The following is a 144,179-nucleotide window of genomic DNA, read 5'->3' as shown; positions in this document are numbered from 1 at the left end:
AATAATCAACTGCTTTCCTGTATGCCAAAAATAATGGATTGAGGCCTCAATCAGGTGAGCAACTCCTTTTGCTTTAGCCTTAAAAATTATAGTAACTAGGAATTAAGAATGTAGTAATATTATGGTGAAAATTTTAAAAACACGAAAAAAGGAAATTAAAGCAGAACTGTAGAAGTGGAAAACCTCCCTGGCTCCTGGATTTGAAGAAACAACATCTTGAAAATGGCAATCCTCCCAATGGCTATTTATATATTCAATACAATACCCCTCAATATCCCATTATCATTCTTTAAGGAAATAGATGTAGCAAACCAAAATTTCATATGGAATAATTGAAGACGCTTTATAGCAAAATCAATTCTAAGCAGAAGAAATAGCACTTCAGGAATATCAATACCAATCTATTACAGAGCTATCTTAGCAAAACAGCTTTTTACTGGCAAAATAATATGCCTAAACTCCAATGAGAATAGAACTGAAGACATAGAAAGGAAGTAGCAGAACCATGGCCACCTAATCTTTGATAAGAGAGCCAAAAAATGTAGAATGCAGAAAGGCATCATCTTCAACAATTGGTGCTGGCAGACCTTGTTAAACACCTGCAGAAAACTAAAGTTGAATCCTTCTAGGTCCATCTGCACAAGAATTACAAATGCATCAAAGACCTTGAAGTAAAAGCAGATACCCTGAAAACTTTAAAAGTAGGAATAGGAGATACACTACATTTCCTTGGCACAGGTTGAAACCTTCTTAATCAAGACCCAAAGTCTCAACAAATTAAGAATGTGGACAAATTGAACTGCATTAAACTGCTGAGCTTCTGTATGCAAAGGACATAACTCACAAGTTAAATAGAAGGACCAGAGTGGGAGAAGAGTTTCACTATCCTTACAAAAGTCAAAGGTCTCATATCTAAAAATACAGCTATGGCTAAAAAACTAAATCTCTCCAAAACAAATCTTCTAAGAAACAACCATCCCCTTAAAAGATCGGCCAAAGACTTAGAGACTTTTTCTGAAGAGGAAATAATAGCTTATGAATAAGAATAGACAAATGAGGAAATGCTCGATATTTCTGGCCATAAAAGAAATTCAAGTGAAGTAAGCCAGTCTCAAAGGAACATTGGCCCAATAGTCTCTCTCATTTGTCATAATCAGTAGAAACCTTGGGCTCTCCTAGCAGAGATTTACAATAGAACAAAATATAGAGACATTAGGCCAAATAGTACAATACTAAATGTAAGGAACTCCAGGATAAGGAAACAAAAGCCATATAATGAGTAACTGTTGTCCTTAATGTACTATGTTATCTCTCATCTCTTTTGCTATCCCTTGGTTATCTCATATTGGTACAGTATTTCACTTTGTTATCTGATATATTGGATATATGTGTATTTGGTTATTAGAGATTGGATATGGAAGGGGGGAAAACAAGAAGGGGTGGGGGTGGGGGGAGGGAAATGGGGACCAAATCATGAGAAAGTGTATCAAAGTATATGATGTAATGCACTTTCTATCTGGTGAATATAATGTAACTCTTCCATTAAGTACAATAAAAATATATGAAAAAAATTCAAATCACAACAACTTTGAGATTCTACCTGACTCCAGTTAGAATTGCCATTATCAAGAAATCTAGGGACAACCAAGAAGGAGGGGTGGGGGGAGGGTAATGGGGACCAAGACATGTGAAAGGGTATCAATGTATGTGAATTAATGCATCTTCTATCTGGCAAATATCATGTAACCCTTTTATTAATTACAATAAAAATATTAAAAAAATGAAATGTATTTCAAAACTGGTTGCACTAAACCTTCATATTCAAGGCACCAAAAGTTTATGAAGAGAAAAAAACAGAGTTTTAAACAAGCCATTAATAAATAAAAACAATTTCCCCACAGAAAAAAAAAGAAATCTAATAATACCAGATACTGGCAGGGATATTGCCAGGAGTCTTGGCTGCTGCACTGTTTGTGGGAGTGTAAACTCTTTCAACCACTATGGAAACAATAAGGCTGTTCCTCAAAAGAATAAACACAGCTCCGCAAATGCCCAGGAATTTCAGTCCTTGGCATTTATCCAAAAGTCCAGAAACAAGGTCATACTAAAGCCAGTAGCACAACAATGTTCATTGCAGCACTATTTACGAAAGCAAAGATATGGAACAAACAAAGATGCTCCTCAGTAGATGATTGGCTCAAGAAGATGTGGTTTCTACTGATTAGGACATATGAGGGAAACCATTGAGCCTATGTTCTTTTCAGTCTGGCTTCCTTCACTTAATACAATTTGTTCTAACTCTTTCCATTTCCTTACAAATGGGGTGGACATTGACCCATTTTTAAGGAAATGGAAAAACTTGGGCAAAAACTAAGTGAAGTAAGTCAGACCCAAACTAACATAGGCTCAATGGTTTCCCTAATATGTACATATATAGGACTTGCCTAGCATAGGTTTCTAGTAACTCAAAACCAAGGTACATAAGGTAGTATAGTATAAGACTAAATAAAAAGATCTCTGGGATATGACAAGGGCTTAATCTTATGTGATTCTTGTTCTTAATTTACTGTGTTATTTCTCTTATCTTTTGTTGCCCTTTTGTCAATCTCATATTGTTAGTGTAGCTGACTTTGTAAGCTGTTATAGTGTATATACGTTTATTTTTTATTTCAAATAGGAAAGGGAGGAGGGAAAATAAGTTGAAGGAGGGAGTTTGGGGGAAATGGGGAAAATAACATGAGAAGGGGTATCATTGTGTGCAAAGTAGCACCTATCTGATGAATGTAACTGTAACCCCTTTACACATTACCAAAATAAAAAGTAAAATATTAAAAAAGAGAAAACAATAAAAAATTTTAAGTATAAAATGAATAGACACAATTCTCTGAAAATATCCACGTCTTCCTATCAGTTTCCAAAGTGATTATTTTTTCATATATTTTAATGTAATTAATGGAAGGGTTACATTACATTCATAAGATAGAAGGTATATTACTTCACATACATTGATACCCTTTCTCAGGTCTTGGTCCCCATTTCCCTCCCCCCAACCCCCACCCCTCATCTTGTTTTCCCCCCTTCCCTATCCAATTTCAAATAACCAAATACACATATATCCAATATATCAGATAACAAATGAAATACAGTAACAGTTTGTGATAACCAAGGGACAGCAACAGATACAAGAGATAATATAGTACATTAAGGACAACAATCACTCATTATAAAGGCCACACAAAGTGATTATTTTAACTGAAGAAACAAAATTTAATGTCAGAAACTTCCCAAAGGAATATTAGATAACACCAAACAAAATTCTCACTTGTTTCTATAATTAGAAGACATTCAACACATCAGAGGAAATTACATCTGGCCAAAAGCAGAAAAATTTAAATATAGTTTCTCTCCTTTTATGATCCTGAAGACTGATAAGAACACCATAGGCCATTTTCAATTCCTCCACAAGAATTGGGCAACGCTAACATTTTAGGACAAGTTTCACATGGACCTACACTCCTCTCTTGCCAGCTGGAAATCATTGTAGCTGCCAAGAGGTAAGCATCTGTCCCTGTAACCCCAACATAATCTCTTCTGACCAATCACATCAAGCATTTGATGCCCTTTTATGGTAACCATTTCCTGAGCCATCTCCCCTGCAGAAAACACCTCTATGGGCATTATATAAAGAGATGTCTAGCAGGAGAGCAAGAACAAAAGATGCTTTCACTCCAGAAAATGATATTCTAGCTCACATTTCAGCCTTGAAGAGCCTGACTGGCCCAACATGTCCCTATCGTGCTGATGGGAGTGATTTCACAGGCTGCCCTTTGCAGTTGAGACACATGGGTCTGCCCATACAGATAACATAGTACCATATGAAGGGTACCCTTACTGTCTTTTGTCTAAACAATAAAGGACTCTGAGGAAAGTCTTGAGCTGTATGAATTCTGCCTTCTTCACTTCAAAAATGATGTAACAATCAGTGAGTTTTCTGAGATACTCTCACAATGGATTAAATCCATCCCCATAGACAACTATCAGCTCCCTATTTACAAATTCAATTGTGACTGGTTCTGACACTTTCACCAGCTTCAGAGGACAGAGAATCAGTGAAGATGCCCCTTGCTTTTGCACAGTACATGACAGAGGTTCATTATGGGTTGCCAAATGAGGAGGCACCTCATGGCATGCACAGTAGAGCAGATTTTGCAATCCCTCCTTTTTTATTGTCCTATACATATAATGTACCTAGAAGAAGGTCAGATTCTACAGTGAGCAGAGCAGTATTACAATCATCCTGATTCAGTCTTGAATGTTAGAATGGTCTGGTCCTATAACTGGCTTTGTTAGCAGTGGCAGGGTTGAACAAGGGCAAGACCAAATCAAGAGCACCATGTCAGTCTTCAGCTGCGGCCTCTAGTTAGACCTACCCTGGTTAAATTTCATCCTGGGACCTATGAAAGGTACCATGCTAACTGTCCTAACCCAGAAAGATCTCCATTCAAGTTAATACCTTACATCTTTCCGGGAAAATGTCCCAAAGCATTCTGGCTACAACGAAAAAACCACATCTCACCTGAAAAAGAGCATAATGAGCTAAACTATTGGGGTGGCATTGATGTTGATCCTTGTCCTTGTTTCCTGTCATGGACATTCAGACCTCTACCCACTCTATGGGTTTCCTTACACAGTTCCCAGAAACACAAATCACAAATAGCCATCCCCATATCTGTCCTCACTCCCTGTTTTACCTATTCCTCCTCCTCTGGGTTTGCTGGCATTGCTTCACATGCATAAGATTACCAATTTAGAATGACAAAGATTCCAGTTTAGACATACTGATTTTATTTTTCAAAGAGTTCGCTCAAGTACCCATTCACTAACATGATTTATCAGAAGAAACATGCCAAGTTACACAGAACAGCGATTACGTTACACAAATAGGAAACCCTCTCATATTTTACACATCTTACAGGTTTTCCACTAAAATCTCAAAGTTTCATGTTTTTTTTTCATTTAAACAACTTAAAGCTTACAGAGTTAGCCAGTATACAGGATATGTAAGTTGTTCATAACATGGGTTCGGCAAATTGAAAATTCCCTGTGCAAGAACTTTAAGGAATGTCTGCTTGTTTTAAATTCAGAAGAAATGCCAAATATATTCAGTTTTTCTACCTAAAATACAAGTTGGTTAAAGATTCCTTGTTTATCCTGGAGACCTGGTCTATGAGGAAACAAGTAGTTGTCAGAAAGCTCTGGGTCAATTGCAGAAGTGTCTCAACGCATGCCATGCTCAGTTCCTGGAAACTGTTCATCTTTGTTACTTCGATCATCACCAACTAATCACAGTTTAATCAAGCATCTCCTCACTAATAATATCCACCTAAAATCAGAATAAAACTGAGCACTGTATGCACATATGGGTACCAGTCAAAAATTTACCATGGCTCAACAGTTGTCCGAACGGGTTGAAAACCACAGGGTGTTAGCATGAGCACAGAACTATGAAGGGAAAATGCTGCATTTCACACCCATGTTCCAAGGCAGCTCCACATATTCCCTCTTCATTCAGCACAACCTATATCAGAGCATGCCGGGGCCTACCGGCAGCAAATTGGGGTTCCTGAAATAGGGGGCAGGGACTGGAAAAAATAGAAGAGAGACAAACACATTGGGTCCGGGAGGTCTGCAGCCCAGGCAAAAACTGCAGCCGAGTTTATTGTCAACTCCAGGCTTATATCCCTTCTTGAAACCAGGGAACTTCCAGCTGTTACATTCATATGGTAAATCTCAGGTCATTTAAACAGGATAAGGCCATAAAACAATAAGACAATAAAGCCATTGTCTGATGCAAGTCAAGGTACAATTTGATTCCACTCTGGCTCCCAACAAGAGCACAACACCAGAAGCCAGAGAACCTTAAAATTGTGTCCTTGAGATTATACCTAGGAATCCAGTGCAGGTCTGCACTCGTTCACCAATTGTTCATCAAGGGAGACCCTATCAGTGCTACATACCCACTCAGAAAACATGGTGAGCTTTTATTTTTGAACAAGGTTTAGGAGAAACACAAACCCAAAGAAGAGGAAGAGAACAGAGCCCTACTGGAGTTTAATGATGAGCTTCTGCACAGTAGCCTCCAATGGTTTGTTTCCCCCTAATATTACTGGGCCAGTTGCTTCTTAACCCCACCTATTCCAAGGTTCCAGTCTAGGCTCAGAGAGGCCATTACTAGTTAATCTTCTCTGTTACCAATTCTTTCTCTAAGGCAGAAGACTTTTAACTTTTGGGACAGTTTTGTCTTTAGGTGGCTCCATTCTTACACTTAGTTCATACAAGCCCATTCATACTTCTCATTGTGAATATTTCCAGACTACATTTCACCAGTCACATGCAGAATTAAGGAAAATTATGATAAAATCAAATGTACAAAAACTACTTCTCAACACTAGAGTAAAGAAACTATATTTATGTCTAGAAATGATTGGTGGAATTGAGATAAATCAGATTCCTGGAAATGATTCATGGAGACTCCGCATCACTGTATGAAGGAGTTTTAGAAATAGTTTTATACCTGTAGAATCCCCAAGCCACAAACGACGTAAGTCAACTCCTCAAGCTAGGGTTAAATTAATATCCTAAATACAAGGAAAAGTGACCACTCAGACATCACACTTCAGTGATTTTGCTGGGAGGAACCATCAAAGGCCCCTTTTTTACTTCCGTGGGGGAATGTTATGTTGGCATGCAAATGGGTATGCTTCCAAATACTTTCTTCAGCAGACAGATATTATTTTATTTGCATATTGTGATCTTTTAGAATAGGGGAGAACAGTCATCAGGTGTTTAAGACTGTTGAATTCTAAGAACAGCATGAGCACTTTCCAGGAAAATTAAATTCCTTTCATGGCTTAATGGTGGCTATTGTAAGGATGTTATGGTAATGGTACTTTCAGTTACAGATGTCATGTCAATGGAATTCTTGCCAGGAATATTACTAACTTAACCATGGGAGCATAGTTAACCTTCTCATAAAGTACTTCTACAACCATCCCCCAAAGTCCTAGAGCTCCAGATATATCCATGTTCGCAGCCTTCACCTAACTAGTTGGAAACTAATGACATACACTAACTAATATAGGAGTTGAAACTCCAGGGTCTCATTAATGAAGCCTGGGGTCATCTGAAAGGATGTTTACTCCATTGTTTCCAGCACATTATTCGATGTCTAATTGTGCTGTTCTTTCTGCTAAAGAGGGTTTTTGCTATATGGGGTCTTGTATTATTCCATATGAAATTTTGGAATGCCTCTTCTATTTCTTTAAAGAATGGCATTGGGATATTAATGGGTATTGGTTGAATTTGTAGGTAGCCCTTGGCAAGATTGCCATTTTCACGACGTTGATTCTTGCAATCTAGGAGCATAGGAGGTTTTTCCATTTCCTCAGTTCTAATTTAATTTCCTATTTCAGGGTTTTAAAGTTTTCATCAAAAAGTTTCTTTACATTCTTAGTTAAGATAATTCCTAGGTACTTTATTTGGGGGGGGCTATTGCAAAAGAAGTTGCTTTCCTGATTTTTGCCTCATTCCCGTCACTGTTGGCATATAGGAAGGCAGTTGATTTTTGAGCGTTAATTTTATAGCCTGCTTCATTGCCAACGTTTTGAATCAGCTCAAGCAGCTTAGTAGTGGACTCTATAGGGTTCTTTAAATACAGAATCATGTCATCTTCAAAGAAGGAATGTTTTACTTCTTCTTTCTCTATTTGCATCCCCTTTATGCTTGCTTCTTGCCTTATTGCTCTGGCTAGGAATTCTAATATTATGTTAAAGAGGAGTGGAGAGAGAGGGCAACTTTTTCTTGTTCTTGATTTCAGATGGAATGGCTTTAGCTTTTCGTCACTAAGTGTAATGCTAGCTGTGGGTTTGTCATACACAGCTTTTATTATACTTAGGAATGTTCCATGGATTCGTAGTTTCTCCAGAGCTTTTTAGCCTAAAGGGGTTTTGGATCTTGTCAAATGCCTTTACTGCATCTATTGAGACAGTCATGTGATTTTTGTCCTTGCTCCTGTTAATGAATTGAATTATATTGATTTGTGTATGTTGAACTAGTTTTACATCCCTGTGAGGAATCATGTTTCAACATAGTGTATAATTTTTTGATGAGTTGAAGATGGTTGTCCAGTGTTTTCTTGGGAACTTTTGTATCAATATTCATCAAATAAATAGGTCTATAGTTATTTATCTTTGATGAATCTCTGATTTGGGAATGAGGGATATACTGGCTTCACAGAATGAGTTTGGCAGAGAGCCTTCATTTTCAATTTCATTGTCGAGTTTGAGGAGTATCAGAGTGAACTCTGCTTTGAAGAATTTATATAATTCAGCTGACCCTGAGATTTTCTTAGATGGAATGTCTCTCATTGACATTTCTATTTTAGTGCTTGAAACAGATCTGTTTAGTTGGATTAGGCCTTCTTGGTTGTGTGTGGTTATGTTAATATTGGCTAGAAATTCATCCATTTCTTCTAGATTCTCAAATTTGTTGGCATAAATGTTTGAAAAGTATTCCCTCGTGATGCTCTGGATCTTGGTAATTTGTCGTGATATTAACATTGTCCTCTGTGATTTTGTTTATTTGGGTGTGCTCCCTTCTTTTTATGGTATGGTTTGCTAAGAGTTCACTCAATTTTGTTAATTATTTCAAAGAACCAAGTCCTGGTTTTGTTGATTCTTTCTATACATTTCTTGGACTCCAATTAATTTAATTCTGCTTTGATTTTAATAATTCGCTTCCTTCTACTGGGATTAGAATTGGTTTGTTGCTCTTATTCCAGGAGTGTAAGGTGACACATTACATCGTTGGTTTGCGATGTTTCCAATTTGTTATTGTAGGCACTCAGAGCTATAAATTTTCCTCTTAGTACTGCCTTTGCTGTGTCCCAAAGGAGCTGTTATTTTGTGTGCTCCTTTTTCTTAAATTTCATAAACTGTTGGATTTCTGTTCTGACCTCCTCGATGACCCATTGGTAATTCAATAATGTGTTGTTCAGTCTCCATGAGTTATAGGGTTTTCATTGGTGGAGATTGTTTTTAGGTTCAATTTGATGCCCTTGTGGTCTGAGAGAGTGCAGGGAATAATTTCAGTGTTTCTGAATCTGTCCAGATTTGTTTTATGCCCTAAAATATGATCTATTTTGGAAAATGTTGCTGGGTGAAATAATATGCAGATATTTTTAGATGTATTCTGTCGGTACAGTTGTTCAATTTTGAGGTTTCTTTGTTGAGTTTTTGCCTGGTTGATCTGTCCATAGTTGAGAGTTGTGTTAATGTCACCAACAATCAATCACTGTGTTTCGATCTATGTATGGTTTCAGTGGAAGTAAAGTTTGCTTGAGGAAGTTTGGTGCTCAGGGATTAGGTGTGTAGATATTTATGATGGTTATGTCCTCCTGAATAAAAGATCCCTTTATTAGTACTTAATAACCTTGTCTTTTCTTTCTAATTTAATTTTCAGTCTATTTAATCTGATATGAAGATGGCAATGCCAGCCTGTTTATGGGGGATGGGGGACATTAGCTTGATAAAATCTATTCCAACCTCTCACTTTCAAAAAATATTTTGTTTTGTTTTTAGCAAGTTGTTTCTCTTGAAGAAAGCAGAAGGATAGATCTGGTTTTTTTTTTGATCCAACTAGACAGTCTATGCCATTTAATTGGAGAGTTAAATCCATTGATTTTGAGAGTAGGGATTGAATAATAGTCACTAGTTGCTGTCATTTTTAAAAGCTTACATTAGCGCCTGTGGCTTGACAGTTCTTGTGGTACATAGCTGGTGTGATTTTTACGTGCTCTTTCTTTGTCAGTATTAAGTTTCTGTTGGTTTTCAATGTGTAGGACATATTTGAGAATTTTCTGTAATGCGGGTTTGGTTGCTACCTAATGTTGCAACTTTTCCTTGGAATGGAAAGTTTTTACTGTTCCCTAAGTTATGAATGAGAGCTTAGCTGGGAACAGTATTCTTGGTTTGTAGTTATTTGTCTTAAGGGTATGACATATATCCTTCCAATCTCTTCTTGCTTGTATGATCTCTTCTGAAAAATCTGTGGTTATTCTGATTGCTTTTCCTTTGTAAGTGATTGTTCTCTTAACCCTAGCTGCTATTAGGATCCTTTTTTTGGTTTATGTTGATCCTGTACAGATTATAATGTGGCAGTGAGATGTCCTTTTCTCATAAGGTCTACTTGGGGTTCTAAAAGTTTCTTGTGTCTGGATGGGCCTTCTCTTCTGGATTGGGAAGTCCTCTGAGATGTTTCCCTGATGTATATTTCCAATGCCATTGACCTCTTTCCCAAGACCCTCCTCAATACCAATTAGGCTTAAATTAGGCTTCCTAATTGTATCTTGGACCTCCTGAAGCATTCTCTCATATTTCTTAGATGTGGTTTGACTCATTTCATGTTCTTTCTTTATAACAACTAAATTATCTTCCACCCCATCAATTCTCTCTTCTGCATTATCTAACCTGCTATCAAAACTTCCTACTTTAGTCTTCATCTACATGAATCTATTTTATCTCATATTCTGAAGCTGGATCTAAAATACACTTGGAGATGGGAGTGACAAATTGGAAGTGAGAGAAGAAGTGACACTGCCAAAAAAACAAACTCTATCCGATTTATATAACGGTCACTCCTCTGTATCATAGTACCACAATGCTAATGAGGATTTTACTGGGAAAAACAATCAGGTTTTCTAAAGAGAACAATTTAGAGAAAGTGGAAGGAAGAAGTAGAAGCTTTAAAATTTGTTTGCAATTTAATGACTGCTGAATTGACTTGATCTCCTCAGTGGAATTAGTCATTATACAAAAGTGAAACCAATCTGACCTGGTAATCAAGATGACTTCTTCAGCAGCTGATTGGTATCTCCCAGCTGAAGCTCCTCAGTAAAACAAATTCTAGAAACTTCAGAGCTAATCCCCTCTTTCAAAAGATGAATTTAAGTGTATGCAGTTTACATTGAAGAGTTTATATTCCTCTGTTAGTGTTAATAATGGCAGCATTATTTCTCCTGGCTTCTCTGCTGTCCACAAGGAGAAGCCATGCAAACATTATTTCCTGTATTGCAATACTCCCCAAGATATCAGAGCCAGGCTTCCTGGAATAACATCTCCACAATAAAGACATGGCTGATACCATAAAGAGGATAGATTCCATTATGATTTCTGTGCCACCATATTTGGATTCATCCTGAGATAACCTGAAGAAATTATTCTGTCCTACACAGACACAGGCTCCACTTTGAAGAAGAGAAGTCTAAACACCAGAGTTTCAAGGAAAAGAATGTGAGCACTAAGGCGAACATCTGCCACCAAATCAGCGCCACAATGCACACTGGGCACATGACACAGACATATTAACTGCCACAGAGATCAAAGGATTGAATTCAGCCCCTGTACATGATAATTGGAACAATCACCTGTACCATTCCCAATAATCCAGCATTCAAGTAACTCCTATGTGTTCACCCACTGAAACTCTAAATGACTACTATGTGTTCATACACATGTGTTCTCACACTGAAGTTTTAGACTAGGTTATTCTTTAACCTTGCTGAGTCTATGCACAACAGAAGTTGGGGTGGTAGAAGTCAGAACTTAACTAGAGCAACAAGCAAATTAAGCCATAAAAAATGGAGCACAAAGGAAGAAATGGGGTGATAAACAATAGGGACCCAGTCTAGCTATGTCCCACAAACAGAGAGAATTTGGGAATTCCAGGAGCCAACTATCTTAAGAAATCAACAATTATAAATTTAAGAAACAATGAAGAAGTATATAAACCAGAAAAAAACACAGATTAACCTTATAAACAATGCTCTCAAAGAATCAAAAGTGAAGACCCCCCCAAACACTTGTCTCTGAGCCTCCCAGCTGTAAAAGCAGGCATGCAAGTGCCAGTGGACCCTGTGTCCAGGAAGCCCTGAATTCTAGCAAGTTTCAGAATCCAGAGGCAGGAATCCACAGAGGTTGATAACATCTGACTGTACTCCACCACTCCTAAGTTTTTACCAAATATGTAACTGAGGAAATTGAGGTGAAGTTTAAGCCTAAAGCTCAGCATCCTGCCAGAGACTGAGGAACAAGTGTATTTAGTCATTTCCAATACAAACTCCAACAAAGCTTTATGCAAACAAAACTGGTGTCATATTTTCTCCCAACAGTCATGATCACATTGTAGGTGTAATAGAACTTGTTATGTAACAGTCTTGCTTACAAGGTCAAATTTCTTTCTCAGTGGTGGAAAACTTATCCTTTTCCCTCCAACCTCTGTAGCTATGAAACTCTTTTGTACTGGTCTGGTTTCCAAATCATTGCTTCTTTGAGTATGAGTTAAACACGAGTAATATCTCAAAAGAAAGGGAGAGCAGACAAATGATGTGCAGAGTAGAGAGGTTTCAGGTTCAAGTGAGAAGACTCCAAAACATGAGGGTGAGGTCTTTCCTGAACCCTTCCAGCTGCACTGATTCCCTACCTCTGTTTTCTTAGAAACTCAGTATCTTTTCTTGAATACTTTTCTCCAGTAATAGTTTTGAGATAGAAGACTTGCACCCAGAAAAGCATATTTCTTGAAGTTTTGCTTCAAAGTAAGGGAAGTTTCAAGGGGATGGAGAGAAGATTACTTCCTTGTTTTTTCCAAAAACCTGAAACTGGGATTCTAGGTAAAGGCCACGGTCATGCAGGAGGTGGGGAATCAATGGGCAACAGCCACACAGTTCAGCATTGATGTATGGTCAAAGCTGGGGGCCAGGCTTCTCGGTTCAGGTTTCTGCAGCAACAGCAGCAGCATGGAGGGCAAGGTTCAAACTAGCCTTGGAGCCCAGCTTCAGAACATGTCATCACTCCTGGCACCACCTTCCAAGCTGTCCCAGAGGTCAGCCTTGGCCAAAACTATTGGGAGCACGGAGGGTTCTCGGGCCTTTCACTAACAAGGCAGGGTACCAGGTAGGCAAGGATGTATTAGAGGATCAGACATGTGGCTTAAGAAATCTGTTGATTGAAATAAATAATAAGCATGTGAAACATTTCTACATTATGGGTTAGGTTGATGACCAATCAGGTCCTGGCACAGGTAGTGAGGAATATCAACAACCTCTACCCAGAAAATGCCATAAAAACCTTGTGACCAGCATCATTCGACTGTTCCTGGTGCCTAAGTAAAACTTCACTGGTCAATGTGGGCTGGAGTCACTGTATCCACGGAGGAAGATAGGCCACCTAAGCAGAATGAGGTAGCAATATCCCCTTCACACATAAAATTCAGAGATAATGTCTGGTATCAAGCTAAAAGGACAAGAGTTAAGAAAGGTAAAAAAACCTTTGTCTAGCTATGGAGAAAATACACTAAATGCATAAAGAATGTCTATAAGGGACACAAGGTTGGAGGCACTAAATTTTATCTAACCATGTGACTTCTAGCCAAACAAGGATTCCAGAGTGAAATGGATCCAGGCATCTGAGAAGCTCCTCCCACTTTCTGTATACTCTTTCTTTAGATACGACAGAAGATATTTCCCTGTGCAAATCCAGAGGAAGGTAGGATAAGTAAGAATACAGAACTACACAGAAATTTGCTCAATCTGCAAAATTACCAGCATGCCTACTCTTCCCACAATGTAGTGAAACAGCTAGAAAACTACCAAACTTTCATCCACTGGCACTGTACCTCCTTTGCTCCAGAACAAAAAGATCCCTCCTGAGAAGAAAGTGGCATGTTGTATCAAGAAAATAGTATTTGGATGAGTCCTGCCAAGATAGGCTGTTCTCCACAAATGGCCTACATCATACTGGACCCTACACCAAGATGAGTCTCATTTCCAATAGAAAAAACAGGTAGCATAAGTAGAACAAAAAGCTTCCATCACTGACCTGTAATACATTTGGCCTTGAAGCTCTACCTAGCCCCATAAGGATCTATGTCATGAGTGGTTCTCCAGGGATACTTTAATCCCCTGTTCTTATATCCATAATGACAAGAAAATATTACCTTCACCCCAATCCATAGTCAGCCACCCATTTGGAATGGCCACTTGTCTGGTATATTCCAGTGTCTTGAAGGACAGATAACTAAGGGTCTATGGAGTAATGCAGAAATCCACACGACACAAATAATATCCTGAAAACTGATACCTGAGCAATTTGTCAGTATAGATCAGAAACACCACATTTTCTTGTCAGTGAGTGAAACCTTGGTCATTTTATTACGACAGATGGATAGTCACCTGTAGAGCAGCTAACTCAACCCAATGCATTATACATTTTTGTTGTTAATAAAGTAGCTCTTAAAAGCTACCTACAAAAACATGAGACACAGTCATACAGTGTTGGGAGCCATGTAAAGCCATGTCCTGATCACACTTTCCTGAGGCTTGTAATAGGGATAAATAATATGTGCCTCTTTGTCCCATCCATCTTTTATATTGATAGGCTCCAACACCCAATATAAGGAGGAGGGATTAGGGAAATAAAGAGAGAGAAATTTTCCTGCCTTGATGAAGATGTGTGGCGTCTCTGTTCATGCTCCATGGTAAGAAGGCTGAGTGTGGGTGGACAGTAGGCCCTTTCCTCTTGTGGCTCGGACTGGTCAGTGAGTGTTTTTCCCCATCCCCCCTACTAGTAGAGAGGGACCGGGATGAAGGTCCCAACATTCTGGAGCCCAGTGAGGGGCACAAAAAAGGCACAAAAAAGGCACGTGTAAGGCATGAAAAAGGCACAAGAAGGGCAAGAAAAATGGCACAAAAGGGGCATGAGAGTGCTAAAAATAGAGAAATCAAAAACTCCTCCCAAAGCTAAGGCTAAAGAAAAGACTGAAAAACCAGAGAAACCTGAAAAAACCCACAAAGAAGGCAACCCTCCCCCACCCGCCCGCAAAAAAAAAAAGCTACAGCTGTGTCAAAGCAGAAAGGCAAACACAGCAGAAGAAGCTAGGTGTTTTAACAGTAAAAGATTTTAACAGATTATTCCATTTTCCTCCGAAGTGCAGGTCACTTCAGCATGGCGGAGACATTGAGGAACCTCGTGGGAGTCTCTGGCCAGAGCAGTCAGTGCAAGGCAATAATGGGTTCAGAAAAAGAACTGGAATAAGGGGTTCTGAAAGAGAACCAGGATAAGGGGTTTTGAAAAAGAAGCCGGAATAATGGGTTCAGATGTTTCTAAGATCCAAATATTTAGAGTTATAAAAGATTTACTTAATGCTAATGGTACTGCAGTAGAAGAAGCCACGGTTGAGGCTTATGTCAGTATGATAGCAAAGTAAGTCCTTGGTTTTGAAAGGAAGGACTTCTTAATGTGACACAATGGGATCTATATAAATATCCCCGAGGAACATTCCTTATGTGGCAACTTATTCGGGAGTGCTTACTTTCGCCCAAACAGTTAAGAACAGTGGAAAGAAATGCAGAGTCGCTTGGAGGAATATTTCAAAGAGAATTGAGTAAGCAGGAGAAGGAAGATTAAAGTGCTAGTGATTTAGAAAGTCTGTGCTCAGCGCAGAATTACAAAATAAGGGGCCACTGCTCATTGTTCAGCCATCAGCGCCTCTGTGGGAGGAGCCAACAGCTAGCCTCACCCAATCCATCTGCAAGTTAGCTAGAAGAGTAGAAGTGTTAGAATTGGGGCATGGATGGGGTTTTCCATTGTTTCAGGATAGAAATCAGGTGAGATTTCATCAACCAATAGATTTTAAAACTGTTAAACAGCTAAAGGAATCCGTTATGGCTTATGGACTCTACGTGCCTTTCACTATTACTATATTAGACTCATTGCTAAATTTAAATTTGGTTCCCAAGGATTGGAAAAAATTATGTAAGGCAATGCTGAGTGGAGGACAATATTTGATTTGGAAAGCTGGCTGGCAGGAGTTATCTTTAGATACGGCATGTAGAAATGCTGCAGCCTGTTTCCCACAAAGAAATATTGAAATGCTCAAAGGAGAAGGTCAGTATGCTGCGTTAGAGGCACACCTTCAGTATGAACCAGGAATATATGCACAGATTGCTACTGCAGCTATTAGGTCATGGAAGACCTTACAAGATTCTGGTGATTTACAAGGTAGTCTCTCAAAGGTTCTTCAGGGACCTAACGAGCATTATGCAGATTTCGTAGACAGACTCATTCAAACAGCCACTCATGTCTTTGGTGATGCTGACACTCTGATGCCATTAATACTTCAGCTGGCATTTGAAAATGCAAACAAATGGTGTCAAGCTGCAATAAGACCAAGGAAAGGGAAAAAGTATTTATCAGTTTACATAAAAGTCTGCAGGGAAATTAATGATGCAGTGGTCAGGACAGGTGATTGCAGCAACCATGAGGGGTGTATCTCCCTTGGGCCCTGTAGGGGGAGCTAGACAAAGAACCTGTTTTCACTCTGACCAACTAGGACATTTTGAGAAGCATTGTTCTAATAAGGTGCTCCAAAGAGCTTCAGTAGTGAAGACAGTAAAGTCCCCGGGGTCATGGATCTGTTCAAAGTGTAGAAGGGGTAAACATTGGGCAAATAAGTGTAGACCTGTCAATGATATTGATGGGAATCTGATAAATGAGCCTGAGTCAAAAAATGGAAGGTGGGGCCCTTTGCCTCAGGGCCCACAAATGTACGGGGCTATGGAGATGCCAGTACGCTGTACTCTTGGCATAATACAGACCATTCATTGTCACGGTCCTTTCTTTCCATTGACTCCCTCATCCAAGGAACCTCAGTCAGCACAGTATTGGACCTTTGCTCCAAATCCTGACTCGTATTAACACGAGATGGGAGTCCAATTAATTCCTTCAGGGTGTCAGGACCTCTCCCTGCAAATTCTTTGATGTAGTTCACCTAATCTTTCTGGCCTTCATATCTTTCCAGGGATTATAGATCATGATTATACAGGTGAAATTAAAATTATGATGAGTTCTCCATGTGGTATCTCAGTCATCACTCCAGGATATAGGCTAGCTCAATTAATCTTACTTCCAGGTATGCATATGCCTCAAAACAGAGAATCCAAGGAATTTGGGTCAACTGGGAAAGAACAAATGGTTTGTTGGGTGCAGGATTGTTCAAAAAAGCCTCAGATCAAATTACTTGTGCAAGGAATGACCATTGAGGGTCTCCTTAATACTGGGGCAGACATATCCACTATCAACGCTCAACATTGGCCTAAGCAATGGGCTCTTCAAAAGGCTGATTGTACACTGAGAGGGTTAGGATTTTCACAAAGTCCTGATCAGAGTGCTCAAGTTTTATCTTGGCAGGATGAGGAGGGAGATAAAGGCACTTTCCAGCCTTATGTGTTGGCATCATTGCCTATCACGTTATGAGGCAGAGATATATTACAGCAAATGGGAGTACATCTTACCACAGAGCCTGTCAAGGAAGACAAAGAATCCTGGATGGCAAAACCTGAATCAGGATACTATCCAAGTAAGAGGACTTGGACAATGATGCATAAACCGGGTTACCTGGAAGGGAAAGGTCCAGGAAAACATCAAGGAAATCCTCAGCCTCTGTCCATAACCCAAAGAAATGACCACTGTGGAGTTGGTTATCCTTTTTATTAAGGGCCATTGTGAAATCACCATTAAAAATAACATGGAAATCTGATAATCCTATTTGGGTCCCTCAGTGGCCTCTGTCAAAGAAAAAACTCCAAGTTGCCCAAAAGTTAGTATAAGAACAATTGCAAGCTAGACACATTGAACCTTCTACTTCTCCTTGTAATTCCCCTATTTTTGGAATAGAAAAGAAACCTGGAAAATGGTGACTTCTTCATGATTTGAGGGTTATTAATAATTCTGTGTAACCTATTGGTCCCACGCAACCTGGCCTCCCTAATCCTGTAGCTATTCCAAAGAATATCAAATTATTACTGTTGATATTAAGGATTGTTTTTTTTATTCCATTACATCATGAGGATGTTCCAAGTTTGCCTTTTCAGTACCTGCTATAAATAATGAAAGTCCTTGTCAAAGATTGCAATGGGAAGTTCTACCTCACAGTATGGCTGACAGCCCTACAATTTGTCAGGTGTATATTGATGCAGACATTAAGCCCCTTAGAGAAAGTTATGCTGACATAACAGTAATATATTATATGAATGATATTTTATTAGAACACCCTAATTTAAATTTACTTTTACAAATTTTTGTCCCAGTGTTGGATATGTTAAAGCATCATGGACATCATATAGCTGAGGAAAATTTACAATCAGATTCTTCCATTTTGTATTTGGGATATCAAATTATGGATACATGTATTAAGCCACAAAAATTCAGATAAATTGATTAAATGATTTTCAACATCTCTTAGGGAATATTAATTGGCTATAGCCCTCCTTGGGTCTATCTACAAGACAACTTGAACCTTTATTTGAGATATTACAAGGGGATCCTGATCCCTCATCTCTAGGGAGCTTACTCGAGAAGGAAGAACAGCCTTGCTTCTTGTAGAAAAGGCTGTAGAAAAAGCTCATTGTGATTGTATTGATTTTTCTAAAGAGCTCAGGTTTATTGTAAATTCTTCTGCTAATACACCTACTGGAGATTTTTGGAGAGAGGGCCCTCTTTTGTGGGTCCATTTTTCAACTTCTCCAAAGAAAATTATTATGCCTTATCCTTCTATGATAGCTGAACTAATTATGCAAGTCCTTACTATTTCCCTTAAGGTTTTTGGAGTTCATCCTTGTAAAATTATTACCCCTTATACATTTCAACAATTGGAATATTTAATCAGAAATACTAATGAATGGGTCATTATATGATGCTCTACTCAAGCCTGTTTTGTTAATTATTCTCCTAAATCTAGTTTATTATCATTCTGTTTAAAATATCCCGTTATATTTCCCACTATAGTTAAAAAGGATCACATCCAAAAGCCTTTGACAGTATTCACAGGTGGATCTTCTCCCGGTATTGCTGCTGTATTTGCTAGGAATACGGTACTTACACATATTACCCCTCATAAGTCTGCTCAGATAGTAGAACTGGAAGCTGTCACCATAGCCTTACAACACTATCCTTATGTTCCCTTAAATATTTTTTCTGATAGCTTATATATTGTTCAACTTTTTCCTTCTCTGGAAACTGCTGGACCTATCTCACCACAAACTTCCGCTTTTTCTATGTTTTTCCAAATTCAGAAAATTTTGTGGAAACGTAGTGATCCTGTTTTTATTGGGCATGTACGAGCTCACACAGGATCACCAAGTCCATTAAGTAAGGGAAATCAATTAGCTGATTTGGCTACGAAAACTATTTTCATCTTTTCTGTAATGGAACAGGCTCCTCATTTTTATTCTCAGTTTCATGTTAATAGTATGACTCTTAAACAGCGCTTTAATATTACAAAAGATCAAGCCCGAAAGATTGTTAGACAATGTCAAAAGTGTGCTCTCTCCCTTCCACTGCCTCATCTGGGTATAAATCCAAAAGGTTTACAATCCAATCACATTTGGCAAATGGATGTTACTCATGTGTCTAGATTTGGTACTCTACAGTATGTGCATGTGTCTATTGATACCTATTCTGGATTCATATTTGCTTCCTCTCATGCTGGAGGAAAGGTTAAGGATGTCATAATTCATGTGCTGCATGCATGTGCATCTATGAGGAATGCCTAAAAGTATAAAAACAAATAATGGTCTGGCATATACATCTGCTTCCTTTGCTCAGTTTTGTGCAACTTTAAATATTGTTCATAAAACAGGTATTTCTTATAATCCTAAAGGACAAGGGATAGTAGAGCATTCATACTAGACATTAAAATTATTACATTTAAAACAAAAGGGGGAGATTGGAAGACTCCCAAGGATAGAATTCTATAGTTCTTTTCACTTTAAAATTTCTAACTCTTGATGCTGAAGGACATTCTTCAGGAGATAGACATTTTAATCATTCTATAAGTCATAAACCTTTAGTATTGTGGAAAGATATTCTCTCTGGAAACTGGAAAAGACCAGATCCTGTTCTCATGTAGGGGTGAGGAAGTGTTTGTGTTTTTCCACAGGATGCTGACAGTCCAATTTGCGTGCCTGAGAGACTGAATACATCAGATCGTGGAGACTGCTTGGAAGCATGTCGGTCAAGATGAAGACTCTTCTATGAGTGCGGTTCCCCAAGTGAATCCACGCGGCAATGCGACCCTATCAACATCGCTGAGGATCACGCTGCTGGGACCTGAACAGTCCTAGCCACTTCCTCTAACCAATACTTCTTCAATATCTATCCTTGTTTTCCACTAATTCTTCTATTGCTTTGCGATGATACAGTTTTCTTGTGTAGTAGTCTTTGTTTTTCTATTGGTTTCAATCTCCATGTGTTTTTTTTAGTTGATGTGGGAATGCTTCCCTGTTTTCTCTGAATATTGTAGTCAGAGCCCCTTATTATATACCAGTGCATGTACAGGCAGAGGAGAATGCTTTCCCACTCATCAGTAAAAGAGATTTTGGTATTTTCCTGACATTGGTGGTGGTCATTGCCACAAATGTAGCTGCCGTTACTGCAGCGAGTATTGCCCTTGCCACCGCGATTTCTACAGAAAATGCTTTGAATACTTCATGGCAGACCCAAGAAGCCATAAATCAGCATGTGAGGACTGGAATTGTTATGCTTGATCAATGAACTTGATTTATTGCAAGAACAATTGAATATTCTGGAGCAGGTGATGAGCACCTTTTGTGTAGATGCTTGTTCCAGATTTTGCTTGATTAATCTGTCTAATGTTTAGTTTGACAACTTGAAGATTTCTCTATGTACACAAATATTGTTAATCAGACACATGGTGAACTTTATGTGATTGGTGATCTTTAATAGAGACTATTTTGGGAATTGATCAAAGATGGGCAGGATTGATCAATTCGGATTTGTTTTTGCACTACAATATGTCTATATTGCTTGCCTAAAACAATACAAAGTCAACACAGAAAGAATGCTAATGCGACAGGCGTTTGTTCCCATGGAAACAGGTGCATCCCCTCAAATCTGGTTTGTTTAAATAGACGGCTGGTAGTCGAAGACAGGAAAGTCTCAGCTCTTATGCTATCAACCTACGACAGGAGCCAGGTAAAAAGGACTTGGTGATCCCATGACTGTTAAAAAGACTAATAAGCTTGGAGACAAGCAGGCACAGCTGATCTAATACCGTGGTAGCCCCACATATCCTAAGTTTTGTCTTTTTTCGAAGATAAATAAGGGGGAGATGTTGGGAGCCATGTAAAGCCATGTCCTGATCATTCTCTGCTGAGGCTTGAAATAGGGATAAAACACATGGACCTCTTTGTCCTGTCCATACTTTACACTAATAGGCTCCCACACCCAATATAAGAAGGAGGGATTTGAGGAATAAAGAGAGATTTTTCTGCCTTGATGAAGCTGCATAGCATCTCTGTTTGTGCTCTGGGGTAAGATTGCTGAGTGCGGGAGGACAGTGGGCCCTTTCCTTTCATGGCTTGGACTGGTCAAGGTGTTTTTTTCCCCATCCCCCTTACTAGTAGAGAGGGACCTGGATGAAGGCCCCCAACAACACAGAACAAAGAATTGTTGTCATCAGACTGACAGGGCTTAGATAGCATGTTAGACAACACAGAAGAGAGAATTTCTGGGGTTAAAGATAATTTAGTTATAATAAACAAAAGAAAATGAGTCAAACCAAATCTAGGAAACATGAGAGATTGGTTCAAGAGGTCCAAGATACAATTAGGAAGCCTAATTTAAGGCTAGTTGGTATTGAGGAGGATCTGGAGTAAAGGTCAATGGTATTGGAAATATACTTCAGGGAATCATCTCAGAGAAATTCCCCAATGTTCAGAAGGGAAGGACCATCCAGATATAAGAAGCTTTTAGAACCCCAAACAGACCTGACCAGAAAAGGACATTGCACTGCCACATTATAATCTGAATTGGATCAATAAAGAACAAGGAATGGATCCTAAAAGCAGCCAAGGACAAGAGAACAATCACCTATAAAGGCAAAGAAATCAGAATAACCCCAGATTTCTCAGCAGAAACCATGCAAGCAAGAAGAGATTGGAAGGATGTATTTGCCCTGAAGACAAATAACTACCAACCAAGAATACTGTACAATGCTGAACTCACATTCATAACTGAGGGAACAATAAAAACATTCCCTTCCAGGGAAAAACTGCAACACTAAGTAGCAACAAAACCAACATTACAGAAAAATCTCAAAGATATTCTACACACAGAAAACCAACACAAATGTAATACAGAGAAAGACATGGCACCTAAAACTCATGCCATCTAAGTACCACAAGAACTGTCAAGACACAGGCCCTAATGAAAGCTTATAAAAATGGCAGGAACTTATAAATATTTCTCAATCCTGACTCTCAATATTAGTGGACTTAACTCTCCAATTAAATGATATTGACTATGTAGTTGGATTAAAAAAGCAAGATCCATTGTTCTGCTGTCTTCAAGAGACACATATTAAGCCCCCCCAAAAAAACCAAACATTTTTTGAAAGTGAGAGGTTGGAGTGAACTCTATCAAGCTAATGGCCCCCATAAGCAGGCTGGAGTTGCCATCCTTATATCAGATAAAATAGACTTCAAACTAAAATTAGTGAGAAAAGACAAAGAAGGTTATTACATACTATTAAAGGGATCTTTCCTCCAGGAGGACAGAACCACCCTAAATATCTACACACTGAATCCTGGAGCTCCGAACTTCATCAAGCAATCTGTACTTTCACTAAACCTTCATAGATCAAAACACAGTGATTGTTGGTGACTTTAACACATCTCTATCACCTATGGACAGATCAACAAGGCAAAACCTCAACAGAGAAACCTTAGAATTGAACAACTGTATAGACCAACTAGATCTAACAGACTTCTGAAGATTATTCCAGCCATCAACAACACAATATACTTTTTGTTCATCAGCACATGGAATATTTTCCAAAACAGACTACATTTTAGGGCATAAAACAAACCTGGCCAGATTCAGAAACACTGAAATTATTCCTGCACTCTTTCAGACAACAAAAGCATCAAATTGGAACTGAACACCCATCTCCACCAATAAAAACCCTGTAATTCATGGAAATTGATCAACACATTATTGAATCACCAGTGGGTCATTGAGGAGATCAAAACAGAAATCCAACAGGTCATGAAATTTAACAAAAAGGAGCACACAAAATACCAGCTCCTTTGGGACAAGGCAAAGGCAGTACTAAGAGGAAAATTAATAGGTCTGAGTGCCTACAATAACAAATTGGAAAAAACACAAAGCAACAATTGAATGTGTCACCTTAAGCACCTGGAACAAGAGCAACAAACCAACCCTAGTCCCACTAGAAGGAAGCAAATTATTAAAATCAAAGCAGAATTAAATGAATTGGAGTCTAAAAAAACTATAGAAAGAATAAACAAAACAAGGAGTTGGTTCTTTGAAAGAATTAACAAAATTGACAAACCCTTAGCAAATCCTACCAAAAAAGAAAGAGCATACCGAAATAAACAAAATCACAGACAAAAATGGTTATATCACCACAGAAATTACCAAGATCCAGAATATCATGAGGGAATACTTCTCAAACCTTTACGCCAAGAAATTTGAGAATCTAGAGGAAATGAATGAATTCCTAGCCAATATTAACATACCCACACTGAACCAAGAAAAACTAACCCAACTAAACCGGCCTATTTCAAGCACTGAAATAGAAAAGGCAATAAGAGACCTTCCACAGAAGAAAAGCCAGGGGCCAGATGGATTCACAGCTGAATTCTATAAAGTCTTCAAAGCAGAGCTCACACCAATACTCCTCAAGCTCTTCAATGAAATTGAAAATGAAGGTCTTTACCAAACTCATTCTATGAAGCCAGTATAACACTCATCCCCAAACCAGATAGATGTTCATCAATGAAAGAGAACTATAGACCTATTTGTTTGATGAGTATTAATACAAAACTTCTCAACAAAATACTGGACACCCCTCTACAACAACTTATCAAAAAAAATTATACACTATGATCAAACTGGATTCATCACAGGGAGGCAAAACTGGTTCAACATACACAAATCAATTAATATAATTCAACACATCAACAGGAGGAAGGACAAAAATCACATGATTGTCTCAATAGATGCAGAAAAGGCATTTGACAAGATCCAACACCCCTTTATTTTAAAAGCTCTGGAGAAACTAGGAATCCATGGAACATTCCTCACTATAATAAAGGCTGTGTATCACAAACCCACAGCTAGTATTATATTTGATGGTGAAAAGCTATAACCATTCTCTATAAAACCAGGAATGAGACAAGGATGTCCACTCTCTCCACTCCTCTTTAACATAGAATTAGAATTCCTAGGCAGTGCAATAAGGCAAGAAACAAGCATAAGGGATATCCAAAAAGGGAAAGAGGAAGTAAAACTTTCCCTCTTTGCAGATGACATGATTCTGTATTTAAAGAATCCTATAGACTCCACTCCCAAGTTCCTTGAGCTGATACAAAACTTTGGAAGGGTAACAGGGTATAAAAGTAACCCTCAAAAATCAACTGCCTTTCTCTACGCCAACAGTGAGAGGAATGAGGCAACAATCAGCAAAGCAACTCCTTTTGCAATAGCTTCAAAGAAAATATAGAATTATTCTATATAGAATATAGAATTATTAAAACTCTGAAAAAGATCATTAGTACAGAACGGAAGAAATGGAAAAACCTCGCATGATCCTGCATTGGAATAATCAATATTGTGAAAATGACAATCTTGCCAAGGGCTATTTACAAATTCAACCCAATACCCATCAATATCCCAATGTAATTCTTTAAAGAAATAGAACAGGCAATCCAAAATTTTATATGGAACAATAAAGACCCCGCATAGCAAAAACTCTCCTTAGCAGAAAGAACAGTGCAGGAGGAATTTCAATACCAAACAGATTCTATTAAAAAGCTATAATCATCAAAAAAGCTTGGTACTGGAACACGAACAGGCCTGAAGATCAATGGAATAGAACTGAGGAGCCAGATTACAAACCACAGATCTATGGCCACCTAATCTTTGAAAAGGGAGCCAAAAAATAGAATGGAAGAAAGACAGCCTCTTCAACAAGTAGTGCTGGCAGAACTGGATAAGCACCTCCAGAAAATTAAGTTGGAACCTTCTTTGTCACACTGCACTAGAATTAACTCCAAATGGATCAAAGCCAACACACTGAAAATTTATAAGAAGGAATATGAGATACACTAGGCCTCCTTGGCACAGGTCGAAACTTTCTTTATAAGGACCAAGAATTACAACAAATCAGAAAAAGGCTGGATAAGTGGGACTGCATTACATTGCAGAGCTTTTGTATGGCAAAGGACATAGCTAGTAAATTATTCAGGAAGCCTACAAAATGGGAGAAGATCTTCACCAACCACACAACCAATAAAGGCCTCATATGTAAGATATATCAACAGCTTAAAAAATTGAATCAACCAAAACTAATCTCCAAAGAAACAACTATCCCATTAAAAGATGGGCCAAAGACTTAAAGAGAATCTTCTCTGAAGAAGAAATAAAAATGGCCTATAGACACATGAAGAAATGCTCAACATCTCTGTTCATAAAAGAAATGCAAATCAAAACAACTCTAAGATTCCACCTCATTCCAGTTAGAAAGGCCAGGATCAAGAAAACTAGTAACAACAACGCTGGAGGGGATGTGGCCAGGAGGGATCGCTACTACACAGCTGGTAGGAGTGCAAACTTGTTCAATCACTGTGGAAAGCAGAATGGCAGTTCCTCAAAAGACTAAACATAGAGCTCCCCTATGACTGAGCAATTCCACTACTAGGCATTTACCCAATTGTCCAGAAACAAGAACATATTAAATCCACTAGCACAACAATGTTCAATGCAGCACTATTTACCATAGCAAAGATATGGAACCAACCCAGATGGCCCTCAGTTGATGAGTGGATCAACAAGATGTGGTATTTGTACACAATGGAATTCTATGCTGCCGTCAGAAAAAATGACATCACCCCATTTGTTAGGAAATGGAAAGACTTAGAAAAAATCATATCAAGTGAAGTAAGCCAGAATCAAAGGAACTTAGGCTCAATGGTTTCCCTCATTTGTCATAATCAGTAGAAACCATGGTCTCTCCTAGCAGAGATTTGCAATAGAGCAAAACCTAGATACATAATGCCATATAGTATGACGCTAAATGAAAGGACCTCTAGGATATAGAAACAAAAGCCATAAAATGAGTGATTGTTGTCCTTAATTTACTATGTTATCACTCATCTGTTATGCTGTCCTCATATTATTACAGTATTGCTCCTGGTTATTTGAGATAATATATATATATATACACATGTATATATATAAATATATATATATACACATATGTGTGAGTGTGTTTCGTTAGTTGAAATCGGATAGGGAAGGGAAGAAAAGAAGATGAGGGGCTGGGGTGGGAGGAGGGAAATGGGGGCCAAGACAGGAGAAATGATATCAATATATGTGAAATAATGCACCATCTATCTGGTGAAGATAATGTAAGTCTTCTATTAATTACAGTAAAAATGTGTAAAGATAAAGAAGGAAAATATTTGCCTCTGGGCATATTTTCAGGTATTTCCTGTCTTCCTATATTACTGTCAACATTTTCACTTCCAACATTAAGTATTTGAGCAATGTAAATTTTTTTGTAGAGAGGGAGGAATCAAGTTTATGTTTTACATGTAGATGTCAAATGCTGTTTTTCTAAGGTGTGTTAGGGCTTGGCAAGGTTCATATGACCATTGCTATGTGAATTTGCTGCATCTGTGCCTTTTGTCCTGTGCCATTTCTCTTTGTGTCTGAATTTCTGAAGTACCATTGTGTTTTTGTTACTATGGCTTTGTAGTATACTGTGAAGTGTAGTTTAAAGATTCTTCAAGATTTGCTGCTTTTGCTCAGGATAACTTTTTCTATTTCCATGAATTTCAGTATTTTTTCTCTTTTTGTGAAAAATGACCTTGAAATTCTGATGGGAATTGTCTCTTCTACAGAGAAGACATTCAGTAACATGGCTATGTTGATAATATCCTGCCATCTGGGAGATTTGACTGGGAGATTTTCTTCATTCTCAAATGAAGCCACTTTGTATGCTTCAAATTGCTGTGGGTTTTTTTGTTTTTGTTTTGTTTTTGTTTTGTTTTTTTTGTTTTGGTTTTTGTTTTTGTTTTGGTCCAGCCAGCTCTGTTTTCATCTGCTTGAGGCCACACAACTGGAATGAGTTTTCTGGTATCACCACTTATAGTTAACTGTTTCTCAAATCTTTGTCTTCAAATGTAAGCTCAACAGCCTCCTCTTGTGGTTACCCAGTGTTAGTGTCTGTTATACATATTTGTGGTAGCAATACATACAAGGGAGTGGCTCATATTGAGCTGACAGCTCTTGAAGTTGCCTGAAGTTTTCACCTTAGGTATTCCTTGTTCCTAAAATTTCCCATGTTCTGTTAAGCATGAATCCTGCTTTTCATTCAGTGGGAAGTTATCTTGGATAAATACTTCCTGTGAGTTCACAAAACAGAACAATGTTAGTTTGCTATCATTCGATGGCTATATTATGGGGTAGGACCTGTTCTTTGAGCTTTTTTATTTTGAAGCATTTACCTATTTTCTTGCTTCTTCCATAAACTGAATTGTGTTGAGATCACATGTCTGCTCACATTCTCCCTCTGTTCTAGTTTGGATTTTCCCAAGAATATTCCCTAATGGATTTTGTGCCATAGAATATCTTTTGATTTGCTACTTAGAGAAACTCTCTTATCATAGAGAGTTTTGTCACACTAGATTCTGGAGAAAGATATGACATGAAGGGTGAAGGGTCATTGCAATGTAAAAACCTTAGCTCATTGTATGTGAAATGTTGTGTGCCTTAAATTTATCTGACAATTTCCCTTGAGCATTTGTTATTTAAAAATTTGTAGGTATATATTTGCTTCTTCAGACCATATATAAAATTTATGAAAGTTACATTTTAAGGTATTTTTCTAGAACATAACATCTATATTGGTGAATATGCTATGATAGTTGAATAAATGTATGCACTTTAGAGTTGTTTCCATGAAGTTTTTACAATGTCATATAACATATTGATGGATTATGCTATGGATTTCAACTTTGTCATTATTGTTTTTCCAATCTATTATTGAACACGATGTGTCAAAATACTTGCATACAGTGTGGATGTTTGTTTTTGTTCCCTATTTCTCTTGTGATTTGGTACTTTGTTTACCACAATACCTATGAAAGATCATTATGTCTCAAATAAAAATATGTTATTATTGATTAGTCTCTTTATTTTCTTAATGTTTTTCCCATAGGCATAATTTGGGTACCTTCACATAGATTTGATCTGATTTTGTAGTAAATCTATGTATATACATGTTTTGCTTTTAAAATAACACATCTATTTACAAATAATAGCATAATACATTGACCATTTCCATTACATTTTTTGAAATATGTCAACATTGTATAATGGCGCAGTTGAGGTAATTAATTTAAGTATTAACTCCTACATATTCCTTTGTGATGAGGTTACTTAAAACTTAATTCCTTGGAAATTTTTTCAGAGTATATTTCAGTGTTGTGAATTGTAGTCATCATTTTATATGAGAGATCTGTAAGATTGATTTCTTCTGTATAATAGAATATTTGAATTCATTGAAGTATAGTTTCCTACAGAAATATTTCAGAACATTTATGTTTACAGGTAAGATGGGTTTCCATGTATAGCAACAAAAGTTGGTCCTTGATATTTAATATACTGTCTCTAATTTTAATTACTGCATGCAGATAATTCAGATTGAAAGTATATCAACTGAGACTAGTATACCTATTTTAAGTTTTGTGTTTGCTTAGTCATAAAAGATGAAGTTTAAATTTCTCATGCTTTCTATTTACTATAAGCTTAACCTTAAGAGCGCTTATTTCCCCCAGTGTATGTTTTGTCCCGGAAGCCATGCAGAAAATTTCTATCTGGCCTTAACAAAATGATGTAGCACTTGGGGGCAAAGATGCAGGCCAAAAGACCTCCACTTGAAGCCAAGATGGAGAAAACCTCTACAGCCACCATGACCTTCCCCGTAGCACTGTGATAGACGGGCAGAAAAGTGAGCCACATACTGCAGAATACCAGCATGCTGAAGGTCAGGAATTTGGTTTCATTGAAGGTGTCAGGCAGGTTCCTAGCCAGGAAGGCAACAGTGAAGCTAGCCAAAGCCAGAAAAATGAGATATCCCAAGACACAGTAGAAAGCAATGTTAGAGCCTTTGTTACACAGGATGATGATGTGGCCATGTTCAGAGTGTGTATCTCTGTCAATAAAGGGAGGAGAAGTCCTTAGTCAGAGTACACATAGAGTCACCTGTATCAGAGTACAGATAGGAATGATGAAGTTAGGAGCCCCTGACAACAGCAACCATCTCATTCTTCTCCCAGGATAAGTGAACTTAAAGGCCATAATGACAGTTAGAGTTTTTGCCAAGACAGCAGAAACAGCTACAGTGAAGGCTACTGCAAATGTAGTTTGCTGTAGAATGCAGGTGACTGTGTTTGGATGGCCAATAAAGAGCAAGGAGCACAGAAAACAGAAGATGAGAGAGATGAGCAGAATGTAGCTGAGAGCCTGGTTATTAGCCTTGACAATGGGGGTGTTGTGATGTTTCACAAAGACCCCAAGAACAACTGCTGTGAGTGTACATAAACAAAGAGCCACACAGGCCAGTGCCATCCCCAAGGGCTCTCCATAAGCCAGGAAACTTGCAGATCTCAGGAGGCAGTGGTTTCTCTCTGTGTTGGCATACTGATGATCTGGACACATCACACACTGTTCCTTATCTGGTGAAGAATTTAACAATTAATGCCTTTTCAGTACTTAAAAAGATATTAGAAAATTCTTATGTAGTGATAATTCTAATTATTAGCATAAAAGTAACGTTACTAAGAATTATGGGACATGTGTTTTATATTTATCATCTTGCCCCACTCATTCCCATATTCTCAAATTTTTGCAGTCTGAATGAACCCATTTTACCTGCAGTAACTATCACACATATTATTTTTGCCATTTCTAATATCCTAACATAAATTTTCTGTGCCTCTTCATGCTGCCATAAAATTAACATCTTTGTGTGCACTACCCAAATCCCTCATCTAAAACTGCGTATAGTAAAGATTGCAATTCCATCTCTATTTCTGTCTAATATAAGTAGGTCCTCTGTAGACCTTCCTTGCCATTGTTATATTTATCTTTTTTCTAATGCAGCTGGGAACAGAGGATCAAAACTCTCTTTGCAGCTCTAAAGTCATGTTTTTCATAACACTTGTACATGTTCCTTACACCAAACCCAACCCAGAGCACATGGTCCATTGCAAAAACAGTCTGGGCTTTAGAATAAATGTGTGCAAGATCTGTATTTTCTTTGTTGTCTAATTATAATTTCAAAAAAACAGGGAAATCTTGTAGTTAAATGGATTTAAAGAAATATATATATAAAGAGACTAAAAACTAATCCTATATATAATTCATATCCCATTATTTCTTTTCTTTTAAGCAGTGTTACTCATTGTCACAATAAAATACTAAATGAAGGAAAGAAGACATTTACACAGCAATCTTAACACCAAGGTTTTCACTGACTTGCATGGATTCGAGAACACTCAGGGAGAGTATGAATTTTTCTCTATTTCAAGAACTTACCTGTTCCATTAGAAATCTCATTCTCTGTGCAAGGAGTGCAATCAAAGCAACAGGCAGCCTTTTCCTTCTGAGGGGATTTCCTGAATCCAGGACCACAACTCTCACTGCAGACAGAGTGAGGAGGCTGAGGAAAATCATACATGGGTCAGAAATTGTTCATACTTTTACACAACGCTCCAAAAATTTCTACTGTTTTAAAGAATAAGATTATTAAGCATAGTATTTACATTCATATAATTATAGTTAGTTTATTGAATGCTGTTATAGATTCCCCATCATATCACAAATGGCTTATGTGCTATAGCCTTGATCTATATCTAGCCATTTGAACTGTTGAGATGATGGAGATGGATGGTGAGAAAATAAGTACTAGTGGAAAGCCCTATGGAAAATTCTTGAATTCATGCCATTATATGTTGTCTCCTAATCATCTGTGACAAGGTGAACAGTAAGGAAGAAAAGTCCTCTTTAAACATTTAAAAGAATGCTCTGAATTAAAGCAATGATGTCCCTTTCTTGGGTTTTGACAAGCTCAGACTGACAGTTTCTTCTATCGTTTTCTGGGGTCATGAGATAAGAATCTGCTTCTGACACAAGGTTTTTCCAAGATTCCTCTCACTGAAGTTGCCTAAGCAGAAGGTCAACTAACCACTAAAAGGAGCTTCCAAAGAAAAGAGCAAAATAAACCTTTACAACGCATAAAGTCATTTCTTAGGTGCTTTGCCACAGGGTAGAAAAAATCTATAAAGGCAATTTATGATTTATGACTATATTTGAAATCAACATTTAGGGACTAAGGCATACCCTAGTAGTAGAGTGCTTGCCTAGCATGCTTCCTCAGAAAAAGCCAGAGTGGTGTTTTGGCTCAAGGGGCAGGGTGCTAGACTTGAGCAAAAAGTGTTCAAGGACAGTGCCTAGCCCCTGAGTTCAAGCCCCAGGATTGGCAAAAAATTAGGAATACACTTTAAACCTTATTTGTGTGCTGGAGGCCAAATCCTAGAGCTTGAACCCAATGTCTGGACAATGACTTGTTTGCTCTAGGTTGGCCCTTTACCACTTGAGCCAGAAATCCACTTGAATTTTTTGGTATTTAATGGAAATAAGATGTTCAGAGAATTTTCTGCCCATTTAGGATTTAAATTGACTTTCAATTTTAGATCTGAGGATATCAGCCTCCTAAGTAGATACAACCAAAACATGAGCAATGTTGAAGTATTCTGTTCCTTCCTCCAAGAATTAGTCAATACATTTTTTAAGTTGGAAATATTTCAATGTGCAATAGTTAGTTCTTAATAAACATCTAAGATGTAAATATTTAAGTGTATGGGCCAGATCTGAAGCATGAACTGAGGGCCTGAGCTTTGTATTTGAGCTTGGTGCTTAATGCCAGCATTCAACACTTGAAGCATAGCCCCACTTCCAGGTTAACCAATGTTTAAATGAAGATAACTGTCTCCCAGGCTTTCCTGCTTGGACTAATTTCAACTATGATAATCAGCTAGTTAAGCAGCACTTATTACAGGAATAAGATTCTGGCACCCACCCAGGTATAAATTCAACAGGTGAATACTGCTTACTTATATGTCCTTGAAATCATTACAATTAGATCCAACCTACCTCAGTAGTGCCTATGGCCCACTCGATCATATCTTTAGATAAAGACATTTGATGACCATGTAGAGCATATGGAGAAAACTTCCCTACATTCACCTCAAGTTCAAGACCTTCTGGAAAATTCCAAATGTTCACAATGTCATACTCTGTCTCCAATTTCCTTTTCTCATCCAAAATCACTTGATCTCCAACAGGATTGTGGAATTGAATGTTCTTCAGATAACGGTGTAGCTAAAAGAAATACATCATCTTGTCTCAGAGTTAAGAAAGAAAACCTGAATGAGAAATGCTACTGATTGCCTTTATTTTCTGATTCCAAAATCAAGAACAGCAGAGACAAACAATGAATTATCCCAAAAGAAAATCTATCACAGTATAAAAATTATTTTTCTGAATCATGGACGTTAGGCAAAAAAGTGCACTCCTCTTTTTAAGAAATACCAATTCCATGCACATATGCATTAATAAGACAATTCTTCATTTCCTAGCAACAATGCTTCCAATCTATTAATTTTATGAATGCCTATAATTTGTGCATGATAACATTTTCAATATATAAAGTAGAATGTGACTAGATCATTTATGAAAATATGGATAATTCTGTTCAGAAATTCATCCTTTGTTAGTATTTACTAAGCTCATAGGGAAAAGATGACTTTAAAATTTTCAAGATATAATCAATGAGCATATTAGGCTTATTTGTAATGGAAAGAATATATAGAAGTTGGCATAACCTTTTGTTCTAGTTACTAGCATACTATTCCTTAATTACAGCATGAACAATTCTAGGGTACCTCACCATAATTCAAACAAGTAGACTTACTTGGGTTTTTGAAAAAATATCTGAAATACTTAATTTCATATATGTAGAGACCCTTCTGGAAAGTGACTTTTCTCATTGTGTGTGCCATCTAACACAGAAGGCCTTACCTGTGCAGGATAAAGCACAGTTCCTTTTCTATTTCCCATTGTTGGCACTTCTGTTTGATGAAGCAGCACCTCATGGAGTGCCTGACCAACAGCATGTACAGCATTGTATATATTATAACTGTACCCAGACATAGTCATGTCAAAAATATGCCCAGGCAACCAATCTAATGAGGCATCATGAAGACAGTTTTCCCAGATTACACAGTCAGAATCAGAATCTGAGCAATTAAAAGAGAGAAACCACAGTCTAGCAAGGAAAAAGTCTTCTGGGTATTTGGAAGGGTTAACTGCCTTGACAAAATCTTTGAATCCAGAAACTTCTGGGTGATGATGTAAAAAAATGAGAGGTACATGGATTGATCCTAACATGAAATATCTTCTTCTCCTAGTTAAGTCCCATTGTGAATTCATGATGCAAATTTTGCCCTTTATTAAAAATTGCTCAACAGATGCCATTAAATCTAGTAGGTATTCATTGTAACCATATATGATGAGGACATTTGCTGAAGATTTATTAATCTGGTTATAATATGCCATGAATTTGTATACATGTGATATGGCGTGGTTTGGGATTGCTAGCTCAAAGGCTATACAAACTCTGTTCTTGGTCATCTCTTCTTTCAACTCAGGAAGAATCCATAAACCATTCTCATCTTCTAAGGTTAACAGTCCTACCCAGTTCCAGGTGAAGTGAATGAGTAAGGTCACCATGGCAGTGGTTATCGATCTTTCCTTTGTGGCCATCTGATAAAGAGCTGGAAACTTGTTTCTGTCATTCAGAGCATGATCAAAAGGTCCGAATGTAAGCTAAAGGGAATGAAAATTCGACTCTCTCTGAATGAGAATTCCATCATAATCTCAGTCATTTTGTAACCATTTGAATTAGATAGATGTTAGGATTTTCTTTCAGTTTTTGAAAGAAATTAGTTCATTTTGAAGAAATGTACAACATACCAGTTTTTCCATATAATTGTCCTTGGTCTCTATCACTATTTCTTTCAACTCTCCCATCTATATCAACTACAATTATTCACTCTGTTTCCTAGCTGTATTGTTTTTACCCATCCATAAAACTCTCTATTCCTTTTTGCTTCATCTCCTCAGAAAAAGATGTGCTTCAGTTTACTGGTGTTCATTTTCTTATACTGTTCTTTAGTTAATAAATGAGGATACATCATGAAATTTCACTTTTAAATGTACCATAATTCAGTGAAATTGCTCATGTATATATGTAAATGGATATTTATAATATACTTATTTCATATTTTATGTTTGTTTTTTACATCTAACATTCACATATGAGAAAACACATGCCCACTTTCTCTTTCTGAACCTGACTCACTATATTTAACAAAATATATTACACATGGGTAAGCATATATTTCTACTAGTATAGGGGCTTGAACTCAGGGCTTCATGCGGTTCTTAGTTTTTGCCCTCTGGGCTATCTCTCTGCCACTTGAGCCACATATCATTTCGTACTTATTGTTTGTTAATTAGAGATAAGTTTCCTGAATAGCTAGGATTATAATTGATTCATAGCTAGGATTAAAGTCATAGTTACTAGCACCCAGCTCAACATACCTTCACATTTTAAAGGCATTTTTTTATTTCCTGAAATTAAAAAAAATATTAAGGCTTAAAACTCCAAAAAATTCCTTTGTCTACAGTAACTTTCTTATCCCTGCTTAAATCCAATGGTGCTGTAGATATTCCATTATCTTTCAATACTTCCTGTTTGTGTTTTTTCCCCATTCGGGGGCTTGAACCTGGGCCTGGGCACGATCCTTGGGCTTTTTCAAGGCTAGCATTCTACCACTTGAGCTACAGAAACACTTACAGCTTTTTCTGTGTCTGTGGTACTAAGGAATTTAACACAGGGCTTCATGCATGCCTGGTAAGTGCTCTAACACTGGGCCAAACTCCCAGCTCCAATACTTATTCTTTGATAGCACAAAATTTGATAGGTTCATTAATCCAATCCCTTCCTATCATTTTCTTCTTAAAGTTGCAGTAGTACCAAATTAGACTTTTTAAAATATCATATCACTACTCCACCCCTCACCTGTGGAAACTTGAAGAGTTCTAGCAGTGTCCCAATCTGGCTGGATATTATTCCTGAAGGTCCTGTAAGTATTGTTATTGTCTTTGTGTCTCTCATACAGTTGTAGTTTGGAATCTTATATTTCCCAAAGAGGCAAAGGAAGGGATTTGCAAATACAGTCCAAGCTCCAAATTGAACATCATAGATATCAAATCCCATAGTCAAGTTATGTAAAAGATAAGGATTTTTGTTGATCTCTTCAATGGCAAAAGCCAAGGCCAAAACAAACTGGTAATTCTTGAAGACAAACCTGCATAATTAGTATAGAAATTTAGAAGGAGTTTTTCAAATTTTATGACTGTCATTACATTGAATGCTTGATTTTCTGCCAGTGAATATGATAAAACATTACCCCAATTGGGATGGAACAGAATTGTTGTCTTGTGTTTAATTACATTATTCGTTAAAGACATGAAGGGAATTTGTCAAGAATGAAATTCAGAAATATAGTTTAGTTTGTCTGAGACAGCACTTGCTTTATTCCCACTACCACATGCACCACAGCAAAAACTATTAAAAATGGACCAGATATTCATGAGATATCAAGTATCAAATACTCTGTTGCCATTATCATCAGGAGGAAACTATCTCCACCTATTTGAAAAAACATGTGTTTTAAGTCACCCAGTCTCTATTTTTGTGGTTATACAACAGGCTAGAATAACTAACAAATTTTCAACTTACGTCTTTCAGAAACAAGGTGATATTTATGGAACATTATATGACAAGCATTGTTCACAGACTCAACATATTGAACAGTTCTTCCTGTAATACTAACCAGAACAAAAGCTCAAAGTTCAGTTGAGGAAATTTTTATATTTACTTACAGAATAAAACAAGAGAGATGCATCCAACTCCAAGAAACGCATTGTGCAGAGATGACCTTCCAACATGGTATATGAGAAAAAAAGTTGTGCATAAGTTTTGCAATGAAATCCCTGTTCCAAGGACACCATGGTATAATGCAGTGATAATTACTCTCTTCCCATTATATTTAAATGCCAGAATGTGAAGAATCCAGAGGAATTAAAGAGGCTCAAAATACTTTTCTTTCTATCTTGATATGTCCATGTGTGCAAGGTTACGTATATGTGTGAGTATTCTAAAGCAATTAAAATATTGAAATCAACACAAATTCTTTACAAAAAAGCAGTGGATGGAAGAGAGAAATACATATGATGAGATGAACTTGTGCAACTTATAGTGTATGCACATGGGAAATTTCACAGTGGAAGCCAATCATGATTGTGATGTTTTTCCATAGACTAAAATAATGAGCCTGAAGAAAATCTAATAGAGCATATACGTATGTAGGAGTGAAAAACCTTGTCAAAAGTTGGCAGCAATATATACAAAATCAAAGATTAGTGTTTTGGGGATTCAGTAAATGGTTAAGAATTCCAAAATGGTAAAATGATTTCAATAAATAATGGCAAGATTTAATTTTTCTAATGTAGACAAGGATACAAATCTAGATATCTAAACATAAAAAGGTTCATAAAACTTTTGATCATGGCCTCCACCAGAATAAATTAAAAATGGAACAAAGACATAAATATACGGCCAGATACCATGAAAATATTACAACAAGAGATAAGGTAAATACCAAGACTCCTAGGCATGGGTCAAATCTTCCTAAGTAAGGATCCAGAAACAGAAAAAAAATCAAACACTGGATAAATGGGATTGCAGCAAACTGAAGAGTTTCTGCATGGGAAAATACCTAGCTAAAAAGATAAATGGGAAGGCTATAGAATGGGGAAGACACTCACAGCTAGCATTTGACAGGGGCCTCATAACTAATAGCTACATACAGGTAAAAAAAAGAAGACTAACTCCCTCTCCCTAAAAAAGCACTAAAAATAACCCAATCGATAAATGAGCTAAAGATTTAAAGAAAGACTTTTCAGAAGAAAAAAGTAAGAATTTCCAGTACACAGAAGAAGAAATGTTTAGTATCACTGACCATAAACAAATGCAAATCAAAATAGAATTGAGATTCAACCTCAACCAAGTTAGAATGGCCACTATCAAGAAAAGTAACAATAACGGATGCTGGTGGGGATGTGGCCAAATGGAAATGTACTATCGTGTTGGTGGGAATGTAAAATTATTCAATCACTCTAGAAAATCATATGGAATATACTCAAAATACTGCACATAAAGCATCCCTATGACCAGCAATTTTACTCCTGGGCATTTCGCTAATAAACCACAAACCAAGCCACACTAAAGTTACCATGTAACCATGTTCATTGTCACATTATTTACCAAAGCCAAGATATGGAGTCAAAACAGATGCACCTTAGTTGACAAGTGGATTGAGAAAATGTGGTATATATACACAATTGAATGGTATGTTTCCATCTTAAAAAATGATATTAAACCATTCATTATGAAATAGAAAGACTTGTAAAACTTATTTAGCAATCTAAGCTAGACCAAAAAAAACATGTCTACAAGTAAAACATTGGATAGTAAAAGAAAGAAAATATTCTTAGCTATTATGGAATATATCAATCTCTATTCACTTACACTGTGAGTATAAAGGAGGATATTCTCAGGAAAGGATCCTGAAAACTCAATAGCTATGTGCACCTGTTCATATAAAATGATACATATTGAAAAGAACTCCAACTAATAGATACAAGGGGTTCTTAGGTATTTTACTCTTTGGGATTTTTCTGCATTGTCACTGTTTTTTTTTGTTTTGGGGTTTTATTTTGCTAGTCCGGGGGCTTGAAATCAGGGCCTGAATATTTTCCTTGGGCTTTCTCAAGTCTACAGCTCTACCACTTGATCCATATCACCATTTTCATATTTTTTGTATGCATGTCTTACTGAGGAATCAAACCTAGTTTCATGTGTGCTAGGTAAGCACTGTACCACTAGGCCAAACTCCCAGCCCAGCATTGCCACTGTTTTTTTTTTAAATTCTGTCTTTTATATAAGTTTCACTCTTGGTTTGGGTAAAGGGGTGCATAGAAATTGTATGGCAAGGAGTGAACAAATGTATCCTTGATACACACTACACAATATGTGGGAAATAAACTATGCACTTTATAGGGACAGGAAAATGTGGATAAAACAAGGAAAGAGGTGAGATTATTCAGAAGAAATGAATTCATTGCATGATTTACATAATTGTAATCCCTATGAAATTACCTTCATGATAGGAATGAAAAAAGTGAAAGAAAAAAAGTGGAATAAGGCAGCCCATATAAATGAAAGCCAAAAGCAAACAGGAGTATCTATAACACAGTACATCAAACAGACGTTAATCAAAAAGTTGAAAAGGGGAGCTGGGAATTTGGCCTAGTGTTAGAGTGCTTGCCTAGCATGCATGAAGACCCAGGTTCGATTCCTAGGTACCACATATATAGAAAAAGCTGGAAGTGGTGATGTGGCTCAAATGCAAGGGCTCTACCCTTGAGAAAGCCCAAGGATAGTGCTCAGGACTGGAGTTCAGTCTCCAGGACTGGCAAAAGAAATGTTGAAAAGGGACAAGTTTGTAATGCCATGGTGAAGGGATAAAAACAACAAGATGAAATAGTAATTTTAAGTGTGTAATTGCACACTATAGAAGCACTCAAATATATCAGCAGACTTAGTCCTAATTACAATAATAGCTGAAGATTTCAAGGTGAAATCGTCTATAGAAAATCAACTGGGTAGCATTAGGATTAAATTTTAGCCTTGATCAAGTGAACCTCCCACATATCAACAGAACATTTCAATGACCTTCTATTGAAGAAAACATCTCTCGTCAATTTACTGAAAGTTGTCTAGGAATAATCATTGGCTATAACACAAAGCCAGCCAGATTTCCAAAATGTTCAAAATGAATTGAGGAGATGTGCAGATTACATGGAGAAATGATAGAAATAACCATGGAAAATTTGCACATACAATGAAAATTAAATGAATTATTTTTCAACCATAACTTAAAACTTAAATATTGAATTAAGCTTAATTAAATGATAAATTCATGATAAACTGAAAAATTTTCAAGGCAAATTTTAAAACATGAACTGATCCTAGAACAAATGAAAATGGAAATGGAATATCAGAAACTCATGGATATAGAAAAATGAGGATGATAGTCTATAGACACATACTGATATATAGATCAATATGTACCTCTGACATACAAAGACTCGGCTTTATTATGTTCTTAAATTTATGTGCCAGTGATTGCATATAGAGCTTTTTTCTTGAATACTTGTTTGTAGAACTTGAAATATGATGTACAAACTCAATTTTAATAGAGTTTTAATTAAAATATGAGGAATAAAAAGAAACTAACTTTTTTGTTTAAATCAAGAGTACAGATATTGAACTTAAGAACTTATACTGCATCTCAAGGTACTAGAAGAAATAGACCAAGTAGTAATAGAAACATGAAATAATCAATAGAAGAGAAAAAATGGAAAATAAAAACAATGTCAATAATCATTGAAGCAAAAGGTTTTTCTACACAAACCAATATAGAAGACTAAATTAAAAATCATCAACAGTCAAAGTGGAAATCATAGTAATTACACATATCAATACATTCTTTCCATGATTCTGGATGAGATGAATCAGTATGGTGAAAATGACCGTTTAACTGAAAACCATCTATGGATTCCGTTCAATTTCCATCAAATTCCTAACACTTCAGCAAGTAAATATTTAAATGAAATATTGTTACTTCAAAAACAGGACAGCCAGCCAGCTGTCTAGACAGCTAGACAGCTATCTAGGAGGCTGAGTTCTGAGGATAATGCTTGAAAGCCAATCCAGGAACGAAAAGTCCATGATACTGTTCTCTCCAATTAACTATCAGAAAAACTGCAAATGGTGCTGTTGCGCAAATGGTTGAGTGCTAGCTTTGAGCTGAAGAGATCAGTGACAGAGGCCCAGAGTCCAAGTAGCACATTCGACCAAAAAAAAAAAGACTAAATTTAAAAAGAGGAAATTAATTATCTGTAGGTATTTTTCTCTTACGGTACAGAGTCATAGTAGCAAGAAAAAGAGATTATGATTTAAAACATACACATGGACCAAATTAACATAAGACCAAGAAACAATCATAACCAACTACAGATAACTTATTCTTAGAGAAGCTGGCAAATAATACAGTTATACTAAAATTTCACTGTGAAGTTGAGTGTCCATGTAGTGAACTGAAATAAGACTCTATTCTTCAATTTGTATTGAAGAATCGAAATTAAATAGAAAATATAATAGTTCTTAATAAGAGACTGTTATTTTGCCAGTATTAGAAAAAATAAAGGAAAACATACATATACTGGTAATTTTAATAGAATTAAAACAGCTCATAAAATAGTAAAAAATAAGCTCTGGACTTGGATAAGTGGAGAATTCTTCCTGTCATTTGTAAGGGTCTAAATTCCACCCCAGTGCTGGACATGTAAAGCGGCTCCTATTGCACCGAATTGAAAAGCTTTAGTTTTGTTCCAATTTATATCACAGATTATTAATAGCATAGTGTAAAACAACTCTAAAATTCAAATACCAGTAGTAAAAAATTCAATCAAGGAACAGACATGTGAAAAGATGCTTTAAAAATAAAATAATGTTGGGCCAGGAGTTTGGCCTAGTGGTAGAGTGCTTGCCCAGCATGCACCAAGACCCGGGTTCAATTCTTCAGTATCACATACATAGAAAAAAGCCAGAAGTGGTGATGTGGATAAAGTGGTAGAGCTCTAGCCTTGAGAAAATCCAAGGACAGTGCTCAGGCCCTGAACCTAAGCCCATGACTGTGGGAATGTGGTTTGTGGTAGAGTGCTTGCCCAGCATGCAAGAACCCCTGGATTCATTCCTCACTACCATATAAACAGAAAAAAAACCTGTAAGTGCTGCTATGACTCAAGTGGCACAGTGCTAGCCTTGAGCAAAAGAAGCTCTGGGACAGAATCCAGGCCCTGAGTTTAAGCCCCAGGACTTGCAAAAAATAATTGAAAAGTACAAATATATATCAATACAGAAAAAACATGTTTAACAATTTGAGCAATCAGGACAATTCAAATCAAAGCTACAAGGAGTTACCCATCAGCTCAGAAAAAATTGCAGTTTTAGTAAAACTGAAAATGAATGTGGACACTGATGGAACGGAAAAATAGAAGGGGAAAACAGAGGGCCAGAAAAATTAAGTTGAAGCCTCATTTATTAAATGCAAAATGGCAGTGTGGCCACTTGGTTACCTGGTATATTTTATATATATTTATTCGATTATTTGAAATAGGGAAGGGAAAAGAATAAACAAGATGATTGATAGGGAGAGGAAGGAAAAAGGAACAAAAACATGAGAAGGGGTATCAGTGTTGATGAAGTAATATACTAAGTACCTGAGGAATGTCACTGTAACCCTTCTAAATGTTACCCTGGCAATAAAATACAATAAAAAGAAGAAATCTGAATTTTATGTGATGATATCAAATATCAAAATGCAGAAGATGCATGTTAGAAACATGATATTTAAATATTGCTCCCATGTGGTAGAAGAAGCAGATACTTCATTTATATTAATTGGTTAATTAAATACCTACAACATCCAGCTTAAAAACAACAACTTTGTGATGAAAGAGCCTGAAGATTAATCCCTAAAGGAGTGCCACAGAGAAAGAATTAGCATTTATTTTCATTGCTTGTTTCTTTTTTGGTAAAATTACATATATGCCATGTGGACCAGAGGGTTCCCATTTCACTGATGATTTTAAAGTATTTTCATAGTAGGGAAACTTACACTCTTATTTGTTGTTCATGCATATTAGTATCTAGATCTACCTCTGTTAAAATAAACAATTTATTTAGATGTTCTGGAATACAGTTAGACTCTAGAAATCATTGCTGAATTTCTTTAGTAGAAAATCTATTTTTTTTAAAAAGGAGGTAAATTTGTTCCAACTGCACTGTGTGCATATATGGAAATATCACAGTGGAAGACCTTCATGATATAATTTGTAATAATTTGAAACAAAGTAATTATTTTAAAAATCCAAAATTCCTCAGTTTGAGTGATGATATATAGATTGAGAGACTGAAAGTTACTGAAGAAATTAAAATTACCAGTGCTGGTGGATCATTCCTGTAATCCTAGATGAACAGAAGGATCCTCAGTCAAAGCCAGGTTGACCAGAAAGGTCCATGACACTCTTAGTTCCAGTTACCCAACAAAAAGACAGAAGTTGATGCTCAAGTGATAGAGCATCCATCTGGAGAGAAAAAAAATCAAGAGTGCAAAGCAAGCAAGCCAAGCAATGGTGGCTCATACCTGTAATCCTAGAAAGCTCAGGAAGCTCAAAATGAACATAAGAAATCAGAAATAAATGAGGGAGAGGGAGGGAGAGGGAAATAGGGACTAAAAGATAAGAAGGGATATCAATGTGTGAGAAGTAATGCACCCTCTATCTGGTGAATATAACTGTAACCCCTCTATGTATTGAAACAAATATATAGAAAATGAAATAATAATTTAAAAGAAAAAAATCAGAGATATGAGAGAGATAAAAGTATATTAGACAAAATAGAAAAAAAATGTCATGGGCCGAGAGTGCTGGCCTAGCATGCACAAAGCCCTGGGTTTGATTCCTCCATATCACATACACAGAAAATGCTGGATGTGGTGCTGTGGCTCAAGTGTTAGAGCATTAGCCTTGAGACTAGCAAAACAGGTAAGATAAATAAAAAATGAAAAGTGATCAAATATAGAGTGGCTGATTTAATCACAGTATATGACATGCATTTTGTAACTATAATATGAATCAGATAGTTGGTACAAGTAGTATATGCTATAAAAATTGAAAGAAAAACTGTGTAACATCATTATATTTTGAGCTGACTCAAGTGTCTCACTTTGATTTTTTGCCATTCTTGGGGCTTGAACTCAGGGCCTGAGTACTGTCTTTGGGCTACTTCAAGGCTAGAGTTATATCATTTGAGCCACAGCAACACTTCCAGCTTTATTCTTTGTATGTGCTACCAAGGAATTAAACCTAGGTCTTTGTGCATGCTAGGCAAGCATTCTACCACTAGGCCAAATCCTGGCCCCAAAATGTCTCATTTCTGATGATTAATTGCCGTAGTTTTGATGGTTAATTGCTACCTAAAATCAATACCAAATATGAAATCTTTCTAACCCCAAGCATGGTTTTCTTCATATGTGTAAGTATCTAAGAAACATCCATCTACTGAAGCTATAATACTCAGTGTGTCTGTATTAGCACATTACCGAAAGTGCTCAAATATATTTTGGGAAAATAAGAGAAGGAAAATCAGTTAAACATAGGTAGATATTTGGGAATGAAAAAATAAAGCTAATATAGGCATTGATCCCTCATGCCTATAGTCTTAATGACAGGAGGGGGCAGTCTGAGGATAACACATTAAAGCCATTGTGGACAGGGATGTTTTTTACACTCTTATCAAAATTTAAAAATCAAAAATGCGAAAAAATGAAGTTAGGTCTCGAGTGTAAAGTATTATCTTTCAGCTTAAAAATTCAGGGACAGTACATGTTAGAGGCACTGCGATTTTCTTTTGCAATATGTATCAAATGGACTGCCAGAATTCCTGTAAGTTGTGTAGAGCCATCTCTCTCTCTCTCTCTCTCTCTCTCTCTCTGTCTCTGTCTCTCTCTCTCTCTCTCTGTCTCTGTCTCTCTCTGTCTCTCTGTCTCTGTCTGTCTCTGTCTCTGTCTCTCTCTGTCTCTCTGTCTCTCTCTCTGTCTCTCTCTCTCTCTCTCTCTCTCTCTCTCTCTCTCTCTCTCTCTCTCTCTCTCTCTGTCTCTCTCTGTCTCTCTCTGCATAGCCTTCATTAGTGAGACCTTCTGCTACAGACCAAAAACCAAGGACTTGGATGTGCACATATAACGCAGATGTCATCTTGGATGGCTAAAATTCTCCCATAATGGATCTTTGTCATTACTGACCTGCTTGGTAAGTTTTGGATTATGGAGTGTATTTGGTATGAAACAATGATACAATTCTTATATTGGAACCATAACTACTTTTACTGTAAAAGAGAGAGGGGCAAGCAGACAGAGACAGAGAGACAGACAGAGCCTGAATTCTAGAGCCTGAAATAAGAACCTGGATCATCCCTTGAGCTTTGTATCTACTACCACTATGCCATGAGCCACAGCTTCACTTCTAGTTTTTGTCTGCTTAATTGGAAATAAAAATCTAATGAACTTTTATGCCTCATTTGGCTCCAAACCTCACTCCTCATAAATCAATACCGAGTACCTACGATTATAGTTATGAGCCACCAGTCTAAACAAGTGTTTTTATCTTTGTTCTCCATCAAAATTTAAGTAATAACATTGAAAAGTTCTGAGTATTAGCCTCTCAGGAAACAAATATGTCTGTAATTTATGGTACAGAATTCATGTCACTGGTTGTTTTTCATAACATGATTGCGTCCTCTACAATAACAGCTAAAATGGAGTATATACAGGGAAATTGCAGTAAGGTGAAAAACATAGCTCTGGAAAGAAAAGATGCATGGTAGGAAACCATAATTCTTTACCACTAGCAGCCAGAGAATTACTGAACAGTAAATGCAAGATAAAATAATGAAACTTAGCTATTTCTGCTGCAATACTGATAAATGGTCATGGTAGAACAGGCAGAGAACATTGATGTGTGCATACAGATTTCCCCATCCATTGCCTATCCTGGGAACAAAATAGTCAATTGAAATAAAATTATGAGTTACTTACGGTCGATTCTCTTCATGTGGGGAAGCATTGCTATTAGTGTGATCTATTCCCAAAGTGTACAGTGGGAAAATCCCAGCAATAATCACATCTCCATCCATGTGTGCTCGGTTCTCCATTGTAGAAAAGCAGCTGGTGCTAGCCAAGGACCTGCCATGGAGGAGAAGCTGAAGAAGAAGGAGTGTGAAAGTCAAAGGGCACATCACTGAAACACATTCAAAGCTGATATTTTGGCTGGAAGTGAGACCCACAGTGTCTGATATGTTATGTTCATAAATATTTGTGTATGTGCAGATATGTCTTTATATTGACAGTGATATACAGTGTAGCCCACCTTCTTCTTGAAGCCTTTTATGAATCCCTAAGGCTTCTTGAATACTTTTATGATCCCTAAGAAGAATGTGTAAAACTCTTCCCTGGGGCGCCGCACCTGAGCCCTTGCATTTGGGAGGAAGACATGAATTGGAAAACACATGTTCAGGTTTTACTTCTTTCTCCCAGGTGCTATAATTTTCTCTAAGACCAAAGAGAGTGAAGCTCCAGGGATGAAATTAAATTGATGTATTTGGTCCAACATCTGTGTCCAGAAACTATTTGCCTGAAAGCCTTTTGCGATGAGGTAACTTGATAGTATCAGAAGATGTCATGTCAGTTGCATGGAGAAATGGTCAGAAAAAAATCTATGCTAGAGAGATGTCAACCAAAGACACTAGCATATCACACCCAAAGGGTCTGTTAGCACACTCAAATGTCCATAAACAGGCAAGAATATTGTTAGTTGATTTGCACAGGTTTCCATAAGAATTCCACATCCAATTCCATATCCCTCACAAATGCACCCAATTACTATTTCCTGAGGAAGAAGTGATGCTGGTGAAACCAGCAATTTTACAGGTCAGTAAGTCAAAGTTAGTGGCAAAATTGAGTCACACATTTGTCTTCTAAACATTACCTTTAAGCAGATAATTTTTAATAGACATGATAACGTAAATCAAGATATTTTTCATGTTCTGGTCTGATAACTTGTGGTAATAGAGGAAATTCTTCTTTATCTAAAGCCTAAATGAATATTTAAATGAACTCTATGTTTTCTACTTCTCTATATAAACTAAACCCAAATTCAGGGCAGTGAGCTCAGTGCCCTGAAGAACAAAGTTTCTGAAATAGGATTTTATCAATTATTTTGAAATACTTAACTTAGTATATTAATTTTACAGAGAATTTATTTAGATATGTTATATGTATACAGGCAATAAAGCTCAATCTCACAAGGTAGTAGCATTGGTTCTTAACATAAATTTATTTATAGATTTCAGAATTTATTAATCTTCTTAGTGATTGATATTATCACTGGAGGGAGATAAAATTCAATGCCATTTGGCTTGAATTTTCCAAGAGGCCAAGGATTTTGAGCGTCTCTGTATATTATATTTTGCCATCACTGGGGCTTGAACTCAGGGCCTGAGTAATATCCTTGAGCTTTCTCAAGGCTAGTGGTCTGCCACTTGAGCTTCCAGCTTCTTCTATGTATGTGGTACCAAGGAATTTTACCTGCGTTCTTGTTCATGCTAGGCAAGCATTCTACCACTAGGCCAAACTCCCATCCATCTCTGTATATTTTTATTAGGCATATATTGTTCTGGTTTTGAGAAGTTTATTTAGAAAATTTTTGATTGGTTTATTGAATCTGGAGAAGTTTCATTTTCATAGCTTACTGCATATTCTGGTTATTAATTGTCTAGCTCTGTAGGCCAACTATTCAGTCTAATGACCGAACAAATTCATTTTTCCAAAGGATTGTAACCCAGGTTTGCAATTCTTGCTCTTATTTACTAAGATATTTGAAGTTTAATCTGGATGTCCTCCCTACATAAAAGGTTTAACTACTTTTGTTCTCTGTACTATAGTATTTTATCTTAAGTTTTGGCCCTTTAATTTCTGGGGGCTAGAAAAATAAAGATCATTCACAACTTAGGGCTCCCTAGAATACCTGGTCACAGAGTCAATAATATGGCTGCATGTTGGTCATAGAGACGCTCTGTGAGTAGACACACTATTTAGCAGGCACAGTTGATGCCCTTGTATGTACATGTGTGGTGATTCTGAAGCCAGAGGAAACTGCCTGTCTCATAGTCTAGTAGTCTTCCTGCAATCAGCAGTTGCTTCAAGAATTATGAGAAAAGAAGCATCTAAGGTGAAACATTTATCCATATGAAGTTTAAAATAATTAACAGTGTAATAATTTTTCCATACACTAATAGGAATCCTAATGTATTTCTACTCATAATGAGTAGTAAAGGACAGATTTTACCAGTTATTTTACCAGTGGGCTGGGAAGCTTTGAACCTTTAACAAGTAGTTGCAGTGCTCACTTCTCATAGTTTCTGAATACTTCAAGCTATTCAACTATTTTCCTGTCCACATAATTCAGTTTTGACAATACCCAGAAGGCAAAAAGTGTTTGTTCAAAGCATGAGTGCCTTGTTATTAGAATAACAAGGGACTCTTCACCTTCAAGTGGAGCCTATGGAATACAATCTAGGAGGTGAGTGTTAGAGAAGCACAGTTATTAGCTCTTGCTGACACCATGTTTTATGAGCGATGGAAGAGTTGGCTAAGGTTAGATTATATTGTCCCTTGCTGTGGGATCTTCTCTGTGTCTCTATTTCCTTAAAAGTACAATATTCTCAGGGAGACAAAGAAGAATTGTTTTTACAAAGAGGGCATCAGATTTTATATGGAAAGAATATTCTGCTCGGCATGGTGGCTCATGTCTATAATCCTAGCTACTCAGGAAGCTGAGATCTGAGTGTCAGGGTTCACAGCCAGTTTGAGTAATAAAGTCCATGAGACTCTTTTCCACAATTAACCACTAGAAAACCAGAAGTGGGGAGATCGGCAGAAGATGGCAGCAATTCAGTGTTAGTCTTCTGAGCTCTTGCCAAGATACCAGTTCTAGCATTGGAGGGGAAAATTCATACACAAAGTTTGATCCTAAGTAAGCTTTAGCACCACAGAGATCTCAGTCAAAGTGAAGATAGGCAGAAAATCAGTGCAAGAAGACAGCGTGGAGTGGCGCCAGCCACTAGGAGCCACCGTGGAGACAAAACTTCCCTCCAGCACCTGAGCAGACAGCACTTCTTGACAGCACAGACCTGCCAGCTCCAGACAGAGCCAGAGAGAGCCTGCGTGATCCCAGAGCTGTCATCCGGCCATGGTGCGGACCTGCCAGCTTCATGGAACCAGAAAATCCAGCAATTTGTGAGTACCTCCATGGAGAAGTGTCCACTTCTGTTCATGGAATGGCATTGGGAAATAATTCCCTTCCCCACCAGCCAAGGGCAGCACCATCTTGACTGCTGACAAAGACCCTACCAAACCAGCTGGAGTCTGAGGAGTGGTGCTGTCAGCGCCATCATTCAAAAGGGTAAAGGATTTCCCAGAGGCAGCTTAGCTAGATGTCCGCACAGTGCTAGCAGAAGTTTCTCCCCCTGCGCCGGGCCACAGTCCTGATAAACAAAGCCACTCTGGGCTCTACCAGTTTCTTTTCTTCTGTCCAATCAAGCAAACTGATCAGAAAATCCACAAGGCCAAATGGCAAGAGAAAAAGATTTTTTGAAGGGTCTGGATCCCGAATTTAGTGGAAACACAGGTTTCCTATCCTGTCCACCACCCATACCCTACAAAAAGCTAAACTGAACAACACCCCTTTTTATTTCTTTTTTCCTTTTTTTCTACACTTTTTCATTTGCCTTTTTATGTGTTCTTTTTCTATTGCCATTTTATCTCCACCTTTTCTTTTAATGTTATGATTCTTTTTTTTTCCCCTCTGCTTTCCTTCTGTCATTGTGGTCGTCCCTATAAACATAGTGACAACATTGGGTACAGACTGGATACAAATGATATTTATATTGATACAGTCACCTGGTTTTTAACTTGTTGGTTCTTAACACTAGTATTTCTTGTCTAAGAACTCACAATGATGTGGGATCTCCCTGCACCTTTTTTCTTATTTTTTTATTTTTTGTTTATTTTTATATTTTAACATTATTATAGTTGATCTCTCTTATACATACCTTCCTGTTCATATATTCTTCTTAGTTCTCTTCTTATTCTCATAAGTTTTATCTAATTTTTTAAATTTTGTTATCAATATTTTACCTTTCTATCACCTTAGGTCAGTTATCCTTATGCTATCCCCTTTCTTCATTACTATATTAATCTTACACTCCTACATTACTGTTTTCTTAACTCCCCTTTTCTCTTTCATACTATTTTTCCACCTCTGGTCCTCTTTTCATCCTTCAACTTGGATAATGTATGGATTTACAGTTGATGGTTGTTGAGCAATATTATATATCTAAATGTTCAATAATATTGTAGGTTCAGAGGGACTTAAATGCAATAGAGATTGAATTGAATGGTTTATTTTTTGGTCATAAAATGGTGATAGGTGGTGGTATTAGATTTATCTGTAAGTTCACAAAAAGAGAGAGACAGTGATAATACCAATCTAAAACTGTGAACATCTAGTGTCTGGCCAGCTAAAGAGCTCTAGGTTGGTTATATCTTTTTTTGCCAATCCTGGGCTTGAGCACAGGCCCTGAGCACTGTCCTTGGACTTTCTCAAGGCTAGAGCTGTACCACTTGAGCCTCAGCACCACTTCCAGCTTTTTTCTATATGTGGTACAGAGGAATCGAACCCGGGTCTTCATGCATGCTAGGCAAGCACTTTAACCACTAGGCCAAACTCCCGGCCCCTTAGGTTGGTTATGTCTTAAAAACTGTAATCTTCTGCAGTATCAATCTTGCTTCCATTTTCAAAGGGACAGAACAAGAAACTCAAGAAAAATGGCAAATCAAAAAATAGCACCTCCCACCCAATATGAACAGACAATGGAGCATTCAATGGCAAAACTAGAGGAGAGTCCTTTAAATGCTCTACAACTGCAATTGATAAACATGATTAATCAAAAGTTTGAAAACATAAAGAAAGAGATGCGTGAGGAAGCCGTATCTAAAAGAAATGAAAACATAAACAAGGTTTATGGTTTCAATGAGAGGAAGCCATGAAGGGGGCCATAATAAAGGATTTACACCGAAAAATAGATGACATCATAGAATCCACAAATAAAAACCTCATCGAACTCCAATAAACATCCAATAAGAATAAAGCTGCTGAGCTAACCAATCAAATGTAAATCAAGGAATTAAAGAAATCCATACATGAACTAAAACAAAGATGAAAGGCATAAAAATGAGCAATTAGAAGCAAGGGAGATGAAGAATAAAGTAGAAAGTTTTCATAGCAGGTTAGACAACGCAGAAGAGAGAATTTCTGGGGTTAAAGATAATCTGGTTGTTATAAAGAAAACAAAATGAGTCAAACCAAATGTAGGAAATATGAGGGAAGAATTCAGGAGGTCCAAGATACAATTAGGAAGCCTAATTTAAGGATAATTGGTATGGAGAAGGGTCTGGAGAAAGAGATCAATGGTATTGGAAATATACTTCGGGGAATCATCTCAGCAAACTTCCTAAATATCCAGAAGGGCAGGCCTATCCAGATACAAAAAGCTTTTAGATACCCAAACAGCCTGACCAGAAGAGGACATCACACCACCACATTATAATGAGTACAGGATCAATAGAGACCAACGAAAGGATCCTAAAAGCAACCAGGGAGAAGAGAACAATCACCTACAAAGGAAAACCAATTAGAATAACCACAGATTTCTCAGAAGAGACCATGCAAGCAAGAAGAGATTGGAAGGATATATGTAATGCCCTTAAGGCAAGTAGCTATCTACCAATAATACTGTACCCAGCTAAGCTCTCATTCATAACTGAGGGAACAATAAAAACATTCCATTCCAGGGACATTAAGAAGCCATGCCTAAAAGTGCTCCTTACCTGGATGAGATGAAGAACAACAAAACTAGTCGGATTCAAGCCAGTCACTAGTGGGTCACTCTATAATCCCAGCTACTAAAGAGACCGAGGTCATATGGATCGTGGCAGTTTTAATTTATTTATTTTATTGTTATTATACAGGTGATATACATAGTAGACTAAACAGGGTTCACACTCAGGAAAATAGTGCATTCCTTTCTGGTCATGTCCCCCAATCTCTCATTGCTGTTTTATTCTTCTTGTGGTGGTAGTAGTGGTGGTGGTTATGGTTGGTGGTGTGTGGCATGTGTTTATGTGTGTGTGTGTGTGTGTGTGTGTGTGTGTGTGTGTGTGTGTGTGTGTGTGTGTGTTCTGCTCCTGGGGCTTGAGCTTCTGGTCCTGATCACTGCCATGGAGAAATTTTGTTCAAGGCTATTGCTCTACTAATCAAGGCATTTTCAGCAATATGAAGAACCTTCAGTCCTTCACCTCCACAGCTTCTCCTAAAGGAGTGCCAACTTGTGTGCTTCTTGCCCAAGCAGTTGATGATATCCCTGCAAATACGTGTCACATCTAAGGCATTGGCAGAATCTCGAGGAGTTTTGTGTGTAGTACATCTTCTTTATGGAAAGCTGCATGTCATCTCCAGGAACCTGAGGCTTTTGAAGGCCTTGTCTTTGATTTCATGTTCGCTGAAGAAAGACAACCTAAAATTTTTGTCCCAGTGTCTTTGCAGCAGGAAGCTCCAGCATTTGCATTTGAGGAATTTGTTCATGGTCCACTTCAGTCCTGCACCCATGTAAGGCCTGTTAGAGCAAGTAACCAGCAGCCTGGATTCCCTGGTACTGTAAGATGGTTCCATTACTGATGCCCAGCTCTCAGCCATGCTAACCCCCATAGGCAAGTACTCCTAGTTCAGTTTATTCAGTCTGTATGAAAACCACATCTACATGGCCTCTCTGCACTATCAGCTGAGGCGTATTGCCAGGTAGGACCATTTGGGATGTGAGAGGTACCAGTGTCTAATGAACATCAACACAATAGTTACACAGGTTTGGGCTCAGTTGGTGCAAGCATTGAGAGCAACAGCAGAAGCCAGAAAGGCCAGATCTATATACATCTCTGTCAATGCCAGAAAAAAAGTGTCAGTTCCATAGCCTGGAGACTGATGGCTACTTAATGGCCTTTCTTCTCCACCTGTGTGTCAGGAGTTTTTCTCCTGTGCTTTCTCTTGAGAACTAAGAAATAAAAACTGGAAACTGAGAACGTGGCTTTTTTTTGCTTAAACATTTTATTTATTTATTTTTGCATCTTTTATTGTAATTAGTAAAAGGGTTACATGATATTTGCCACATAGAAGGTGCATTAATTCACATACATTGATACCCTTTCACATGTCTTGGTATCCATTTCCCTACCCCCCCAACATTCCCCACCCGTCTTGGTTTTCCCCCCTTCCCTATCAAATTTCAAATAACCAAATACAAATAAATTCAATATATCAGATAACAAAGTGAGATACTATAACAATATGAGATAACCAAGGCACAGCAAAGGAGATGAGAGACAACATAGTACACTAAGGACAACAGTCACTCATTTTATGGCTTTTGTTTCTATATCCTAGAGGTCCTTTCATTTAGCGTCATACTATATGGCATTATGTATCTAGGTTTTGCTCTATTGCAAATCTCTGCTAGGAGAGCCCAAGGTTTCTACTGATTATGAAAAATGAGGGAAACCATTGAGCCTAAGTTCCTTTGAGTCTGGCTTACTTCATTAACATGATTTTTTCTAAGTCTTTCCATTTCCTAACAAATGTGGCAATGTCATTCTTTCTGACAGCAGCATGGAATTCCATTGTGTACAAATACCACAACTTGTTGATCCACTCATCAACTGAGGGATATCTAGGTTGGTTCCATATCTTTGCTATGGTGAATAGTGCTGCAATGAACATTGTTTTGATAGTGGATTTAGTATGCCCTTGTTTCTGGATGGTTGGGTAAATGCCGAGTAGTGGAATTGCTGGGTCATAGGGAAGTTCTATGTTTAGCCTTTTGAGGCATTGCCACACTGCTTTCCATAGTGGTTGAATGAGTTTACACTCCAACCAACAGTGTAGTAGTGATCCCTCCTGGCCACATCCCATCCAGCATCTGTTATTATTTGTTTTCCTGATCCTGGCCATTCTAATTGGAGTGAGGTGGAATCTTAGAGTTGTTTTGATTTGCATTTCTTTTATGACCAGAGATGTTGAGCATTTCTTCATGTGTCTATAGGCCATTTTTGTTTCTTCTTCAGAGAAGACTCTCTTTAATTCTTTGGCTCATTTTTTTAATGGGATGGTTGTTACTTTGGAGGTTAGTTTTGGAGTGATTCAATTTTTTGAGTTATTGATATATTTTAGATATGAGGCCTTTGTCCGTTGTTTGGTTGGTGAAGATCTTCTCCCACTCTGTAGGCTTCCTAATTAATTTACTAGCTATGTCCTTTGCCCTACAAAAGCAGTTTAATGCAGTCCCACTTATCCAGCCTTTCTCTGATTTGTTGTGATTCTAGGTCCTTATTAAGAAAGTTTCAACCTGTGCCAAGGAGGCCTAGTGTATCTCCTATTCCTTCCTGTAAAGTTTTCAGTGTGTCAGCTTTTACCTCCAGGTCTTTGATCCATTTGGATTTAATTCTAGTGCAAGGTGACAAAGAAGGATCCAGCTTTAGTTTTCTGCAGGTGCTTAACCAGTTCTGCCAGCACAACTTGTTGAAGAGGCTGTCTTTTTTCCATTCAATTTTTTTGGCTCCACTGTCAAAGATTAAGTGGCCATAGGTCTGTGTTTTAATATCTGAGTCCTCAGTTCTATTCCATTGGTCTTCAGGCCTGTTCTTGTGCCAGTACCAAGCTGTTTTGAGAATTATAGCTCTGTAATAGAGTCTAAAGTTTGGAATTGAAATTCCTCCAGCGCTGTTCTTTCTGCTAAGAAGTGTTTTTGCTGTACAGGGTCTTTTATTATTCCATATGAAATTTTGAATTGGCTCTTCTATTTCTTTAAAGAATGCCATTGGGATATTGATGGTCATTGCGTTGTATTTGTAGATAGCTCTTGGCAAGATTGTCATTTTCACAATGTTGATTCTTCCAATCCAGGAGCACGGAAGGTTTTTCCATTTCCTTAGTTCTGCTTTAATTTCCTTTTTTAGGGTTTTAAAGTTTTTGGCAAAAAGGTCCTTTACATTCTTAGTTAAGCTAATTCCTAGGTACTTTATTTTGTTTGAGGCTATTGTGAAAGGAGTTTCTTTCCTGATTATTGCCTCGTTCCTCTCACTGTTGGCGTAAAGGAAGGCAGTTGATATTTGAGGGTTGATTTTATAGCCTGCTACTCTTCCAAAGCTTTGAATCAGCTCAAGGAGCTTGGGAGTAGAGTCTATAGGATTCTTTAAATCAGAATCATGTCACCTGCAAAGAGGGATAGTTTTACTTACTCTTTCCCTACTTGGATCCCCTGTATGCTTGCTTCTTGCCTTATTGCACTGGCTAGAAATTCTAGTACTATGTTAAAGAGTAGTGGAGAGTGGGCTTCCTTGTCTCGTTCCTGATTTTAGAGGGAATGGCTTTAGATTTTCACCATTAAGTGTAATACTAGCAGTAGGTTTCTCATACACAGCCTTTATTACATTGAGGAATGTTGCATGGATTCCTAGTTTCTCCAGAGCTTTTAACATAAAGGGGTGTTGGATCTTTTCAAATGCCTTTTCTGCGTCTATTGAGAAAATCATGTGATTTTTGTCCTTGCTCCTGTTGATGTGTTCAATTATATTAATTGATTTGCGTATGTTGAACCAGCTTTGCCTCCCTGTGATGAATCCAGTTTGATCATAGTGTATAATTTTTTGATGAGTTGTTGTAGACGGTTGGCCAGTATTTTGTTGAGAAGTTTTGCATCGATGTTCATCAAAGATATAGGTCTATAGTTCTCTTTCTTTGATGAATCTCTGTCTGGTTTGGGGATGAGGGTTATACTGGCTTCATAGAATGAGTTTGGTAAAGAACCTTCATTTTCAATTTTGTTGAAGAGCTTGAGGAGTATTGGTGTGAGCTCTGCTTTGAAGACCTTATAGAATTCAGCTGTGAATCCATCTGGCCCTGGGCTTTTCTTAGGTGGAAGTTCTCTAATTGCCATTTTGATTTCAGAGATTGAATTCGGCCTGTTGAATTGGGTTAGTTCTTCTTGGTTCAGTGTGGGTAGGTTAATATTGGCTAGGAATTCATCCATTTCTTCTAGATTCTCAAATTTGTTGGCGTAAAGGTTTGAGAAGTATTCCCTCATAATATTCTCGATCTTGGTAATTTCTGTCATGATATTACTATTTTCATCTGTGATTTTGTTATTTTGATGTGCTCTCTTCTTTTTTTGGTAAGATTTGCTACGGGCTTGTCAATTTTGTTAATTCTTTCAAAGAACCAACGCCTTGTTTTGTTGATTCTTTCTATAGTTTTTTTGGATTCCAAATCATTTAATTCTGCTTTGATTTTAATAATTTGCTTTCTTCTACTGGAATTAGGGTTGGTTTGTTGCTTTTTTTCCAGGAGCTTAAGATGAGATATTAACTTGTTGTTTTGCGATTTTTCCAACTTGTTGTTGTAGGCACTCAGCGCTATAAATTTTCCTCTGAGTATTGCCTTTGCTGTGTCCCAGAGGAGTTGGTGTTTCGTGTGCTCCTTACTGTTAAGTTTCATATACTGTTGGATTTCTGTTCTGATCTCTTCGATGACCCATTGGTGATTCAACAATGTGTTGTTCAGTCTCCATGAGTTACAGGATTTTCGTTGGTGGAGATGTGTGTTCAGTTCCAATTTGATGCCTTTGTGGTTTGACAGTGTGCATGGAATAATTTCAGTGTTTCTGAATCTGACCAGGTTTGTTTTATGGCCTAAGATGTGATCTATTTTTGAAAATGTCCCATGTGTTGCTGAGAAAAACGTATATTGTGTTGTTGCTGGGTGGAATATTCTTCAGATGTCTGTTAGATCTAGTTGGTCTATATAGTTGTTCAGTTCTAAGGTTTCTGTGTCGAGTTTTTCCCTTGTGGATCTGTCCATCGGTGAGAGTGGTGTGTTAAAGTTGCCGACAATCACTGTGTTTCGATCTACGTATGGCTTCAGTCTAAATAAAGTTTGTTTGATGAAGTTCGGAGCTCCAGGATATGGTGTGTAAATATTTAGGATCGCTATGTCTTCCCGGAGGAAAGATCCCTTTAGTAGTATGTGGTAACCTTCTTTGTCTTTTCTTACTAATTTTAGTTTGAAATCTATTTTATCTGATATGAGTATGGCAACTCCAGCCTTTTTATGGGGGCCGTTAGCTTGATAGACTTTATTCCAACCTTTCACTTTCAAAAGATGATTGTTTTTTTGGGTAAGATGTGTCTCTTGAAGACAGGAGAATGATGGCTCTTGCTGTTGTAAGGCAGGGTCCGCACTCCCTCCACTCTCCAGATCCAGTGGCCTGGGAGAGGAGCCTGGTGGGCGGGTGGGAGCTGGGACAGCTCCGCCTCCCCTGGTGGGATGCTGAGTCTTAGGGTCTGGCCGCTTGCCAGCTTCTCAGTCTCCAGTCAGAGGGCTGGGGGTTGAGCCCCTTGGGCAGGTGGGAGTTGGGACAGCCCCGCCTCCCTTGGTGTTGTGCTGGGTCTTATGTAGCCTGCCTGTCAATCTCTAGTCAATGGCCTGAGGGAGGGGGCTGTTGAGGGAAGGAACAAGATTCTAAATTCCTTGCCCTCCTGTTCCCCCCAGTCTTTTTTGGGCAGGGTGGAGGGGTCTGAGTTAAGTTCTATTGCTTGGCACCCGCTCTGCTTTCCCAATGTGTTTGGGGACGTGCTTTATTACTCACGCCTCTGCGTCTGTCTGCGGGTGTTTCACGGTGGTGGGGAGTCTTTCACTCCCCTCGGGTCTCCGCCACCGCCTGTGCTTTGCGTCTGGGTTCCACCGCTTGCTTATCTGGTTCCGGGTCTGGTTTCCACTGCTTCCGCCGTTCGTTGGCCCGGTTCTGTGCTGGTTTCTGCAGCAGTTGGGCTCCCGGCCTGGCGCACTCCACTGCCGCCGCTTTTCTTGGCTTGGAGCCGGCGCCAGCTGCCGCTTTTCGCGGCTTTCCGTGGCTTTCATGGGTTGGATCCGGCGGCGACAGGCTGGGGAGGGGTCCTCGCGTTCCGAATTCTTTGAGAAAGTTAGATGTAAGCTTTATCTGGATTTCTTTTCCGGTTTGAGTCCTTCTCCAATGCTTTTTGAGTTTGTTGTTGTGGATTTCTTAATGTAGTTGGCTCGTGGGACTCCCTGGTTCTCTCTTTTTTGTGAGAGAGAGCTAGGCAGAGTCCCTATTGTCTTGGGGCCATCTTCCTTCTCCGATAATGTGGCTTTGTGGTAGCTTGCTTGCCTAGTATTCATGAAGCTCTGCATTTGATTACTCAGATCCACATAAATAAAAAAACAGGAAGGGCACTGTAGCTCAAGTGGTAGAGTACTATCCATGAGTAATTGAAGCTCAGGGAATCTTCCTATGTTCTGAAATCAATCTCCAGGACTGGCAGAAAGGAAAAAGGAAAAGAAAATAAAAAGAAATGATGCACAGACCACAACACTCACTGTGCATAGAAGAGAGAAGACCCTCATATCTGAGCTTTAAGATACCCATGGATATTTTTGGCATTTTTGTGGTACATGAGCATATACCATCAGGAATCTGGAATGAATTCAGCCTGGAAAGAACTAGACAATGATCTTGTTTTCTAAATGACTGGAGCAAACCCACAAATCTTGGGGCAGTCCCTGACACTCTACAATTTACTGTATCAATCAATAAAAAGTCATTTTAAAAAGAAAGATAAGTGTAAGTAAAAAGATACTCTTTTTATCACCAAAGTATAAACGTTTCTGAAGGGAGATTGTGATACAATTCAGGCAGAAATGAGTTTATTTTTGAGAGTTTAAGTTCTGGAACGCAAGACATGGCTGTTTGCAGAGAGCCAAATTCTAGTGGGGCAGAGGAGCATCTGCATCCCCTGTGGAATTGACCACAAAGCCTGGGGAACCTCTTACTGTCTGTAGAAGGTATAACCAGGCAGACGAGAAAGTGACCTCAAAGCCTGTGATTCTCCCAGTGATCCCATATGAACAAGTTAACTATGTTAATGATATTTTCAGGGACTTCTAGGGAGGGTACATGTGATACTCACTGAGAAAAATGGGGTAAAGGTCTACATGTGATTTCACATGGAAAGTATGAAAGAGAAAAGGCCAAATTTTTCAGAACAGAATTAACATTCTCACCTTTTGATAGTTATAAAGTGGCATTGACTTTCTGGCTGTTTCCAGCTGGCAAGGGGACCTGATATTAGGGGTGGAAGAAAAATATTATCCTATAAGGGAGAATGAAGTTGTAACAGTTCGAGTGGTGAACATGAATGTGCATCCCTGGATGAAATCTGAAAGAAATATTATGAGGTAGGATCTGAAAAATAAGAAAAATTAAGTTATCAGAGGGCACACATATATAAGGGTCAGGGAAACCACCCATTCAGAAAGGAAAGGAAAACAAATTAGATGACATGTTTAGTTCCTGCCCCTTGAAATCTAGCCAGTTCTGGAGCTGGTGTATCATGCCCCTAACTACTTCTGACCAGTTAATATATAACAACTTTTTAGGAGAGAGCTGACTGATTAAGAATAAGCACTCAAAACCTAGGATTGGACTGAAGTGGTTACAGATCCAGTGAAAGGTCTTCAAAATTCCTGTAACTGCACTATAGATGCCTGGACTGTAGAGAGTGAATGGAAGACCCACTATAAATAGAAATAGTCGGTAACAAGTTCAAGCATGCAACTTTCTGTCCAGATAGAGGATAGACAAGCATTCATATTAAATAGGCATACTTATGCACTATTTTCATTTAACTTCCCTTATCTGGTTAGTTTTGAAAGGGCAAGCCCAGAGTGACTCCATTTAGGATTTGGTACCATCCCATCCATCTCCTCTTATCTATGTAGTTTTTCCCAAAAGCCTCTGGGTAGACCCTAGTTGCTAGGAATAACTCTGTAATAGTAGGTCTAGAACGTCTCTTCTACTTGCTCATAGCTGGGATGGCATGTCCTAGTGGCTTGATGTCATTCCTCACATTGGAGAAGGGTGACTGACAGATCAAAAAAGAGTAGAGGGCAAAAGACACTTTTAATTTCCAATTGAAGCAACAAGGTGAAGGGTGTAACTAGATTTTATGCAAGACTTGCCTGGAATTTATTAGAAATAAAGGTTTGATATCAAAATCTTCTCAGACCTGTCAGTCACTCTATTGGCATTACTGTAAAAGGGTCAAATTTGCAGTACCGAAAAACAATAGTCACAGTAAGAGCTTGAAAAAGCAACTGGATGAACAATATAGTTAATTTTTAACTGAAGATACCATTTTAGGATACTAATTAATATTGAAATCATTGTGATCTCTGTATCCATGGCAGTTTATATTCTTGAGAAATATATTAGACAAGGAAAAGGACATTCAATTTGAAAGGTATTAATTTGAAGGACCTTTATATAAACAATTAATTGATCTTTGCATTAGTTATGTAAAACTCTACAAGCTTAATATTACCCAAGCATTTCATGTAAGACAATACCCTCAGACATATTTGTAATTGAAATGAAAATTTTTGTGTTTTGTGCTTAAAATTTTCATTTTTTCTTTTGACCCTTGCAGTCAATCAGAGAGTTACAAACATCTATCAATCAATAACATAGGAATATATTTCAGCTCTGGTAAACACAAAGACCCTAAGAACTCTCAATGAAGAATAAACTTAAGCACTTCCCCATTACCTCCACACGGAAACAATAGATATACCCATACAATATCTCTCAGTAAGGAAAAGGTCAGAGGCCTCAGTTTTCGAGGGCAGGACATTGAAATCAGCTGTATGTCTTAGCTATGGATGGAACTGCAGATCAACAGCTTCCAAAAAGCAAAACAATGTCCAAGACCAAATTGAAATGTGAATTGATGGTAGAATTAGATGAAGGAGAAGCAACCATCTTGGTAAGAACAATTTCAGGCTAGGCTCTGATGGATGAGAACTCTAAAACTTTCATTAGAATATTGGATTGGTTTCAGGTGATACAGAGTTTCAGAAAGCCAGCTATAGCTCTGCAAAAGTTACTGGGTATCTTTTTTGTATGCAAGGTTATCTTGGACAATATCAACCTCTAGTATAAGACTAGGTGCTAGAGCTGGCTCAGGCTCTAGATCTTGAACTAATGATAGCATTACTACTAGAGGGTGGACTGGGAATAGTCTAGCAATTTTCCTTTGTGTGGAACAAAAATGAATCTCTCAGTTAACTAGACATCAGAAGTGAGGATGAACATAGCACAGATAATCATTCTACTACTGAGCTATCTGCCAAAGTCAGTGTTGTAGCTATAAATCAATTTTGGGCCTTTGATTCAGAATGAATACTGCAGTTGGTGATCGAGTTGCATGACGAAACACGGTACTATTTATTACTGTTTTAAGTCTTTGCAAAGGAAAAGTAATGCAGGATTTGCCAACCCACAACTTTCAATAGAGAAAAATTTTCACCTTCCTTCTTTTGTATTTTAGGGTCCCTTTACTTCTGGCCCAAGGCCAGTGATAAACCCCCCCCCCCGAGTTTTGTTCCAAATCCTCAATTTGTGGGGCACATCACATCAAGAGTAAAAGGCCTACCTCGTGGCCCAGTGCTCACTTCCTGGTTTTGGAGATCCAACCTGCCTGTCTACTGGTTGGGAGGTTTGGCTATGGTTTGTGATGTAAAATAAGGCTACCTCGAGCCGCTCTCTCTGACCACACCTACCTCCCCCTGTCCTGCCTACTTTTATGTTAATAGATTCCTGCTTCTTACTTTAGCCCCTGGAATCTTCCCATTAAACGAGTCTGCTGTGACATTCTACCGGGCGCATCTGTGCCTTCCCTCTGGAGAAGGGAGGGCTGGGTGAAGGCTGCCAGCCGGCCCTATCCTTCTCGGTCTCATCTTAGTCGGGGCATGTTCTCTTTGCCCTTCCTGCTGGTCAGCAGGCAAAGAGTGCTAAAAACCCTGACACAATTCACAGATAGACTCTATTTTTCAGTCCTGCAAAATTAACCATCAGGCTTGGCTTTGATGGGCTCTTGAACCTCCAGTTGGGCCAAAGGAAGGAAGGCATGGCACTCCAGGTCTGACTCAAGCTTACATGTTCAATTTAACCAGGGGAGAGGTGCACTCTAGACATACAGAGATCTCTCAGTAATTATCTTGCCACATGGCCAAGGTACAGGTGATGGCAATCGACAGGACAGAACCTGAGTCCATAAATTACCTTCTTTATCAATGTGTTGTTGCTGGGGATCAGTGATGTCCACTATCCATTCAAAGAGCAGAAAGCACAAGATAAGCCCCTTTTGAATCCTAGGTGGTTACATTCTATGCGACCCAAATAGTTACTGAGGACAGCTTCCAAGGAGGAAACCAGGGACCCAGTGTTATTTAAAAAAAAGCTTCCCTTTTCTGAGAGTTCTTTACATTAAGTTCTCTGTCATATCAATGTCTTGTTACATAACTCACCTCTTAGCAGATATCTCAAATGGAGCTCAAATCGGTACCTAACCTCCTGTATCTTCTTTCTCCTTTAGCGAAATCCAAATATCACCACACTGAAAATACCATCTCTGCAGAAAAAGTCACACTCATATCAGGTTATGTTGGCTCTTGCCTGTAATCCTAGCTACTCAGGAGGCTGAGAACTGAGGATCAAGGTTCAAAGCCAGCCCGAGAACAAAAGGACCAATAAACCTTTAGAAAATGGTAAGGGGGGCTTGCCTCAAGGGTAGGATAGTAGCCTTGAGCTGAAGAGCTCAGGGCCTTGCCCAGCCAAGTTCAAGGCCCATAACCCCTCCCCCCCAAAATACTCACTTTGTGAGTTAGTTCTGTAGTGTGAAGTACAATCTTGAGTAGTAGAGAATTTCATTATGCCTAGTCCATGCAGAATTCACACCTACTGAACCTGATTACAATTTATAGTGTTAATGTCTAACTTTCCATTGGCTAGTGTCAAGTAGAGCTTGCATTTTTGTGATCATTTCAGTAAACTAAACAAATGATTCAGTGCCAGGTGTGTGTTGGCAAACTTCCAGTAGACAGACAGGAAAGGTGGGTTGAATATTTTGGAGAATTCACCAACTCTAAGAAGTGAAATCCAGTTCTAGAACTCCTTGTAGAAAGCTCACCTGTGCCCAGGTAAAATGCCAGTGTTTTGTTCCATAGTACCCAAATGGTGTTAGGGATGACAATGTATACATACAATGATTATGAGTGTATAGAGATACTGCATCTGTTACTCAACACATGAAATATTTTGGTATTACTCATTTTTATAATAAATGCACTAGATTTCCTAACGTGGACAATTGGTAAACTATTTAATACACTGCTAATTCTTTTTTACCATATATTTTACTGTGATTAATAGCAGGGTTACATTATATACATCAGATAGAAGGTGCATAACTTCACAAACATTGATACCCTTTCTCGTGACATGGTCCCCATTTCCCTCCCATCCTCCCCCCAGATCATCTTGATTTCCCCCCTTCCCTATCCAATTTCAAATAACCAATTAAGCACATCTAAATTATATCAGACAACAAAGTGAAATATTGTAACAATATGATATAACCAAGGGATAGCAAAAGAGATAAGAGATAGCGTAGTACATTATGGACAACAACAATCACTCATTATATGGCTTTTGTTTCCTTATTCTGGAGATCCTTACATTTAGTGTCATACTATTTGGCCTTATGTCTCTAGATTTTGTACTATTGTAAATCTCTGCTAGGAGAGCCCAAGGTTTCTATTGATTATGACAAATGAAGGAGACTATTGGGCCTATGTTCCTTTGAGTCTGGCTTACATCACTTAACATGATTTTTTCTAAGTCTTTCCATTTCCTTACAAATGGGGCAATGCTGTTCTTTCTAACAGCAGCATAGAATTCCATTTTGTATAAATATCACATCTTGTTGATCCACTCATCAACTGAGGGACATCTGGGTTGGTTCCATATCTTTACCATGGTAAATAGTGCTGCAATGAACATCGTTGTGCTAGTGGATTTAGTCTGTCCTTGTTTCTGGATGGTTGGGTAAATGCCAAGTAGTGGAATTGCTGTGTCATACTGGAATTCTATGTTTAGTCTTTTGAGGAACCGCCACACTGCTTTCTATAGTGGTTGAATGAGATTACACTCCCACCAACTACACTGATAATTCTTAAAAACACTAAATTTATAAATGGTTCCCAATTCAAGCTTCTGTTCTGTGTTCTGGAAACAATTGCTGGATGTAGATTGACTTCTCATCCATGAGTCAAGCTGGAATATTCTGTCTGCAAATGCTCAACATGTGTACACACAAGGACAGCATATATGGTGATTAAATGTTTCCTCTCAGAAAGATTCCTTCTTTATGACCACAATTCCAGACATCTTATCCTGTGGCAGATATTCCAGTATTACCTAAATTGTGGATGTTTCTTGTTTTTCTAGAACCCAGAAATTTAAGTACTAAAACTAAAAAAAAACAACACTAGACTATTGATAGTAACATCAATGAAACATTTTGTTTAGGTAGTCACTTTCTGAGTGAAACTTCAAATAGTTCACTAAATAAGAGCAAGAATTCACAAACGAGATTACACTGAATTAAAGCATTCAGTAAAATGAAGTAAAAAGTCATTAATGTGAATAGATGGCTACAGAATTATCCAGGAAATAGCTGGTATGTGATTAATAACCAGAATATACAGAAGCCCATAAAACTAAAATCTGAAGGAGGCAACATTCCAATTAACACATTGGCAAATTAAAATAATTATAATCCTCAAATATAGAAATTAAGTGGATAATAACACACAAAGATATTTCAATATCCTTAGCATAAAGATTATGTAAAACAAAATGACATTGATGGTTTCCAGACTCCAGTGACAATATAACATCAAAAATAAAATTTAAAATGCTCACTGGTATGAAGGAAATGGGAACATTTACCCATAATTCATGGGAATGCCATTTCATACATTCATCTTGGAAATGCATGAACTTTCATGAAACTACAAATAGATATAGGTTATGAATGAATGCTTCTACTCTAACAATCACCCAGAGAGGTCTTTCATGATTTCCAGTATCAATCTGTATGTAGACAAAACCCTTCCCCTTATTTTCTGAACAGGAATTCTGTGCTCAGTGCACGCATTTCATAGGCAAATGGCACAACTTAAGGAAGCTACCTCCCTCTACTCTGAGGTCACATCCTGGACATACTGGTCCTGCCTCCTTCCAACACTGAGAGGGTCTCTGGATCTCACCTGCTCCCACCTGCCTAACAGCATCTTCTCCCAGGACACTGAAACTGGAGACGGAGGGGCGCTAAGACCCTGCCTTCCAACAGCAGGTACGGTTGTGTGTAAGTCTGTTTGCCAACAGTTGACTGAACCAAAAGTAGGTGACTGAACCACAACTAAGTGGAGTGTCCTCTTGCTGGGAGCCTCTGGCAAGGCAGCACAAGGGGGGCCCCCACTGAGTCACAGAAAGACTCTGCCAAAGCTGCCTGAAACACAGAAGGGAAATGAAAAGCAAACCAGAAGGAGTCTGAGCTCCCACACAGAAAGCCAGAAAGGTGTGGCTCCGCCCTCCAGAGCCCTCTTCCTCTGCTGGGCCCCATGCCTGGGAACAGGGCCACAAGCTAGCATGCTCCCTCCTGGAAACTCCCAAACCACATGGCATTCGCTGGGGCCTGCCCTGGGAATAGGTCAGGCAAACTAGCCGCCAGCCCCACAGTTGAAGACCCCAAACTAATGGCCCACAGCGGGACTTCTGGTTGGGCTAGCTGAGAGCTAGCTGTTCAGTGGCACACAGCCTTTGGGAATGAACTGACACACCTGTAAAAGCTGCAATCTCCCACCCAGGCAGCAATAGAGCTAATTTGGCTGAGCACCACACAGATCCCCAGAACCACCAGCCCCAACCAAGTAAAGACCACCACCTACTGAACACTGAGGGAACCTACAACAGTTTCAATTCCAATGTGGCTGAAATCACAATGACAAATCATGAAATATGTAAGTAATCAAATTCCCACACAAAGCCCAAAAGGAAACAAAAATGAAGGGATGAGAGAGATGTTGCCATCCAAAGAAATGAAACCTGAAGAGACAGGAAACATGACCTTGTTCAAGGAGATGATTGCAGACATGACTAAACAGATCAAAGAAGAATTCCAAAAATAATTCTAGGAACATAAGCAGGAAATAACCAAGGAGCTCCTCCATCTTAAAAGAGAAATAAAAAACATATTTCTCTAGAAGAAAATATTAATATGCTCACAGTAGACATGATCAGCTAAGTGTCCACAATGCAAACAAAAATGGAAACATTATGCAACACATGGTAATGGAGAATGAGACATCAGGAATGGAAGATAAAACACAAGAGCTGGAACAGAGAATCATCAGTCTGGAGAAATCTGTCAGAATTCACCAAATAGAACTCCAGGACCTGGCAAACACAGACAAGAAATATAATCTTTGTCCAATAGGTATCCAAGAAGGGGAGGAGTTTCTCAATAACGGAATAAAACCCTTATTCACCAAGATCATAGCAGAGAATTCCCCCAACTTCAAAAGGAAAAATACTCACATTATTGAAGATTTCAGACCTCAAAGCAGGCAAGATCTTAGAAAGAACTTGTCTAGACACATCATAGTAAAAACATTAGACACGAATACTAAGGAGCTAATCTTAAATGCCACAAAAACAAAGAAAGAGCTATACTAAAATAGGAAAAAATTAGAATAGATGTCGACCTCTCCACGCAAACCCTAAATGCAAGAAAAACTTGGGAAAATATCATTCATGCCCTGAAGAACAACAACTGCCAACCCTCACTGATATATCCAGTGAAACGAGCATTTACATTTGACACAGAAACAATAATATTTCATTCCAAAGGAAAACTATATGACTACAGAGACACTAAAGCAGCATTACAAAAAATATGAAATAATCAAGAACAAATTGGAGAATAGCAAGAACTCCCATCAAGAAGCTATCACCTATAAATCTGTAAACACAAAGGGGGGAAAAGAGAGACAAAGAAACTCAGAAGTAAAAAAATATATGTTGTGGCATTTGTACACAATGGAATTCTATGCTGCTGTCAGAAAAAAAACGACATCGACACATTTGTTAAGAAATGGAAAGACTTAGAAAAATCATATTAAGTGAAGTAAGCCAGACTCAAAGGAACTTAGCCTCAATGGTTTCCCTCATTTATCATAATCAGTAGAAACCTTGGGCTCTACTAGCAGAGACCTGCAATAGAGCAAAACCTTAATACATAAGGCCATATAGTATGAAGCTAATTGAAAGGACCTCCAGGATATTGAAAAAAAGCCATATAACGAATGATTGTTGTCCTTAATGTACTATGTTATCTCTCATCTCCTTTGCTGTCCCTTGGGTATCTAATATTGTTAAAGTATCTCACTTTGTTATCTGATATATTGAATTTATTTGCATTTGGTTATTTGAAATTTGATAGGGAAGGGGGAAAAAACAAGACAGGGGGTGGGTGGTGGAGGGGGAGTGTAATGGGTACCAAGACATGTGAAAGGGTATCAATGTATGTGAATTAATGCACCTACTATCTGGCAAATATCATGTAACCCTTTTATTAATTACAATAAAAATATATAATGACAAAGGACACTACACTAACCACTTCTCCATAATTTCCCTAAATGTGAATGGGCTGAACAATCCAATCAAAAGACACAGACCAGCAGACTGGATTAAGAATCAAGACCCTTCAATATGTTGCCTCCAAGAGATCCACCTTACTGCCAAAGACAGAAAAGACTCCAAATGAAAGGATGGAAAAGAATTTTCCACTCCAACGCACCGTGACAAAAGCAGAAGTAGCAATATTAATTTCTGACAAAATTAACTTCTTCGTAAAATCAGTACCTTTATATAAAGATGGCCACTACATATTAGTAAAGGGGACAATTCAGACCCAGAATATTACAGTTATAAATATTTACCACCAACATGGGAGCAACCAAATTTGTCAAGCAAACTCTCTTAGAATTACAGAACAAGATAGACTCAGAAACAGTCATAATGGGAGACATCAGTAAGCCACTGTCACCAAATGACAGATCAACTCAACAAAAGTTAAGCAAAGACACCATCAGCTTAAATGACACCATAGCCCAAATGGGCTTAATATATACACACAGACTTTTCCATCCAATGGTGAAACATTATACATTTTTCTCAGCAGCACATGGAACATACCAGAAATACATTATATAATTGTTCATACAGAAAACTTAAGCAGATACAAGAGGACTAATATAATCCCATGCATTCTATCTGATCACAGTCAGACTAGTTCTGAACAACACAGTAAAAGGCAAAAAACATTCAAGCACTTGGATGCAGAATAGCCCACTTCTGAATAAGTCCTGGGCTATAGAATAAATCAAAGAAGAAATTCAAAATTTTCTTGAATGTAATGACAATCAAGATACACCACAAAGGAAGTTATGAGACACAGCAAAGGCAGTTCTAAGGTTCAAATTTATTGCACTAGGAGCCCATATTAAAAAGGGAGAAGAGCATGTAAATAAGCTAAAAAATAAATTGAAGCAACTAGAAGAACAAAAAATAAATTCTAATACAACTAGAAGGACAAAAATAACAAAAATAAAATCGGAAATATCAGAGATTGAATAAGATCTAGTATACATAAAATTCATAAATCAAAACGTTGGTTCTTTGAAAGAGTCAACAATGTTGACATACCCATGGCAAGATTATTCAAAAAAAGGAGAGGAGAGACTCAAATAAACAAGATTAGATACCCTACGGGAATATTCATAACTAATATCCAAGAAATTCAGTACATTATGAATAAGTACTACAAGGGCCTATATTCGAACAACAGGAAAATCTAATTGAACTGTATGACTTCTTAAATAAATATAGGCTACCCACATTGAACCATGAAGAGGTAAACAAATTGAACTAACCAATTTCATACAATGAAATAGCAGAAGCAGTCAAGGAAATGACAACCAAGACGAGCCCAGGTCCACATGGTTTCACTGCAGAATTCTACAAGACATTTAAAGATGAAATAACACCTATACTCTTGAAACTCTTTCGAGAAATAGAAACAAAAGGAGACATAGCAAACACATTTTATGAAGCTAATATTACACTCATCACCAAACAAGGAAAAGACACAACATAAAAAGAGAACTACAGTCCTAACTCTCTAATGAACACATACGCAAATCTCCTCAATAAAATACTAGCCAACAGAATCCAGAAACAAATTTAAAAAATTACACACTACGATCAACTAGGCTTCATCCCACAGATGCAAGCCTGGATAAACCTTTGCAAATCAATTAATGTAATAAATTGTGTCAATAGAGTTAAGGATAAACAAACATATGATAGTTTCTCTGGACTCAGAGAAGGGAATTTGACAAAATGCAGCATCCATTTATGTTGAAAGCACTAGAAAAAATAGGAATAAGAGGTACATTTCTTAAAATAATTAAAGCCATATATGACAAACCTACCGCCAGTATTATACTAAATGGAGACATATTGGAACCATTTACCTTAAAATCAGGAACTAGACTTGGATGCCCACTCTCTCCATTTCTCTTCAAAATAGTGCTGGAACACAGTCAGAGCAATAAGGCAAGAGAAGGACATCAAAGGGATCCACAAATACAAAGAAGAAATTAAACTATCCCTATTCACAGATGACAGGATCATTTATCTGAGTGACCAAATAGGCTCCACTCCGAAATTTCTAGAATTAATAAACCACTTAACAAAGTGGAAGGATACAAAATTAACCTGCAAGAGACAGTAGCCCTCCTGTACAAAAACAATATGCAAACAGAAGGCTAAATCAAGGAAATGATCCCATTCGCAATAGCCCCCAAAACAATAAAATACTTAGGAATTAACTTAACCAAAAAGGTAAAGGAATTATTTAAAGTAAACTATAAAAGACCAACAAAAGAAATTAAGCAAGACACTAGGAAATGGAAAGACATCCCATGCTCATGGCTAGGGAGAATCAACATAGTGAAAATGGCTATACTGCAAAATTGATATACAAATTCAATATAATCCCGATTAAAATCCCAAAGACATTCTTTATTGAAATAGAAGATATAATCCAAAGATTCATATGGAACAAGAAAAGAGTAGAATAGGCAAAAAAATTCTAGGCATAAAGAGCAATGCAAGTGGTATCACAAATACCGGACTTTAAACTCTACTATACAGCCACAATGACAAAAACAGCTTGGTATTGGCACAAAAATAGACCAGAATATCAATGGAATGGAATAGAAGATCCAGAAATAGAGCCACATACCTATAGTCCACTTGTATTTGACAAAGGAACCAAAGATATGCAGTGGAACAAACACAGCCTATTCAATTATTGGTGCTGGCAAAACTGGGCAGCCACATGTAGAAAACTAAAAATTGACCCTAGCCGTTCACCATGCACAAGCGGTAACTCAAAGTGGATCAAAGACCTCAGTGTCAGACCAGAAACCTTAAAACAGTTACATGATAGAGTTGGAGAGACACTGGAACTCATAGGCACAGGCAAAAGATTCCTGAATAGAATCCCAGGGTCACAACAGATTGGAGAGAGACTCTATAAATGGGAACACCTAAACGCAAACAATTTCTGTACAGATAAAAGAATAGCCAGAAAAGTAGAGAGACAGCCAACCAACTGGGAAAATATATTTATCAATAATACATCAGAGAAGTGCTTAATATCCAGTATCTACAGGGAACTCAAGAAACTCATCCCCTCCAACCCAACAAACCAATCACTAAATGCACAAGGGAACTAAAGAGAGAATCAAAAGAAGAGGTTACAATGTCAGAAAGCATATGAGAAAATGCTCATCATCCTTTGTCATAAAGGAAATGCAAATAAAACAACCCTAAGATATCACCTTACCCCAATAAGAGTGGCCAATATTTGGAACTCAGACAATGACTGATGCTGGTGGGATTGTGGAGGAAAAGGAACACTACTTCACTGCTGGTGGGATTGTAAGCTAGTTCAGCCATTCTGGAAAGCAGTGTGAAGGTTTCTTAAAGAACTGAAAATAGACATTCTCTACGATCCTGCCATACCACTCCTGGGCATCTGTCCTGAACATCATGGCCCAGTATATGATAAGGACACTGCTCAGCTATATTCATCTCTGCACTATTCACAATAGCCAAGCAATGTAAACAATCCAGATGCCCAACTGCGGATGAATGGATATAAATAATTCTATACACACACACACACACACACACACACACACACACACACACACACACATACACACAATGGAAATCTACATAGTCAACAGACAAGACAGAATAATGGCATTGACAGGGAAGTGGATGAATCTAGAATGAATCATGTTGAGTACGACAAGTCAAGACGAAAGGAACAATAGGTGCATGGTATCCTTAATATGTGGCTATTAGATACAAAGAGTACAAAAGAAAAATCTCAATAGTTGCATACCTAATGCTATAGACATGGTATTGGAAATATAAACACAACTACATAGACATAAAAAGCTATGACCCTATAGACATGTTTTATTACATAGTTTAATATGTGTTTATGAAAAACAAACCCTCAATCTAATTTTAATTATGTTCTAAAATCTAAGTGCCAGTGAATGTATTTAGAGATTAGATTCTTGAATACATGTTTTTTTAAATAAGTCATTTCAAATATTATGTAAAAGTCGGTGTTAATATATTATTTAATAAAAATTGCCTGGAATGTGTGATCCAACTAGGAAGTTACTTTGCAAGTCCCCATGCCAGATTCAAGTACACAACCTCCCCTCTTGTTTCCCATGTAGGAAATCTCAGCTTAGCACTGTATTACAGAGGTAATTGGCACAACTGTAGGCAATTACCCCTCTTCTCTGAGGTCACATACTGTACCACCTGTCACACCTTCTACAGGCCATAGAGCCCCTGGTTTAGCTGTCGGTTGACAGGGAATGGCTTTTGCTTTTGCATAGGCTCTTGTGTTTGGGCATGGTCTCTCCTGGATTGAAATCTTCCTGTTCACCCTTTCCCCATAGCAGAGATGACAGGCCATAGAGCCCTTGGCTTAGCTGTGGTTTGAGTCGGGATGTCGATAACTTTTGAGACGGGTTCTCAGGTGCAGATTTCCCAAAACCTGTAAAGTCTCTCCACTCTACTTTATTTCCTTGATTTCCGTTTGCTTATTTAGCTCAGGAGCTTTTCTCTCATTGGATATTTGTTGGAGTTCGGTCTTCTTTTTGTTTGTGGAATCTATGAATTTGTCCGTTTTTCTATGAAAACCCTTTATTATGGCCTCCTTTATGGCTTTTTCTGATTCACGTATCTCCTTGTTTATGGTTCCTCTCACTTAGCTTAGGCTTCCTCTCATCTTTTTCTGTATGTTTTCATTCTTTTAATTGATCATGTTTATCAATTGCATCTGTATAGCATTTAGAGGACTCTACTCCTGTTTTCCCACTGACTGCTCCATTGCCTGTTTATAGTGGGTGGGAGATGCTATTCCTTGATTTGCCATTTTTCTTGAGTTTCTTATTCTGCCCATTTGAAAATGGGAGCAAGATTGATACTGGACACCTTTAAAATTTTTAAGATATAACCAACCTAGAGATCTTTATCTGACCAGACAATAGTTGTTCACAGATTTAGATTTGTATTATTACTCTCTCTATCTTTTTGTGCACTTACAGATAAATCTAATACCACCACCACCATTTTCTGACCAAAAAAATAAAACCCTCAATCCAATCTCTATTGCATTTAAGTCCCTCTGGACCAACAGAATTACTGGACAGCTAGATATACAGTATTGCTCAATAATTATCAATTGTAATTGCATGCATTCTAAAAGTTGAAGATTATACAGAGGATCAGAGATAGAAAAATAGCATGAAAGACAAGAGAGGAGGTACAAAAAGAATAATGTAGAAGTGTAAGATTAATATAGTAATGAAGAAAAGGGACAAAATAAGGATAGCTCACCTAAGGTGATAGAAAGGTAAAATAGTTTATTACAAATTTTACAAAAAAACTAAGGAACAAAAGGCGCATGTTATCCTTAACATGTGGCTATTAAACCAAAAGAGTACAAGAGCGAGGACTCAAGATTTGCATACCCAATGCTATGGATATGATAATGGAAATATAAGCATAACTATATAGACCTAAAAACCTATGGCTCTATAGACATAATATTTTATGCCATAAATTAATATGTTTCTATGACATACAAACCCTTAGCCTAATTTTGATTAAACTCTAAAAACTAAGTGCCAGTGACTGCATATAGAGATTGCCTTCTTGAACACTTGTTTGTTAAATCTGTCATTTGAAATATGATGTAAAAATCAATGTTAATAAATTCAGATTGATTCACAGCTGAATTTATAAGGTCTTCAAAGCAGAGCTCACACCAATACTCCTCAAGATCTTCAACAAAATTGAAAATGGAGGATCTTTACCAAACTCATTCTATGAAGCCAGTATAACCCTCATCCCCAAACCAGACAGAGATTCATCAAACAAAGAGAACTATAGACCCATTTCTTTGATGAACTTCTCAACAAAATACAGGTCAACCATCTACAACAACTCATCAAAAAAATTATAAACTATGATCAAACAGGATTCATCACAGGGAGACAAAGCTGGTTCAACTTACACAAATTAGTTAATATAATTCAACACATGAACAGGAGCAAGGACAAAAATCACATGATTGTCTCAATAGATGCAGAAAAGGCATTTGACAAGGTCCAACCCCCCTTTATGTTAAAAGCTCTGGAGAAACTAGGAATCCATGGAACATTCCACACTGTAATAAAGGCTGTGTATCACAAACCCAAAGATGAAGCCATTCTCTATAAAATCAGGAACGAGACAAGGATTTCCACTCTATTCACTCCTCTTTAACACAGTATTAGAATTCCTAGCCAGAGCAATAAGGCAAGAAGCAAGCATGAAGGGGATCCAATTAGAGAAAGAGGAAGTAAAACTTTTCATCTTTGCAGATCACATGATTCTGAATTTAAAGAATCATATACATTCTACTCCCAAGCTCCTTGACCTGACTTAAAACTTTGGAAAGGTAATAGGGTATGAAATTAACCCTCAGAAATCAACTACCTTACTCTTTGCCAACACTGAGAGGAATAAGGCAACAATCAGGAAAGCAATTCCTTTTGCAATAGCCTCAAAGAAAATAAAGTAGCTGGGAATTATCTTAATTAAGAATGTAAAGTACCCTTTTGATGAAAATGTTGAAGCCCTGAAAAAGGAAATTAAAGCACAACTGAGGAAATGAAAAAACCATCCATGCTCCTGGATTGGAAGAATCATCAACGTGAAAATTACAAATCTTGCCAAGGGCTCTCTACAAATCCAATACAATACCCATCAATATCCCAGAAAGAACAGCGCTGGGGGAATTTCAATTCCAAACCTTAGACTCTATTACACAGCTATAATAATCAAAACAGCTTGGTACTGGCACAGGAACAGGCCTGAATACCAATGGAATAGAACTAAGGACACAGATATTAAACCACAGACCTATGGCCACCTAAATCTTTGACAAGATAGCCAAAAAAATAGAATGGAAGAAAGACAGCCTCTTCAACAAGTGGTGCTGGCAGGAATGGTTAACACCTGCAGAAAACTAAAGTTGGATCCTTCTTTGTCACCCTGCACTAGAATTAACTCCAAACGGATCAAAGACCTCGAGGTAAAAGCCCACACACTGAAAATATTACAAGAAGGAACAGGAGATAATCTAGGCCTCCTTGGCACAAGTCGAAACTTTCTTAATAAGAATCACAACAAATCAGAGAAAGGCTGGATAAGTGGGACTGCATTAAACTGCAGAGCTTTTGTATGGCAAAGGATATAGCTAGTAAATTAATTAGGAAGCCTACAGAATGGGAGAAGATCTTCACCAACCAAACAACGGACAACGGCCTCATATCTAAAATATATCAACAGATGAAAAAATTGAATCACTCCAAAATTATTCTTCAAAGTAAATACCATCCCATTAAAAGATGTGCCAAAAGCTTAAAGAGTCTTCTCTGAAGAAGAAATAAAAATGGCCTGTAGACACATGAAGAAAGCTCATTATCTCTGGTCATAAAAGAAATGCAAATCAAAACAACTCTAAGATTCTACCTCACTCCAGTTAGAATGGCCAGGATCAAGAAAACTAATAACAACAGATGCTGGAGGGGATGTGGCCAGCAGGGATCACTACTACATTGTTGGCGGAAGTGCAACCTCATTCAACCACTATGGAAAGCAGTATGGCAGTTCCTCAAAAGAATAAACATAGAGCTCTCCTATGACCCAGCAATTCCACTACTAGGCATTTATCCAATTGTCCAGAAACAAGGACATACTAAATCCACTAGCACAACAATGTTCATTGCAGCACTATTTACCATAGCAAAGATATGGAACCAACCCAGATGCCCCTCAGTTGATGAGTGGATCAACAAGATGTGCTATTTATGCACAATGGAATTCTATGCTGCTTTCAGAAAGAACGACATCTCCCCATTTGAAAGGAAATGGAAAGACTGAGAAAAAATCATACTTATTGAAGTAAGGAATACTCAAAGGAACATAGGCTCAATGGTTTCCTTCATTTGTCATAAACAGTAGAAACCTTGGGCTCTCATAGTAGAGATTTGCAATGGAGCAAAACCTAGATACATAAGGCCGTATAGTATGACGCTAAATAAAAGGACCTCTAGGATATAGAAAGAAAAGCCATATAATGAGTGATCGTTGTCCTTAATGTACTATGTTATCTCTCATCTCTTTTGCTGTCCCTTGGTTATCTCTTATTGTTACAGCATCTCACTTTGTCTTGTGATATATTGGATATATTTGTATTTGGTTATTTGAAATCGGATAGGGAAGGTGGGATAACAAAATGAAGGGTGGGGGTTGGGGTGAGGGAAATGGGGACCAAGACATGAAAAAGGATATCAATGTATGTTAATTAATGCACCTTCTATCTGGCAAATATCATGTAACCCTTTTATTAATTACAATAAAATATATGAAAGAAAAATTAGAAAAATAAGATAAAACTTATTAAAAGAAGAAGACTAATGAGAAGAATACACAAAGAAAAGTGGAAGGTATGTATAGGAGAGTTCAATGATGAAAAAATTTGAAAAGTAAAAATAAAAAGCAGAAAAATATAAAAGAAAATCAAGAAAAAAGGTGGGGGAGATCCTACACATTTGTGAATTCTTAGACAAGAAATACTAGGGTTAAGAACCAACAAATTAAAAAGCAGGTCATTGTATCAATATAAATATTATTTGTATCCAGTCTGCACCGAATGCTGTCACTATGTTTCTAGGAACAACCACAATGACAGAAGGAAAGCGGTAAAAAGAAAAGAAAATAAAAGAAACTAATATTAATATTAAAAAAACAGGTGTAAGTAAAGTGGCAAAAAATAAGAACACATAAAAATGCAAATAAAAAGTATAGGAAAAAAGGATATTCTTCAATTTGTTTTTTGTTTTTTGGTGGGGGTGTTTGGGGACAGGATAGGAAACTCATGTCTACACTAAATTTGGGATCCAAACCCTTCAAAAATCTTTTTCTCTTTCGATTTGGATTTGTGATTTTTCTGATCAGTTTGCTAGATTGGGCAGAAAAATATAGAAACGTAAAGAATCAGAAGCGGCTTTGTTTACCAGGACTACAGCCCCACCCAGGGGGAGGAACTTCTGCTAGTGCCGGGGGTGGACGTCTGGCTAAGCTTCCTGTAGGACATCCTTTGCCCTTGTGAATGATGGCGCTGCCAGCACCACTTCTCTGGCTCCAGATGGTTTGGCCGGGTCTTTGCCAGCAGTCAAGATGGCACTGCTCTCGGCTGGTGGGGAAGGGGATTCCTTCCTAATGCCGTTCTGCTAGCAGAACTGGAAACTTCTCCACAGAGATAATCCCAAATTGCTGGATTTTTTTGGTTCCGTGAAGCTGACAGGTCCACGCCATTGCCGGGTGACAGCTCTGAGCTCACCCAGGCTCTCTCTGGATCTGTCTGGAGCCGTCAAATCTGTTCTGCTGAGAGGCGCTGTCTGCTCAAGCTCAGGAAGGAAGTTTCGTCTGTGCTGCTGAGAGGCACTGTCTGCTCAAGTTCAGGAAGGAAGTTTTGTCTCCCTGGCCGTGGCTCCAATTGGCTCTACACTGTCTTTTGTGCCTGTTTTCTGCCTTTTTTCTCTCTGACTGAGATCTCTGTGGTGCTAAGCTTACTTAGGATCGATCTTTGTGTATGAGCTTTCCCTTATGATGCTAGAACTGGTATCTTGGTGAGAGCTCAGAAAGACTCACACTGAACCGCCACCATCTTCCTCTGATCTCCTTCAAATTATTATTTTTATAAGTGAGAACATAAATACAGGCTGGGTTCTGGTGATTCACACCTCTAATCCTAGCAACTAAGGAGGCTATGATTTGAGGACTATAGTTCAAAGCCAGCTGGGGCAGTAAAGTCCGTGAGTCTCTCATTTACCATGAAAAAAAAAGCTGGAGGTATTAGAGGACTTGTGTATCCTAGTTACTATGCAGTAAAAATAGTGAAAATTCAACCAGTGCACATGGTAAATCTTCAGGTTCTTGGGATGAGCTGTTCTAAGGGAAGTGTATGTATGCTATCAATGCAGGTGAAGAGATGCAGTCAGAGCAGTACAGACTAATTCCTAAGGAACATTAGGAGTCCAGAGCATACTTCTGGACTTGTTGGTTTCATTTTGTCCACTTGTTATTGTCTTCACTGATGTCACTTCTCCATCCTCTGTGGCCACACCGTCTCCCTGTATAATCTCTTCCCTGTGGAAGTCCTCTTGATCTGACTCCCTCCATCTTTTGTAGTGTACCAGGCAGGTTGATCTCTCTCTGTCTCTGTCTCTCTCTGTATATGTCTCCCTGTCTCTCTGTCTCTGTCTGTCTGTCTGTCTTTCTCTCTCTCTTTCTCTCTCTCTCTCTCTCTCTCTCTCTCTCTCTCTCTCTCTCTCTCTCTCTCTCTCTCTCTCTCTCTCTCTCTCTCTTTTGGAATAAACCCTTGTCCTGTGGAGTAGTTATAGTAGCCCTACTGCTTGCCACCTGTGCTTCAGAATGTACACACTCAGTGATGCAATCAGTCCGGGGCCAGAAGAGATCTGGCCCCTTCCACCTGGAGTAGGAGTTCCCAGATACTCCAGGTGAGCAGGGCATGCCTCAGGACACCATTTGCTGATGGTCGCATTCAAGGACGTCCCTATTTGATGATGTGGTGGCCACCGATCGATCTGTATTTAGCGAGCATGTTTTCTAAAATAAAGTTAGATATGCACCGAGAATCTGGTCTCTGGAGTCTGTGTTCCTGGGATTATTCTTGGGCTCCGTCTTCACCTTACCCCCACTCCTAGATGTCCGAGAAGGATCCCAACATTGCCCAACTTAATGGAGTGGGAGTTTCCTTTAGGTAACCCTTAAACATAAAAGGTAGGGTAAGAATTGTTTCCTTAACAGTGTTTCTGCTGCAATGGCTTTGCCATGCCCGGCATAACAATGTAGGTGCACAAGTGACACCAACTTCTATAATTGGGTAGATTTCTGTCATGCTGCTTCTCAAAAAAGTGCCACTCCGGGCCGGGAGTTTGGGCTAGTGGTAGAGTGCTTGCCTAGCATGCACGAAGACCCGGGTTCGATTCCTCGGTACCACATGCATAGAAAAAAGCTGGAAGTGGTGCTGAGGCTCAAGTGGTAGAGCTCTAACCTTGAGAAAGTCCAAGGACAGTGCTCAGGCTCTGAGCTAAATTCGAAGACTGGCGAAAAAAACGTGCCTCTCCATCTAGAATTCTCAGTATCAGAATCTTTAAGGTATTTAGGTCTCTAAAAGGCTCAAATTTCAACATTCAAAGGAAACTGGAATACAAACAGTCAAATAGTGGCTTAAGTACAGTGCTTAGCTGACTACCATGCATGAGACCCTGAGTTCAAATCCTATTTCCTTAAATGAACCACAAATATTTGTAGTAATAGACAACTTCTTGTCTCCTCCAACAAGCTAGCCTGATTCTCTTGGTGGCAAATATTGCTTCATTCTTTGTGGGTGCTTTTTGCATTTGGTAGGGCACTTGTGGAATGACTGTCTCACTGGGGTTGAGAGCTGGAGAAAGGGATTCCAGGTCAACCTTTCTGAGCATGCTGTTTGAATGAAGATGGACAGCCTAGATGAAAATTCACGGGTGTTGCTGACATGGTGTGCTTGGGTCATGACGTAGAATGAATTGAGGCATCACAGAGCAACTTGTCTTGTGAAATTTTACAGTCATCATTTCACAATTTCCAGACTACATCCTAGCAAGTCAACTTTGGATGAGTGTGTATGGTTGTTGACCCAATGGATTGCTAATTTTCCAACTGGATACCTGCTTTAGTAGGCAAAATTCTTGAAGGCCAAAGTGATGTATCACATGATGTTAGTCTAATTAAAATAAATGAGCCCATTAAAATCCTAATAATGTTATATGGCAAGGTTGATGAAATTTCATGATGTGTTAGCATCTCAGATGGATTAACTGGTCTTTAGATGCATCTCTCTAATGCAACAGATTAAAGGAACCAGAAAATCTCCAACATGGCTTTGAGTCTACTGTACTTTTCTATTCAAACAGTTTCCTAATTTGAAGAATACAGCCTTATATATACGAAATCATTTCTACTTAGTACACAGTGACATTTTCCCTTGGAAACCATACATTAAAGGGCAAACTTGAAAAATGTTCATGAATTTTTCTTTCTTTCTTTCTTTTTTAGAAACATCTAGTTCTAAACAAATATTGCCGTTCCAGCTATCTTCACCTTCAGACTAGTGCGAAAAGAGAGATGCGTCTATCCCAGGTCTCCACCGAATATGCCAAATAGGATTCAGGTTTCTGTCTCCGTTACCATGTTTCATAAACTTGGGCATTCAGATTGACAGAGTTCGGGTTAGGGTTAAGGTTTGGGTTTGGTTTCTGGTTCTTTTTCGGGTTATGGTTAGGGATAGGTTTCAGGTTAGGATTCGGGTTAGGGTAAATATTATGGTTAGGGTTAGGGTTCGGTTTAGAGTTAGGGTTAGGATCCGGATCAGGTTCAGTTTAGGGTTCAGGTTTGAGTTAGGCTTAGGATTAGTGTTAGGTTTCAGGTTTGGGTGTGGATTAGGGTTAGGGTTCATGTTAGGTTTAGGTTTTGGGTTAGGATTAGGGTTCGATTTCAGTTAGGTTTTGGTTTGAGTTTGTGTCAGCATTCAGGTAATTTTAAGGTGAGAGCTAGGGTTAGGGTTAGATTTAGGTTTAGATTTAGGGTTCAGGTTCAGGTTAAGGTTTGGGTTCAGGTCAGGTTTAGAGATGGGTTTCTGGTTATGGTTAGGATTAATATTAGGATTAGTGTTAGAGTTAGGTTTAGGGATAGTATTAGGGTTTAATTTATGGTTAGAGTTAGGATTCAGAGTAAGTTTCTGTTTAGGGTTAGCGGTAAGGATAGGGTTTAGGTTAGAATTCTGATTGGGTTATGGTTAGGGTTCGGGATCGGGTTAGGGTTAGGGTTCATGTCAGGGTTATAGCTCGCCATAGGGTTAGGGTTCTGGTTAGGGTTAGGGTTAGGTTTCAGGTTAAGTTTAGGCTTCCAATTCGGGTTAGGGATAGGGTTATGGTTAGGGTTTGCATTTGGGTTTGGGTTCAGGTTAGCATTTTTGTTAGGCTGAGGTTTCAGGTTCGGGTTTGGATTAGGGTTAGGGATAGAGTTCGGGTTAGTGTTAGATTGAGAGTTGGGATTAGAATTCACGTTAGGTTTAGGGTTAGGGCTAGTTTTCAGTTTTGGTTTAGGTATAGAGTTAGGGTTTGGGTTTGGGTTAGGTTCAGATTCGGATTAGGGTTCCAGTTAGGTTTAGGGCAGGGTTAGGATTAGGGTTCAAGATTGGAGTATTGTTCGAATTGGTGTATGGTTAGGGATAGGTTTTGGGTTAGTGTTCAGGTTAGCTTAATATTAAGGTTGGGTTTAGGCTTTGGGTTAGGATTCGGGTTGGGTTTCAGGTTATGTTTAGGGTTGGGATTATGGTTCGGGTTCGGGTTAGGGTTCAGGTTAGGGTTTGGGTAAGGATTAATATTAGGGTTAGGGTTAGGTTTAAATTTAATATTAGGATTTTTTAGTGTTCATTTTAGGGTTCGGGTTCGGGATCAGGTTAGGTTTTGGGTTAAAGTTCAGGTTAGGGTTTTGTTTAAGGTTCAGGTTAGAGTTAGGATTAGGGTAAGTGTTTGGGGGTTAAATTAGGGTTAGGATTAGGATTAGAGTTAGGATAGGGGTTCAGGATTGGGTTCAAACAAGGTTTAGGTTTTGAGTTGGGGATCGGGTTAAGATTAGTGTTATCATTCGGGTTAGGGGTATGGTTCAGATTCTGGTTAAGGTTTTATATTTGGGTTCTGGATATTGTTAGGATTAGGGTTTGGATTAGGGTTAGGGTTAAGGTTGAGTTTAGGTTTAGTCTTAGGTTAAGGGTTAGAGGTAGGATTTGGTTAGGGTTCTGTTTAGAGTTACGGTTTAGGGTTAGGGATCAAGTTCTGTTTGGGGTTAGGGTTAGTGTTAGGGTTAGGTTTTTGGTTAGGGTTCGGGTTCGGGTTTGGTTAGGGTTAGGATTCGGGTTAGGGTTTGAATGCGGGTTCAGGTTGTTAGTTTCAGTTTAGAGTTACAGTTAGGTTTTAAATTAGGTTTCAGGTTAGGGTTAGGGTTAGCGTTAGATTTCAGGTTCAGGTTAGGGTTGGTTTAGGTTTAGTGATCGCGTTAGGGTTAGGACTCTGTTTAGGGTTAAGGTTAGGGTTAAGTTTAGGTTTCAGCTTACAATTATATAGTTATGTTAGGGTTATAGGTAGGTTTCAAGTTAGGGTTATTATTCGGCTTCGGGTTCATATTTGGGTTAGAGTTAGGGTTAGGGTTCTGTTTAGGGTTAGGGTTGGGGTTACTGATAGAGTTAGGGTTCGAGTTCTGGTTTGGGTTAGGATTAGAGTTGTGGTTAGGGTTAGGGTTAGGATTTGTTTCTGGATAGGGTTCAGTTTGGGTTCGTGTTAGGGTTACAGTTAGGGTTGGGATTCGGGTTAGGTTTAGGTTTAGGTTTCAGTTTCAGGTTGAGGTTAGGGCTAGTGTTAGGGTTCAGGTTCAGGTTGGTTGATGTTTGGGTTCATGTTTGGGTTGGGGTTAGCTTTTGGGTCAGGGTTACAGTTCAGGTATGGGTTAGGGTTTGGGTTAGGGTTACAGTTACTGATAGTTTTCATGTTAGGGTTTGGGTTAGGTTTATCGTCCGGGTTATGGTTAGCGTTTAGTTTAGGATTGGGTTTCGGGTTTGGATTCATGTTTGGGTTAGGGTTAGCATTTGGGATAGGGTTAGGGTTCAGGTAAGGGCTAGGGTTCAGGTCCAGGTTAGGGTTATGAATAGTTTTCTTTTTATGGTTCACTTTAAGGTTCGGGTTCGGGTAAATTTAGGGTTAGGTTTCAGGCTCAGGTTCGTATTACGGTAAGGGTTAGGGTTAATATTAGGGTTTGGGTCAGGTTTAGGGTTCAGTTTAGGTTTTGATGAAGGGTTCGGGTTAGGGATAGGATTATAGTTTGGGTTAGGGTTAGGGTTTTAGTTAGGTTTAGGATTGCAGTTAGGGTTACTGTTCTGGTTAAGTTTGGGTTTGGGTTCAGGTCTGATTAGGTTTGTGGCTAGGATTAGGATTTGGTGTAGGTTTCAATTTAGGGTTAGGGTTAGGATTCAGGTTAGGGTTATGGTTAGGTTTAGGATTCTGCTTCGAGTTAGGGTTCAGGATAGGGTTCACATTCAGGCTATGGTTAGGTTACGGTTAGGATTAGGGTTCAGGATAGGGTTCAGGTTCAGGTTAGGGTTAGGTTATGGTTAGGATTAGGGTAAGGCTTTGGTTTTGGTTAGTGTTATGGTTAGGGTTAGATTTAGGGTTCAGATTAGGGTTAGGGTTAGCCTTAGGTTTAGTGATAGGATTAGGATTCGGGTTCATGTTTGGGTTAGGGTTAGGATTTGGTGTTGGTTTTGGTTTACGGTTAAGGTTAGGTTTAGGGTTTAGAGGTAGGGTTAGGGTTCAGGTTAGGTTTTGGTTCAGGTTAAGGTTAGGTTTCATGTTAGGTTAGGGTTAGTGTTCCGGTTAGGGATTGGGTTTGGGTTCGGGTTATGGTTATGGTTAGGTTTAGAATTAGGTTTACATTTAGGGTTTAGGTTAGGTTTAGGATTAGGGTTTGGTTTAGGGTCAGTGTTCAGGGTAGTGTTAGGGTTAGAGTTAGGGTTCAGATTCTGCTTAGGGTAAGTGTTCAGATTAGGGTTAGGTTTATGTTTAGGGTTACTTTGGGGGTTAGGGTTGGGGAAGGTTTACAGTTCTGCTTTGGATTATTGTTAGGGTTTTGGTTAGGGTTCAGGATAGGGTTAGGATTAGGGTGAGGGATCAGGTTTGGGTTATATTTCTGGTTCAGGTTAGGTTAGGTTTTGTGTTCAGGTTTAGGGTTAAGTTTAGGTTAGAATTAGGGTTAGGATTTTGTTAGGGTTAGGGTTACAGTCGGGTTTGGGTTAGGATTATGGTTAGGGTTAGGTTTCGGGTTAGGGTTAGGTTTCGGCTTAGGTTTTGGGTTAGAGTTAGGGTTTGGGTTCTGTTTACGGTTAGGGTTTGGGTTGGTTTAGGTTTGTCGTTCGAGTTAGGGTTGTGGTTCTGTTTCAGGATACATTTCAGGTTAAGGTTAGGTTTCTGTAAGGGTTAGAGTTAGGTTTGGAGTTTGGATTAGTGTTAGGATTCGGGTGAGACTTAGGGTTAGAGTTAGGGTCAGGCTTTGGATTTGGGTTAGGGTTCAGGAAGGGGGTTATGTTTAGGGTTCGGGTTACTGTTAGGTTTAGGGTTACAGTTTGTGTTATGGTTTGGTTAGGTTTAGGGTTTGGGTTAGGGTTCTGTTTAGAGTTAGGGTTAGAGTTTGTGTTAGGGTTAGAGTAAGGTTTCAGTTAGCGTTCAGGTTAGAGTTAGCGTTCAGGTTAGGGTTAGGTTTTGTGTTAGGATTAGGTTTCAGTGTAGGGTTCGACTTAGTGTTACATTTCAAGTTAGGGTTTGTTTCTGGTTTCGGGTCTGGTTAGGTTTTGGGTTCGGTTACGGTTAGAGTTAGGATGCTGTATTAGAATGTGGTTTAGGATTAAATTTAGGGTTAGGGTTAGGTTTCATGTTTGAGTTCAGGTTGGGGTTAGGTTTAGGACTCTGGTTAGGTTTACGCTTAGGTTAGGGTTAGGGTTATTGTTTGTGTAGGGTTAAGTTCGAGTTCAGGATATGGTTATGGTTATGGTTAGGGTCAGGTTCGGTGCAGGTTCAGTTTAGCGGTAGGGGTAGGGGACTGGTTAGGGTTAGGATTAGGTTTAAGTTTTGGTTAGGTTTCGGTTTAGGGTTCGGGTTAGGATTTGGGTAATGTTAGGGTTCTGGTTAGGCTTAGGATTTGGGTCAGGATTAGGATTATGGATAGGGTTATGGTTGGGTATGGGTTCAAGTTCCACTTAGGATTAGGGTTTTTATTAGGTTTGATTTAGGGTTAGGATTAGAGTCGAGGATAGGGTTAGTGCTAGGTTTAGGGTTCAGGTAAGGGTTAGGGTTAGGGTTAGGGTTAGAGCTTGACTTATGGTTAGGGTTAATTTTCAATTTTATGTTAGGTTAGGGTTAGGGTTCGGTTTAGGTTTAAGTTCGGTTTTGGGTTTGAGTTAGGATTCGTGTTCAGGTTAGTTTCGGTTTATTGTTCACGTTTGGATTAGGTTTATTCTTAGAATTAGATTTAGGGATAGGATTAGGGATTTTTTTCAAGTTAGGATCGGGTAAGACTCGGTGTAGGTTTCTATTTAGACTTAGGGTTAACCTCTAGAGGCCAGGTTAACCTCTAGCAAGGCTAAACTCTAGTGTGGTGTTTTAGTTTGCAGAGTCTATTGGAGCTACCAGCAATCTTCCTGGAGTGTTTTAAAAATTGTTTCTCTCTGCCTCCAGCATTTCACTGACTTGTTTGTTTTCAGGAATCTTAGCTTAAGAAACATACTGCTTCTCTGAGTCTTTTCTCTGGGTTGAGGCTTGTCCTCAGGGAATAGACACTGTTTAGCTGAATGGTTTTTGGCCCAAGGCTTGTATCCTAACACTTTGAGCCACAGCTCTACATCTGTTGGTTAATTGAAGATAAGTTACTCAGGACTTCCTGCCAATGCTGTATTTGAACCTCAGATCTCAGCCCCCTGAATAGCTAGGTTTAGAATTGTGACCCACAGTGCTCCACTAATTCTAGTGTTTTCCATCAACCTTGATACTAGGGATTTCATTTGAGCTTAACACTCTGTGTCTAAAAGTGTTGTTGATTTTTATTTCATTTGTTTTTCTTTTGTGCATGAGCATATGACTTTCTGTATTCTCACAACAGGCAATATAAAGTAAAATTCTGTGACATAATTTAATCCTAAAAGTACCAGAGTTTTGCTCTGTTTTTGTGCCTCATATGGAAGTAAGGTGAGCCAAAGCCTGGGATATATGTTACAAGATTGAGTGGTCGATGAGGCCTCTACTTAGTGAGCAGTAAACCTTTGAATATTCTGTCATTTTTTGTGGTTTATTATCACCAATATCAACATCAGAACTTCACCTCGTTAATGACTAAAAACATTTGCACAGCATTGACAGGATGTGTAAATCACCATCTCTCATGTCATTGTCTTAATTAGACTTGATAACCATATTTCCTTTCTGATGGGCAACATGCATACGGACATATGCATAGTGAGTATTGAGGAATTCATTTGTTCCGATGAGTATGAATTGATTGTTACTAAATGGGACATCACTGTTTACTCGTGAATAATAACCCAACCCCATTTAATAAATTATTAAAATGAATCAGAAAATAAATTATGAACTTCAATAGAAACTGAAACGTCACCATATATTTAATGAAAATGATAATAATTTAGAAATATTTGCTCAGTAGTGTGCCATTTAAAACAAACATAAACCCAATGTTGTTTTGACAAATACATTATTATGTTTCCAGTATAAAACTAAGGTAATAGATGTCTATTAGAAACACAAAGGTGAGAAGAAAAGTGCAATGTAAATAAATGTGTAGTACAATGTGTGAATGAATGTGAAAGACTGCCATTATGTACTTATATGTGTTAAAGATTAATATGTTTCCTTAAATAAGTAGAACACAGTAAATCAGTCTGTTTAAAATAATGAATGAAAAATACTGGAAATATATTGACTTCTTGGTATAAACTGTAACAACAGTAACTGATAACATACAAAGAAAAATATGTATATCTAATATATATAATTGTATATCTATAAATGTAAAGTGATTTAAAATAATTTGAAAATGAATTCAGCTATGTTTAAGCAAGCTATTTTGTGTCTATTCTTTCCTCAGCTATTAATCTATAAATTTAATACATTCTTATATAAAGTAGAAGTTTATCATAGTAAGAGACACAATCTGTTGTTGAAATTCAAAAGCTATATGGAGAAAGAAGTGAGAAAGGAAGAAAAAATAAGATGAAAGAAAAAGAGAGAGGGAAGGGAAACGGAGAGGATGGCAGGAGACTGATCAAGAAAACAGAAAAATACTGCAAAATGCTGTTATATAATGCAGAACTATACAACAATTAAGCAAACCACATTCTGAGCATATGAAAATATGGAACATCTTTTTTCCATACATTTTTATTGTAATTAATAGAAGGGTTACATTATATTCACCAGATGGAAGGTCCATTACTTCACAAACATTGACACCTTTTCTCATATCTTGGTCCCCATTTCCCTCCCTCCACCCCTGCCCCTCATCTTGTTTCCCCCCTTCCCTATGCTATTTCAAATAACCAAATAAACCTATATACAATATATCAGATAACAAGGTAAATTACTGTAACAATATGAGATAATATGAGACTACAAAAGAGATGAGAGATAACATATTACATTAAGGAAAACAATCACTCATTATATGGTTTTTGTTTCTATAACCTAGACACATGAGTCCATATAGGAACATTCTTAAGTGGAAAATGCTAACAAAATATATGTAAGGATTAAACAGCTTAGTGTAGTATAGGCAGGAGGTTAAGTTATAGAGTAATATCTATAATCCTAGCCACTCAGGAATCTGTTGGTTGATGATCATGGTTTGGATACAACCTGGAGAAAAATTCTTTTTTTTATATTGTAATTACTAAAAGGGTTACATGATATTTGCCAGATAGAAGGTGCATTAATTCACATACATTGATACCCTTTCTGGGGAAAAATTCTTATCTCTAATTACCCAGCAAATAGCCAAAATGATGTTGGTGGTTGAAGTGGTAAAGCCCCAGCTTTAATCAAACACCAAGGGATGATAGCCAGGATTTAACTTCAAGCTCCAGGTCCGGTAACCAAAACACAATTTTTAGGCAAAGGATTATGAAAGGAAAAGTAAAAGAAGAGACAACAGTAAAAATATAGTAGTGGAGATGATGACATATGTTCAGACTTATTAAAAAGCATCAAAAATACACAGATTGAAATTTAAATGTTGCTAGTTATGGCTAGAACTATTGACTGTAATGTTACTAGAGAAAGGCATAAGAGTCAGTTAGTAAATGAAGTGATTCCAACCACAGAAAGATGTGATAGAAAAAATCAGAGTAGATTTATTCTAAATCTTCTATACGTTTGAATAATCATGTTGGTTTCATACTAAGAGAGTTTGTTACTCCCAGTCTGTGTTTTCTCCTAGAATCCATGCAGACAATTTCTACCTGGTCTTCACAAGTTGATGTAATATTTGGGGGCAAAGATGCAGCCCAGCAGCACTGTACGAGAGACAAAGATGAATAAGACCTCTACAGCCACCATAAGCTTCCCCTCGACACTGTGGTAGACAGGCAGGAAAGTGAGCCAAGCACTGCAAAACGCCAGCGTGCTGAAGATAAGGAACTTGGCTTCATTGAAGGTGTCAGGCAGGTTCCTGGCCATGAAAGCCACAGTGAAGCTGGCCATGGCCAGGGAGCCGAGGTATCCCAGAACACAGTAGAAAACAGTGAGGGAGCCTTTGTTACACAATATAATGATGTGGCCAAGTTCAGAGTGTGTATCTGTGTCAATGAAGGGAGGAGATGTTCCCAGCCAGATTCCACAAAGAGTCAATTGGATCAGGGTGCAGATGGGAATAATGAAGTTAGGTGCACCTGATACCAGCAGCCACCTCATTTTTCTCCCAGGAGAAATGGCATTGAGATTCAGAACTACACTTAGAGTTTCAGCCCAGACTGCAGAAACAGCTATAGGGAATGCAACTCCAAATGTGGTTTGTTGTAGAGTGCAGGTGACTGTGTTGGGACGGCCAATAAAGATCAAAGAACAGAGAAAGCAATAGATGAAGGAGATGAGCAGTATGTAGCTTAGAGCCTGGTTATTAGCCTTGACAATAGGGGTGTTCTGATGTTTCACAAACACCCCAAGAACAATGGCTGTGAGTGTACATAAAGCAAGAGATATACATGCTAAAGCCATCCCTAAAGGCACTCCATAACCCAGGAAACTTGTTCTTTTTGGAAGCACTTGTTTCTCTCTCTGTTGGTAGACTGATATCTGGGCACCTCACACATTACTCCATATCTGGTGCAGAAGTCAAATAACAATTAGTCTCTCTTCAAGAATTTAAAAGGAAATTAGTAAATCCCTAAGTAGAGATAATTTTGGCATGTCAGTAATTACTAGCAAAAACAATATTTTTACAAAGTATTGTAAGGTATGCTCATTAGTATTTTTATATCTGTTATGTTCTCATATTGATTCCCACAAACCTAATTGAAATTGTTTACTTGAGAGGACTAACATGCATATTTTTTCTTGCCATATCTAATAACCTAACAATAATTGTCTATATTTCTTCATGTTTCCATAATAATTCTCATCCTTTCATGCACAACTCAATGAACTCAATAAGGTGAATAGGAAAGATTGTACTATCCTGTATGTCTATGTGCAATATGAATACTGGCCCTGTGGCCATTCCTTGCAGTTATATTTTTCACTGCTACTCACCTGTAATGCAGTAAGAAACCTAGAACCAAATCATTTACTGAAGGTATAAATTCATGATATGTACAACATCTGTAGTTTCTTCTGCCATCAAACCTGACCCAACACTTGCTCTGTTTTAAGAACATGTCTGCCCACAAGAAACAAAGCTATGGAAGATCTGTGTTTTCTTTATAATATAAAAATAATTTGGAGAGAACTGAGACCTTGTCATTAAACGGATTTTTCACATAATATGACAGAAATCAAATTTAAGTTACGGAGTAGTTGAATAAACATCAATACAAGAGACTCCAGAAAATATAATCCTATATGTAATTCAGAACCCATTGTATTTTTTTCAAAAACCAGCATCATCCATTGTCACAATTAAATTACTAAGTAAAAGAAGGAAGACTGATTCTTAATGCATAACATTTTCACACATCTGCATAGATTTGAAGGGGCAATAGGCAAGACAATAAATTTCTCCCGAAGCCAAGAACATACACATCTTATTAGCAATCTCATTCTCTGAGCAAGGAGTACAGTCAAAGTAACAGGCAGCCTTTTCCTCCTGAGGGGATTTTCTGAATCCAGGAGCACAACTCACACTAAACAGTGTGAGTAGGCTAAGAAAATCAGATGTGTGTCAGTAACTGTTTATACTTTTTTCTAACTCTCCCAAAGTTTTATTATTTGAAATAATTGGATTATGAAGCATACTATTTCTATACATATAAATCCAGTCCGTTAAATAAATGGTGTTACGGTTTGCGTATCTTGTGACCAAAAAAGGCTTATGTGCTATTGGGTTGTTCTCTAGTCTATTGAAATACTGATAAACATGAACTTTTTAAAATTCAGAGATTAATGTTGAGAATGTGAATCATTGTGGAGCATCCTTAAATTCATGCCATTTCTTGTCTCCTACTCATTTGTGAAATGGTAAAGAGCAAGGAGAAAGAATCCTCTTTAGAATTAAAAACACATATATGCTACAAGGTAAAGCACAGAGTTCCCTCTCTCTAGGATCATGTGAACCACACATACATATTATCTTCTTAATTTTCCAGAAACTTTTTCAAAAATTCAATGATTTCATTCAATGATTCCTTTCTTCAAAATATCTATGTAGCAGACCAACCTACCATTAAATGAACTTCCACAGGAGAGAGCAAAATAAACCATTGAAACACATAAAGTGATTCCTCAGACTATTTGTAACAATGTTAGAACATACTAAGAAATATACAAATTGGGGGAAGGAAGATGGCTCCGAGACAATAGGGACGCTGCCTAGCTCTCTCTCACAAAAAGAGAGAACCAGGGAGTCCCACGAGCCAATTATCTTAAAAAATCCACAACAACAAACTCAAAAAGCAACGGAGAAGGACTCAAACCCGAAAAGAAATCCAGATAAAGCTCACATCCAACTTTCTCAAAGAATTCGGGACACGAGGACCCCTCCCCCACCTCTCTCCGCAGGCTCCAAGCCACCGGAGGGCGCCGGCCTGGCAGCCCGAACTCTGCAGAAACCAGCATAGAACCGGTCCAGCGAGCGGCGGAAGCAGCAAAACCCAGACGCGGAACCAGAACAGCAGGCAGCAGAACCCAGACAAAGAACACAGGCAGCAGAGAAGACCCGAGGGAAGTGAAAGACTCCCCACCACTGTGGATCACCAGCACACTGAACACAGAGGCGTGAATAATACAGGGCGTCCCCAAACACATAGGGAAAGCAGAGAATGCCAAACAATGGAACTTAACTCAGACCCCTCCACCTCGCTTGAGAAAGACTGGCGGAGCAGTGGGGCAAGGAATTAAGAATCCTGTCGCTTCCCATAACAGCCCCCTCCCTCAGGCCATTGACTGGAGATTGACGGGCAGGCGGTGTTAAGACCCAACACCCAACAAAGGGAGGCAGAGCTGTCCCTACTCCCACCCACCCAATGGGCTCAACCCCCAGCCCTCTGACTTGAGACTGACAAGTGGGCGGCCCCTAAGACTCAGCACCCCACCAGGGAAGGCGGAGCTGTTCCAGCTCCCACCTGCCCACCAGGCTCCTCTCCCAGGCCACTGGATATGGAGAATGGAGGGCACTGGGACCCTGACTTACAACAGCGGGTAGGGTGTGCGGGAAAATAGGTGCCATCATCTGCCCCCCCTCAATTCTTGAGCAGGGCATCCTCCAGCTGGGAATACTGAGCAAGACAGCATCGAGGGGCCCCCCACAGTCACAGACTCTCTGACAAAGCAGTGGAAACACAGCAGGGTTCTAAAGGGCTGACCAGCAGCCAAACGAGCCTTCTGAGAATCAAAAAGGCACAGCTCCGCCCTTGGAGCTCAAGTTCTCAGCAGGGCCCTGCCCCTGGGAACAGAGCGGTCTCCTGCTGGTCCTGCTGGGAGCCCCTGGAAACTCTCAATCCCCAGACCCTTGGCTGGGGGCCACCCCTGGAAGCAGCACAGGAAAACGTCTGCCAACCGCGCTCAAACTGAAGCTCGCAGATCCATCCCATGGTCCACTGTGAGGCTAAGAGCTAGTCGTGCAGCAACATATAAGTTTTATTCTAATACTTCCCAAACATTGTAGTCAAATACGCTACCTACTTACCAACTTAGGTCAGTTATCCTTATGGTATACCTTTTCTTCATTACTACAATATTCTTACACTCCTACGTTAATCCTCTTGTACCTCCCCTGACCTCTCTCATTCTATCTTTCTATCTCTGGACCTCTGTTCGTCTTTCAACCCTTATACTGCATGGATTTACACTTGATGGCTGTTGAGCAATACTGTATATCTAAGTGTTTAATTATTCTCTAGGCTCAGAGGAACATAAAGACAATAGAGATTGGAATGAGAGGCTTGTTGTTTTGGGTATAAATTGCTTATCAGTGGTTGTATTAGGCTAGTCTGTAAGTGCACAAAAAGAAAGAGGGATAACACCAATCAAAACTTGTGAACATCTAGTGTCTGCCAGCTACAGTGGTCTAGGTTGGTCATATCTGAAAAACTATAATCGTGTTTAGTATTAATCTTGCTCCTATTCTCAAATGGGCAGAACAAGAAACTCAAGAAAAATGTCAAATCAAGAATCAACATCCCCCACCCAATGTAAACAGAAAATGGAACAGTCACTGGCAAACCTAGAGGAGACTCTTCCAAGTGCTATACAAATGCAAGAGATAAACATCATGAATGAAAAGTGTGAAAATACAAAGAAAGAGATAAAGGAGGAAGCCATAGCTAAACAAGAGGAAACCATAAACAAGGTGATAAGTAAAAAAGAAGAAGCCATAAAGGAGGCAATAATAAAAGTTTTTCAAAGAAAGATGGATGAATTCCTAGAATCCGCAAATAAAAAATTGACTGAACTCCAGCAAAAATCCAAAGAAAATAAAACTACTGAGCTAACCACTCAAATGGAAATTAAGGAGCTAAAGAAATCCATACATGTTCTAAAAGGAGATGCAAGGCATCAAAAATGAGCAATTATTAGCAAGGGACATGAAAAATAAAGTAGACAGCTTTGATAGCAGGTTAGACAATGCAGAGAAGAGAATGTCCGGGGCTGAAGATAATTTAGGTATTATAGAGAAAGAACAGAAAATGAGTCAATCCAAATCTAGGAAAAATGAGAGAGCGCTTCAGGAGACACAAGATATAATTAGGAAGCCTAATTAAAGGCTAACTGGTATTGAGGAGGGTGTAGAGAAAGAGGTCAATGGTATTGGAAATATACTTCAGGGAATCATCTCAGAGAATTTCCCAAATATCCAGAAGGGCAGGCCCATTCACATACAAGAAGCTTTTAGAACCCCAAACAGACCTGACCAGAAAAGAACATCCAACCGACACATCGTAATCCGAACTGGATCAATAGAAACCAAAGAAAAGATCCTAAAGGCAGCCAGGGAAAAGGGATCAGTAACCTATAAAGGAAAACCAATCAGAATAACCCCAGATTTCTCACCAGAGACCATGCAAGAAGTGACTGGAAGCATATATGTCATACCCTTAAGTCAAACAACTGCCAACCAAGAATACTGTACCCAGCTTAGCTCTCATTCATAACTGAGGGAACAATAAAAACATTCCATTCCAGGAAAAAGCTGCAACAATATGTCGCAACAATACCAACACTACAGAGCATTCTCAAAGATGTTCTATATACATAGAAAACCAAAATAAATGCAATATAGGGAAAGAAATGGCACCTAAACAGTATACCATCTAAGGACCACAAGAACTGTCAAGATACAGGCCCCAATAAAAACTTTTAAAAATGGTAGGAACTAATAAATATCTCTCACTCCTAACTCTCAAGATCAATGGACTTAACTCTCCAATTAAAATGCATAGGCTATCCATTTGGATCAAAAACCAAGAGCCATCGTTCTGCTGTTTCAAGACACACATCTTACCCAAAAAAACAATCATCTTTTGAAAGTGAGAGGTTGGAATAAACTCTATCAAGCTAATGGCCCCTATAAACAGGCTGGAGTTGCCATCCTCATATCAGATAAAATAGACTTCAAAGTAAAACTAGTAAGAAAAGACAAAGAGGGTTACTACATACTACTAAAGGGATCTTTCCTCCAGGAAGACATAACGATCCTAAATATTTATACTCCCAATCCCGGAGCTCCGAACTTCATCAAACAAACTTTACTTACACTGCAACCATACATAGATCGAAACACAGTGATTGTCAGCAACTTTAACACACCACTCTCACCTATGGAGAGATCAACAAGGTAAAAACTCAACAGAGAAACCTTAGAACTGAACAACTATATAGACCAACTAGGTCTAACAGATATCTGTAGAATATTCCACCCAGCAACAACACAATATACGTTTTTCTCAGCAGCACATGGAAATTTTTCCAAAGTAGACCACATCTTAGGACATAAAGCAAACCTGGACAGATTCAGAAACACAGAAATTATTCCATGCACACTCTCAGACCACAAAGGCATCAAATTGGAACTGAACACACATCTCCACCAATGAAAATCCTGTAACTCATGGAGACTGAACAACACATTGTTGAATCACCAATGGGTCATCGAAGAGATCACAACAGAAATCCAACAGTTTATGAAATTTAACAATAAGGAACACACAAAATACCGCTGCTTTGGGACACAGCAAAGGCAGTACTCAGAGGAAAATTTATAGCGTTGAGTGCCTACAATAACAAGTTGGAAAAATCGCAAACCAAGAAGTTAATGTCTCACCTTCAGCTCCTGGAAAAAGAGCAACAAACCAACCCTAATCACAGTAGAAGAAAGCAAATTATTAAAATCAAAGCAGAATTAAATGATTTGGAATCCAAAAAAACTATGGAAAGAATCAACAAAACAAGGAGTTGGTTCTTTGAAAGCATTAACAAAATTGACAAACCCTTAGCAAATCCTACCAAAAAAAAGAATAGAACATATTGAAATAAACAAAATCGCAGACAAAAATGGTAATATCACGACAGAAATTACCAAGATCCAGAATGTCATGAGGGAATACTTCTAAATCCTTTACGCCAACCAATTTGAGAATCTAGAAGAAATGGATGAATTCCTAGCCAATATTAACATACCCACACTGAACCAAGAAGAACTGACCGAACTCAACAGGCCTATTTCAAGCTCTGAAATAGAAATGGCAATTAGAGAATATCCACCTAAGAAAAGCCCAGGACCAGATGGATTCACAGCTGAATTCTATAAGGTCTTCAAAGCAGAGCTCACACCAATACTCCTCAAGCTCTTCAATGAAATTAATAATGAAGGTTCTTTACCAAACTCATTGTATGAAGCCAGTATAACCCTCATCCCCAAACCAGAGACTCTTCAAAGAAGGAGAAATATAGACCTATTTATTTGATGAACATCGATGCAAAACTTCTCAAGAAAAAACTGGCCAACCATCTACAACAACTCATCAATAAATTATACACCATGATAAACTGGATTGTTCACAGGTAGGCAAAGCTGGTTCAAAATACGCAAATCAATTCATATAATCCAACACATCAACAGGAGCAAGGACAAAAATCACATGATTGTCTCAATAGATGCAGAAAAGGCATTTGACAAGATCCAACACCCCTTTATGTTAAAAGTTCTGGAGAAACTAGAAATCCATGGAACATTCCTCAATGTAATAAAGGCTGTGTATGAGAAACCCACTGCTAGTATTACACTTAATGGTGAAAAGCTAAAGCCATTCCCTCTAAAATCAGGAATGAGACAAGGATGCCCACTCTCTCCACTACGCTTTAACATAATACAAGAATTCCTAGCCAGTGCAATAAGGCAAGAAGCAAGCATAAAGGGATCCGAATAGGGAAAGAGGAAATAAAACTATCCCTCTTTGCAGGTGACATGATTCTGTATTTAAAGAATCCTATAGACTCTACTCCCAAGCTCCTTGAGCTGATTCAAAACTTTGGAAGAGTAGCAGGCTATAAAATTAACCCTCACAAATCAACTGCTTTCCTTCACATCAACAGTGAGAGGAACGAGGCAATAATCGGGAAAGAAACTCCTTTAACAATATCCTCAAAGAAAATAAAGTACCTAAGAATTAGCTTAACTAAGAACATAAAGACCTTTCTGATGAAAACTTTAAAACCCTGAAAAAGGAAATGAAAGCAGAACTAAGGAAATGGAAAAACCTCCCATACTCCTGCATTGGAAAAATCAACATTGTGAAAATGACAATCTTGCCAAGGGCTATATGCAAATTCAACGCAATACCCATCAACATCCCAATGTCATTCTTTAAAGAAATAAAAGAGGCAATCCAAAATTTCATATGGAATAATAAAAGACCCCGTATAGCAAAAACACTTCTTAGCACAAAGAACATCGCTGGAGGAATTTCAATTCGAAACTTTAGACTCTATAACAGGGCTGTAATTCTCAAAACAGCTTGATATTGGCACAAGAACAGGCCTGAAGACCAATGGAATAGAACTGAGAACCCAGATATTAAACCACAGACCTATGGTTACCTAATCTTTGACAAGGGAGCCAAAAAAGTAGATGGAAGAAAGACAGCCTCTTCAAGAAGTTGTGCTGGCAGAACTGGTTAAGCACCTACAGAAAACTAAAGTTAGATCCTTCTTTGTCACCCTGCACTAGAATTAACTACAAATGGATCAGAGACCTGGAGGTAAAAGCTGACACACTGAAAACTTTACAGGAAGGAATAGGAGATACACTAGGCCTCCTTGGCACAGGTCAAAACGTTCTTAAGAAGGACCAAGAATCACAACAAATCAGAGAAAGGCTGGATAAGTGGGAATGCATTAAACTGCGGAGCTTTTGTGTGGCAAAGGACATAGCTAGTATTTAATTAGAAAGCCTACAGTGTGGGAGAATTTCTTCACCAACCAAACAACGGACAAAGGCCTCATATCTAAAATATATCAGCAACTCAAAAAATTGAATCACTCCAAAACTAATCTCCAAAGTAACAACCATCCCATTAAAAAATGGTCCAAAGACTTAAAGAGAATCTTCTCAGAAGAAGAAACAAAAATGGCCTATAGACACATGAAGAAATGCTCAACATCTCTGATCATAAAAGAAATGCAAATCAAAACAACTCTAAGATTCCACCTCACTCCAGTTAGAATGGCCAGGATCAAGAAAACGAATAATAACAGATGCTGGAGGGGATGTGGCCAGGAGGGATCACTACTACACTGTTGGTGGGAGTGCAAACTCATTCAACCACTATTGAAAGCAGTATGGCAGTGACTCAAAAGGCTAAACATAGAACTCCCCTATCACCCAGAAATTCCACTACTTGGCATTAACCCAACCATCAAGAAAAAAGGACATACTAAATCCACTAGCACAACAATGTTCATTGCGGCATTATTCACCATAGCAAAGATATGGAACCAACCTAGATAACCCTCAGTTGATGAGTGGATCAACAAGTTGTGGTATTTGTTCACAATGGAATTCTATGCTGCTGTCAGAAAAAACGCCATCTACACATTTGTTAAGAAATGGAAAGACTAGAAAATATCATATTAAGTGAAGTAAGCCAGACTCAAAGGAACTTAGGCTCAATGGTTTCCCTCATTTGTCATAATCAGTAGAAACCTTGGGCTCTACTAGCAGAGATCTGCAATAGAGCAAAACCTTGATATATAAGGCCATAAAGTATGAAGCTAATTGAAAGGACCTCCAGGATATTGAAACAAAAGCCATATAATGAATGATTGTTGTCCTTAATCTACTATGTTATCTTTCATCTCCTTTGCTGTCTCTTGGGTATCTCATATTGTTACAGTATCTCACTTTGTTATCGGATATGTTGAATTTATTTGTATTTGGATATTTGAAATTTGATAGGGAAGGGTGGAAAACCAAGATGGGGGGTGGGTGGTGGGTGGGGGTGAGGGTAATGGGTACCAAGATATGTGAAAGAGTATCAATGTATGTGAATTAATGCACCTTCTATCTGGGAAATATCATGTAACCCTTTTATTAATAACAATAAAAATATAAAAAATAAAATAAATAAAATGTGGCTTGCTAGAAAAAATTTCTGTAGGACATTTCATAGATTTAACAGCACTTTTGTAAGAAGTGAATGAATAAATAATCTTAAGAAGTTATTGTCTTTAAATAAAGTGATATGAGAGAAAAAAGAAATATTCAAATTGTATTTTTGATAATATTCTAAATATTTAGAAACAAACACATTTTCTTAGGGGGATGCTGATTCTGGAGCTTGAATTCAGGGTTCAGACACGATAATTGACCTTTTCCTACTCAAATTTATCACTACCATTTGACCCAGAACTCAAGCTTATTTTATTTGTTATATATTGACAGAGTCTCACAGACTTTGCTATCCTGTTAGGCTTAAAATTAGCCTGAAGTTTCATATCTAAGCCAGGCAGCGTCCTGATTAGATAGGATTACAGGCATCAGTCACCAACACACCGACCTGATTTTGTGGTGGTTAAATTAAGATAACAGTTGTCCAGTTATTCTTGCTTGGATTGACTTCAAACCCATGATATTCAGACCTGAATAGCTACTATTACAGGAGTCAGTTATTCCCATCCAATCAGCTATACATTTTCTGGGTAAAGTTTACCTTTGTTTCTTTAAAATATTACCATTAAATGCAACCCACCCCTGTAGATTCTATGGCCCACTCTATCATATCTCCAGATAAAGACAGTTGATGACCATGTAGAACATATAGAGAAAATTTTCCTATTGTCACCTCAAGATCAAGACCTTCTGGAAAACTCCAAACGTTCACAATGTCATATTCTGCGACCAATATTCTCTTGTCATCTAAAATCACCTGATCTCCACAAGGATTGTAAAATAAGATGTTTTTCAGAAAATAGTGTACCTGAACGAGATACATTATCTTATGGTGATGTATATTCCAGGGTTAAGATAGAAAATCTGAACAGAGAAAAGTTCCTTATTGCCTTTAATCCCTGGTTCAGAATTCAAGGATAGAAGAAACATCTAATGAAGCTCTCCAGAAGAAAATCTTTGAAGGAGTACAAATAAGCTTTCTAAATCTTGATCACTTGGCAAAGGAGTAGAAGGCCATTTTTCAAGAGAAACTTATTTCACATAAATGATCATAAACGAGACATTTCTCCAATAGCTATTTCCAGTTTTCCGCAACCATTTGCTCTTTTTTAAAACATTAGCTACAAATATATTGAGGCTAATTGTAATTTAAAGAATTTATAAAACATGGAATTCATTTGGTCCTTGTTATTGGCCTGTTCTTCCTTAAGAGTACATGAACACATGTTTATATTGCGTAACAAACATTTACAGAAGTATAATTTCTTCAGTTTTGGAAAAATATCTGCAAGATTTAATGTGATATGGTAACAAATACCTATAGGAAGTGATTTGGCTCATAGTTTGAGCCATCCAAAAGAGAAGGCCTTACCTGTACAGAGGAAGATACTGTCCCTTTCCTATTTTCCATTGTTTGTACTTCTGTTTGATGAAGAAGGATCTCATGCAGAGCCTGGGCCACAGTATTACACAGCATTGTATATATTGTTACCGTGTTCAGACATAGTCATGTCAAAAACGTGCCTAGGCAACCAATCCAAGGAAGCTTCGTGAGGACAATATTTCCATGTTACACAGTCAGAGTCAGAATGTGAAAAATTAAAAGAGAGAAACCACAGCCTAGCAAGGAATAAGTCTTTTGGGTATTTGGAAGAGCTAACTGCCTTGACAAAATCTGTGAATCCAGAAACCTCTGACTAATGGTGTGAAAAAAATGAATGGCACATGAAATGAACCTTGCATGAAATATGTTCTCTTGTGGTTAAATCCCACTGTGAGATTATGATAAAAACATTGCCTTTTATTAAATACTGTTCAATACACATCATTAAATTTAGTACTGATTCATTATCACCATATATGATGAGGACATTTGCTGAAAAATTATTAATCTGGTTATAAAGTGCCATAACTTTAAATGAAAGGGTATAGTTTGGGATTGTTAGTTCAAAGGCTACACAAACTCTGTTGTTGGCCATCTGTTCTTTCAACTCAGGAACAATCGTCAAACCATTCTCATTTTGTAAAGTTAATAGTCCCACCGAGTTCCAGCTGAAGTGAAGCAGTAAGGAGACCTTGGCAGTGGCTCCCATGTATCCTTTGAGGCCATCTTATATTGAGCAGGAAACTTTTGATGGTCATTCAGGGCCTGATCAGAAGACCCAAAGGTAAGCTAAAGGAAATGAAAATTGGATTGCACATGAATGAGAAGATTTCTATACAACACAATGTCAGTGAAGATACATGTTAAGTAATCAGTTGAAGTAAGCAAAAGTTGGGTTTTTCTTTTGGGTTTAAAAAATATGAAAAAGTGTTTTAGTTCTACAACGTATTACTTTGTATGTAAATAGTCTCTTGAACTTTGTCACTGAGTCTGTCAACTCCTTCCTTCTATATCAACCCAACCAATTCCCTGACTTTCCTTGTTCCATTGTCACATATATACATTGAATAGTATGTTGCATTTTCCAGCATACATATTCCCTATTCTTCTGCCCCCATGCACAACCAAACCCTCCTCAGATAAGATATGACTCATTTGTATGGTATTTGGTTTGTTTTTATATTGTGTGTTATTTGATTGGAGAGACTCTGCCCTGGAATTTCACCCCATGTGTAACATACTTTCTATATTAATCATGTACATACATGTGTGTGTGTATTTGTGTATACCTATTAATGTAAATTGTATGTTTGTTCTGAATTTTTTCTAGTCCTGGGCCTGGGCACTGTTCTTGAGCTTTCTCAAGGCTAGCACTCTACCATTTGAACAACAGCTCCACTTCTGGCTATTTTCTGTGTATTGGATACTGAAGAAATGAACCCAGGTTTAATTGCATGCTAGGCAAGCACTCTACCACTACGCCACCCTCAGGCCCTGTTCTACATGTATATCTGATTTCATGCCCATTTTTTAATTTAATATTTACATAATAGGAGCCAGACTTACTTCATTCAACATAATAAATTGTACATTTGCCTCTATGTGTGTGTTTCTGTGTGCATGTGTGCACACATGTGTGTTTTTCTTTGCTAGCACAGAGGCATTGACCCTCAGAACCTCATGTAGTTTCTTGGCTTTTTCCCTGAACTCAAGCACATATTACAAGGCTATACCACACTTTATTTCCTGCTTTTTTTTTTCTTACAGGTGTAAGAAATCAGCATATCTTTATACTTTCAAGTCATTTTCCATTTGCTGCTTTTTAAATTATTGATAAGACTCCAAATAATCCCTTTGTCTGATCTAAATTTCCAATCCCTTTCCAAAGAATGGGACTATACTCAGCCCATTTCCTTGAATACTCACTCTTTGGTATCACAAAATTTGCTAGATTTGTAAATGTGGTCATTTACTTTAATTCTTTTCTAACACTTGAAATGGCACCAAGTTAGACACCTTTAAATATTGTCCCACTCTTAACACCCTCACCTGTGGAAACATATAGAGACCCAGCCGTGTTCCTGTCTCTGCAGATGTTAATCCTGATGGTGTGTAAGTACTGCTATAGACTTCCTTTGCTCATAGAGGAGCTGTTGGACTATGGTACTTCCCAAAGAGACAAATGAAGGGATTTTTAAATGCCATTGAAAATCCAAATTGAACATTGCAGATATCAAATCCCAGAGTCAAATTATGTAATAGAACAGGGTCTTAGTTGATTTCTTCAATAACAAATGTCAAGGCCAAAACAAACTGGTAGTTCTTGAAGATTAATCTCTGTGATTAGTATAGAAATTTAGGAAAATTATTTCACAACTTATTATTTTGATGAATTGAATTCTTGCTTCTCTGTCAAGGAATATTAAAACATTACTCCCAATTGAGATCAAATGGAAATGCTGCATCTTATCCTTGTAGATACAGTTAGATGAGAACATGAAGAGAATTTGTTATGAACGGGATTCAGAAAAAAAACTTAAATCAAGAAAGACAGCTTGCTTAGTACCTACTACCTTAGATATCACAATAAAACCTGTTGTGCATTAAACATAAAATAGTCTTTCATAAACAGCAATTTTGCCCTGCAGACAATACATTTTTATTTATTTAATGATTTTACCTTTTATTGTTATTGTGGAGTTGATATGTGGTGGGATTACAGTTCTGTGAATCAGGAACTGAATAGCAAGTATAATTTTTTTGAACCATCTTTCCCCTTTTGTTGCTCTCTCCTGGTTTTCCTTCCTGTCTCCACTCACAAGATACACACTTCATTTCCCACACAGAGTCTAGAGAGTAACAATTTTATTTTTCACCTTTGTTGTACCATTTATGTAGAAGAAACAAGGTGATGTAGAATAAACAAGGTTAAAGGAAATGAAAACAAGAAGCTGCAAAAATGGCAACTAAAATATCTATTGCCTCATTTTTTGGAGTTAATTTCATAAAATATTATTTTATATGATCAACTGAAGATACATCTAAGCCTTTATCAACCACTCCATTAGGTATGATCCTTAAGGCTCAGGTTTAGAATACTATATAATTCACCACAGACACTAAATATTCTTTTGCCTTTCCATGATAATAATTAACTAAAGTGTGTGTGAAAACTCTTATATTTTGAATTAAACTTTATGTTATGTGGTTATATGGCAGGCCAGGCTAATTAACAAATCTTCACTTTTAGAGTATCTTTCAAAAATAAAGTATCATTTAAGCAAGAGTCTATCGAAAACTGTGCTAGCAGACCCAAATTACTGAACAGCTCTATTTGCCAGATCAATCAAAAAAACAACTTACATATCAGGCCAGTGAATTTTATTTTTGTTTATCTAATGAAACAGAACACTTTCATCCAACTTTGAGTATTTCTTTATGGAGAATGAGCCTTCAACATGAGGGAAGAAGAGAAAATTGTAAGTAAGCTTTACATTGAAATCACAGTGCCTTGGTCACCATTGTAAAATGGAATGATAACTACTGTCTTCCTAATATGTTTATCAATTGAGAAACTGGAAAGGAAATAATAGAGGAGTAAAGATGATGTAAGTACCATTTTTCTTTTCTTCGTCTGTGCAAGGGTGTGTGTGAATACACACATTATGAAGACATTAATATGAAATCAAAACATTTTTTAAAAGAAGAAACAATGGAGGCAAGATAGAAATGCAAGAGAGAGGATGAATTTGCTCTAAACCAAGGTTAGGTACATGTCACATTTCAAAATGAATGATTATCATACTCATGATGTCTTCCAGTAAGAAGAAAATAGTGAGCTTGAAGAAAAACTAATTGAACATACACATATGGAGCATCAACCTGAAAGCAAGAATGACGATATAAAGAAATGAGTGTACCAAAAGTTGACAACATTATTTCCAAAAGCAAACATTTCTATTCTGGAGATTCAATAAATGGTTATGAAAGAAAAATTTTAAATGATTTTTATTATAATTAATGACAAAATTTGAAATTCCCAATGTAGAGAAGGATGCATATATAAGCTATATAAGCTGAAAGGTCATCAAGTATTTGACCGAGACATCTACACATATACAGCAAGGTGCCTTTATGGAAGCTTCTCTACATTAGAAGTATAAGGACAGTTATAACAATTACATGCACCTATGTCCCTAATAGCTAATTCTTCACTAGAACCACAGAAGCAGAAGAGCATTGTAAGACATGTATTCAGATAAAAATTTTAAAAAAAACTATAAGGAAAAACTGTAAGGTAAAATTACAAACTTTTCACCAAGATCCCTGTACCTAGCCTAAATATCATTTCAATATGAAGGTTAAATGGATAATTATATTCCCGGACAAGAAAGTTAAGAGAATATATTTCACCAGACCTGTACAAGATATATGAAAGTATTCTGTCGACTAGCAGAACCATTTATGAACAAGAAAAGTATAAAATAATGTATAAAACTTACTAGTAAGAGTGTGTATACAAGAGAGCTGTGAATACTCTAACATTGTAAATATGCTAGCAAATCATGTACAATTTTTGCAAGGGGTAAGCATTAATATAACTATATTTGGAAATTTTTATAGAACAGCATAAAATTAGATGTCCAATATTAAAAATAATGGGAGGTCTATAAGGCCATTGCAGTTTTTGTTTGCCTTTAATATTTCATCTTAAAATCTTTTTTGATTTTTTTATTGTAATTAATAAAAGGGTTACATGATATTTGCCAGATAGAAGATGCATTAATTCACATACATTGATACCCTTTCACATGTCTTGGTCCCTATTACCTTCCCCCCCACCCCATCTTTTTTCCCCCAATCCCTATCGAATTTCAAATAACCAAATACAAATATATCCAATATATCAGATAACAAAGTGAGATACTGTAACAATATGAGATAACCAAGGGCCAGCAAAAGAGCTGAGAGATAATATAGTACCTTAAGGACAACATTCATTCATTATATGGCTTTTGTTTCTATATCCTAGAGGTCCTTTCAATTAGCATCATACTATATGGCCTTATGTATCAAGGTTTTGCTCTATTGCAAATCTCTGCTAGGAGTGCCCAAGGTTTCTACTGACTGTGACAAATGAGGGAAACCATTGAGCCTAAGTTCCTTTCAGTCTGGCTTACTTCTTAAAATCTTAAATGAAAAATATTTCACTGTAACATCTGTTCATTTACTTATGAATTTTGTTTGATTGCTTGTGTGATTGTTTTCTCTTTTTCTCTCAACCCGATTACTATCTCAGATTATTATAATTATTCAAAAATAACTTTCTGTACTCTTTTTAAAACCCCTAATTACCAGGACACCTACAATGTCGAAATTAAAACTCCCAATTCAGAAATCACCACATACATAAGAAAATGCCAGAATTGTTGTTGTGGCTCAAGTGGTAGAGTTCAAGCCTTGAGAAAGCCTTAGGACAGTGGTCAAGCCCTGAGTTCAGTCCCCATGAATGGCAAAAAAAATAGTCCCCCAAGAATGCACGTTGCTAGGTGTCAGGACTGAGTGCCAGCCTGGATAACAAACATTCTTATTTGTAATCAATTCACATTTGTGGTAAGTCTACTTCTGTATAAAACAAAACAGCCAGTTTTCATGCAAATGTTCTGGAATACAGAGGTAGCTACTCAAAATCACTGCTAGAATTATTTAGTAGAAAATCTATGAAAGAGGAGGCAAATTTAGTTCAAGTGTAGTGTGCACATGTATAAAACTGTCTGAACGAACTCCTTCATAATGTAATTTGTAGTAAGTTAAATATAAAATAAAAATTTTAAGAATCCAAACTAATGCCCTTTTTGTGATGATATATAAAAATTATAGATGGTATACATCTCAAAAATTAACCTGTACTGGAAGCTTATATCACTAATTCTATCTTATAAGGAGGCTGAGATATAAGGATCCTGAATCAAAGCCAGCTGGGGCAAAAAGAAGTCTTTGACATTTTTTTAAATTGGAAATATGATTTAAAGAGTTTGCAGTTACAAAAGCTATGTAAGAAATATATTTTGTTTTGAACAATGTTATCCCCTCCTGCATTTTCAAAAAGTGCTTTCTCTCATGAGCCTCTTAGCCAACAAGTCTTATAATTTCCAACTAAGTTTCCAATGGCAATCATCACTGAATTAGCTCACCCTTTATCATCAGTTAACCAAAGTCAGAAGTGGAGTCGTGGCTGAAATAGTAAAGAATCAGTTTTGAGAGAAAAAGCCAATCAAGTGTAGAAAGCAGGTGAAATATCAGTGGCTCACTATAATCCTAGAGAGCTCAGGATGCTGAAAATGAGCAGAGAAAAATGAGAGATGTAGGAGAGAAAGAACTGGAGATGGAACAATTTATAAAAAGTGATCATAAATGAGTGAGTGACTATAATCAATGGATGTATCTCATATAAGTTAGAACTACAATATGAACTGGTAGTTGGCATAAGTACAGTATTGCATAAAAGTTGAAAAACATAGTCAGAACATCAGTGGATGTAAAGTTGAGTCAAATATATCACCTACTGGTGTTTAATTGCAGTGGTCCAATTAGCCAGAAGAAAGATCTCATGAATACTGCTATCTGCAGGCAATAATATGCACAAATTTTATTAGACCAGAACATACTTCTCTTAGTATCTGTCTGTAAAAAAGAAACATGGATTGGCTGAAACTATAATCCTCATTATTTTTATCTTACCAAAGGTACTCAAACATATTTGAAATGAGGAGAAGTAAATTTAGCTAAATATGTGTGCAAGTGTCTGTCTTCTGATTTGCAATCAGAGTCTACACACTATCATTGAGCTTTAGTACTCAAGGTAAGCACTCTCTCAGATGAAACACAGCTCCTTTTTCCAGATTTTAACTGAGTAATTGCAAATAAAAATTTCATGAATTTTCATCCCTGGTTGGACTTTATACCTCATTACTCAGTATCACCCTCTTGAGCAGTTAGGATTACAATCATGAGTCACCAGAACAAAATAAGATTTTTTTATCCATCTCCTCAATATAAGTGCTACCAAAGAACTTTCAGACCACTGGTCTGTGGGGTAGGAAATGTGTTTGCAAAACTCTTTCCACTGACTCTGTTTTGTTTTGTTTTTTGTTTTTTCTTTTTATTAAATTTTTTTACTGTAATTAGTAAAAGGGTTACATGATATTTGCCAGATAGAAGGTGCATTAATTCACATACATTGAAACCCTTTCACATGTCTTGGTACCCATTTCCCTCCCCCCCCACACCCCTCACCCATCTTGGTTTTCCCCCCTTCCCTATCAAATTTCAAATAGCCAAATACAAATAAATTCAATATATCAGATAACAAAGTGAGATACTATACCAATATGAGATAACCAAGGGACAGCAAAGGAGATGAGAGACAACATAGTACATTAAGGACAACAATCATTCATTATACGGCTTTTGTTTCAGTACCCTGGAGGTCCTTTCAATTAGCTTCACATTATATGGCCTTATGTATCAAGATTTTGCTCTATTGCAAATCTCTGCTAGTAGAGCCCAAGGTTTCTACTGATTATGACGAATGAGGGAAACCATTGAGCCTAAGTTCCTTTGAGTCTGGCTTACTTCACTTAATATGATTTTTTCTAAGTATTTCCATTTCCTAACAAATGGGGCGATGTCATTCTTTCTGACAGCAGCATAGAATCCACTGTGTACAAATACCACAACTTGTTGATCCACTCATCAACTGAGGGACATCTAGGTTGGTTCTATACCTTTGCTACGGTGAATAGTGCTGCAATGAACATTGTTGTGCTAGTGGATTTAGTATGTCCTTTTTTCTGGATGGTTGGGTAAATGCCAAGTAGTGGAATTGCTGGGTCATAGGGGAGTTCTATGTTTAGCCTTTTGAGGCACTGCCACACTGCTTTCCATAGTGGTTGAACGAGTTTGCACTCCCACCAACAGTGTAGTAGTGATCCCTCCTGGCCACATCCCCTCCAGCATCTGTTGTCATTCGTTTTCCTGATCCTGGCCATTCTAACTGGAGTGAGGTGGAATCTTAGAGTTGTTTTGATTTGCATTTCTTTTATGACCAGAGATGTTGAGCATTTCCTCATGTGTTTATAGGCCTTTTTTGTTTCTTCTTCAGAGAAGACTCTCTTTAAGTCTTTGGCCCATTTTTTAATGGGATGGTTGTTACTTTGGAGGTTAGTTTTGGAGTGATTCAATTTTTTGAGTTGTTGATATATTTTAGATATGAGGCCTTTGTCCGTTGTTTGGTTGGTGAAGATCTTCTCCCACTCTGTAGGCTTCCTGATTAGTACTTTGTTTTTTAATAACATCACTTCATTTCGCAATGACATCAGGGATGGAGAAGATAAAGGAATAAACTGAATAAATAGAGTAAACTGAAGAGCTTACATACATGGAAAAGAGCAGCTACGTGAAAAGAAACTGAAGTCCTTTTGAATAGGAGACCGAAAATTACTCAACAATAGTTTGAAGATAAAATAATGAAATTGAGTGTTTTTGGTACAATAGGTATGGGAAGTCAAAGTAGAGAAGACAGAACATTCATGTCTGCACCTACAGTTCCCTCAGATATTTCTCACCCTGAGAACAAAAAAATGAAATAAATTGATGTGTTACAGCTTGTTCTCTTCCTGTATGGAAGCCTCGTTGTTACTGGGTTATGTTCCTAAAGTGTACAGAGGGAAAAACCCAGCAATCATCACATCTCCATCCTTGTGTGCTCATTGCATCACTGTAGAAAAGCAACTAGTGCCATCCAAAGACCTAACAAGGAGAGGAAACTGGAGAAGAACAAGTATGAAGATCAAATGACACATCCCTGAAGCATCTGGCAAGCTGAAATTTTGGCTGGAAATAATGGACCACAAAGTCAGGTACACTGATACACCATTGAATATATGCATATGTGTCTTTTATTGGCAGAGATGTACACTGTAACTCATCTTTCTTTGAAGCCTCTGGTGACTCTCCAGGAAGCATGTGTAAAAATCTTGCCTGTGGCTCTTTTGAGGAACTGCCATACTGCTTTCCATATTGGCTGAGCAAGTTTGAATTCCCACCAACAGTGTAGTAGTGATCCCTCCTGGACACATCCCCTCCAGCATCTGTTGTTATTAGATTACTTGATCATGGCCATTATAAATGGAGTGAGGTGGAATCTTAGAGGGTTTTTTTGTTGATTTGCATTTCTTTTATGACCGAAGAGGTCGAGCATTTCTTCATGTGTTATTGGCCATTTTTATTTCTTTTTCAGAGAAGATTCTTTTTCAGTCTTTGGACCATCTTTTAATGGGATGGCTGTTTCTTTGGAGATTAGTTTTGGAGTGATTCAATTTTTTGAGCTGTTGATATATTTTAGATATGAGGCCTTTGTCTGTTGTATGGTTAGTGAAGATCTTCTCCCACTCAGTAGGCTTTCTAGATAATTTCCTAGCTATGTCCTTTGCCATACAGAAGCTCTGAAATTTAATGCAGTCCCACCTATCCAGACTTTATCTGATTTGTTGTGTTTCTTGGTATTTATTAAGAAAGATTTGACTTGTTCCAAGAAGACCTAATGTACCTCCTATTCCTTCTTGAAAATTTTCAGTGTATTTGCTTTTACCTTGAGGTCTTTGATCCATTTGGAGTTAATACTGGTGCAGGGTGACAAAGAAGGATCCCACTTTATTTTTTTGCAGGTGCTTAACCAGTTCTGCCAGCACAACTTGTTGAAGAGGCTGTCTTTCTTCCCTTCTATATTTTGGCTCACTTATCAAAGATTAGGTGGCCAGAGTTCTGTGGGTTAATATCTGGGTCCTGGGTTATATTCCATTGGTCTTCAGGCCTGTTCTTGTGCCAGTATCAAGCTGTTTTGATAATTATTGCTCTGTAATAGAGTCTAAAGTTTGGTATTGAAATTCCTCCAGCGCTGATCTTTCTAGTAAGAAGTGTTTTTACTATACGGGGTCTTTTATTATTCCATATGAAATTTTGGATTGCCTCTTCTATTTCTTTAAAGAATGACATTGGGATATTGATGGGTATTTTGTTTAATTTGTAGATAGCCCTTGGAAAGATTGCCATTTTCTCGATGTTAATTCTTCCAATCCTGGAGCATGGGAGGCTTTTCCATTTCCTCAGTTCTGCTTTAATTTCCTTTTTCAGGTTTTTAAAGTTTTCATCCTAAAGGTCCTTTACATTCTTAGTTAATTTCTCGGTACTTTATTTTCTTTGAGGCTATTGCAAAAGGAATTGCTTTTCTGATGGTTACCTTGTTCCTCTCATTGTTGGTACAGACAAAGGCAGTTGATTTTGGAGAGATGATTTTATACCCTGGAATCATCTCAAGGAGCTTGGGGGTAAAGTCTATGGGATTCTTTAAATACAGAAACGTGTTTTCGGCAAAGAGGGAATGTTCCACTTCAACTTTCCCTATTTGGATCCCTTTATGCTTCCTTCTGACCATATTGTTCTGGCTAGGAATTCTAATACTATGTTAATGAAGAGTCGAGAGAGTAGACATCCTTGTCTCATTTATGAATTTAGAGGGAATGGTTTTAGCTATTTTCCATTGAGCTGTGTGTTTGTGATACACAGTCTTTATTATAATGAGGAATGTTCCATGGATTCCTAGTTTCTCCAAAGCTTTTAGCATAAAGGGGTGTTGGATTTTGTCAAGTTTTTTTTTGCATCTGTTGAGACATCCTGTGGATGTGTTGAATTATATTAATTGATTTGTGAATGTTGAACCATCAGCTATTTTTTTGCTTTCTGACAGTTTGTCCAATTGTAATTTGTTCCACTTGAGAATATCTGTGATTGGACAGTCTGAGACAAAGGCACATTTGAAGTTCAGGCTTCTGGTGTGTAATATGATTTCCCAATGGTTGATTTTGTGTTATGTTTTGGTCTTTCCTGGGCACTAGAACTTTTTTGTTTTGCTGACACGATCTGTATAGATGTTAATGAGATAACAAGGTACAAGTCCCTGCAGAAAAATGACTGGTGACCACACAGCAAACACATGATCTCTACTGCTGTATTACCTCTGGGGGAAGCAGAGCAGGAGGAAGGAATATGAACGAGGGTAAGAGCATATGATGAGGGACAGAGAATGGAAGAGAGAGATGTAACAAAACAAACTCATGAATATTACAAAAGCCAGAATTGTGAATAGAAACAAGAAGCTATTGAATAAAACATACAAGATGAGCAAAATTAAATATAAAACATCATTAAGAGGGAAATAAGATGTATAGAAAGGAAATTCAGATATAATATTTTAGAAAGTGAAAGAGAAACCAATGATACAAAACCAGGCAACAGTAAAAAGATGTAAAACATGCGGATAATAGCATTACGTTGAGATGATAGGAATCAAAACTATACAAATTTATAATTAAATATAGCCAGCTATTACTGTAGTTTCCCTATAGCAGTGATAGAGGAATGAAAATCATATAAATGAGTTATATATAAATATTCATTGAAGTAATTTCTATAGTATAAATTAATGTAATATTAGGAAAAATGTGGATTAAGTTCAGATCTTCTATCAAATGACCATTCACATTAGTCATGTATGACAGGCTTTGTTCCACTAGTATGTGTTTTATATTTGAAGCCATGGATAGAGTTTCTTTCTGATCTTAACATGATGAGGTAACACTTGGGGACAAAGATGCAGCCTAGGAGCCCTGCACTGGAAGCCAAGATAGAGAATACCTATCTATGACCTTCCCCTTGGTACTATGATGTACTGGCAGAAAAGTAGCCCAGACACTGAAGAACACCAGCATGATAAATGTTAGGAACTTGGCTTCATTAAAAGCACCAGGTAGGTTCCAGGAAAAGAAAGCTACAGCGAAGCTGGCCAGCGCCAGGGAGCCAAGGTATCCCAGAACACAATAGAAAGCAGTGAAGGAACCTTCATTACACATGATGAGGATGTGGCCATATTCATAGTGTGCATATTCATAGTGTGTCAATGAAGGAGGAGAAGCTGTGACCCAGAATCCAGAGATTGTCACCTGGATAAGTGTGCAGAGGGGAATAGTGTTTATTTCTGTATGCTCCCTTCTTTTTTCGGTAAGATTTGCTAAGGGTCTGCCCATTTTGTTAACTTTTTCAAAGAACCAACTCCTTGTTTTGTTGATTCTTTCTAAAGTTTTTTTGGATTACAATTCATTTAATTCTGCTTTGATTTTAATAATTTGCTTCCTTCTACTGGGATTAGGGTGGTTTGTTGCTCTTTTTCCAGGAGCTTAAGGTGACACATTAAATTGTTGGTTTGGGGTTTTTTCAATTTGTTATTGTAGGCACTCAGAGCTACAAATTTTCCTCTGAGTACTGCCTTTGCCTTGTCCCAAAGGAGCTGGTAATTTGTGTGCTCCTTTTTGTTCAATTTCATACACTGCTGGATTGCTGTTTTGATCTCTTCGATGACCCATTGCTGATTCAACAATGTGTTGTTCACTCTCCATGAGTTACAGGGTTTTTGTTGATAGATGTGGGTTTTCAGTTCCAATTTGATGCCCTTGTGGTCTGAGAGAGTGCAGGGAATAATTTCAGTGTTTCTGAAATGCCCAGGTTTGTTTCATGCCCTAAAATGAGGTCTATTTTGGAAAATGTTCCATGTGATGTTGAAAAAAAACATTTGTTGTTACTAGGTGGAATAATCTGCGGATGTCTGTTAGATCTAATTGGTCTATACAGTTGTTCAATTCTAAGGTTTCTCTGTTGAGTTTTTGCCTGGTTGATCTGTCCATAGGTGAGAGTGGTGTGTTAAAGTCACCAACAATCACTGTGTTTCGATCTATGTATGGTTTCAATGAAAGTAAAGTTTGCTTGATGAAGTTCAGAGCTCTGGGATTCAGTGTGTAGATATTTAGGATAGTTATGTCCTCCTGGAGGAAAAAATCCCTTTAGTAGTATGTAGTAACCTTCTTTGTCTTTTCTCACTAATTTGAGTTTGAAGTCTATTTCATCTGATATGAGGATGGCAACTCCAGCCTGTTTTGGGGGCCATTAGCTTGATAGAGTTTATTCCAACCTCTCACTTTCAAAAAGTATTTGTTTTTGGGTAAGATGTGTCTCTTGAAGATAGCAGAACGATGGATCTTGCTTTTTGATCCATCTAGATAGTCTATGTCATTTAATTGGAGAATTAAGTCCATTGATATTGAGAGTCAGGATTGAGAAATATTTATTAGTTCCTACCATTTTTAAAAGCTTTCATTAGGGCCTGTGTCTTGACAGTTCTTGTGGTACTTAGATGGTATGAGTTTTATGTGCCATTTCTTTCTCTGTATTACACTTGTGTTGGTTTTCTATGTGTACAGCATATCTGAGAATTTTCTGTAATGTTGGTGTTGTTGCTACATAATGTTGCAGCTTTTCCCTGGAATGGAATGATTTTATTGTTCCCTCAGTTATGAATGAGAGCTTAGCTGGGTACAGTATTCTTGGTTGGTAGTTATTTGACTTAAGGGCATGACATATATCCTTCCAATGTCTTCTTGCTTGCATGGTCTCTTCTGAGAAATCTGGGATTACTCTGATTGGTTTGCATTTTTAGGTGATTGCTCTCTTCTGCCTGGCTGCTTTTAGGATCCTTTCTTTGGTCTCTATGGACCCAGTTTGGATTATAATGTGGCGGTGGGATGTCCTTTTCTGATCAGGCCTTTTTTGGGTTCTAAAAGCTTCTTGTATCTGGATGGGCCTGCCCTTCTGGATATTTGGGAAGTTCTTTGAGATGATTCCCTGAAGTATACTTCCAATATCATAGACCTCTTTCTCCAGACCCTCCTCAATACCAATTAGCCTTAAATTGTGCTTTGTGATTGTATCTTGGACCTCCTGTAGCGTTTTCTCATATTTCCTAGATTTGAATTGACTCATTTTCTGTTCTTCTCTATAACAACTAAATTATCTTCAACCCTAGAAATTCTCTCTTCTTCATTGTCTAACCTGCTATCAAAGATTTCTACTTTATTCTTCATCTCCCTTGCTTCTAATTGCTCATTTTTGATGCCTTGCATCTCTTCTTTTAGATCATGTATGGATTTCTTTAACTCCTTGATTTCCATTTGAGTGGTTAGGTCAGCAGCTTTATTCTCTTTGGACATTTGTTGGAGTTTGGTCACCTTTTTGTTTGTGCATTCTATGAATTCATCCATTTTTCTTTGAAAACCTTTTATTATGGCCTCTTTATGGCTTCCCCTTTTTCAAATATCACCTTTTTTATGATTTCCTCTTGTTTAGTTATGGCTTCCTCCCTTATCTCTTCCTTTATGTTTTCACACTTTTCATTAATGATGTTTTTCAATTGCAATTGTATAGCACTTGGAAGACTCTCCTCTAGATTTGCCTCTGACTGCTCAATTGCCTGTTTATTTTGGGTGGGAGATGCTATTCTTGATTTGACATTTTTGTTGAGTTTCTTGTTCTGCCCATTTGAAAATGGGAGCAAGATTAATATTAGACAAGATTATAATTTTTCAGATATAACCAGTCTAGACCTTTTTAGTTGGCTGACAATAGATGTTCGCACTTTTAGATTGGTAATATCACTCTCTCTTTCTTTTTGTGCACTCACATATAAATCTAATAGAACCACAGATTACTGATTTATGACCAAAACATTAAGCCCCTCAATCCAATCTCTATTGCATTTAAGTCCCCCTGAACCTATCGTATAGTTAAACACCTAGATACACAGCATTACTCAAAAACCATCAAATGTAGATTCATGCATTATAAGATTTGAAGGACGAACAGAGGACCAGAGATAGAAAAATAATATGAAAGACAACAAGGGAGGTAGGAAAAGAATAATGCAGGAGTGTAAGATTATTATAGTAATGAAGAAAAGGTATCATGTAAGGATAACTGACCCAAGGTGATAGACAGGTAGAATATTTGAGTAGAAATTTTGATGAACTTAGATAAAACTTATGAAAGTAAGTAGAGTAATATGAAGAATGTATAGAGAAAAGAGGAGGTAGATATAGAAGATTTCAATGCTACAAAGGATACAAAGTTTAAAAAGAAACAACAAAATAAAAGAGAACACACACACAAAAAAAAGTGGGGGGAGACTACTCACTCTTGTGAGTTCTTACCCAAGAGATACTAGGGTTGAGAACCAGGAGTTTAAAAAGCAGGTGACTGTATCGATATAGGTATCATTTTTATTCAGACTGTACCCAGAGCTGTCACTGTGTTTCTAGGAATGACCACAGTGACAGAGGAATGTGGGAAAAGAGAGGAGAAAAATTTTTTTAAAAAGGAATGAATCATAACATTAGAAAAAAAGGTGTAGGTAAAATGGCAAAGAGAAAATAAGAACACCTAAAAATGCAAATGAAAAGGGGTAGAAAAACAAAAATAAATGGGTATTCTTCAGGTTTTTTTGGGGGGGTGTAGGATAGGAAACTTGTGTCTCCACTAAATTCAAGATCACAAAGCCTTTTTCTCTTGTGATTTGGCTTTGCGCTTTTTTGGATCAGATTGCTTGATTGGTAAAACAAAGCTGAAAGATCCGCGGGCGGCTTTTTTTACCAGGTCTGTGGCCAGCCAAGGGGATGGACTTCAGCAGAGCTGGCACCAGATTTCTGGCTAAGGGATCTCTGGGAAATCCTTTGCCAGTTAGAAAGATGGCATTTCCAGCATCACTTCTCAGGCTGCAATTGCTTTGGCCGGGTCTTTGTCAGCAGTCAAGATGGTAATGCTCTCAGCTTGTGGGGGAGGGGGCTCCCTCCCAAGGCCGTTCCACGAGCAGAAGAGCAGAAATGGAAACTTCTCCTTGGAGGTACTCTGAAATTGCTGGATTCTCCGGTTCCGTGAAGCTGGCAGGTCCATGCACGGCCAGGTGTTGGCTCTGGGCTTCTGCAGGCTCTTTGTGGTTCTGTCTGCAGCTGGCCGGTGTGTGACACCGTGAAGCGCTGTCTGCTCAGTGGCTGGTGGGGCTCCATGCTGTCTCCTTCCACCAGTATTCTGCCTTTTTCCTCTCTGACTGAGATCTTTGTGGCACTAAAGCTTACTTAGGATCAATTTTTCTTAAAGAACTGTCCCCTACGCTGCCAGAACTTGTATCTTGGAGGGAGCTCAGAATGACTCACACTGAACCATCACCATCTTCCGCCAATCTCGACATTTTCCTTTATTTTACTGAATGCTTTAATTCAGTGTAATTTCATTTGTGAATTCTTGCTCTTAGTGATCTATTTGAAGTTTCAGTCAAGAAGTTACTACCTAAACAAAATGTTTCATTGATGTTGCTATCTGTAGTCTAGTGTTTTTTTTAAGTTTTAGTACTTAAATTTCTGTGTTCTAGAAAAACAAGGAACATCCACAATTTAGGTAATACTGGAATATCTGCCACAGAATAAGATGTCTGGAATTGTGGTCATAAAGAAGGAATCTCTCTGAGAGGAAACATTTAATCACCATATATGCTGTCCTTGTGTATACAAATGTTGAGCCTTTGCAGCCAGAGTATTCCAGCTTGACTCATAGAGGAGAAGTTACCCTACATTCAGCAATTGTTTCCAGAACACAGAACAGAAGCATTAATTGGGAACCATTTAAACATTTAGTGTTTTTAAGAATTAACAGTGTAGATGGTGGGAGTGCAAACTCGTTCAACCACTATGGAAATCAGTATGGCAGTTCCTCAAAAGGCTAAACATAGAACTCCCCTATGACCCAGAAATTCCACTACTTGGCTTTTACACAATCGTCCAGAAACAAGGACAGACTAAATCCACTAGAACAATGATGTTCATTGCAGCACTCTTTACCATACCAAAGATATGGAACAAACCCAGATGTCCCTCAGTTGATGGGTAGATCAAAAATATGTGATATTTATACACAATGGACTTCTATGCTGCAGTCAGAATGGACGACATCGCCCCATTTGTAAGGAAATGGAAAGACTTAGAGAAAATCATATTAAGTGAAGTAAGCCAGACTCAAAGGAACATAGGCCCAATAGTCTCCTTCATTTGTCATAATCAGTAGAAACCTTGGGCTCTCCTGCAAAAGATTTGCAATAGTACAAAATCTAGAGACATAAGGCCAAATAATATGACACTAAATGAAAGGACCTCCAGGATAAGGAAACAAAAGCCATACAATGAGTGATTGTTGTCCTTAATGTACTATGTTATCTCTCATCTCTTTTGCCATCCCTTGGTTATCTCATATTGTTACAATATTTCACTTTGTTATCTGATATATTTTATATTGCTTGAATGGTTATTTGAAATTTTATAGGGAAGAGGGGAAATCAAGATGAGCTGGGGGAAGGTGGGAGGGAAATGGGGACCATGTCATGAGAAAGTGTATCAATGTTTATGAAGTTATGCACCTTCTATGTGGTGGATATAATTTATCTCTTCTATTAATCACAATAAAAATATATGGAAAAAAGAATTAACAGTCTATTAAATAGTTTACAAATTGTCCACCTTAGGAAATCTAGTGCATTTATGATAAAAATGAGTAATACCAAAATATTTCATCTGTTATTTGAGTAAGAGATGCAACATCTCTGTACCCTCATAATAATTGTATGTATACATTGTCTCCTATGATACCATTTGGCTACCATGCAACAAAATGCTGGCACTTTACATGGGCACAGGTGAGCTATCTACAAGATGTTCTACTACTAGACTTCACTTCTTAGAGTTGGTGAATTCTCCACACATAATCATCGTATGTATACATTGTCTCCCCTGATACCGTTTGGGTACCATGAAACAAAACACTGGCACTTAACCTGAGCACAGGTGAGCTATCTACAAGGTATTCTACTACTAGACTTCACTTCTTACATTTGATGAATTCTCCAAAATATTCAACCTACCCTTTCTGTCTATCTAATGATAGTTAGCCAACACACACCTGGCACTGAATCATTTGTTTATATTCAAGTAAAAATCCTAATAATACCAGATGATTTACCTGCAGGTGAAACCTATGAAATAGAATCTGGGATGTGGAGTGCTCAGAGAACCACCCTTATTGACTATAACCAGCACCACATGTTAGGGGCCAGAAAAGTGCTAGCCTTAGCTGGCTCTGTGGAGTGTGCTGTCCATGGTTCTCTGATCTTCTCTGTGCCTTTAGTTATTTATGAAGACAGTATTTCCTGGAAAAAAATTAGATGCATGAAAAAATGAAGAATTATTTACTAAGGTTACACAAGAATGTATCTGAAAAGAGTATCCCTAACTTACATATAGACAAATCAAGGAAGGCTTTGAATGGAGTGAGAGATTCTAGTCACACAGGATTATCAGGGAAGGAACTGGATGTACTCATTCATTGCAGAGAAATGAACCATCTATAGTATAACAGCATTACTCAAGTTACTGAATGTAGTTTACTGAAATGATCATGAAAATGCAAGCTCTACTTGACTCCAGGCAATGGAAAGTTAGATATTAACACTATAAATCCTAATCAGGTTAAGTAGGTATGAAATCCTCATGGACTGGGCATGATGAAATTCTCCCCTACTCCAGATTGTACTTCACACTACAGAACTAACTCAAAGTGAGTGGGATTTTTGGGGGAGGGGAAGGGTCATGGGGCTTGAACTTGGCCTTGATAAGTCCCTGAGCACTTCAGCTCAAGGATACTGTCCTACCCTTGAGGCAAGCCCCACTTACCATTTTCTAGAGGTTAATTGGAGATAAGAGTGTCAGGTCCTTTTATGCTCATGCTGGCTTTGAACCTTGACCCTTGATCCACAGATCTCAGCCTCCTGATTAGCTTCAGAGGTGAACTGGGAATAATCTGTTAAATCTTATTTTTATATTTTTATTGTAATTAATAAAAGGGTTACTTGATATTTGCCAGATAGAAAGTGCCTTAATTCATATACATTGATACCCTTTCACATGTCTTAGTACACATTACCCGCCCCCAACCCTCCACCCGTCTTGGTTTCCCCCCTTCCCTATCAAATTTCAAATAACCAAATACAAATAAATTCAATATATCAGATAACAAAGTGAGATACTGTAACAATATGAGATACCCAACAGACAGCAAAGGAGATGAGAGATAACATAGTACATAAAGGACAACAATCATTCGTTATATGCCTTTTGTTTCAATATCCTGGAGGCCCTTTCAATTAGATTCATACTGTATGGCCGTATGTATCAAGATTTGCCAAGGGCTATCTAAAAATTCAACGCAATACCCATCAATATCCCAATGTCATTCTTTAAAGAAATAGAAGGGGCAATTGAAAATTTCATATGGAATAATAAAAGACCCCGTATAGCAAAACACTACTTAGCAGAAAGAACAGCGCAGGAGGAATTTCAATTCCAAACTTTAGACTCTATTACAGAGCTATAATTATCAAAACAGCTTGGTACTGGCACAAGAACAGGCCTGAAGACCAATGGAATAGAACTGAGGACCCAGATATTAAACCACAGACCTATGGTTACCTAATCTTTGACAAGGGAGCCAAAAAAATAGAATGGAAGAAAGACAGCCTCTTCAACAAGTTGTGCTAGCAGAACTGGTTAAGCACCTGCAGAAAACTAAAGTTGGATCCTTCTTTGTCACCCTGCACTAGAATTAACTACAAATGGATCAAAGACCTGGAGGTAAAAGCTGACACACTGAAAACTTTACAGGAAGGAATAGGAGATACACTAGGCCTCCTTGGCACAGGTCAAAACGTTCTTAATAAGGACCAAGAATCACAACAAATCAGAGAAAGGCTGGATAAGTGGGAATGCATTAAACTGCGGAGCTTTTGTGTGGCAAAGGACATAGCTAGTATTTAATTAGGAAGCCTACAGAGTGGGAGAAGATCTTCACCAACCAAACAGCGGACAAAGACCTCATATCTAAAATATATCAACAACTCAAAAAATTGAATCACTCCAAAACTAACCTCCAAAGTAACAACCATCCCATTAAAAAATGGGCCAAAGACTTAAAGAGAGTCTTCTCTGAAGAAGAAACAAAAATGGCCTATAGACACATGAAGAAATGCTCAACATCTCTGGTCATAAAAGAAATGCAAATCAAAACAACTCTAAGATTCCACCTCACTCCAGCTAGAATGGCCAGGATCAGGAAAACGAATGACAACAGATGCTGGAGGGGATGTGGCCAGGAGGGATCACTACTACACTGTTGGTGGGAGTGCAAACTCGTTCAACCACTATGGAAAGCAGTGTGGCAGTGCCTCAAAAGGCTAAACATAGAACTCCCCTATGACCCAGCAATTCCACTACTCGGCATTTACCCAACCACCCAGAAACAAGGACATACTAAACCCACTAGCACAACAATGTTCATTGCAGCACTATTCACCATAGCAAAGATATGGAACCAACCTAGATGTCCCTCAGTTGATGAGTGGATCAACAAGTTGTGGTATTTGTACACAATGGAATTCTATGCTGCTGTCAGAAAGAATGACATTGCCCCATTTTTAGGAAATGGAAAGACTTAGAAAAAATCATATTAAGTGAAGTAAGCCAGACTCAAAGGAACTTAGGCTCAATGTTTTCCTTCATTCGTCATAATCAGTATAAACCTTGGGCTCTACTAGCAGAGATTTGCAATAGAGCAAAATCTTGATACATAAGGCCATATAATGTGAAGCTAATTGAAAGGACCTGCAGGTACTGAAACAAAAGCCATATAATGAATGATTGTTGTCCTTAATGTACTATGTTGTCTCTCATCTCCTTTGCTGTCCCTTGGTTATCTCATATTGGTATAGTATCTCACTTTGTTATCTGATAAATTGAATTTATTTGTATTTGGATATTTGAAATTTATAGGGAAGGGGGGAAAACAAAGGGTTTTTTACCTTTCTTAACTCTTGTCCTTTTAGCTTGATACCAAACACTATCTCTGAATTTTATGTGTGAAGGGGATATTGCTACCTGATTCTGCTTAAGTGACTTATCTTCTTCCATGGATACAGTGACTCCAGCCTACGCTGATCAGTGAAGTTTTAAATGGGCACCAGGAACAGTTGAATGATGCTGGGTAACAATGTTTTTATGGCATCTCTCTGGGTATAGGCTGTTGAGATTCCTCACTATCTGTGCCAGGACCTTGTTGGTCATCAACCTAACCCATAAAGTACAGATATTTCACATGCTTATTATTTGTTAATCAACAGATTTCTTAAGCCACATGTCTGATCTTCAAATGCATTCTTGCCTTCCTGGTACCCTGCCTTGCTAGTGGAAGGCCTGAGGACCCTCTGTGCTCCCAATAGTTCTGGCCAAAGACGAGCTCTGGGACAGCTTGTAAGGTGGTACCAGGAGTGATGACATTTTCTGAAGCTGGGCTCCAAGGCTAGTTTTAACCTTGACTTCCATGCTGCTGCTGTTGCTGCAGAAACCTGAACCTCGAAGCCTGGTCCCCATCTTTGACCATACATCAAGTGCTGAGCTGTGTGGCTATTGCCCATTGATCCCCCCCTTTCTAAACTGTGGCCATGCCCCCAAAGTGACTGTGGAAGCTGAAAAGGCAGGCTCTGGTCCTACAATTGGGTTGTGCCTACCAGTCAGGAATTTCATCAACTGCAGGACCCTGGCCTTTATCTAGAATCCTGGTTTTAGGTTTTTGGAAAAACAAGGAAGTACTCTTCTCTCAATCCCCTTGAAACTTCCCTTCCTTTGAAGCAACTTCTAGAAATAGGCTTTTCTGATTGCAAGATCTTCTATCTCAAAACTTTGTCTGGAGAAAAGTATTCAGGAAAGATACTAAGTTGCTAAGAAAACAGGGGTAGGGATCAGGGGGCTTCTATTGAAGCTGGAAGGGTTCAGGAAAGATTTCACCCCCATCTTTTGGAGTCCACTCACTTGAAACTGAAACCTCTCTACTCTGCACAGCATTTGTCTGCTTTCTCTTTTGAGATATTACTCATGTTTAACTCAGACTCAAAGAAATAATGATTTGAAACCAGGCCAGTATAGCAGATTTACATAGCTGTTGAGAATGAGTCTACAGAGGTTGGCGGGGAAAGGATAAGTTTTCCACTGCTGAGAAAGAAATTTGACCTTGTTAGCAAGACTGTTACATAACAAGTTCTATTACACCTACATTGTGACCATGACTGTTGGGAGGAAATATGACACCAGTTTTGTTTGCATAAAGCTTTGTTGGAGTTTGTACTGGAAATTACTAAATACACTTGTTCCTCAGTCTCTGGCAGGATGCTGAGCTCTATGGCTTAAACTTTCCCCTCAAGTTCCTCTGTTGCCTGTTTGGGTAAAAAGTTTAGGGGTGGTGGAGGATAGGCAGATGTTAGCAACCTCTGTGGGATTCCAGCCTCTGGATTCTGAAACTTGCTAGAATTCAGGGTTTCCTGGACACAGGGTCCACTGGCACTTGCATGCCTGCTTTTGCAGCTGGGAGGCTGAGACAAGGGTTTGGGGAGCAGTCTTCACAGTTGATACATTGATAGCTTTGCTTATAAGGTTAATCTGTGTTTCTTTTCTGGTTTATATACTTCTCCGTTGCTTCTTAAATTTGTAGTTGTTAGAATGAACAACTGTATAGACCAAGTAGATCTAACAGACATCTGCAGATTATTTCACCAAGCAACAACACAATATACACTTTTTTCAACAGTATATGGAACATTTTCCAAACAATTCTCATTTTAGGGCATAAAACAAACCTGTGCAGATTCAGAAACAATGATATTATTCCCTGCACTCTCTCAGACTACAGGGGCATCAAATTGGAATTGAACACCAATCTCCACCAACGAAAACCCGGTAACTCAGAGATTGAACAACACATTATTGAATAACCAATGGATCATGGAGGAGATCAGAACAGAAATTCAACAGTTTATGAAATTTAACAAAAAGGAGCACACAAAATTCCAGCTTCATTGAGTCACAGCAAAGGCTGTACTCAGAGGAAAATTTATAGCTCTGAGTGACTACAATAAGAAATTGGAGAAATTGCAAACCAACAATGTTGGTTTCACCTTAAGCTGGAAGAAGAGCAACAAACCAATTCCAATCCGCATTGTAAGAAACAAATTATGAAAACCAAAGCACAATTAAATGAATTGGAGTCGAAAAACTACAGAAAGTATCAGCAAAACAAGGAGTCAGTTCTTTGAAAAAATTAACAAAATTGAGTGGATCCTTAGCAAATCTTACCAAAGAAAGAAGGGAGCACATCCATATAAACAAAATCACACCCAAAAATGGTAATATCACGACAGAAATTACCAAAATCCAGAGCATCAGGAGGGAATAGTATTCAAAACTTTCTGCCAACAAATTTGAGAATCTAGAAGAAATAAAGGAATTTCTATCCAATATTATCATACCCACACTAAACAAAGAAGGCCGAATCACTGCTGGTGGGATTGTAAACTAGTTCAGCCATTCTGGAAGTCAGTGTGGAGTTTTCTTAAAGAACCGAAAATAGAACTTCTCTAAGATCCCGCCATACCACTTCTGGGCATGTATTCTGAACACCATAACCCAGGATATGATAAGGACACCTGCTCAGCTATGTTTATCTCTGCACTATTCACAATAGTCAACTGATGGAAATAATCCAGATGCCCAACTGCAAATGAATGGATACAGAAAATGTGAGATACATATATATGCACAATGGAATTCTACATTGCAAACAGACAAGATAAATTAATGGGATTTGCGGGGAAGTGGATGAATCTAGAGAGAATCACGTTGAGTGAGACAAGTCAAGACCAAAGGAACAAAAGGGGCAGGGTATTATCAATGGGTGGCTATTAGATCCAAACAGTACAACCGTGAGGATTCAATACTTGCATACCCAATGCTATGGACATGGTACTGAAAATATAAACACAACAAAATAGATATAAAACTTATGATTCTATAGACATAACATTTTATTATATAGATTAATATGTATTTATGACATAAATACCCTCTGCCTAATTTTGATTATGTTCTAAAATCTAAGTGCCAGTGATTGTATATAGAAAGTCCCCTCTTTAATACTTGTTTGTTAAATATATCATTTGAAATATGACATAAAAATCAATGTTAATAAATTCTTTAGTAAAAAGGAATTTCAAAAACTCAGGTAGTTCCAAATAGGCACAGAAAAAATGAGATTTGGGGCAATTTGATCATGGTGAAGCAAGTTGCCTTCCTAAAGGGAATTCTGGAGTACTTCCTAAGGGTATATCCATCCAGAGATGCCTTTCTCACCCTGAGTCTGCTCTTCACAAAAGCTAGTCACGAGTCGTATGATGACTTTGAAAGTACACAGGCTAATTCTGAAACGTTTAGTATATGAAGTTGAAGATAATTTTCAATGAGTCATATTCCAGAGGGAAAAAAATTTCATTTGTTATGTCACTTCTTCCATGATGAGTATATGAGAAATGGGATATGTGTCAGCTTGTACAGGACAAAATCTAAAATATATCCTTAACTGGCTTGGTTTATCCCAAATATTCCAAGCCGAATTCATTCTAGGAAAACCTTTGCAGCAATGAAATATACATCAATTGTGATCAAGAAATATACATCAAGTGTGATCAAATCAGGATCCATTAACTCTGTCTAATCAGACCATAAGTAACAGTGGGTTTTAAATTTTCTTTTTGCCAGCAAACTGTGTCTCCCAAGTTTTGTGTATTTGCATTTTAGTTCCTATTATAGCTAACAGCTCTGACAGGTTTCCTAATACGCTAGAATATATGCCTTTGTACTAAGGAAAAGTAGAGTCTACATTATCCTATTCTTTCATTACCTAATGGGATATTTATGATTTGCAAGTTCAGAGGTTCTCCTCTAGTAGTCCCAGCATTCCTGGTACTAGACAGGTGCACCTACATTAGAAACTGTGCTCCTTTATCTAGGAGACCAACAATAGTTACTGTTCCATGTAAGATAAAAATCAAGTTAAAATAACTCCCTGGGATAAGTGTTACTCATATGCCCTATTTTAGGGCACACTGGGTAAATACTGTAAACAATATCATACAGTAAACAGTCCCCTAGATGAAATTTGGCCAAGGCAATAACCTCTCCTTAATGTTTTGGTCACATACCAACACAGGAACTTAAACCAGCAGATAAGCTGCCCAACAAGAGGACCTGAGGAATGATGGAAAGTTAGCAGATGTTCTTTAGTATGCAGTGGTCCTTACAGGAATTATAGCAGATGTCCTTCAGTATGTAGTGTCCTTATAGAGCAGATAAAAATTGCATTGATATGTCAACACAACGTGGAAGGTAAGGCAATGTGCAGTTAGCACCTCTATTACCCTTTAATTCAGTTGTGCTGACTGCAGGTCTGCACTTGGGCAAAACTTTCTGAGAGAAATTAACTTCATTCTTCCAGAAATACCTCCAAGCACTTAGACACAGATGCCACCCAGGCTATGTCACCCTAGTAGCCAGGCAATGGACATCGTTCAGGCTTGCCATTGAAAATGACAGACAAGTCAAAATCTTAGCATGTATATGCTTAGTCCTGTAAGCTGACATCATGGCCAGTTTAGGAATGCATTGTCTCCCCGCCACCCCTCCCCCCAACACACTCCAGTTACATTGGTCTATTGTTCCCAGCCACTGGATGAGAACTTGATGAAGATATTGTTGGACTCTCAAAATGTTCCATGATGCCAGGAACATAAAGAACAAACTAAATAAAATCAGATATGAAACTATAGACACCACCCTTGACTACAGAGATTGCCTGAATACAGATGGGCATTGCTGGTCCCATTCTTTTACATTGATACCAGAGAAAGTCATTAGCCACTTCTTGAATAATTCGACTTGTTTCCTCTACCTACTGTGAGCACAGTAATTTGAGCGGAATTCCCTTATAACTAGCAACACTGAAATTGGTAGATGCTCCCTTATCAAGGCTAGCCTATATTAGCAGTTTCCTGGCCAGATACGAAGCAGTAATTCACTTCCCAGGCATTCTTTTTTGAAAGTCCTATGGATTGAACTCAGGGCCTGAGCACTGTCCTTGAGTTTTTAAGACTAATGCTTTACCACTTGAGCCATAGCACCCACCACTGCTGGGTTTTTGTGTATGTGGTACTGGGGAATCAAAACCAGGTCTCTGTGCATGCTAGACAGGTACTCTACCAACTAGGCCACAATTCTGGCCCCTTATAGGCACTTCTAAAAGAATAGAAAACAAAATCCAGCATGTCTCCCTCTGTTTCGATCACAGAGGTAGAGCCAGCAAGACAAAGTATGGCCATGGGGAAGACTATACAATTTATTAAGTCAACACTTCCTGGATAAACAGACTTTGTACAAGTAGAGTCCATGCCACCAAGGCTAAACAGAGCCCACACTAGAAGACTTCTCATCCTGGCAATGAAGTCAGGTACAGGAGAACATGAAGAAATCCCACAGAAGTAAAGTAGAATTTGAAAGCACACTGGGTTTCACCAATGCTGCAAAAATAATTCCAATGGGAAAAAATGGTTGATCCTAGGGCAAGCTGGTACACAAACCAATGGGAAAGAATGGTTGATCCCTAGGATAAGCTGGTGCTCAAACCTATCTGCATACATACCTAGAGATCACCACTGGCCAGTCTTCATCTTTGAAGAGATGATCCCAACACTCTTATTTCTTGTCTTCCTATGGTCAACAGTTAATATCTGCAGACCAGAGACATGTAGAAGGTACAGAAGATTGGCTGAAGCCTCCAAACCAGACATGATCATCAGGGAGGCAAAGAATCTTCACTACATCTCCACTTCCTTTGCTCTGAAATTGCTCACATGGTAATTACCAAGGCCATATACCATTATCCACCTATGAGCTGAACTTAAAGATCCTACAAAAAATGAGGATTCCCAGCAGTATGTCAGATAATAATCTCCCATTGTAACTTCATAATATCATCCACATTATTACATTCATAGACACCTCTAGTTCTGGCAACAACTATAGCAATACAGGATAGGACAGAGTATAGCTTGTAAGATACACTTTGCATACACCTGAATACTCTTTCATACCAGAAGCAGGTTACTTCTGTGCAAGTATTCTGAGATGCTGCTATGCGGTCAGGATAGGGACCTGAGATGCTGCTATGATTTTTAACTTTTCCTCTGGTTATAGTGTTCTGGTAAATAAAATACATGGTGAGTTCAAAATATTTCTTCGCACAAGAGAAACACATAGTAAAACAGGATGTGCCTTCTTTTATGGTTCTCCAGATCACCATATTGTTAGTATATGCTCATCAATTTTGTTAGTTATAGATACAGTTACCAAACTCTAACACTAATCCAGGTATTTCTGCAGATGCTACTGGAGAAGTGATCAGTGTTTTTAATCATTTGATTTTGTGGAAAGATTTTAAGATTGAGGGTCATAGTTCAATCAGTTGAGAGTCCTGAGAAGAAGAGGAATCTCTCCTGAAGCCTGCCTGTGTTGCCTGTGGACAAACTCCACATCTTCCCCTAGTCTCAGCTTGAACCAAATCCCATCAAGAATTCTGATGAATACACATGAGTATAGGTCTCACATGGCCTAAATGTAGGCTTTATTTCTTTAGGTTGTGGAGAGTGACAGGAAGTAAATCCCAGTACCCAAAAATTGTGTGGGGGAATAAGTATATCCCAGTACCCAAATTTAGGCGCTATTTCCAAAAAGTTACTTTCCTAACTTTTGATAAAGGGCAAGTAATGAGTTGTCTGACGTAGGAATTTCGGCAGGCTACTTTTGTATTTTTTCATGATCTGAGATGACAACGTAGAACTTTGGCAGACTAATTATGTCAGGTTCTATGTTGTCATTTCAAGTCATGAAAAAATTACACGAGCTTCAAGCACTTATTGAAGGGTCCATGAGAAAACAAGTACTAAACACTTGTATTCCTTGGGAAACTCAAAGCTAGTGTTATCTGCCTAGCCATAATATGCAACCCCTGTGAGAATTTATAGCCATGTAAAAAGTCATTTCTCTCTTCCTTGGGGGAGGATTTTGACAGTCACATAGTTTAATAGTTATGGGATTCTTCCGAATATGCAAGGGACATCTGAAACAATTAAGAATCTCCTAATCAAAGGCATTCAAGAACTTCAATACTCATGAGCTAGTTTCTAGGCATGCTAATTGGAAATTTTAGACTTTTACAGGAGCAAATCTTAAAACTTGACTAGTTACAGCAATTCTGCACAGTAAAGCAGTTAATAAGTCTACTGTGTAGAAGTCTTTGTCTAGAGATAAGCATACTGTATTCACTGATTTTTCTCTCCCATGGCCTATCAACTTGAGAATCTGGGTAAAGACAACAGAGATATGTTGAGCATTTTCTGTTCCATTTCCTGCTGAGCACTCTTATCCCAGTGATGACAAAATGTTATCTTGTAATCTATGTCCACCATTCTCTCACTCTCTGCAAGGAGAGATTTGAAATGTTTTGATACTAGGCATGGTCATCAGGACATCATTATGGGAACCGAGATAAATAACTCCTACAACTATCTTTGACTCTGAAGTCTAGATGCCTCCTTAAAAGATCTACACAACTGATATTAGCCCTGGGGTTAGGAGTCTCCAGCATACTCCTCAAATCTACCCTATACACAAGCCCACCAAGTACCACATAACTTTTAGAAATAGGGCTCAAGCTGTACTGGCCATGAAGACTCAGAAAAGGAACCAGAGTGTGTAAACCATGAAACCTGAGCTTGTTACAACCAGATATGTTGTGCCTGTAAGGAATAAAGGTCACTCCTGGTGAGTACAGAGTTCAAGTCCACCATGCCTCACATTCAGAAGGCCATTGTCCAGGTCACAATACAAATCCCTTTGTAAACTGTGATATGTAACTCAACTACAGTGCTTATGTAAGAAATGTCTTTGAATCCAGAAAGCAATCAGATACTCCTCAAGTGACATTAATATCCTAACTTCCCAAAGCCGAGGCATACTAACAAAGGCTCTGCCTACAATTTGCGCTGATGGACACCACTACCCATTCTAAGTTTCTACCAGGAGTAGTCAGACAGAAGTTTATCTTTAAACCACAAACACAACTTGAAATATTATTTAAGTTTTTAAATTTTCATTCAGGAGTTTATAATCAACAGGTAGATCAACAGTAATTGCCAGGGTCACAGTGGTATAAAAAATCAAAATATATCATTTCAAGTCCCCCTTAGGAAGAAGAAATATGAGCATTGACAGATCATTTTCTGAGGTCAGACAACTCATTATTTGAACTTTATCATGCTTCTGGAGCTCAGAGTATACATTTACATATGCTATTCACTGTCGAGTGAAAGCTGATCACTTTTTACACCAGATCCTTCGTGATGAGGGCCACTCTAAGTACTTTGCGACCTCACAGGAATGCTTTTTTTTTTTTAACACAGAACACTTTGGTTTGGATCGTGCTAAGTCTCTCAAAAGAGGTTAAACCAAAGCATCCTGAGAAATATAACATATTAAATGTTTGTAATACTTTATTTGTGCAGGGCAGTTTTTGAGCAGCTAAATTTAAAATCCCAAGTATTGTACATGTTGATAACTGGTCAATGTCTGTTTTTGACAAATGGAGAACAACTGTATCAATCGCAGGGTTCATGTTTTCATTAATCTCTTATAAGGCATAAGAACTGTTGTGTCAGAAACACAGAATCCTGTCAATTCACCAGGAGAGATAATATATACTACCAATTTCAAATGTGTCAGTTCCTTGAATGCCTAAAGAACCTTATGCCCAGGAGCAAACAGAACAAGAAGAGAGACTTGCTCAATTTCTAACACCTTTCTTCCCCACTATCTTTTCAGTCTTCTTTTATCTAAGCCATGAAGGCAATTCTTAGAACTGTTGCTCTCTGTGCCGTAGCACAGACAGAGGTATAGGTTAGATGTACTAACCATACAAAGAGGAGTTTCTTAAAGCCATGGAGATTTTAAGTGATGAAGACAAAGTGAAGCTACTAGAGTAGATATACTGTACACCCACTGGCCTAGTTGAACTGTAAGGCCTATAGATGGCTTGATATTACATGTAGCATGAAAATGCCCTCTGTTCCCAATATTCCTCTTATATAGTATGAGCTAGTGGATGAAGAGATTCTCATTATCCTAAAGAAATGCTGTTATCTAGGAGAAAAACAGGAATGCTAAAAATATCCTCTTCTACCATCTTTTAAGAAGCAGACTACATCTGTAAGTATTATATTAGCAGCTTCCAAGAAAAACGGTAGTTTGTTGACATTCAACCAACATAATACCTGGGGCCATTTGCAAACAATAAGCCTTGTCAGAGCTCAAGGAAAACACAATTCACGGCTAGCATTCATGACATCCATGGACCTAGGCCAAGTTAGGCATCAACGGATATGACTCATTCTAGTTAAGATCCAAAGTGATTCACAAGTGGACCAATATATTCAGCCAGATTCAGACACAATAATAAGACATTATTATTGAGATAACCCAAGTTGAGTATCATTGTGACCCTGAACTCTTAAGTTTTATGACAAAACTACAGTACACTCTTGCCATGTAAAGAATATCACTGGCACAGCACCTAAAATTGAGAGCTGGATTCTTTCAGAGTTTATTGTAATTAATAGAAGGGTTACCTTATATTCACCAGATAGAAGGCGCATTACTTCACATACATGGATACCTTTTCTCGTGTCTTGGTCCCCATTTCCCTCCACCCACCCCAACCCATCATCTTGTTTTTCCCCCTTCCCTCTCCAAATTTCAAATAACCAATTGATATTCTTTAAAGTTGTATTCTCTTAGAATATAGAATACAACTTTTGCAAAAAAAGGCACAAGCATCCAGTACTCTATCCATAATGGAACTGGGGAAAGGCAGGTGCAAGTTTATCAGGTATTGGTGGGAGCCTAGCTTAAGGAAGGTCAAAATGGGAACATTGTTTTTTCTTCTTACAATTGGGGACTATTTGCTTAGTAGGAATAGTCACTGTCCAATACACATCCCCTCCCCCTGCCTCATGATCATGAGTCACTTGCTCTCGCATTGCCATTTCAAAGATAATAATTTCAGCAACTTTCAACTATCCTGAAGCTCTTGTAAGATGTACAGATTCCCAATGTAATAACCTCTAAATTTTGCAGATTGCGTGTCAAAGGCCGAAAAGAGGTAATTCTTACCTAAGGTGCTGAAGCATCCCAAAGCTGACTCTGCTTAGCAGAGGACAGGGTGTTGTGAAAAACTTGACAGGAATAGGTGCAATAGCTAAGCTTCTTTCCTGAGTTTAGACATAAGTGATAGCAGTATTAAGTGTGATGGTGTCCATTTCCCACCTGAAGCACCTTTGAGAGTGGCCCTATTTCTACATCTTGCACAACAGACTGGGAAACCTACTCAACTATACTCTACATGTGGCCACATTGAGACACACTTTGCTCTGCTTAGTTTGTTCATTTGGAGGAAATTTCTGTAATATAGCCTAGGAAAGAACTTTACATTATGAATCAGATTCAATTCTTCAGTAGTTCTAAGAACCTGTAATTGCACAGAAGTTGCCTTCAATAGCAAAGGGTAAGAAACTTGCTTCCTCTGGGATAATAAAGGTATTCCAGATCCTTACTGGAGAATCATGCAAGCCATCTTTGCAATTTGTACACACTTGGTTGTGTCCTCAAAATACTGTTGCAAGTTGTCACTCAGTACAAAATTCTGAGCAGATAAATGGCCAATTGGATAAAGGTCACCTGGCTGATGTCACATGATGATTATTTAACAACATATTTTTTACAGGTAAGTTTCATACAACTCAAATGCTATGCATTAACAATAGTATCTTAAGTCTATGACCAACCACGTTCCCTACTTTGAAGAAAGTGAAAGAAAAACACTAAATAATTCCAGGAAGTAGAAAGTTACTCTAGTTTAAAGTCTGGGGAAACTGAGTTCGGTTTTCCAGCCCCATTCTCTCTCTTCTTCCTTTTTTGAGTCCAAAAAGAAGGCACAAAAGCCTAGTACTGGGGCTGGGAATTTGTCCTAGTGGTACAGTGCTTGCCTATCATGCATGAAGACCCAGGTTCAATTCTTCAGTACCACATACATAGAAAAATCCAGAAGTGATGCTGAGGCTCAAGTGAACTAGAACTCTAGCCTTGAGAAAGTCCAAGGACAGAGGTTAGGCCCTGAGCTCAAACCCAGGACTGGCAAAAAATATCCTGGTACAAATCAGAAGAACCAAGGTATTCATTAGGCGTCAGTGAGTTGACTTTCAGCTTTGATGTATATTCCAATGATGTCAGGAGTTTCCCAGCCAACGCAGACATTTCCCAGATCAAATGAAATTCTTGATTCTGTGTTTCTTGGTAACACACTTTCTGGTTTCCAGCTTGACATGGCCCATCCCCAAAGAATGACTTGTGATTTCTAATCAAAGCAAAGAATGGACATAGAACCTACTCACCACCTCAAGATGATAGGAAAGAATACTGCAGGAGAGCAAGCACAGAAAACCCAGAGCACAGAATGGACATAGAACCTACTTACCACCTCAAGACGATAGGAAAGAATACTGCGGAGAGCAAGCACAGAAAACCCAGAGTTTAACAAGGCCTAAAACTTTTTGTCAGCAGAGAAACAGCTTGACAAATGACAGGCTTTGTGGGTTTAATCACATACCTCAAATCCAAGTTAAGGTCACTGGGTCTAGGAAAATGCATATCACTTACTCAAATATAGCAAGCAATATCTGACTTCTAAGTCAACTTTAGTGGATACCCCAGTTCTTCCTTCAACAAGGCCTAGTTTGTGGAGAGTGAGGATTCAATGCCTATACACCATTTATCAGTTGCCCATAATTACTATCATCAAGCTGGATCCTTTCCATCAATATTGTGATACTCCCCTGTGTTCTGGTGAACTCTCAATTGTTGAATGCTCACCTTGAACTTCCAGTGAATTTGATTCTTGTCATGTCCCAATCTGCTTCTAAGAAACACAAACTAATAATCATTGGCAATTACCAGCATTTGTCTATTAGTTACTCATTTGTCTTGGCTTCATTATTATGCATCTCCCCACATCTTATAAGTCTGCAGCTGTAGACTAAGATTCACTACTGTGATCGGAACTGGGGAATTTGTCATGTAAGCTTTTCCCTTTATTAAGAGTATATTCTTTCACAACACATCCTCCTTTCTCTTAAATTTACATTGAGATTTTTGAATTATACTTTCTAAGTCACACTTTGAATTTATAATACAGCAACCACTAAGTTGTTCTTAAGGTCATAACTAACATCCAACATAAATGTCCACTTAAGAATACTGACAATTACTTGCTTAGAGCACAACAGAATTGGGTCAGAGCAAAGCCCAGGTGATGTGCCCAAGTTCCTGTGAGTAGGCTATCCTGCCTATTAGCAATGCCTCCAATAGGAGACAGGACTCACCTGTGTTTTTTAAGTGTCTGAGAGTAGTAAGAGGGATGTAGTAGTTCAAGGACACTCATCTAGAGGAAGGAAAAGCAAATCAAATTAAATTGGGAGTCGCTCATGTTGTCTTCAAATGTATCCAAAGTAAGTCTCCTGAACCTTTAACACATTCCTTCCTTATTCCCAGGTTGGCATCTAGGTAAATGGAACTCTTTGACACCACCTGTTGGCCATGAGGGAAAACAGCAGAGAAATGGAGGCGAAACCCACATAGGCTTTACATCTTGTCTGTGAACCTAGGTTCTCAAATAACCAATTTTGTGGAGATGGATATCCTGTGGATAGACAAGACCTTCCTGAGAATCAGGAAGAGTTATCTTGTTGCATCTGTATGCTCTCTGACAATCATTGACTTCTATCTGAACCAATTCCTTTGTGTAGGTGAAACAGCTTTTGCAGCCTACAAACTGTAATGTACCTTGGGAAATCTATAGGAGCGATTTCCCTTCTCTGCTATAGCTACCTTCCTAATGAGTTCATCACTATATTTAGGACTTTGTCCAGGAATATTTTCAGGGTAACTTGAATCCATATTCTCTGGTTCAGAACTTACTTTCTTTGAACCAAGATCTAAACTATGCATCCATAGACCCCCATCTAGAAGAGAGCCTATGGCATCTGTTAGCAATTCAATTTCAAAGCTTCGTACAACTGTCTCCCAGAAAGCGAGCCACAGATGCACCCCATTAAAAGTAAATGGAGTGTGTGGGGTGGGCCCCCACTCAATATAATGCATAGCAACCAGCCCTCAACTTCTGAAAGCAGAGCCCCTAAGGGACACATTATTCGGGCCTTTTGAACTAGCCAAGGACCTCTTTTTGAAATGCGTAGAAATATGCCCTGCACTCACTGTGCACAGAGCTGTCCATTTGCTGAGGCCAGCATTTCTTGCCAATTTGTGATCACAGGAATAATTACATGGTATATTTGCATGGAAGAAGTAGTAACTGATGTGGAAACATTCCATTTGAAGACAGGTTTTGAAAACAGACTAACCAAAACCACTTCTTAGGATAGCTCCCTCTTTTCCTCAATCTAATTGCAATGTATTTATGTACATTTACTCTCATGTCACAATAATCAATAACTACTTTTTGAAAAAGCTAATTTATCTCACAAATGCCTGCACGTTGTGTATCATAATAGAGTTAGATGCAACATAACTTTTGCTGGAACTCATAAGGATCACATCATTCTGAGATCTTAGAACCTACCCCATAGGAATAGTGAAAGCCATCTGGTCCCTGTGGACACTTAATCTATAGAAGACTTCCTGATCTTTGTGGAAGACATGAAGCTACTAGTTTTGAACAGGAGGATGCAAAATTGAATGCAGTGACAATGCACCATTTCAGGTGCAAATTCTGCAAAGGACGTCTCACACTACTTCCAGAAAACTTTCTACAGGAGCTCTGATTCTGTAACTTAAATGTGTTCCAGTTGCTCACATTCATCACATGTACATTGGCCTGTGTATCCCCCTGAAATCTGATGATCATTCAACATTCTTTATGTGCTGGGAAGCTAGTCTTGCCAGAGGAGCCTTTTCACAGGAGATAGTTCTCCAGAAGTGCAGGCACCACCATATCAGCCAACAGCTTCCTCTCAAGTGCCATCTTATACCATTTGACAGCTACACAGATTCAAAGTTCCCTTAAAAATGTTCATCCTACTAGCTGCATGTCCTTCATTTGCATTGGCCTAGTCTATATAGCTTAGAGCCAGATCATCAACATCTTCTGATAAAACAGAAAAATATGAAGAACCAACTTTGCCAGGGACCCCACCCTCACTTGGATGTCCATAATCACAACCTTCATAAAGAGATGAGACAAGGTAAGGTCCAGAAATCCCTTTTCTAGTAAGGCACATCTGCTTTGCCATGGGAACTTGCCTTGCAATACTAGTACCCAGCCATCTAGTTGCACCGGACTTGGGCGAAATCCTCTACTGAGTAAATGCTTTGAGTTACTTGATGATTTGGCACAAAAAACCCTGCTTACAGGATGTTTGTCTTCAAAGGCCATAGGGCCTACAAGAGACAAAGCATCTGCTTATCACAGAAACATTTCCACTAATACTCAATACACCAACCAGATAATTCAGGTAAGATGTCCAATAAAGCCTTCTTTAAATTCATTGATGCAGTAAATACATTGATGCACATCAAGTGTATTGCACCAGCTTATGTCATAGCCCTTTCTCCAAGAATTCCATAGTCTTAAAACCCAGTGTACAATGAAAGAGCAAGAGCTACTAATTTTCTACAGTTCCTTTGCCAAAAGTCTGATTTAAGAAACAAAAGTTGTGAGAGCACAACAATTTAGTATTCATTCAAGTTCTAAGGCTGAGTCAAGATCTTCTGGCTTCATGACAAAGCAGACAGTTTTTCATGAAATAACTGCAATTCGACTTTTAAACCCTAAAATGTACCCATAACATGAGCAGCAAAATCTGAATGGCACAACAATCCTGTTGGGGTAATAAGTTTGTCACATCCATTGCCAGCTGTAACAGACCAGATAGTGCCACTTAAAGGCCTGGCATATCTAAACTGAAGGATTTCATGACTTAATCTTCATCCATAATCACACTAAAGCAAGTTCAAAGGAGCAGACCTGGATGACCACAAATCATTTTGTTGAAGCAAAGGAAAGATCAGTGACCCTGAACTGGATCTCAAGAGTGCTGTCCAACCAGGAGTTCAGTTCCTTATAAGAAATTTTGACAAGGGAGCCAAAAAATAGAATGGAAGAAAGACAGCCTCTTCAACAAGTTGTGCTGGCAGAACTGGTTAAGCACCTGCAAAAAACTAAAGTTGGATCCTTCTTTGTCACCCTGCACTAGAATTAACTACAAATGGATCAAAGACCTTGAGGTAAAAGCTGACACACTGAAAACCTTACAAGAAGGAATAGGAGATACACTAGGCCTCCTTGGCACAGGTCAAAACGTTCTTAATAAGGACCAAGAATCACAACAAATCAGAGAAAGGCTGGATAAGTGGGACGGCATTAAACTGCAGAGCTTTTGTATGGCAAAGGACATAGTTAGTAAATTAAATAGGAAGCCTACAGAGTGGGAGAAGATCTTCACCAACCAAACAACGGACAAAGGCCTCATATCTAAAATATATCAACAACTCAAAAAATTGAATCACTCCAAAACTAAAAGTAACAACCATCCCATTAAAAAATGGGCCAAAGACTTAAAGAGAGTCTTCTCTGAAGAAGAAACAAAAATGGCGTATAGACACATGAAGAAATGCTCAACATCTCTGGTCATAAAGGAAATGCAAATCAAAACAACTCTAAGATTCCACCTCACTCCAGCTAGAATGGCCAGGATCAGGAAAACGAATAATAACAGATGCTGGAGGGGATGTGCCCAGGAGGAATCACTACTACACTGTTGGTGGGAGTGCAAACTCATTCAACCACTATGGAAAGCAGTATGGCAGTGCCTCAAAAGGCTAAACATAGAACTCCCCTATGACCCAGCAATTCCACTACTTGGCATTTACCCAACCATCTAAAATCTAAGGCATACTAAATCCACTAGCACAACAATGTCCACTGCAGCATTATTCACCATAGCAAAGGTATGGAACCAACCTAGATGTCCCTCAGTTGATGAGTGGATCAACAAGTTGTGGTATTTGTACACAATGGAATTCTATGCTGCTGTCAGAAAAAATGACATTGACCCATTTGTTAGGAAATGGAAAGACTTAGAAAAAATCATATTAAGTGAAGTGAGCCAGACTCAAAGGAACTTAGGCTCAATGGTTTCCCTCATTCGTCATAACCAGTAGAAACCTTGAGCTCTACTAGCAGAGATCTGCAATAGAGCAAAATCTTGATATATAAGGCCATATAGTATGAAGCTAAGTGAAAGGACCTCCAGGATACTGAAACAAAAGCCATATAATGAATGATTGTTGTCCTTAATCTACTATGTTATCTTTCATCTCCTTTGCTGTCTCTTGGGTATCTCATATTGTTACAGTATCTCACTTTGTTATCGGATATATTGAATTTATTTGTATTTGGTTATTTGAAATTTGATAGGGAATGGTGGATAACCAAGATAGGGGGTGGGTGGTGGGGGGGAGAGTGATGGGTACCAAGACATGTGAAAGGATATCAATGTATGTGAATTAATGCACCTTCTATCTGGCAAATATCATGTAATGCTTTTATTAATTACAATAAAAATTTATTTAAAAAAAGAAAAGAAATTTTGAGAAACTTTCACGTATCCTCCATGCTTTCAGCGACATGAAGAAAGAACCACAGAGTACAAAGAAAGAAGTCTAGAGGTATCTTAGTTCTGATCAAAATCAGCACAGCATATCGACTAGAAATTCTATAAACACCAAAAATTGTGTGGAAGGCCTTTCAGGAGATATGACCACATGCAAAGTATATGCTCAGAAAGATAGCAGTGTTCCATAGCAGTGTGTACCATGTAGGGACAACACTAGACACAAAGCAGTAGACATGGCTCTTAAGAGCAATGGCAGGGACCACCTAAAAATAGCCCAAGTAGTACTTGTTCCCCGCATGGTGGGACAGACGCCTGCTAAGGATAGGGTCTGATAGTGCTGTCATTTTAGTACTGAAGAGGAATCTTTAGTACTGGCATATTGTAGACTCATGGCATAAGATAAATGCAATTATTACAGCAATCATGGAACAGTCATGATGAATTTCATGAAAGTTAGAAAGTCCGATTGTTTTTTCTTCTGTATTTTTTTCTTCCATTCCTGGGGCTTGTACTCAGGGACTTGGCACTATTTTTTCCTTTGTGTGTATGGCACTAAGGTACCAAACGTAGGGGTCATACATACTAGACAAGTACTCTGCCACTGGGCCATGCCCCAAATATTCCTTTTAAGCCAATGTTTCACATGAAACACATTTGCTTAAATATAATACAATTAATAAGCATAGAAGGGGGAAAAAGAACAATAATCCCACAAATGCAGCTGGATTTTTGGAACCTGAGAACAGGAGATTGCTACTACTAATACAGAAAAGTCAGCTCAGTGCCTACAGTGGTAGAAATCAGATCCATGGAGGCTCTGGCTTTAAGTAACTTTAAACAGGCAATCAGCCTTAGTCCCGTTTAGCTGTGTATAGAACAGGTGTACAACCATGGGGATAGGATGCAGGCTCACCTGGGATATGCAGGCAAAGATAAACTCTGTATGTCCAAATAGAAATGTACTCTAATATAACTGTAACCCTCTGTAAATCACCTCTATATGAACTTCTTTAAAAATATAACTGATGCCTATAAAATGGAACCCTGAAAGAGAATTACAGCTCTTTTCTCACACCTTCATATAATTATGAAGTTTTGTGGGCCAGGGTTTTTTGTTTTGGCACCAGTTCAGAGGCAGAACTGATCTACCTAACTGTAACAAAAACATTTAATGACCTACTGCCCTGGCAGGTGGCAGGGGTAAGACATACAAATGGCTGGGATATAGAGTGAGTGGCAAACAACATTCCCTGGATTCTGCATAAAGCAGATAGCCATAAACATAATTTAAACACCCCAAAGAAATTTCTATAATGCTAGTAGAAGATGTTGAACTATTCAAAAGTGGCCTGGGAGACAAGCCATGTGCCTTCTACAGTGGCTACTGAGAGCTTTGTGAGTTGTCTTAAAGCTTCATTTAGTGATGTCCCACTGGTAGCATGTCATCCCTCCATGGTGGGAAAATCTGACACCACAGCACCTTGTGAAGGCTACTAGTACATGTTCCATCCTCTGGAAGAGCTGCATTCATCAGCACAACATTTGTGTAAATCCCACATTTGCTAAGTTCCTGCTGAAGGTCAGAATTGTTCTTAGGAATCAAGGCACTCAACAATCACTTTAATGAAAAGATTGGATAAGTTTCAGGGAAAACAGCAGATGTAACTCTCATGAGAAGGTTTAAAAAATATAAAGTAACCCTTCATAAGTTGGTCTTATGCTACTATTATTTCTGGGGCATTTAGTAGGTACTTGGGGCCAAATTCACATGGGAGGAAGAGAGACGAAGGCTTTGGTTCTTGAACATATGCCTTGTTTCCAGGCTGTCAAACATCCCATTTGACTGAAGAACAGCATTAACTTGATTTTAGACTAAAATATGGACATTCATAATACTGTAAACACAGAAATAATTTAAAAATCTCTTAAAAGTCAAACACGGTTAAGAACTCAGAGTGGAAACTAGAAAGAACATGTTTACTGTCATTCATCAAAGCCATGTGCAGGTATACACCCACGTATGTTTAACTTAGCATCTCTAACATTAAGTACAATAGGTTGTGTTTTGTTTGTGCTTGGTATCAAAGTTTTAGGCTCTGTTCTCATCTCAGCTGCATAGCCCTAAAGATATGAAAATAAGCATGTAAAGTCGACTTGATTATCTCACATAGGACATCACTTGGAGAGACATATCACTTTTTGTACTTAGATTCAGCAAACATGGAAAAGGCAACTAAGGTCTACAGCGCTAGACCCATTAGTTAACTAAATGCAATGGATAAAGGTTAAGAATCCCGGACCCTTTTTTGCATTTGCATCCTTTGATCTACTTGTTAAATTTTTATTTTCAGACTATTATATAGAGGGTTTACAGTTACATTTACCAGGTAGTAGGTGCATTACTTCTCCCATATTGATACCCCTTCTCATGTTTTTGTCCCCATTTCCAACCCTCCACCCCCTCCCAATCATCTTGTTTTCCCCATTTCATTTTCCTATTTCAAATAAAATAAAATATATATATACAATATACCAGGAAACAACCTGAGACCACCTTGAATCATCTGGGCAGAAAAAAGATGGCAATCATGACTATTCTTCACAAACACAATTCTTCAGACTCAAGTATTAGCAAAGTAGTTTGCAGCATCTTCCTTATGAAACAGGGTATAATTGAAACACATCAGGGCTATACTTGCCCACAATATTAGAAGCGAAGAATATAGTTTTAGAATATATTTGTCTTTCAACTGTATGTTTCAATGGGACTGGAACATGTCTCAGGCCTGGTCTCTCTACAAGGTACTAGATCTCCTGGAACTCTGGACTCAAAGCAATCTTCCTAAAGAATCCAACTCTTCCTACAAAATCAGGGGACTCATTTCAAAGGAAATCTACTTCCACATGCTTAAAGATTAAGTTTTTCCCCCCCAGCTCCTGTGCCTTGAACTAAGGATCTGGGTGCTGCCCCGATTTCTTCAGCTCAAGGGTACTACCCTACCAGTGAGTCACAGTACCACATCTTGGTTTGTTGTGGTTAAATAGAGAGAAGAGTCCCATGGACTTTAGTGCCAAGGCTAGCTTTGAACCATGATTCTCAGATCTCAGCCTCCTGAGTAGCTAGGATTACAGGCTTGAGCCACTGCACCCAGCTGTGAAAATTTTTAATATGTGAAGAATTACCAATACAACTTTCAGATTACCTCTTCCTGAGCAGTTTCAAGACAGTCAGATCCATGGAATTCATAACATAATGCTTATAATCATACCAAGTTAGAAACTGAAAACTGTACCAACCATTTTTCCTTGGGATCTTTCATACAAGACAAGAAATAAGGGCTCCAGACAGATAAGGAATGAAAGCAGAAGGCAGCTGTATTGATAGTATCCAGCAGGCCATCATGTTTGTGGATTTACACATCCACAGATCCATCTCCTTTCACCTGAGATCAGCACAGAATCAGATTCAGGTGTCTTCTAGACAATTTTATCAGAGACTACACATAGGGTAGGTTCAAATGCTACCCGATACTCAATCCTGGAAGTTTTGTGTAAGCACTTTGTAAGTCAAATATGTTCCCTAGTATTCATCAAGCCTTTAGTGAGATGTCCAAAATAGGCGCAGCTATTCCAATGGGAGACTTCCCATAGGTCAAAGATAGGAAGATGGTCACATTACAACACTCTGAGTAGAGTTCTGCTCTGCTGAGGAGGCTCGATGTAACTAGTCATTTTGCTACATCATCTGAGACCTTATGGTACTTGGAAATCCATATGGAAAACCCAGTCACCTGGGGAGGTGGAAAATTATACCGTCCAGGCATCTGCCCTCCTCCAGGGTCAGAAGCAACAGAAAGCAGTTTAAATTAGTCTTTCTTAACTTTGTATACCATATAAGCAGAGCTCCCATGATGGAGTGACAACTGTAAACTGACAAAGTGACTGCTAAGCAAAGGAATTAGCATTCAGATTATTACATATACAGTAGGTCCTTATTTAACTTCACCAAGACTTGATGGTTAGAGATTCAACTGGTGCACATTACTTTTGGTAGACTGGAATTTGTTTACAGTCGATTTATTTTCTGGAAGAGAGGTAAGAATTTTATAGACCATCTCCATTTAGCAAGTTGAAAGAATAGCATAAAGAAGGATGAATAAAATACCTCTCATTACCAAGCTAATCATTGTGTATTTGGCAACATTCTGACAAAGAACATCTATGATGAATGCCCTTAACACTTACTGATTGAGCCCAGAGAACTTATTTTTGATAAAACAAAAGGCACAATGTGTGTCCTACTTTGTAGCACATCACCATGGCTGTGCTCAAAGAGAATTCCTTACTATATTGAGACTCTACAATGATAGAACCTCCAAAGTCTACGTTATTGATATTTTTTTGAAGAAGTTCTTGTGGAATGTAGGAGATGTTTCTCAAGAAATAGTAAGCCAAGGCTTAGGAAAGAACTTCCTTACAGGATGCTGATACAGACTCTTGAAGGACAGAGAGCTGCTTTGCCATACATACTGAGCTTCTTTCTGAAGCCTCTTCCATAGCCAAGGTCTAAATAACCAACAGATTGGCTTGTGCTCTTGATGAGGATGGGCCATTCCTGGAGAAATAGGAAGCTTTTGCCTGGGAATACTTCCTGTGCTTATCCTATATTTCCTACCATGAAGGCCATACTGCAACACATACTTCAAGTCACATCCAGATACTGGGCACAGACAACATACTAAAAACATCTGTGTAGAGGCAGCTTAGAAGACACTCTGGATTACAGAAACTTTCAGAAAAAATAAAGTGGGACCTAAACACTGCCCTACTTGCATATTTAGGAATTAGCTTCATGAACAAAGTGTGCCAAGACCAGCTGTGCAGAGGGAAAGCTTTTGCTTTGACCTGAATGCCATCAGCCCCTGGAAAACTCAAGTTACTGGGGTTTTTTTCCATGTATTTTTTATTGTAATTAATAGAAGGGTTACATGAAATTTGCCAGATAGATGGTGCATTAATTCCCATACATCATAACCCATTTTTTTATTTTTGCTTCCTTGTTAAGCCCTATATAAGCCCGCCCTCAAATCCAGTTCCTGGCACGCCCTCCAGTCCCGAAGGAAGGTCTGTGCCTCTCGCTGGTCCTCAATAAACAGTTCAGCTTATTCCTTTTCCATTCTCCTCCATTTTCCTTTCACTCAAGCTTGTACTCTGGCCTTGGGTGCTGTGCCTGGACTCCTTTTTGCTCAATGCTAGCACTCTACTACTTGAGCCACAGTGCTACTTCTGGCTTTTTCTGTGATTAACTGGAGAAAGGAATCTTACAGACTTTCCTGCCTGGTCTGGCTTTGAACCATGATCTTCAGATCTCTGCTTTTTGAGTAGCTAGGACTACAGGTGTGAGCCAAGGGTACCCAGCCAACTTAGTGACATTTTAAATTAAACTTATATTTTTTTCATCAATCTGTTTAGCAGTTAATTATGAACCAACTGAACAACTGTTATGTTGGAAATAACTCAAAGGAATTCCTTTTCTTGTCTTATAAAACAAATTGGCCACATTAGAGATAATTATGAGTTTAAATAAACTTTCATCTTTCCAATTATGTGCACAGCAGGGCTCTTCATTATTTAGGGTCACTGAAATCCCATGACATTCTGGATTCATTTGTCCTATAGTCTCATCTTGTTAAATTTCTATACTTGGAAGCCCGGATCTTTCTCTTAATAAACAAATCTTTTTTATTAGCAGAAAAGGTAAAGGTGATGGTTACATACATTATGAGTTTTAAAGTCAAGTAAGTTTATTCTGATGTCTGTAGGTCTTTAACAGCTATTTATAATTTTTTTCTTTTTTGTCAGTCGGGGCTTGAACTCTGGGTCTGAGTGTTGTCCCTGAGCTCTTTAGCTCAAGGCTAATTCCCTATCTCTTGGGCCACAGTTCCACTCCTGATTTTCTAGTGGTTAATTGGAGGTCAGCGTCTCACATACTTTAGTGTCCAGGCTGGCTTTGAGCTATGATCCAGATATCTTAGACACCTGAGTAGCTAGGATTATAGGCGTGAGCCACCTTGCCTAGCTAGAAAGTTACTGGGTTTTAAACCTCAAGCCCTTCACAGGAAGCCACAAGATAGAAAACATGCCAATTCCCCAGCCCATGACAGGCATCATAAATATCACCCTGTGCAGTCACCTCCGCAGAATATATGTAAAGGAAATTGTATGAAATCTCACCTTGTTTTTTTCAGGTTTGGTTACCACACAAGTGTTCTGGGATGAGCAGTAATCCTTTCCAGCAGAAGGAAGAGGTTAATTCTCTAAGAGCAGTTATCAACATCACCCTTAAAAATCTTACAAATTGGGTTTGCGAGTTTGGCCTAGTAAGAGAGTGCTTGCCTAGCTTGCACAGACCTGGGTCTGATTCCTTGGTAACATATACATAGAAAAAGAAGTCAGAAATAGTGCTGTGGCTCAAGTGGTAGAGTTCAGAGCAAGCCAAAGGACAGTGGTCAGGGCCTGAGTTCAAGATCCAGCACTGGCAAAAAATAATCTTATGAATTTTATGTGGATAGGCAGTAGGAAGGGAAAGCAGCCACCTAAAGTTCATGGGTATGGATCTAGATGTAAGAGAACTTATTGATACCAAAATATAATGATCAATTGTTCAAATTCATATAAGACATACTATTTAGAAGTAAAAGACCATAGGAAGCCTATGTTACCACATTCCATATTGAACTCTCATCATATTGAAGTCTCATGAGACTTGCAACCACCTGGTGAGATCTAGTTTCTTGTGAAACAATCTACTGATTGCACCAAGGACAGAGGATGGGTTTAGTGGTACACTTTTATAGACCTAACTGGGCTTTACCTAGGAGAAAAACTTCTCTTAGAAATTTCTCTAAGAAGGTTCCAGAAGTATTGCTAGGGATCTCTAGCAATGCAGAAATATTGCTAGTACCGCAACATCATAGCAGTGTGGATATGAAGATGAGAGAATGCAAGTATCCTTCCACAACTGTTGCATTCACTCCTCTCATAAAGTATAGCCAATGCTGTGAGGAAAGGGAGGAAGTAGATGTGCCCTGGAAAACAAGAAATGACAGCAACAGTGGTAACAGGTGTAGACTGTATCATGTGTGGAGACCTCACTGTTAGAAGTTGATACAGGCCTTTGCCTTCTGTCTGTCCAGGAAATCTGGCTACAAAAAGTTGAAACCTGGGTCGTTGTCCAGGGCATTAAATAGTGGATTCAGCAAAGGAATGTACAGCTGCTTCCATTGCCAAGAAGCAGACTTAAAAATATGTCGGGGGAGGAGGGTGGTGGCTAAATATTGAGTGTTCCACCCCCAGCTTGCTGTCCATGCCAGTGTAGTCAAGATAGATGGAAAACAAAGCTCTGAAGGATGATGGACTCCCTAGATACTAGGAAGTTCTTACCCAAGGGTCTGGGCAAAATCTTCAGCGGTCAGGTGTACAAAGCAACTCATCGTGGAACAACTAAGAATGTTTTGTTCCTAAACTAGGACAGGGAGCCGAATTTTAACAACCAGGTGCCCTGCCTGTACTAAGATCCTTGCAAAACATGACGAAAAGTCACCAGGTGTGGGGCATGTCACCTCAAGGAAATGAAATGCTGTAAGAGGCCTACCTCGTGGTCCAGTGTTCACTTCCTGGTTTTGGAAATCCAACCTGCCTGTCACCTAGTGGGAGGCTTGGCTATTGGCCCCAAACGCTTCTGCTCTCTCTGACAGCACAGGCATCCTACCTGACCTGCCCATCTGTATGCTGATAGGCTCCTGCATTCTATTTTAGACCAATGTACTTCCTGAATAAAGGAGTCTTGCTGTGACAGTTTCCCTGGTGAGTCTGTGTCTTCCATCTGGAGAGGGAGGGCTGGGTGAAGGCGGCCAGTTGGCCCTAACCTTTCTCGGCCTAGTCTTAGTTGGGGTATAAAAACCCCGACACCAGGGAGTAATGACCCCAGGAGAACTCAAGGGAAGCATGCGAGACCGATTTCATGTAAGTCATCCACCTTATAAATGTCTCCTAATTTTCATTGACACCTTTTCT

The 144,179-nt window shown here is 38.3% G+C and overlaps 2 pseudogenes; both read right to left on the bottom strand.

Annotated features, from left to right (window-relative positions):
- Positions 1-28,973: 28,973 nt before the first annotated feature.
- Positions 28,974-78,535, bottom strand: LOC150042555 (vomeronasal type-2 receptor 116-like; annotated as a pseudogene).
- An 8,533-nt stretch (positions 78,536-87,068) lies between these two features.
- On the bottom strand, positions 87,069-132,366 carry LOC150042554 (vomeronasal type-2 receptor 116-like; annotated as a pseudogene).
- Positions 132,367-144,179: the final 11,813 nt, after the last annotated feature.

Source organism: Megascapheus bottae, chromosome 35 (genome assembly GCF_031878675.1).
Source record: "Megascapheus bottae isolate mThoBot1 chromosome 35, mThoBot2.hap1, whole genome shotgun sequence".
In the NCBI taxonomy this organism is placed as follows: Eukaryota; Metazoa; Chordata; class Mammalia; order Rodentia; family Geomyidae; genus Megascapheus; species Megascapheus bottae.
The sequence above is the reverse complement of the archived record's forward strand: the minus strand, read 5'-3'. Positions and strand labels throughout refer to the sequence as shown.